The 144,179-nt window shown below is 43.2% G+C and overlaps 1 protein-coding gene and 1 non-coding gene across 3 annotated transcripts; one reads left to right on the forward strand and one right to left on the reverse strand.

The window, feature by feature from the left end:
• Positions 1-2,028: 2,028 nt before the first annotated feature.
• On the reverse strand, positions 2,029-112,373 carry LOC120913735 (phosphatidylinositol-binding clathrin assembly protein-like). Of its 2 annotated transcripts, none has more exons than XM_040323916.1 (21): positions 111,995-112,373; positions 81,464-81,606; positions 71,408-71,483; positions 71,171-71,273; positions 70,991-71,084; positions 68,769-68,880; positions 66,415-66,521; positions 65,829-65,870; positions 62,109-62,194; positions 59,699-59,822; positions 51,150-51,280; positions 48,289-48,392; positions 46,384-46,524; positions 42,412-42,519; positions 17,033-17,164; positions 16,629-16,656; positions 12,830-12,950; positions 9,197-9,220; positions 8,767-8,823; positions 5,565-5,672; positions 2,029-3,424 (listed from the first exon to the last, which is right to left on the reverse strand). In XM_040323916.1, exons 1-21 carry the CDS (start codon positions 112,122-112,124, stop codon positions 3,410-3,412), a joined length of 1,986 nt encoding a protein of 661 aa, XP_040179850.1. In that variant the 5' UTR covers positions 112,125-112,373; the 3' UTR covers positions 2,029-3,409. The 2 variants fall into 2 exon arrangements, with proteins under 2 accessions (XP_040179850.1, XP_040179851.1); XM_040323917.1 differs by having other exon boundaries at positions 17,033-17,149; positions 111,995-112,372.
• On the forward strand, positions 97,002-97,073 carry TRNAG-UCC. The gene has a single exon. It is a non-coding gene; the product is annotated as a tRNA-Gly (tRNA).
• Positions 112,374-144,179: the final 31,806 nt, after the last annotated feature.

Below are 144,179 nucleotides of genomic sequence, written 5' to 3' on the forward strand. Positions count from 1 at the left end.
CTGTTTCTCCTCAGTAAGCCTGCCCCCATCATCCGAGCCATTCTGGCTGGGGGTTAGTCAGCGTGCTCACCCCCTCCCTTGGGACTACATCCCTGCGGGGAGACGCTGTGAACACTGAAAAAGTCCCTGACTTTTTGCAAGTGTAAAAGTGTGCAAGTGTAAAAATTGATACTCGTTTGAAGCCAAAGGATGGTCACACCAGATATAGATTTGATTTTGATTTTTCTTCTTTTCAGTCACTGTGTATTTTGTAAATGAACAATTAAAATATATATTTTTGAAAGCATTCTTACTTTACAGCATTTCTTCACGCCTGCCTAAAAAACTTTTGCACAGTATTGTATATATGTACTCAGATGGGAGTAGTGATATCTCGGTCACTAACCCAGATAGAAAGCAATTGTACTGCAAGTTTGAAAATGACTTGCTAAGTTATTGCTAGACTTGCCAAGTTTCACAAATGTGTTACACAATTGCAGCAAGTCTGCATTGCATGACTCCAGATAAACTTTCTGTTCTGGTTGTGTTGTGCAATGGTCATTCCACCACAGGGGTCACTGTGGCTGGATTTTCATGCCGTAGACTTGCAGAACTCTTGCTATAGATTCACTAAAACTTTGCTCTTGCTAGAAACTTGCCATGCAAATTTGCTACAAATTGAAAAAGTGTCAACTAGAACTTCAGCAAGTTAACAGACTTGCAATCCAACACTGCCACACATTTGTGGCAAGTTATCCTTGCTATCTGGGAATGTAGCTGCTAAAATGATTAAGGTACCATTTTTTTTCATCCGGCAATTCTGCACAATGTAAAAGTGATCCAACAAGCTATAAAGCCACGCAATCACTTTTAGGCTGGGTTCACATATGTGCAGCAATCCGTTATCCAAAAGGGTCCTGTGCATCTATGGGTCTAGTTCAGGTGTGAATTCAGGCAAAAAAATAAATCGGAACCAATGAACAGGGATGCACTAAACCCCATGCTGGGGACGGCAGCCGCACATATGTAAACCCGGCGTTATAGACAGCAGAAGTGGGTCAGGTGACAATTTCAAAAACTTCTATTGATCGCAGATTACAGGTTCGGTTTGTTTACAAGCTTGTAAAGCATCTGATCAAACCAATCTCGGTTTGATCCGATGCTTTGGAGGCCAGAGGTAAAAGTATGGGGTCTAATAGACCCCAGATCTCTCCATAAAGAGGATCTGTCACAGCCAGTGTTCAATCAAGGAAAAATTTAATTAAAAAAAGGTAGGGTATTTAAATTTGATATAAAATAAAAAATAGGATTTCTGCATCACCGTAAAATCAGACTTCCAAATAGATACTGTGGCCGAGGAAAAAAACCCATCATAGCTGCTCTTGGAGGAGGACACAAGGAAAGCAAGACCATGTCCCAAATAAGTTGAAAGGCCGACACCACCTTGGATAGGAAGAGAGCTTGGGATGAAGAACCACTCTGTCCTTATGCAACACCAAAAAGGGCTGCTTACAGGAAAGCCTTGCGCTCAGACACTTGACGGCCACCAAGGCTACCTTTTGCAACATAGTCGAGAGAGGAATTTCCCAGATATTATCAATGGGTGCTTCTATAACGCCAACAAAACAAAATTTAAGGCAGTAGAGGAGGCCTAGAAGGCAGAGCCAATCCAGGTGAGCCCCTGGATAAAAGTGTGAACAACAGAGTTAGAGACGCTATAAAAAACAAAACCTGAATCCTGGGTTGCAGATGGGGGGTTTGGCCACCATCAGCGGGCCACCCCCTAGGCATGCTTTAGTTTAAGGTGTGTGTGTGTGTGTGTGTGTGTGTGTGTGTGTGTGTGTGTGTGTGTGTGTGTCAAAAATGCCACAAACAGCAAAGACATTTTTAATGTTAAAAATTATAAAGTACACAGGATTTATTCATTCACGCAAAAAAACAAAACAAAACAAAAAAAAAACAAAAAAACTTGTTTTAGAATGCCATGTTTGTTTTCTGTAGCCAACCCTTACACGATGGGGAGGTCCCCCCAAGAACAGATGCAAATGCTAAAAGTTCACATATCATTTTTATTGTAACATACTGTAAATTTCATTCTTTGAGCACTGGAATTGAAAAGGAGATAAACTTGTTTTTTTCATCACAAAAGGTATATCCAGTTTTTGTTTGGCGACCAGTGGCATGATTCACCTTTGCTTTGATGTCCTCTTTACCCACTGCCACATGGCTATAATAATAAAGAAGTCAAGTGGCATTCTGGGCCTAGTCTGATGCTTCATTGTGATTAAATAAATAGATACATTTAATCTACGTAATTAATTTGGCATTAACTAATTTTTTCAAAGACAATTAGCACATTTTCAAAATCCTTTTTGAAAGGACTTTTTTTTTTCAAGAAAAAGAGCTAAAGATAAGGATGCATCAGTATTGAAGAAATTATTTCAGGTATATATAATATATATTTACACAATAAAAAAATTTACTTACTGTATTTTAAGTAAAGTGGCACAAATAGTAAGAGCTATAGGGCTCTTAATGAATGCTTACAAAGTACAAACTTTTTTTTAAGTGGTGGCAGAAAAAAAAAAAGAAAACGTCCTATTTTATGCAATGCCTCCAACACAGTGAACTCATGGGTGGATTTAAAGGGGAGAAAACACAGAAAAGGAAAGCAAAGTGTTATTAGAGCCAGGTTGCACAACAGAAACAGATAGCTTGAAAGTAACAGAAGAATTTTTTTTTGAAGTGATCATGGACTGGAAAAAAATACAAACTTCTGAAGCGATGAGACATCTTATTGCATTGTCTTCTCTACTGGTTTTGTGTATTTCCAAAGTTCATTTTCATGTTATCGCCACAGTATAAAATTGTAAGCTTTCCTGTCGTTGACTTCATGAAGGTCATATTCTGTTTTCTAGTTACACAATATGGATTGTGTGGGAATATTCCAGCGCACATAAAACCTGACAATCTTATTGTTCAGTTAACTGAGCAGACTAGCAGAATAGCCAAACAGTTATATGATCAGAGAGGAAAACAGGAAGAGAAATTTAAAAATAGAGAACAGGAAAAAAAAAAATCCAATTAATTTACAAAACCCTTTCATGAGTGTTGTTGGACAAAGGCACCTCAATGTTCACATAAGGAAATGTTTTATATCCAATTTTTGCCTGTCACCAGTATAATAGAAGGAAAGTAGAATGTGGTCTTAGAGCAGCTTTGCACAGTCAAAGCAGGTCACATCAGATTCCATGACAGAGGGACAGTTATAATCAGCATCCTCTGAAGCACTGCAGTTCAAAGAATGGGTACTTTATATTACACCAGAAATACATTGGTGCCCTGGTAAAGACCATGTTGGTGAGAGACTGGCCATTCACTTGTAACCAGTTTTTGGTTGTCTACGCATCTCCTTGCTGCTTTGGTGGCTTTACATGAATTGCATCTGTTCACAAAAAATAAATAAAAAAAATATATATATATATATATTAGTGATCAAGAAAATCGAATTAAATATTACAATAAAATTTAACCCATTTATTACAAATGGACATTGTGAGAGACATACAGTATTTTAAAGGTTATACTGACACATGCAGGCTTTTTGAACCTGTTCCTGGAAGTTGGGCAGGTGGGGCTTTAAAGCAGTATTAAACCCAAAGCAAACATTTACTATATTACATCTTACCAATTCCTAGATGTGAGGGCTATATTAGTTTACTTTTTTTAGGCCCCTTTCACATGGCCGTCATCTGTTCAGTCACGTCTTTTCAAAGAAAAAAAAAAACGGATTCAGTTTACGTGCATCACCCCTCCCTCCTAAACCATACAAGGCCACATGCCCTCAACATAACTTTGTCAGGTTATGTTAGGGTCCTCATGTTATGACGACAATGAAGACAAGGGCCTTTTCCCCACAACCCTGGCCCAGTGGCTGTGGGGTGACTTATTGGAATCTGGAAGCCCTCTTTAAACAAGGGTGCCTCCAGATCCTGCCCCTCTATTCATTCACAGTAAAAATGACTAGTGTAAATAAAAACACACCAAAGTTTTTGACAAGTATTTTAATAATAATTAAAAAAAATTCAGCCCTGGTGCTGAACAAAGGGGCGGGGTCACCCAGTGATGTCACCAGAAGGCCTCATGGTTACTTTAGCTGCGCGGAGAACCGACAATGCCATTCGGCTCTGGCAAGCAATGGGAGAGGTCAGATTTAGCAGGCTTCTTTTTCGTGCAGGTCATCATGATCGACGTTGACCTACATCGCTGGACGATGTGATTAATGATGGATCTACATAGGGGGGACTATATGAAGGTGCCCCTGTGAAAGGGTCCTTTTGCTTTCTTTCTTCTGTCTTCATGTGGTAATCCAACCAGCAAGTTCTCTAGCAGAATGTATCAGTTTACATGGATAAGAAACCCCACAAACCCCCAAAAAAAAGGATCCTACTCCTTTTAAGCATTTTATACAGCACAGTGCTTGTGCTGTGTCATTTGGCCCCCTGTAACACCTAAAAAAAAAACTACTATCCCCTCTGTATACTGACCATGATATATCAGCATAGGTGCCTCCATCTGCAGCTATCTGAAGCTCTCCTTTGTCTCCCTCTGTCCTCTCCTTCCTCCCTGCCTGCCAGCTCTTTTTTTTTAAAGCACAGGCACTAGGATACAGGTTTTTATCTAACAGAGGGGATGATCTAAAAATGACATAGTGGCCTAAGGTGGTTTTAAACTCAACCACACAACTTGCACACACAGGTAAGCCTAGATTAAGGCTTACCTGTAGGTGCAAGAAATATCTCCTAAACCTGCACAGTTTAGGAGATATTTACAATAATGACAGGCGTCTATGTGTACTGCACATGCATGCCGTAGACAATGGCGCAGGCGTACTGAGCGTGCCGTTTTTGTGAATGGCATAATTGGGGTTAATGCCTTATTCCCGCCCGCATGTGTGGGGATCTGCCAGTCCCGCCCGCATGCACGGGAGTGACGTCATCACTGCTCCGGCCAATCACAGCACCGGAGTGGCGATAACAGGAAGAAGCTGCAAGGGGACATGGCGGCGAACGAGGAGGACTTCGGGAGCTTCGATTTCAGGTAAGTGCCACATAATGAGCTAGTATGCTCATTATGTGGCACTTAAAGATCTTAAAGTTGCGGCAGTAAGAGGCTATTAAGCCAGTGTAAAAAACAAGGAAAAGGCAGAAGCTCATGGTAACTAGTGGATTAGGATTACTGTGCGGTCATTGTAGCATGAATTGTGATTGGCTAATGTGCAATAAACACCCATAAAAAGATACAGATAAAAGTAACCCTGGGTTACAACAATTCTGAACCATTATATGTGTGCATTTTTTTCAATTCTAAATAAACCTTTGTTTAAAAATACACACCCGCTACTATTGCTGAACTACTTCTGAAAAAGCTTGTTGGCTAGCCATATCTGGATTTAATATTTCTAAGTCACTGACTGGGGAGCAAATATGCTGTAAGTGAACTCCTGATCTGGAGTTCACCAGTAGAACAGCACGATTGCCAAGCAACTAGTATTTGTAATTGGCATTTCAAAATAGTACACCTACCTGAGCTCCAGTTACAGGTGCAAACGGATTTGTTGGTCTGATTCCAGGCTGTGTATAAAGAATTGGTTGAGGGACCATGAGAGGATTTGCCCCGATCTGTGTAGGAACCTGAAAAAGATAGGGAGATACAAAATCATAAGAATCTTAGGATTTTGTACTAATATGTAAAATCCTTTTCTTACAGCCCCATAGTTTTGGGTTAAGCAATATTTGGTTATACTGCAGCCTACAGGAGGAATGGACACTAGGCATATAAAACTCAAGACCTGCCTCTCTTTAGGGCTGCATCTCCTCCCCACCTCGCCTGTTGTAGCAAGTAGTCCAAAGACAGAAGATAACGAAATAGGTGACAGAGCTTTGTTCCTTCACAGACTACCAGAAAAAGATTACAACTTTAATTTTCTCCATCATCCATGCAGTGACACAGCTTTATTGTTATTAAACAATGTAAGACGTCCCAAAGAAATCCAAGAAAGAAAAGGAGGGGGCACACCTAAAAAACACAGATGAACCAGGCCAGCAACAAATAAAAAACAATGAAGCAGGGCATTAAAGAGCCGATAGGAGAACTTTGTGTCCGAGATTAACATATGCAGCAGCAGATGACTTTGACGTTGACTTTGTAAAACGTGGAAAAAGTGTGATGATGAAAAAGCCCAAGAGGTAATTCAATGCTATAGCAACTCTTAGGCCTCATCAATAATATGTTGAATCCACTTAGAGGTTTTCTTGCTCTCAGATCCAGAATTTCTTTTAGAATAATTCCAATAACTTGGAGACCCGTTTAACCAAAGTAATGCCCACCAGAAAGGCTAGCTTATGGGATATTAACTTCAAGGAAATGTTCAGAAAAGAATGGAGCTTGTGTAATGACAATTTGCATTTTGCGCTGATACACCAATACATCAGCGTACATTAAAGTTAACGTGTAAACAACCATCCATTTTTATGGCCCGATGTATGCTCCATCTGCGGCCCCTAGGCACAGAAAACTGCTGGGATTTTACTGTACACAGATTTTTAGTCTTTTATCCATCTCTGGGCGAGAGGAATAAAACCCATGAAACTTTGAAGATAAAAGGAACAATAACACTCAGGTTTACCAATCCCTGAATGGCAGAAGTGGAGAATGAGGCCAAAACTATTTTCTAACCTTCGAATACTACTTCACACACCGAAGTGTCAGCTATGCGTACTTGCCAGATCTCCACAAAGGCCATCAGATGTCTCTCCATACGAGATGAAGTTGGTGGGATGGCCCTACACATGCTGAAGTGAATTTATTTGCAGGTTTTGCTCTCCAGGATTGCTTTGGGCATCTTGAAGCCCCAGAACCCAAGGAGGTGGAAGAAGACTTGCGAGATTGGAAAAAGAGTACTTTAGAGAAATGAAAGGAACATTTTGATGGAAAATAGAAAGGCGTAGACCTGCGCCTTTTTTTGTGCATCTGGGGTAAGGCAAGTAACTCTTCCCCCCATTGCCTTTTTAATGATTTCATTCAGTGAAGAGCCAAAGAGTCAGTCTCCCATGAAGTTTTGCTTAAACAAGCCCCCCTTAAACTTTGACTACTTCAACCAGCACTTAAGCCAGATTGCTCTGCCCATCTGAACAGAAGAAATGGATATCCCAGACAAAAAAGGGCAAGCATCAAGTACCGTGTTGCACATAAAATGTGATGTCAAAGTTATCTGGTCAACACAAAGAAAAAAGGGAGGATCAACACAAGCACCTGCCTGATCTCCACTTAGCGATTTAGACCAAGACTGGGTAATAAAAACAGTGGCTAGTAAATATTAAAAGGATGATCCCACCAAGCAGTAGATGGATTGAGAATGTGCTTCCAATGTCTTGTCAGTAGTGTCCATAAATGACAGCACCTTCGATAGGGATGGAGAGAGCCTTGTTTAAGTTGAGACTTTAATGAGGATAAACACCGGGAGGAGTACACTATTTTTTGACAAAGTCTTCTGGTAAAAGCGTCTGGAACTATTTAGGGCCAGTTCACACCAGACGCAGTTCTGTGCACATTTTTCTGTAATAAAAATGCGTGCACAGTGTTTTCCACGTATTCCAATGGCTCTAGTTCACACCATGCAGTCAGTTTCCGGTGTAGGAACTGACCAGAACTGACTGTATTGGTGCAGAAAAACGTAAATGCACGGAACTGCATCTGGTGTGAACTGGCCCTAAGGGGCAAGGGATTGGGGAATGAAGAGTGGAAAACCTTTGCAGCACATTCAGATGTATGATAATCCAGGCTAGATACCATAGCAGGTCAGGCAATGATGGAATCCTCAAAATTTAAAGTGGAAAACACCGCTTTAAAAGAAAACAAAAAAAAGTGCCTTCTGATGCTGTGACACAAACAGTGACTGAAAGACAGCTGGTGGTCCAGTGGCACATCTAGCGCCGAAAAATGGTTTTTACCGCATACACACACACACACACACACACACACACACACACACACACACACACACTGCAATGAATTGTGATTGTGGCCAAACTGCAATAACAGTGGGAGGAGCTTAAAGGGGCATAGGTAAATAAATCCTGAGCCTACTCCCCCTATAGTCAGCACACATATGCAACAGACACCTACATACCTCAGCAAAGTGATTTTAATGAAATTACACAGGTTCATACATATTCTTTTCTACACTATTGTAGTTAGATGTACAAAATGTAAAACACAATGAGGAGAATTGATAAAAAAAAAAAAAAAAAAAATGGAGCAGCTGCATATGGCAACCAATCGGCTTTAACTTATTAAGTTTAAAAAAAATGATAGCTAGCAGTTGATTGGTTGCCATGCTCAGCCGCCTCAGGAAGGCGACGGGGGTAAACCACTTCAGGTAACACAGAAGATTGACATTCCTAGAAGTGTTTATCTTTCAGCAGATTTCAGCAAAGAATTTCTCTTAAATGGTGTGCCGTTTGTCAGCACAGATTGGTGCTAAAGGCAACTTTTCACCATCTTGTTTTGCAGCTATTCTTTTTTGCCTGAACGGACAGGGTTGACTTAAACAAAACTGGCTTACCCAGCATATAGTTTAGTTTAAAATCAGTGGAAAAAAATGTAAAGTTGAAACTATTTACAACAGTATAACCTTAAAGTTAAAACTCAGTAGCTCACTTCTGTAAAAAAAAAAAAAAGAAGAACTGTGAATAGAACAAAAAGAAAAGCGGCCAATTTTCATACCATTCCATACACAGGCACTTGTGGTGTTGGTACTGGATAGGTCATTGGTGGAGGTGCCTTGACACATAAAAAATAAATAAAAGAAAAAAAAAACACATTAATGCCACTTTGTGACCATTTACAGAAATGTAGTGACAAATAACATAAAACAGAAACAACTTAAAAACATCCAAATCCAAGTTCACCTTTAGACCACTTTCACACTGGGGCGGTTTGCAGGCGCTAAAAATAGCACCTGCAAACTGACCTGAAACATATTTGCTTTTTAAAAAAAAAATGGGGAGCGAGAGATAGAGAGAATGAGAATATGAATACAAAACAAAAAAACACAATTTTAAACTGCAGCAGAAAGAATAAAAGGCAAATGTTAAATATTACATAGTGGAGAAAACTAACAATATCACAGGATGAGCAAAAAAAAAAAACTTACATATCCAGGATAGTGGACTCCATTCTGTGATGACATAATTAAAAGAAAAAACAAACACAAAGTCACCACACACTAAAATGAATTTATATATACATAAAAAAAATAAAGAAACGTTGTCCATATCAAAATACTGAAAACTTGGAGAAAGTTTTCGAAGTAACAAGGATCACTTAAAGCTACCCTTGTCAGGACAAGAGCAACATTAAGGCCTCGTGCCCACGGACGTTTTAAAAAACAGGCTGTAAAGCTAGTACAGACGCCAGGAAAAAAGCATTGTCAAAAACGCGGGTTTTTTTTTGCGTTTTGCATTGAATTCAATGCACATTAGGCTGTGTTAGCGGTGTTTCTGTTTCTATTCAAAATCAATGGTTCCCTATGGGAGCCCATTGATTTGAATAGAAGTCGCACCAGAAGTCAGATCAAGATGATCCGACTTGCGGTGCGACTTGTGTGCTGAGAATCTTGAAGGGGGAACCCCCGAGAAAATGTAAAAAAAAATTTTGTGTGAGGTTTCCCCTCAAAGACTATACCAGACCCTTCGGTCTGGTATGGATCTTAAGGGGAACCCCCACACCCAAAAAAAAAAAAGAAGATCCATACCAGACCCTTATCCGAGCATGAACCACGGCAGGTCAGGCAGCTGCTGGACCATACCAAGCCACATGCCCTCAACATGGGGGGGTTGGTGCTTTGAGGCAGGGGGAGCCCTGCACCCCCACCCCAAAGCACCTTGTCCCCATGTTGATGCGGACAAGGGCCTCTTCCCAACAACCGTTGCCCGGTGGTTGTTGGGGTCTTCGGGCGGGGGGCGTATCGGAACCTGGGAGCCCCATTTAACAAGGGGACTCACCAGATGCCGGCATCCCATTCACCTGGGGGAAAGTGTAAAAAAAAAAAAAACTACAAAAAGGTTTTTAAAGTAATTTATTAGGCAGCTCCGAGGGTCTATTCTGACTTCTCTGCTCTCCGACCTCTTCTCCCACTCTTCTGCTGGGTTCCTCTGCCATCTTCTGTTCTTTTGCTAGCGGTTGGCCGCCTTCTTCCGATGTTGACTCGACGCTCTCTCCCGCTGTAACGACTTGCCCAGGACTGTGTCATCATAAGGGGCGGGGTCAACGGATGACATCACCTGGTGACCCCCGCCCCATGCCTATATAAGTCGTTGCGCACACGGCATTACAGCGGGAGAGAGCATTGAGTCAACATCGGAAGAAGACAAGAGGGAAGAAGACGGAGAAGACGGGCAACTGCTAGCAATAGAACGGGCAAAAGAGCAGAAGATAGCAGCGGAGTCCGGCAGAAGACAGCGGGAGAAGAGGCCGGAGAGTGTGGAGAAATCGGAAGAGACCCCCAGAGCTGCCTAATAAATTACTTTAAAAACCTTTGTAGTGTGTGTTTTTTTACACTTTTTCCCCAGGTGAATGGATAGAGGAGTACGTCATACCCTATACCCACATAGGTGGGGTGCCGGCATTTGGGGCGCCCAGATTCCAATAAACCCCCGCCCACCACCGGGCAAGGGCTGTCGGGAAAAGGCCCTTGTCCTCATCAACATGGGGACAAGGTGCTTTGGGGTGGGGGGCGCAGGGCTCCCCCTGCCTCAAAGCACCAACCACCCCTATGCTGAGGGCATCTGGCTTGGTATAGTCCAGAAGGGGGGCGCTCACTCGTCCCCCCCTTTCCTGACCTGCCGGGCTGCATGCTCAAATAAGGGTCGGTTATGGATCTTGGGGGGACCCCACACCATTTTTTCTTTTGAGTGTGGGGGTCCACCTTAAGATTCATACCAGACTGAAGGGACTGGTATCGTCTTTGAGGGGGAACCTCACGCAAAAAAAAAAATTAAAAATTCTTCATTTCTGCGGGGTTCCCCCTTCAAGATTCTCAGCACATAAGTCGCACCGTAAGTCGGATCATCTTGATCCGACTGCTGGTGTTACTTCTATTCAAAAATGGAGAGAAAAACAACCGGACAAGGCTTAACACATCGTTAAGCTTTGTTAAATCGCGTTTAAACACCTTTTGCCGGCGTCTGAAGTTTTTACAGCTCGGGTACAGGTCCTGTTTTTTTTTTTTTACAGCTTAAAAAATGGCTATGACAGTTACAGCTCAAAAACACCATGGTGGGCATGAGGCCATAGGCTAACATGGAGAGGCATTTTTAAGCTGCACAAAACGCTCATAAAAGCGGCTGTAAAAACGTCTGAGCATGAGGCCTAGAAATGCAAGTTTTAGTTCTGAACAGATAAGTGATAATTTGAATTTAGGTTTGCTAAAATCCTTGTAATGTATACAACACACCTGGATAGAAGCAATTTGATTTTAACAAATCTTGAGTTTCACTTTCATTTTAGTTAAAATGTATGCAATCGTGATGAGAAACACCCACTTTTCCCTTGCGGTTTCAAGCCCACTTGAGAGCAGTCAAGGTTCTAAGAGCTACTTTACTTTTTTTCCAATGCAATGCTGTCCAGTATCAAAACCAACTAGAAATTGAATACATGAAAGGGAAAACAATGCTAATAATTTAAGTCTTCAAGCAGCCTACAGCAGTGGATGAGGAGAATCTATCCATTATTATTATTATATATGTGCTTCAACTTTGTAGGCTCTCAATTTATAACTTAGGACTGCAGTGCACTAGGGTGCATTTAAGTGGCCCGATTGCTTGTTACAGAGTGGGGACCGGGAGCTGTGTGTGTCAACACACAGCTCCCGGTCCTGTCAGGGGAGAAATGTATGAACAGTGATCAGTCATTTCCCCTAGTGAGGCCACCCCCCCTACAGTTAGAACACACCCAGGGAACATACTTAACCCCTTCCTCGCCCCCATACTTAACCCCTTCACTGCCATTTTTATAGTAATCAATGCATTTTTAAAGCACTGATCGCTATAAAAATGCCAATGGTCCCAAAAATGTGTCAAAAGTGTCTGCCATAATGTCGCAGTACCGAAAAAAATAAATAAAAAAATGATCGCCGCCATTACTAGTAAAAAAATAAAAATAAAAAATGCCATAAAAACGACCCCCTATTTTATAAAACGCTATAACTTTTGCGCAAACCAATCAAACGCTCATTGCGATTTTTTTACGAAAAATATGTAGAAGAATACGTATCGGTCTAAACTGAGGAAAAAAAATATTTTTTTATATATTTTTGGGGGATATTATAGCAAAAAGTAAAAAATATTCATTTTTTTCAAAATTGTCGCTGTATTTTTGTTTATAGTGCAAAAACTAAAAACCGCAGAGGTGATCAAATACCACCAAAAGAAAGCTCTATTTGTGGGTAAAAAAAGGACGCCAATTTTGTTTGGGAGCCACGTCGCATGGCCGCGCAATTGTCAGTTAAGGCGACGCAGTGCCGAATCGCAAAAAGTGCTGTAGTCTTTGACCAGCAATATGGTCCGGGGGTTAAGTGGTTAAAGACATTAGTGCTCCATAAATTTCAACTCTAGCCATATCTAAAAAAAAAAAAAAACTTGTCCAACCCGGAGTAAAAAATAAAGATACAAATTAGAATTAACAAATTAAACCCTTTACAAATGGCACATAAGCCCACAAAAACAGTCCACACTTCTGAAATGGCTATGTGAAACCTTCTTTGCAATGACCAAAATGTATAACTTACCACTTGTGACACAGGAGCTACAGGGGTGGTGTTCCATGTTGTGGAAGTGCTTGTTCTGGCTTGCCAGTTTGTCCCACCAGTAAGTTTCTTCTCAGTAGGCTGATTCCACTGCATATCAGATCTAAAAGACCAGTAACAAATGCTTCAAATCTCTTCTTTATTATTCAGGGTGAAAATATCAAAACATCACATAGTCCAGCCAAAATTTCCACTCGCCTGCTCGCATTTGGAGAGTGAAAATATGTGGAGTGCGAGTATGGACAGGGATCCACCTTCACCTTCCTCCTGCTGCATATCCAAGGAATGGGGGCGGTGCATGTCTCAAGGCAGTCCTAAGTGGGCGGGCTCAAACCCTCTCTGTCCGCCCAGGGGCCCGAGCGCGATTCACAAAGAGCGAAGATCTTCCGTTGTGACACAGCTTGGATTTGAATTGCCTGGCAGCCGCAGTCAAAGTCCCACCTCATATGACAGACAGCACACTAGCCCAATGCTGGGAAATTTAAGTAGTGTGAAGTCCATCATAGGAGGCGGGACTTTGACTGCCAGGCAATTCAAATCAAATCTGTGTCACAGGGGGAGATCCCCGCTCTGTGTGATCTAGTGACGCTCCTCTCTCTAAATCGCCATTCACTGGTGAGGCTGCATTAATGGGGCAGCACTAATGGGCACTGATAAAGTTGTTAATTATTTTTGTAACTTAATTCTGCATAAAACATTTAACATTGTCATTTCGGTAAATAAACCGACTGTTTGTAAGCAGTATGCACAATGCTAAACATTAGGCCTCATGCCCATGGACGTTTTTACAGCCACTTTTCTGAGCGTTTTTTTGCAGCTTAAAAACGGCTCTCCATGTTAGCCTATGGCCTCATACCCACCATTACGTTTTTGAGCTTTAAATGGCTGAGCCGTTTTTTAGCTGCAAAAAAAAAAAAACAGGACCAGTGCGTTCTGAAGCTCTAGCGTTAGAGCTGTAAAGATGTCAGACGCCGGAAAACGTGATTTAACGAGGCTTAACGCTGTGTTAAGCCTCGTCTGGCGTTTCTTTTGCTTTTCAAAATCAATGGTTCCCTATGGAAGCTCATTGATTTGAATAGAGGTCGCACCAGAAGTCGGATCAAGATGATCCGACTTGCGGGGTGACTCGTGTGTGGAGAATCTTGAAGGGTTACCCAGCGAAAATTAAAAAAAAAAAAAAAAAAATTGCGCGAGTTTGCCCCCCAGGATGATACGGATCTTAAGGGGAATACCCCACACCGAAAAAAAAAACGGCGTGGGGGTTCCCCCAGGATCCATATCAGACACTTATCCGAGCACGCAGAATGGCAGGTCTACACCGTACCAGGTCACATGCCCTCAACATGAGGGGGGGGGGGTTGGTGCTTTGGGGCAGGGGGGAACTGCGTAACCCCACCCCAAAGCACCTTGCCTCCATGTTGATGGGGACAAGGGCCTCTTCCAGACAACCCTGGCCGTTGGTTGTCGGGGTCTGTGGGCGGGGGGCTTATCGGAATCTGGAAGCCCCCTTCAATAAGGGGGCCCCCAGATCCCGGCCCCCCACCCTATGTGAATGAGTATGGGGGGTACATCGTACCCCTACCCATTCACCTGGTGGAATAAAAATGTCAATAAAAAAAACACTGCACAGGTTTATTAGGCAGCTCCGGGGGTCTTCTTCTGACTTCGGGGGTCTTCCGACTTCTCCCTTCTGTCGGGCACCACCGCTGTCTTCTTTCAGCTCTTTTACCAGCGGGGGGCCCGGTCAACTCCCGACTTCGGGGGTCTTCTTCCGACTTCTCCGCTCTCTTCTCCCGCTCTCCGGTTCTTTTTCCCTTCTGCCGGGCACCACCGCTGTCTTCTTTCAGCTCTTTCACCAGCGGGGGCCCGGTCTTCTGCGTCGCCTTCTTCTCCTCTATGTTGACTCGACGCTCCCTCCTGCTGTAATGCCAGGTGTGCGGTGCGCTGCGATTTATATAGGCCTCTTATGACGTCACAGTCCCAGCATTCTCCGGGTGGTGACGGCATAAGGGGGCGGGGTTATGTCGTCACCACCTGGAGCATGCTGGGACTGTGACGTCATAAGAGGCCTATATAAATCATTGCGCACCACACACCCGGCATTACAGCGTGAGGGAGCGTCGCGGCAACATCGGAAGATGGAAGAAGGCAGAAGGCGACGCAGAATACCGGGCTGGCCACTGCTAGTAAAACAGCTGCAAGAAAATAGCGGCGGCCAGCCCCGAAGAAGGCACCAGAGAGCGGGACAAGAACCGGGGAGTGCGGAGAGCAGAAGGAGAGCGGAGAAGACTCCTGAAGTCAGACGAAGACCCCCGGAGAGCGGAGAAGTCGGAAGAAGACCCCTGGAGCTGCCTAATAAACTACTTTAAAAACCTGTGTAGTGTTTTTTTTATTGACATTTTTATTCCACCAGGTGAATGGGTAGGGGTACGATGTACCCCATACTCATTCACATAGGGTGGGGGGCCGGGATCTGGGGGCCCCCTTATTAAAGGGGGCTCCCAGATTCCGATAAGCCCCCCGCCTGCAGACCCCGACAACCAACGGCCAGGGTTGTCGGGAAGAGGCCCTTGTCCCCATCAACATGGGGGCAAGGTGCTTTGGGATGGGGGGCGCAGTGCAAAGCACCAACCCCCCCCCCCATGTTGAGGGCATGTGGCCTGGTACAGTTTAGGAGGGGGGCGCTCACTCGCCCCCCTTCCTGACCTGCCGGGCTGCGTGCTCGGATAAGGGTCTGGTATGGATCCTGGGGGAACCCCCACGCCGTTTTTTTTTCGGTGTGGGGGATTCCCCTTAAGATCCATACCAGACCGAAGGGCTTGGAATCATCCTGGGGGGAACCTCACGCAAATTTTTTTTTTTTAATTTTCGCGGGGGTTCCCCTTCAAGATTCTCCGCACACGAGTCGCCCCGCAAGTCGGATCATCTTGATCAGACTTCTGGTGCGACCTCTATTCAAATCAATGGGCTCCCATAGGGAACCATTGATTTTGAAAAGAGAAAGAAAAACGGGGCTGAAAACTAGCGTGGCAAAACGTGCATTGAATTCAATGCAAAACGCAGGAAAAATTGCGTTAAAAACGCCGCTTTTTTTCCTGGCGTCTGTACTAGCTTTACAGCCCGTTATTTAAAACGCCAGTGGGCATGAGGCCTCAAAGTGGTTGTAAACCATGTCTGACATGTTTTACCTACAGGTAAGGCTAGATTAAGGCTTACCTGTAGGTGTTTGCAATATCTCCTAAACCTACACGATTTTGTTTTTAAAATAGTATCGCTTAGGCCGATACACAGGTCGAATTTCGAATGAATTTTCTTTCGAAAATCTTATCTAAGAATTTTCATTCGAATTTCACACCATTAGTGGGCTGCAGCAACAACATTTTCGTGCGGCCATAGAATTTGAGTAATCGGACATGTTGAAAATACAAATGATTTTCTAATCAATGATGGGAGAATCGTGCGAGAAATGCAAAATCGAAAAAGAAATGCGCATGTGCAAGAAAAGAAGAATTTCCAGCCACAAATATTTTTTTTAGCAGATGAAATTGAAGGCTTGGTTGGTCGAATTTCAAAATCAATGGTCGCACCATCGGATCACAAATTCACAAAATTTCTGTTTTCAAAAGAAAATTCTTTTGAAATTCGACCTGTGTATGGCCAGCCTTAGTCAAGACAAAAATTTCAAAGATTTAAATCTTGACACAGTGAACTGCAAAGTGCCCAGATGCACTAAATCAGGTGTTACACTATAAATGCAAGGCACAGAAAAACATATGCTCACCTTTTTGGTGTTCCGCCAAAACCGAGATCTACAAAACATAATTGCAATTACTTCATATATTGCTCTACAATACAATGACAATAAAAATGAACCATGACACCAATCCATCATGAATTAATCCACTAAATATGTAAAATGTAATTTCTCTGCCTGCTTTCTCATTCAATACAGTCAAATAACCTGCCCCAAAAGTATTGGGGAAAATGTGCAGATAATGGGCTATTGAAGTCAGTTATACAAATAAAATATATATACACACACATAAAACCTGGCCCGTTAGTGGGCCCTGAGGACAGGGTTGATTACCACTGCTGTATCTGATCAAACTGGATCAAATTCAAAATAGATCTACCAAAACACATACATTTAAATGGATATTTTAAATAAAGAACACAACCACTTACTTCCCACTAGGTTAGCAAGTGAGGAATCAAGATCGCTGGCCAACAACATTCCACCATGCTGGCCTGCAGATACAGAGTTTTGGCTTTGTAGAGAAACAGTTGGCTGCAATACATCATCTGTAAAATAGGTAGCTGGGAAAAAAAAAATATCATGTCAAAAGTGTTTTTTATATACAAAAGCAGTACATTTTTTCAGACTCATTTAAAAAGGGACCATATCCACCCATGAAATGAACTTCTTGCCGACACGGTGCCTTGGGAGGCAGCTTAGACATACTCAGATGGCCCTGTGCACTAAAGCAGATGCCCAGAAGTACATCTGTAAAGGTGTTCATTTATTCATTTAAGTCATGTATTCACATTAGCTGTAGTTCACACACATTCAATTTCTCAGTCGAACAGTTTCAAATGCCAATAAACATGAACGTCTTTAGCTACTCAAATTATCTATTTGTTTGTAACATGCATTTGCTCATATCAAACAATGTCAGATTGATAACTCTGAATAGGAAATTTACAGTACTGTGTAAAATTGTTCAATTATCTAAAAATGGAAAAATGTGCAAAATTACAATATTCAATACTGAAAAAAGGGATTCCTTGGTGAAAAAATTATTTATAAATAGACCTTTTAGACACTTAAAAGTCCATTTCAACTTTTACAGACCCCCACTATATATGATGTGTTTCCATTAACAGATCATACTTACAAATTCGTTTGGTTGACCAATAAAATCCTTTCTTGGAGTATATCAAAGGACACAGGGCATCTTCCTATCCATTACAATAAAGTTATGCTGGCACCTTCAGGTGACTGGACACTGGAAAAAAAAAAAATAATACAGGCAATCCCGTCTCAGGGATAAACCCTCCCGGGTAGACACAGCTTCAGTTTTTGAGTAAGCCATGAATAACAGTGGATAAAGGGTGTGATTATTGTGTCCTATGATGTACTCCAACAACAGGATTTTACAGGTAAACAAAAAATCCAATTTTCTTTATCATACATCCCAGGACATAGGGTATCTTCATATCCATTACAATAGAAATGTCCCAAAGCACGCACTGGGGGGGGACATGCAAAAGGCAAACAGAACCCAAAACAACGAAACCAGAACAGGTTACAACCTCACGCAGCAGCCTGCAAGACTCACCAACCGGAGGTCACGTCTCTACAGGCTCAAACATCCACTTGGTAAAACTTCATAAAAAAGTATGAACTGAGGACTAGGTAGCGGCCTCACAAACTTGAGCTGTCAAAGCTTGAAGTCTAATAGCTCAGGAAGCACCAACACTCCTGGTAGAATAAGCCATCATTGAGCATGGTAGAACTTTGCCCTTTAGACTATAGGCTTGAGAAATGGTACATTTGGAAGCTGTGTGACCGTTCTTTGAGCCTACAGGAAGTACAAAGAGGGAATCAGACCGACAAATTGCAGCAGCCGGCATCAGGTAATTCTTGATTGCACAAACCACAATCAAGGTATAAAAAGAGTCCTGTCCCCCGGTATCTGAGGCTTGGGACAGAGAGGGTAACACAATGTCCTGGTAAAAATGGAACGAAGAGACAACTTTATGTAAAAAGTATAGCTGGGGCCAAAAACAGCTTTTATTCTATACGTCCCTGCTATAACTGCCCTTGCTGCACCACCCAAAACAGTAAGGCAAGACAAATTGCCCTCCATTTAACCACTGCAATACCGGACACTCTTACCCCTTCCTGCCCAGGCCAATATTTACCTTTCAGCGCCGTCGCACTTTGAATGACAATTGCGCGGTCATGCAACACTGTACCCAAACTAAATTTTTATCCTTTTGTTCACACAACTAGAGCATTCTTGTGGCGGTATTTAAATCACATGTAGGTAAAACCTTGTGAGCTGCCAAACCACTCCCCTAAAAAATAAAATGAAATGAAATCTAAAAAATAAAAATACTACGAAAAACTGCCAGCACCTCCCAAACATGTGACAATACAAATCGATAGAACAATAAATCAGTTTTAAAAAGTTATTACACGACTGCAAGCTTCTATTGTTTTCCACATGCATTGTATATGAGGAGACTGCTGATAGCCAGGAGGAAAAAGCGGTGTTTGATCTGCACTTTGGGATCTGGAGGAAGGAGTGATCCCCGTATCTGCATTTTAAGCCATAGTTACTTACTACAAGAAAAAGGGAACACAGGAAGATCTTGTCCAGCTGATAATTATATTTTATCACAGGCTTTTACATAAAGCCCTCGTCCAAGGAAGAATCCTACGATAATCGGATTGCTAGTACAGAGCTTTCGAGAGCCGATCACAATTCATCCGATATTATTTGATCGGACAAGCACGAAAATTACAATACAAATACATTACAACACATGACATCACTCTCGATTTTTTTTTCTGGCGTACACGATTTTTTGTGACTTTAGTAACCTATTCAATTCAATTTCTATCTGCGACTATTAAGCAAAAAAAAGTCGGACGATCTGTCGTCCGATTTTCCGATCAATTGTACGGGCCATTAAGGTGAGGGTACATTTTTTACCAATAAGGATTTTTGTGCATACTGTCACTAGTGCAGTACAGTGTTATCATAACTGGTGTGGCAGTAATCAGGGACACCGACTGGTGACATTAAACAAAAAACAAACAAAAAAACAACATTGTACTACTCATCATTAAATGAAATCCAGTAAGTTTGTTTTGTTGCGATTGGCCACAGCTAATCACATGGTACAGATAGATTGTGATTGGCCCCGTCTGTACCATGTGATCACTGCGACCAATCACAGCTAGCAACACAATTTTACAAAATGGATGACATAAAAAAAGAAGACATCCATTGTATACATATGTCATGTGATCTGCTGCGATTGGTCACAGCAGTCACACACTCCCAGCTGCAGGGCGCTACACTGATCAGTCCTTGGCTGGTGACAGATCTTCACAGCCAATGACAGAACGTGCCATGCACAAGGCAGAATCCAGAAGGACGTTATATGGTGTCCACCTGGATGGACAAAAGTACTGCCCGGGTGTCATTTTACTATATGCCGGGTGGGAACTGGTTAAGAATGTTGATGGCCAACGACCTCTCCTGTGGTGACAAAAGACCCCAGGACTGGGACAGTGTCTACCTAAGCCCAACAGGTTGGTGTTCATTGTCAAGACCCTCCAGGACAGAGGGAGGAATGGTTTTACACTCCAGCATTGACAAAGAGATCCATCAATTCAGAGACTGTTTCAATCTGGGGTGCAACTGCATTGAGAAATCCAAACGCACCATTTTAAAAATACATTCATCAGAGGGCCTGAAATGAAACTGGGCAAAAAGAACTGCCTCAAAAAAGGAGGCTACCATCTTTCCCAAGTCCCTCAGGCAAAGTCGAATCAAAGGGATTTGTCAGTGTTTGATGCAACTCTGAGTTCTCAGTGCCAGTGGTGTATTTAGGTTTTGTGCTGCCCTAGGCCTGACTAAACTCATGCAACCCCCAATTTAAATATGACCCACCCCTTCCTGTTTAAGGCCTGCTCTGAAATTTTCCAATGGGGACACTAGTTCTGAGGGCCTTGGGGGGGGGGGGGTGTTTTCCTTAATCTGCAGAGATTTTCTCACTTCCTGTTTGGCTATGGGGAAAGAAATGAAGGGAAATGAACGGATGACAAAAAAATAAAAAAGTCTGTGCCATCCCCATCATACCGTCAGCAGTGCGGCCACTTGATGGGGGCGCCAGACCAATTTGTCTTGCGTTCCAGTCCACCTCATAAGACTGCCGATACACTAAAAGTGTAACGCAAGCAGACAGGGACTCTTTTCATGCTGCCCTAGGCCAGGGCCTTGTTGGCCTAGGCCAAGAAACAGTGTTTCTCAGAGCAAAAAACAATGGTCTGGTGGGAGGGGGGATCAATCCTGAATATCCAGCATTAAACCCAACTAAGGCAGACTTCTGAAAATTCAGAACCCATCAAAATCTCTCCAGAGTTTGCACCATTTGAGTCACATACTCCAGAAGCCAAAACAAGTTGTTCAGGTAACCTATGACAGGAATACCCAGAGTCTGTAGGAGCCCCAAGACCAGGGCTAGCACCTTGGTGAATATTCTGGGAGCGGTGCAGTGGATAGGCCAAATGGCAGGGCCACACATTTAAAGTGATGGTCTTCCCACTGCAAACTGCAGGAACTGTTGAGGTGGGAATAATGAGATGTCCAGATAAGAATTCTTGATATCCACATATGTCAGAAAATGTCCCTGCTGGATGGAAGCAACTACACCATTTCCATCCAGAACTTCTGCACTTTGAGAAACTTGTTGAGCCTCCTGAGATTCAGGACGAGATGTACATTTCGCTTTATTTTCAGAACCGAGAAGAGGTTTGAGGAGAAACTGTGCACCCTTTCGCTCGCCAGTACCAAAACGATCAATTCCTGAGACAACAGGTGATCAAGTGCCTGAAAAAAGATGGACCTATTTGTGGATTCAAAGAAACATTTGAATGCATAAATTGTGGAGGAGGAAGGCACTGAGATTTCAGCTTGTGACCTTCAGCCACTATATTGCAGATACACTTGTCCGCAATATCGCTCTGCCAAACGTCCACAAAAGCCTGCAACCCTCCCCTCATCTTACCCGAATGAGGGGGGCACCCCTTCACTGTCACCCCTTCACTTGTCTCTTGGCTTTAGAGGGCTTTGGAGACCATATCCTCTGAATGAACTGGGCTTGGGGTCCTAGGCTTGCGATTGGCAAAAAGAATGCTTTTATATATTAAAAAAAAAAAAAAGGCATGGGTTTTTAGACTTTAAGCAGCAACAGGCTAGTCGCACAGTTACCTTTTGATGTAATCCTACAGAGCAGGATGGAACAAGCGTTGCCCTTCAAAGGGTAAGAAATCAACCTATTTCTTACACAGTAACTCGGCTCAACCATAAAATCCTGCCCATGGCCATAGACAGGATGCTCAGCTGAGAGAGCTGTTGCATGGAGTCAATTAAGGCATCCACGAGAAACTAAGGGCATGAGGAAAATCCTCTAGGTAACTAACCGACCCAAAAACTGACCAGCTCAAACCTTGAGGCTTTGACTCACACCAACAGCTGTAGTTGCAGGTGGTAAGGCTTCTTCTACGAAAGAAAAAAGGTGTCAAATACATTGGCCTCAAGACATTTGTCTGAAGCATCCTTAAATACCAGGACCTCATCCACAGGGACCACAAGGGTCTTATTGAAATGGGAAACGATTGGATACGCCATTTCTTACACTTTTTATCATGTATTGTTGAGCAAAGCATTTTAGCAGGAACAAAACACTTCTTCAGGTGAAAAAGAGGATATACATAGAAAGATTGGGGATGCTGCCACAATCGAAAACCTTTGATATAGAGAATGGTAATTTTAAGTTGGTCCAGATGTCTTCTGTAAGGGAACCCACAAAGGCGTTTTGGGTTTGAGATATAATCTGGTTCTGGGATTCCTCTGAAGAGGAATTTTCTGCATCTGCCACTTCCAGCAGTTTCTCACCTCCCATCTCTTCCTCAGTAGGCTCCTATTCCGATTAAAAGGAGGGAGGAGGGGAATGAAAACATTTCCATTTGCAACAAAGATGATCCAATCCAAAAAGGCTTCCAGAAAGCTGGCGTGGTAACCCAGTAAAAACAGATAAGAATTTCTCCCTTAAGACAAAGTAACTGGAGGAAGGTGCCTCGAAGGTAATGGAATGACCATACAGGTCATTGGAAACAAGGATTTAAGGAATTAACATATAGTGCAAGGGAAGTTGTGCTCAGGTTTCTCTCTACCTAATAAAGGGAATCTGGGAACTGTCTCCCTCCTGATTCTCCCCCCCCCCCACTTAACCACTTGCTTACTGGGCAAATATACCCCCCCCCTTCCTGCCCAAGCGAAATTTCAGCTTTCGGCACTGCTACGCCTTGAATGAAAATTGCGACATTGCTCCCAAACAAAATTGACGTCCTATTTTTTCCCACAAATAGAGCTTTCTTTTGGATGTATTTGATCACCTCTGCAGTTTTAATTTTTTGCGCTATAAAACAAAAAAAAGCGACACTTTTGGAAAAAAAAAATATTAACTTTTAGCTATAATAAATATCCCAATTTTTATTTTTAACTTTTTTTTTCAGTTTAGGCCGATACATATTCTTGTTAAAAATAAATAAAAATAAAACAAAAATAAAAATCGCAATAAGTGTATAGTGATTGGTTTGCGCAAAAGTTATAGCGCCTACAAAATAGCGGATAGAATTATGACTTTTATTATTATTTTTTTACTAGTAATGGCCAGGAATGAGATATTATGGCGGACACATCGGACACTTTTGACACATTTTTGGGACCATTGTCATTTATACAGAGAACAGTGCTATAAAACTGCACCGATTACTGTATAAATGTGACTGGCAGGGAAGGGGTTAACACTAGGAGGCGAAGAAGGGGTTAAATGTGTTCCCTAGGAGTGATTCTTACGGTGGGGGGAGGGGACTGACTGGGGGAGGTGACCAATCTGAGTCCCTATATACAAGGGACACACCATCGGTCTCCTCTCCGACAGTTTACACACACAGATCCACGTCCTTGGCTGTGTAATGGGCGATCGCGGGTACCTGGCGGACATCGCGGCCGCCAGGCACGCGCATCGGCATCTCAGTGACGTGGCGGGCAAGCGCTTGCGCGCCCCCCAGGGGCCGGAAGACCCGAGGCCGTCAATAGATGGCCTCCCGGACCGAAAGAGCTAACCTTGTGGCCGTCATTTTACAATGGCCCGGGCTCCAAGAAGTTAATGCTACTTTTCAGCAATCCCAGTCAACTGAGAGGAGTGGGTGCGGTTATTAAACACCTGTGTTGGTACCCCAGCAACAATATATGTGAAAATTCAGCGCAGGTCTATAGATATAATAAATAATGACGTGATGTCAAAATCTATTAGTGTATAGCTGCTGCAGCAAAAAATGTTAGATGAACAAATGATACAAATTAAAAAGAATGATTGCTGCGCTGCTAATATGGTAGACGTGTGTACATCATTACTGACATGATATAGTGAACAATAATACACATCACAAGAAAAGTGCTTATGTGCTAATAAATACAAAAGTGAAATAGTGCACAGAAAAATATAAAGTCCATATAGCTATGGTTTGCTAGATGTTGATTAAACGTGACAAATCTTCATATAAGCACCGAGTTGTGTTCAAAAGAAAATCCACACTTAGTGAAAAGCAGCTGATTGAAGCACCTCCACCTTAGGTAAAATTTCCTGCTTACCGAACACCAATTAATAAATCGCATGTAGTACTGATAGGTAACCTCCGTTCCCCAGCTAGGTTCTTCCACACCAGATGAAAACAATTGGTAGTCCTTAGCCAGAACGCACTCATGCGTTACACCCAGAGGTAAAAAACAAGAAGGGCAAACATAGAGTAGTACTGCTAACACAGCGATTTATTGAAAAAATAAAATTTATGCACTCACATATCCAAAATGGTAAGTTGGCGTGTGTTTAAAATGTAAAGCCGGCCGGCTTGTATAATCCGCTCGTTCCTTCCGGATAGTCGCGGGCAAACAATGATGACGTCAGCACGCCGTTCCTCCCTACGCCGTTTCGTCAGTAAAATGACATCTTCCAGGGGCACGAGCGGCGTGCTGACTCGCCACTATTTATGTGCATTCAATGTCAATCGGACCGCCCAGACTTGACTTCCGGGGATCGTGGACACAAATCCGCCATTTTTGATAAGGGATCCTATACCTAACAGTATATATCCCAACTACAATTGGGTGATGATGCTGGCAATAATTCCCAAAGTTGAATTAGATCAAACTATGTGGCAGCTAATCACTTATGGCTAAAATATACAAAGAAGTAAAATGTCTTACGGTCATTCACATTAATCAGATTAATCAGACATAAATTATGTGCCGCAGACATTTCAACATTAAAAAATACCTAAATTAAAGGCATAACTTAATATGAGGGCACATTCAACTTGAACTGGATACAGGTGCACGCACTTATTAAGGTGCAGATCCCATATCTATTGTTGGTTGACAGTGTGACATCATGAATATAAAATATAAAATCAAATCATGAATCGAATCATGACTATCTATATATAAAATAAAAGTCGAATCTAAGGAGGACCCATATTCATGAATCCACCTATGGTCCGATTATATACCCTTCAAAATTGTCCGATCATATATGGCAGGAAAACGATCGGAACTATGAAGGAAATTTTCCAAAATTTTAAAAGATTATTAAAAAATTCGCAAATTAGCAATATATCAAAATAGAGCCATACTGGCACACATATGGTGTACTGCTAGGAACAGAAAAATGGTAAATTAGAAAAAGAAAAAAAGGTAAAAAGAAAATACTACAAAAGGAGATGTATCCATAGGGAAGTCCTGATACCCCGGATGTCAAGTCAGGTTCACAGCATATATTTCAAAGGATGATATTATGCATTCCTATTCCGAAATGGCCTAACTATTGTCAATAAAAGCGTTGACATCAACGTCTATATTTAATCCATATGGGGTATATGTGCGGACACGGTGTATCCAGGCCATTTCTAGCCTAGAAAGTTCTCTTACTAGAGAACCACCTCTCCAATGGGCATCATATTTATCTATGCCCAGGAATAACGTTCCCTCAGGATTCCTATTGTGACACAAATCGTAATGATGCGATACTGAGTGATTTGGGAACCCTGATCGTATATTGGTTACATGTTCTCCCAATCTAACCTGCATGGACCTCTTGGTTCGGCCTATATACTGCAGCCCACAAGGGCACTGCAGCAAATAGACCACACCCGTTGAGCTGCAGGTGATGAATGGTTCGATGGTGTGCTCTCTCAACGTGCTAGTTGACACAAACTTCAGAGTTTTTTTAGATGCAACTTTATTTAATGTGCAGATTTGACATCTGCGACATTGATGGTATCCCGAGATACCCCTCTGAAAAAAAGAGACTTTTTTCGTGGGTGGATCAACAACATTAGGTGATATTTTGTCTCTTAGTGAGGGGACACCTCTGAATACAATCTGGGGGTTAGCAGGGAGAAAAGTGCTAATTAACCTATCACTACCCAGCAAATGCCAATGCTTTTTAATAATCTTCTTGATAAGGTAATGCTGGGTAGAATAGCTGGTAACAAATGGTATAATGGGGCCCTCCCTGCGTGACCTAATAGAGGAATCTAAAAGTTTAGAGCGGTCAATATCAGCAACCTCTTTCCTTACAGTATCTAAGTCACTAGGTTCATAACCCTTCTCAACTAGTCTAATTTTAAGGACTTCAGATTGAGTTTGGTAATCTTCAAGAGACGTGCAGTTCCTCCTCATTCTGATGAATTGGCTCTTGGGTACAGAATTGAGCCAGTTTTTATGGTGGCAACTCCCCACCGGAATGAAGGAATTCCTGTCAGTCTTCTTGAAGTATGTTTTTGTTTGAAAACTACCTTCCTTCTTATTGATGGTAAGGTCAAGAAAGTTAATTGTTTCTTTATCCATCTCATGAACGAGATGGATCCCCCTATTGTTGTTATTTAGGGAACCTATAAAGTCCTCAAGTTGGGGCCCAGTGCCATTCCATAGGAGGAGGATGTCGTCGATATACCTCGCCCACAACAAAATGTGTGGGTTCCGGTCCTTATAGACGACATCCTCCTCCCATTTAGCCATGAATAAGTTGGCAAGACTCGGCGCATATTTTGCGCCCATGGCGACACCTCTAATTTGCTGGTAGTAATTTTGATTGAACCAGAAATAATTGTGTCCGGCAGCGTATTCCAAAAGTTCAATCAAATAATCTCTCTGTACTTGAGGTACATCAGAGAGAGCATCCAGATAGTATTTGACAGCTGATATACCCAACTTATGTGGAATAATGGTATATAATGAACTTACATCAGCCGTCACCAGCCAGGTATCATCACTAGGCTGAATCTGAGACAGCATATTGATAACCTGCTTGGTGTCTTTCAAATATGATGGCATCTGTTGGACCAAGGGTTGTAGGAAATGGTCAATATACTTGCCCACCCTGGACGTAACCGAGTCTATGCCACTGACTATCGGGCGTCCAGGGGGGCAAGTAAGACTTTTATGGATCTTTGGCAAACAGTAGAGAATTGGGGTTCTAGGTGCCCTAGGAATAAGAAATTCCCGTTCTTTCTCATTTAGTATACCTAGATCAAAGCCCTTCTTAATTAACACCTCCAATTCATTTTGGTATAGATTCACTGGGTTACCCCTAAGGAGTGAATAGGTATTTCGGTCATCAACCAATTTCATGGTGCCTTCGATATAGTTCGAACGGTCCATGACAACAATACCTCCTCCCTTGTCCGCTGGGCGGATGACCAATTGGCTATTATTACATAGGGAGTCAAGACCCTTAATTAATTGTTGGTCCATTTTATGATTGGTTACCTTGATGGTTTCCAAATCCCTGAGTACCACATCCCTAAAGACCCTGAGGGATGGTGCCAGCGTCCTTCTTTTTCTAATTTACCATTTTTCTGTTCCTAGCAGTACACCATATGTGTGCCAGTATGGCTCTATTTTGATATATTGCTAATTTGCGAATTTTTTAATAATCTTTTAAAATTTTGGAAAATTTCCTTCATAGTTCCGATCGTTTTCCTGCCATATATGATCGGACAATTTTGAAGGGTATATAATCGGACCATAGGTGGATTCATGAATATGGGTCCTCCTTAGATTCGACTTTTATTTTATATATAGATAGTCATGAATCGAATCATGATTTGATTTTATATTTTATATTCATGATGTCACACTGTCAACCAACAATAGATATGGGATCTGCACCTTAATAAGTGCGTGCACCTGTATCCAGTTCAAGTTGAATGTGCCCTCATATTAAGTTATGCCTTTAATTTAGGTATTTTTTAATGTTGAAATGTCTGCGGCACATAATTTATGTCTGATTAATCTGATTAATGTGAATGACCGTAAGACATTTTACTTCTTTGTATATTTTAGCCATAAGTGATTAGCTGCCACATAGTTTGATCTAATTCAACTTTGGGAATTATTGCCAGCATCATCACCCAATTGTAGTTGGGATATATACTGTTAGGTATAGGATCCCTTATCAAAAATGGCGGATTTGTGTCCACGATCCCCGGAAGTCAAGTCTGGGCGGTCCGATTGACATTGAATGCACATAAATAGTGGCGAGTCAGCACGCCGCTCGTGCCCCTGGAAGATGTCATTTTACTGACGAAACGGCGTAGGGAGGAACGGCGTGCTGACGTCATCATTGTTTGCCCGCGACTATCCGGAAGGAACGAGCGGATTATACAAGCCGGCCGGCTTTACATTTTAAACACACGCCAACTTACCATTTTGGATATGTGAGTGCATAAATTTTATTTTTTCAATAAATCGCTGTGTTAGCAGTACTACTCTATGTTTGCCCTTCTTGTTTTTTACCTCTGGGTGTAACGCATGAGTGCGTTCTGGCTAAGGACTACCAATTGTTTTCATCTGGTGTGGAAGAACCTAGCTGGGGAACGGAGGTTACCTATCAGTACTACATGCGATTTATTAATTGGTGTTCGGTAAGCAGGAAATTTTACCTAAGGTGGAGGTGCTTCAATCAGCTGCTTTTCACTAAGTGTGGATTTTCTTTTGAACACAACTCGGTGCTTATATGAAGATTTGTCACGTTTAATCAACATCTAGCAAACCATAGCTATATGGACTTTATATTTTTCTGTGCACTATTTCACTTTTGTATTTATTAGCACATAAGCACTTTTCTTGTGATGTGTATTATTGTTCACTATATCATGTCAGTAATGATGTACACACGTCTACCATATTAGCAGCGCAGCAATCATTCTTTTTAATTTGTATCATTTGTTCATCTAACATTTTTTGCTGCAGCAGCTATACACTAATAGATTTTGACATCACGTCATTATTTATTATATCTATAGACCTGCGCTGAATTTTCACATATATTGCACATTATTTAGATACCACTTACAGCAGCGGTCTTACACTACTTAAGGTAGAGTTTATATATTATATATAATTAATAGTTTGGAATTATATTTGCATATTTTTTTCTTTACATAGATTTTGATTATTAGGGTTGGCACTCATTTTTATCACATTTAACTATGGATGTTTTTGAATACCGAGCTGCCAAAAGAGTTAATACTGATGGAGTATTCCAGATGTATCAAGAAGGAGATTTGAGTGGTCTGTTTGTCAGACTGAAAAATCTGACCATTGCTGAGATACATACCCAATGGGATGTAGCCTTCTTGGAAACTTATATCAAGTTAAGCATGGTCCCAAGAAGCCTGAGATGGCAGGTGAGCCCCCAAAAGGGTGACCTAGACCTCCAGGAATGGTTCAGATATTTTAATGAAGCAGGGGTAAATTTCTTGGAATTTTTGGTTACGAGAAAAAACACCAAGCTTACTAAATTAGATAATGAAATTAAAACGTTAAAGGAGACTATGTTATCTCATAAGGAGAGCGAGGAATATAAGGATAGATCCTCTAACCTTTTAAAAATTTTAGATAGAGAAGAAAAGGAACAGAAAATAAAGAAAAAGAAAAAGTATAATAGAGACTTCAGTGACTACCAATCGAGTCTAGTTTTTGAATGGCAGAAGAAACTGGCTGCTGAGGAACAATCTGAATCAAACTCCCGAATGGAAGCTATTATGCAGGGTGAGGAGACCCCAATCACAAGGGTCACTCTCCCACAAACCCCGAGGGTTAATAAAGATCTAGGCAAGACTCCTAAAAAGAAAAAGATTGCCAAAAAGGTAAATAAGACTCCATATACACTTCCAAATAAAACAACTGGTACTTTTCCCAATAATTACCATCAAGAACACAACTCGGGTTGGGTCAAACCATCTCATGGTAAATATGTGGGTAACACAGAACGCAATGGAAGTACTTATTACCAGGGCCAACATCACCATTATAGTGACTCCCCAAGGAGAGAAAGAAGCAATGCAAGAAATGGTGCTGAAGGCCATTATTATGGCCCCAATCAGGGACCTACAAGTCATCATGGTATTCGTCACCATACAGGTAGAGGTGGAGACGACTATGATGATGACAGTGACACAGATGTGAGAAACCAATTTTATCCATTAAGAGATAGAGATGGACCACGCAATACCAGCCAATTAGACTATGAAAGGGCTAACCAGATTCAGGAACTATATAGGCTAGGCCCCTCAAGAGATTTCCCTTTAGACCAACTAGGCACTCGTACCAACGATCAATGGGGTTTTCCCAGGGTCAATCACGGTGTGAAAAGACCAGTAGAAAACAAAGAGGGTGCAGAGGGGGGAGGCGAACAAGACCCAAAGAAACAAAGGATGTAGGGGATTTGGGCATTTATAATTTGAGTTCCCACACTTTGACACAACCGGAACTGTCATTGTTGGATAGAGGACTCAAATTTGCCCCCCCCAAAAAAATGAATAAATTTTCCACGTATATGGACGTTCATCGTTATATACGGAAAATTAACATCAAGCGATATTTCGCTGGCCTCCCTAATCAAGATAGAATTATAACTCAACATTCCTCTATCCATTCAGGGTTGGCTAACGCATCCACATGGAACCCTCCAGGGACGCTGGCACCATCCCTCAGGGTCTTTAGGGATGTGGTACTCAGGGATTTGGAAACCATCAAGGTAACCAATCATAAAATGGACCAACAATTAATTAAGGGTCTTGACTCCCTATGTAATAATAGCCAATTGGTCATCCGCCCAGCGGACAAGGGAGGAGGTATTGTTGTCATGGACCGTTCGAACTATATCGAAGGCACCATGAAATTGGTTGATGACCGAAATACCTATTCACTCCTTAGGGGTAACCCAGTGAATCTATACCAAAATGAATTGGAGGTGTTAATTAAGAAGGGCTTTGATCTAGGTATACTAAATGAGAAAGAACGGGAATTTCTTATTCCTAGGGCACCTAGAACCCCAATTCTCTACTGTTTGCCAAAGATCCATAAAAGTCTTACTTGCCCCCCTGGACGCCCGATAGTCAGTGGCATAGACTCGGTTACGTCCAGGGTGGGCAAGTATATTGACCATTTCCTACAACCCTTGGTCCAACAGATGCCATCATATTTGAAAGACACCAAGCAGGTTATCAATATGCTGTCTCAGATTCAGCCTAGTGATGATACCTGGCTGGTGACGGCTGATGTAAGTTCATTATATACCATTATTCCACATAAGTTGGGTATATCAGCTGTCAAATACTATCTGGATGCTCTCTCTGATGTACCTCAAGTACAGAGAGATTATTTGATTGAACTTTTGGAATACGCTGCCGGACACAATTATTTCTGGTTCAATCAAAATTACTACCAGCAAATTAGAGGTGTCGCCATGGGCGCAAAATATGCGCCGAGTCTTGCCAACTTATTCATGGCTAAATGGGAGGAGGATGTCGTCTATAAGGACCGGAACCCACACATTTTGTTGTGGGCGAGGTATATCGACGACATCCTCCTCCTATGGAATGGCACTGGGCCCCAACTTGAGGACTTTATAGGTTCCCTAAATAACAACAATAGGGGGATCCATCTCGTTCATGAGATGGATAAAGAAACAATTAACTTTCTTGACCTTACCATCAATAAGAAGGAAGGTAGTTTTCAAACAAAAACATACTTCAAGAAGACTGACAGGAATTCCTTCATTCCGGTGGGGAGTTGCCACCATAAAAACTGGCTCAATTCTGTACCCAAGAGCCAATTCATCAGAATGAGGAGGAACTGCACGTCTCTTGAAGATTACCAAACTCAATCTGAAGTCCTTAAAATTAGACTAGTTGAGAAGGGTTATGAACCTAGTGACTTAGATACTGTAAGGAAAGAGGTTGCTGATATTGACCGCTCTAAACTTTTAGATTCCTCTATTAGGTCACGCAGGGAGGGCCCCATTATACCATTTGTTACCAGCTATTCTACCCAGCATTACCTTATCAAGAAGATTATTAAAAAGCATTGGCATTTGCTGGGTAGTGATAGGTTAATTAGCACTTTTCTCCCTGCTAACCCCCAGATTGTATTCAGAGGTGTCCCCTCACTAAGAGACAAAATATCACCTAATGCTGTTGATCCACCCACGAAAAAAGTCTCTTTTTTTCAGAGGGGTATCTCGGGATACCATCAATGTCGCAGATGTCAAATCTGCACATTAAATAAAGTTGCATCTAAAAAAACTCTGAAGTTTGTGTCAACTAGCACGTTGAGAGAGCACACCATCGAACCATTCATCACCTGCAGCTCAACGGGTGTGGTCTATTTGCTGCAGTGCCCTTGTGGGCTGCAGTATATAGGCCGAACCAAGAGGTCCATGCAGGTTAGATTGGGAGAACATGTAACCAATATACGATCAGGGTTCCCAAATCACTCAGTATCGCATCATTACGATTTGTGTCACAATAGGAATCCTGAGGGAACGTTATTCCTGGGCATAGATAAATATGATGCCCATTGGAGAGGTGGTTCTCTAGTAAGAGAACTTTCTAGGCTAGAAATGGCCTGGATACACCGTGTCCGCACATATACCCCATATGGATTAAATATAGACGTTGATGTCAACGCTTTTATTGACAATAGTTAGGCCATTTCGGAATAGGAATGCATAATATCATCCTTTGAAATATATGCTGTGAACCTGACTTGACATCCGGGGTATCAGGACTTCCCTATGGATACATCTCCTTTTGTAGTATTTTCTTTTTACCTTTTTTTCTTTTTCTAATTTACCATTTTTCTGTTCCTAGCAGTACACCATATGTGTGCCAGTATGGCTCTATTTTGATATATTGCTAATTTGCGAATTTTTTAATAATCTTTTAAAATTTTGGAAAATTTCCTTCATAGTTCCGATCGTTTTCCTGCCATATATGATCGGACAATTTTGAAGGGTATATAATCGGACCATAGGTGGATTCATGAATATGGGTCCTCCTTAGATTCGACTTTTATTTTATATATAGATAGTCATGATTCGATTCATGATTTGATTTTATATTTTATATTCATGATGTCACACTGTCAACCAACAATAGATATGGGATCTGCACCTTAATAAGTGCGTGCACCTGTATCCAGTTCAAGTTGAATGTGCCCTCATATTAAGTTATGCCTTTAATTTAGGTATTTTTTAATGTTGAAATGTCTGCGGCACATAATTTATGTCTGATTAATCTGATTAATGTGAATGACCGTAAGACATTTTACTTCTTTGTATATTTTAGCCATAAGTGATTAGCTGCCACATAGTTTGATCTAATTCAACTTTGGGAATTATTGCCAGCATCATCACCCAATTGTAGTTGGGATATATACTGTTAGGTATAGGATCCCTTATCAAAAATGGCGGATTTGTGTCCACGATCCCCGGAAGTCAAGTCTGGGCGGTCCGATTGACATTGAATGCACATAAATAGTGGCGAGTCAGCACGCCGCTCGTGCCCCTGGAAGATGTCATTTTACTGACGAAACGGCGTAGGGAGGAACGGCGTGCTGACGTCATCATTGTTTGCCCGCGACTATCCGGAAGGAACGAGCGGATTATACAAGCCGGCCGGCTTTACATTTTAAACACACGCCAACTTACCATTTTGGATATGTGAGTGCATAAATTTTATTTTTTCAATAAATCGCTGTGTTAGCAGTACTACTCTATGTTTGCCCTTCTTGTTTTTTACCTCTGGGTGTAACGCATGAGTGCGTTCTGGCTAAGGACTACCAATTGTTTTCATCTGGTGTGGAAGAACCTAGCTGGGGAACGGAGGTTACCTATCAGTACTACATGCGATTTATTAATTGGTGTTCGGTAAGCAGGAAATTTTACCTAAGGTGGAGGTGCTTCAATCAGCTGCTTTTCACTAAGTGTGGATTTTCTTTTGAACACAACTCGGTGCTTATATGAAGATTTGTCACGTTTAATCAACATCTAGCAAACCATAGCTATATGGACTTTATATTTTTCTGTGCACTATTTCACTTTTGTATTTATTAGCACATAAGCACTTTTCTTGTGATGTGTATTATTGTTCACTATATCATGTCAGTAATGATGTACACACGTCTACCATATTAGCAGCGCAGCAATCACCCCAGCAACAAGGTAGAGGTTATGTTTTATCTTTTTCTGCCAGTGGTCCACTCTGTGAACATGTAACAAATATAATGCGTTCTCAATTGAGCTACAAAAGTGTAAATAAAATGAAATTTCTGATAACTCACCAATGGCAAAAACACCAAGTTCAGCACGAGAAAAGCATGCAGCAAAAGAGAACAGAAGACATTTTATTAGGTTAAGCATGCATAGGCAAACATAATTGTATGTATGTTATTGGTAACCTTTCCTAACTCAAAACAAATGTTGTATACCAGTGGTCTCAAAACTGCGGCCCTTTATTTGCCTTTATGTGGCCCTTGAGGCACTATTCTTCCCACTTAGGCCTCATGTACACTGCTGCTGATAAACGCACGTTTAGGAGCAGTTGGGAGTTTTTTCAACTGCCCCTGAACTCTCCTCTATGTTATCTCATCTGTCCATGTACACCGGGCTGTTTACCGTAGTTTCTAGGCAGTTGAGTTCAAAATGGGTTCAAAAGCTGCGTTTACAGGCATTTCAAATAGGTAAACGCAGTAACTCGCGTTTAGCCGCGTTTTGTTTACAGACATTTTTTTTGGCCTTATATATATATATATATATATATATATATATATGCAAACACGGAAAAACGCGGCTTGTAAACCCGGCAAAACTGAGGTTTTAAATGTCGGTGACTATACGTCAAGATGAGTCGTTCAGGAGAGGTTGCATAAAAAAAGTCCCGTGTACATGAAGCCTTATACAAGACACTATTTCTTCCACTAAAACCAACGATGAGGCATCATTCCTTCCTACGACACCAACAACGGGGCACCATTCCTCCCACTAATACAAACTATGAAGCACTATTCCTCCCACCAATATCAATAAGGCACCATTCCTCCCACCACAGAAACCAACGATGCGGCACTGTTTCTTACACTGACACCAACAATAGGGCACTATTTCTTCCACTGACAATAATGGGGCACTAGTCCTCTCATTGATACCAACGACGGGGCACTGTTCCTCACATTGACACCAACAATGGGGCACTATTCATCCCATTGACACAAACAATGGGGCACTATTCTTCCCACCAAGTCTAATGATTCACTATTCCTCCTACTCACCACAGACACTATGCAATTGTTTTAATCCCAATGACCACCAAGCCTGAGGGATTGTTTACTGACACTGGGGCATTTTGTACTCTAACTAGCCAATGTCTGGTCCCCTTAAAGTCTGAGGGACAATAAACTGGCCTGGTCCTTTTGTTTTTTTAGAAAGTTGGAAGATCCCTGTTATATACTGTAGCTACTAAACCAGAAAAGGTAAAAAAAGTAAAGTTAGATTTACAGGTAACTTGTTTTCCATGAGTCTTTCAGGACAGCACCTTGAGAGTGTGGCTCCACCCACTTGACAGGAAACACACCTCCACCAAACTTATTAAAAGGGAGGCTCCTTCCACTTAGTAGTAGTAGAGAAATCTCTGGCTCAAGCTGGAACACATAATCAGGAGTATGGTTAGTCACAGCATAATATTCAAAACAATAAGGGCGGGTTGCTGCTGTCCTGAAAGACTCATGGAAAACAAGTTACCGGTAAGTCTAACTTGACTTTTCCCTTAGCGTCTTTCAGGACAGCACCTTGAGAGGATAACAGAGACTTACCCACGTAGGGAGGGACCACAGCCTGCAAGACCTTTCTGCCAAAAGCCTGATCGCTTACAGACTGGACAGAAGATCCAGTCTGTAATGACGGACGAACGCAAGGCAACTTGACCACGTAGCCGCCTTGCAGATCTGATCTGGGGTGGCACCAGCTATTTCTGCCCATGTACTGGCCTAAGCTTTAGTAGAGTGTGTTCTAATTCCCAATGGGGGAGATAGCCCTGCTTGGGAGTAGGCTTCCAGAATAGGGTTTTTTAGCCATCTAGCTATTGACTCCTTTTAGATGCTTTGTGGCCCTTCTTTTTTCCTGAAAAAAGTATGAACAAGGAGTCTGAAGACCGAAAATCCTTGGTCACTTCAAGGTAATGTAGAAAGGTTCCTCTCACATCCAACATGTGGAATTGGCGTTCCTTCTCCCCTGACGGGTTAGAGCAGAAGGTCGGTATGACAATTTCCTGCGACCAGTTGAGGGCCGACGCCACTCTCGGTAGAAAGGCTGGATCAGTCTTTAGTACAACCCTGTCCGCATAGACGGATAGAAAGGGTTTCTTTATTGACAGGGCGTGCAGCACACCAATTTTTCTGGCTGTCGCAATTGCCACTAGGAACACCGTTTTGAGAGTAAGGTACTTCAGAGAAATGTCTTGTAGCGGTTCAAAGGGTTCCCTAGATAGTGTCTGAAGAACCACTGACAAATCCCAACTGGGGAAGTGTCTCACGGGAGCTGGTCTGGATCTAGAAAGCGCCTTGAAAAATCTCCCAATGCGGCTATCTGCACTTTAAGTGTACTGACAGACATGCCTTTTTCTGCTCCATTCTGAAGAAATTCCAGAATTGACACTAGATTTTTCACCACTCTATTAGATGAGTGACACCAGGAGTTGTAGACCTTCCAGTATTTAGCATAGATCTTCCTGGTAACCACCTTTCTACTGGAAAGCAAGGTAGTCACAAGTGGTCAAAACAGACCTTTTCGTCTCAATAACTGCCTCTCAGATACCACGCCGTGAGGCTTAGACAGGCCACCTCCGGATGGTATATCAGACCAAGGCGGCCTGACTGCAATTAGAAGAATGGTGGTAAACCAAGCCCTTTTTGGCCAGAATGGAGTAATTAGAATTACTTCCACCTTCTCCTTCTGAATCTTCCTTAGTACCAATGGAATTAGTTGAAACGGAGGGAAGGCGTAAGCCAGCAGGAAGTTCCAAGGCTGTATTAAAAGCATCTGTTCCCTGTTCCTCTGTTTCTGTGAATGGAGAAAAAGACCGGAAGTTGGGTATTTTCTTCTGACGCAAATAGGTCTATTTGTAGTTGGCCCCAGGCTCGGATGATCAATGTGAAGACTTCCGGATTCAGGAAAGGCCGAAGGGGAGGGCTTTGAATTGGTGGTGCACGACCTCTTTTCCTATGTTTACCGCCAATCTTCGAAATTTTGGGGATTAAAGGGCTATGGGCATATGCAGATAGGCATCTCGCAGGTCGATTGATGCCAAATCTTGTCAAAAGATTTTTGACCGTGAAGATCGAGTCCATACAGAATTATTTGTATAGGACTGATCTGTTCAGCGGCTTCAGGTTGAGAATAAGTCTGAAACTTCCGGACGGCTTTTTTATTATGAATACGTGGGAATAAAACCCCTGATAAAGCTCCCCCTGTGGTACTTGAGTTACAACCCTCTGGTTCATCAGATCCTTCAATAGGCTCTTCATTGCTAGGGACTTGACTATATCTCTTGGTAGATTTCGCAACAGGTACCTCTCTGGGGGAGGGTCGGAGAACTCTATTCTGTAACCTTGGGACAGCAGAGAGAGAATATACTGATTTTCTGTTATGCTTCCCCAGAAAGGGAGAAAACGTAGAAGTCTTCGCCCCCACCTGCAACCGGTTTTTATTGCGTTTTGCTGGTTACCGCAGGAGGATGGAAAAGGACATTTGCCCTTTCCCTTCTGCCCTGACCAACCTTTCTTCCCCTCTTGAGGCTTGTTTTGTTCTTGAAAACCTTTTGCCTGTCTGCTTTTTCTTCTTGACAGGAAAAGATTTCTTCTTGTCTGCAGTTCTGTCGATCACTGCATCTAAATCGGGGCCAAACAATAAATCCCCTTGGAAGGGTACTCCACACAGCTTGTTTTTAGATGCTGTGTCCCCCGGCCAGGTTTTTAACCACAGCGCCCTCCTAACTGAATTAGTAAGGGCCGCGGATCTTGCCTTCATTCTGATAGGCTACAGCTGCTGACAGGGTTGAAAAGTAGTCTAGGATTTCTTGCTTTGGAGAATCAGCTATTATATGATCCTTAAGCTGATTCAACCAATACTCCATATTTCTGGAGACACAAGTAGTCGCCATTGCTGGCTTAAGGTTGCCTATGATGGATTGCCAAGCCCTCTTTAATTGCTGATCCATCCTCTTATCCATGGGGTCTTTCAGAATCCCCATGACCTCAAATGCTAGATCTGAAGATCTTGAGACTTGAGAAAAGGCTGCATCGAGTTTTGGAACTTTATTCCAGGGAGCTGCTGGGTCTTCGTCAAAAGGAAACCTTTTCTTGTGTGCCTTAGCAAAGAAAGGTTTCTTTTCAGGATCAGTCCATTCTTTCTCGATCGCTTCAGAAATTACTGTATGGACTGGAAAGGTACGTATCTTGGGCTCACCGAGTCCTGCATACATCCGGTCGTGTAAAGATAATTTTTTACGTTCCTCCTCTAATCATAAAGTTGCATGAATAGCTTTTAGGAGGCCATCAACTTGTTCCAAAGACAATTTATATTTTGAAGACATATTCTCCAGCTCATCCTCCTCCTCATCTGATTCTTGAGAATGTGAGGGGGAAGGACCTTCCTGGTTCAGAGGACTCTCTTCTGCCTCCACTACCGGGACCAACAGTGAGTCTTGTGAGGATTGTGAGGTAGAGGTCTGTCTATCGGATGGTTTCGTGAGTGAAGACTTAAAAGGCTGAATAGGAGCATCCAATTCTTTAACAGATGCGATTATGTCGCTGAAAGCGGCAGATGCTTCCTCCTTCACTAATGAGTCAATACATGTCTGACATAATGCTTTTTTCAAGCCTTCAGGTAGTTTAGACTTACATGAAGGACATTTCTTTTTATTCCCAGGATCAGAGCTCTTGGCCTGCCATGATAAGGGAAAAGAAAAAAAAGGAAAAAAAGACAAACCATCCTTTTGAGTCAGCCTGAAAACCAATCAAGATGCTCACCACAGGTGCACAGTGAGAGATCCACCACACACACGCACACACACACGCCCAAACAGGCCCCCGCCACGAGGAGGGAAAAAATACTCACACCCCCCCTGAGGGAGAAGAGAGACAAAAAGAGACCCCATAGTAAATGAGGGTAGAACCTCAGTCTACCCCTTACCTGGGCCTTGCTGGTGCCAGTGCCTGTTCCACTCGCTGCGGATCCTGCGTCCATGTTGAGGCAGCAGCGTGATGCTGGTGGCAAAACCGCCGGTTCCAGACTCCACAAGCGCCACTGCACCGGACCAGAACCGCCTAACAAGGCACCAGACCTGTTCCTCCCTCCCTCCTCAGCGAATCCTGGCGGAAATGACGTCCATGCCATGCGCCCGCTCGTAGGATGCCGCCCCCTTCCGGTTACCTCACTTCCGGGGGAAGCAGCCTGACTGACCTTCCCAAGATGGCGGCAGCGTTCGGCTGCCGGACCGGAAAAAAAGATATCCGCGCCGTCTACCTTGCCGAGGAGCAGTGTCCCGGAGCAGTCCCTGGCTCCACTGAGCACCGATAAGGGAGAAGGAGCCCATGCACAAGGCACTCTCTATCCAGTGAATGGGAGGAACAGACTCTCTGGGATAAGAAAAACCTGTAGAGTAGGGATATTTGACCTCTCAGGTAGTACCTAGAGAGCTCCTAACCCCCACATGTGTTCCCACCGGAGGAAACAAAGACTGATAAGTGGAAGGAGCCTCCTTTTTAAGAAGTTTGGTGGAGGTGTGTTTCCTGTCAAGTGGGTGGAGCCACGCTCTCAAGGTGCTGTCCTGAAAGACAATAAGGGAAACATTTTTTTATTTTTTTTATTATACATCAGCATTAATATAAAATATCAGCAAATAAAATGGGGATTGGCATGCATTTTCTATATACTGCAATTCAATTTAGGGTTCAATTTAACAAAGGAAGACCAGACAAAAATGAGTGCCTCTTAACAGAACCGTTTTGTGTGAGAGACTACGAATGCCAACATCTCCTTCTGAAAATGCAAGTTGCTTGGTTGTCTGACTCTTTCAGCTTGAATACTGTGTCAATGACCTTGTACAAAGTATTCAGATAAGAAATTGTGACTATTCTCTTATCTTCTCTACTTTGATTCTGGTCAATGACCTAGGGAAGATTTACTAAAACTGGTGCACCTAAAATCTGGTGCAGTTGTGCACAGTAATCAATCAGCTTCCAGGTTTTATTGTCAAAGCCTAAAATGAACAAGCTAGAAGCTGGTTGGTTACTATGCACAGCTAGCTGCACCAGATTCTGTGTGAAGCAGTTTTAGTAAACCTCCCCCAGTGGGTCTACATAACGAGGCAGGAAGCACCTTCACAAAAAGGGGTCACCATTTAGAGACCCCCTTCGCTCACTGTATAATGACAAGTTTGACAAATAATAATAAAAATGCAGCGCAAATAAAGTCCTTGAGTGAAGAATCAAGAATTAAGATGACACCCAGTGAAATAGCAAAAATCTTCGGCAAATGTGATGATATCCTCCACCAGTATAAGAAGTGCCTCCTTACCAGATGAGATGGACCATATGTTTTCACAAGTGGTCAAAGACAGCTTGTTCTCACCATAAGGGAGATGGTTCAGTGGAGTCCAATCCAGCAGTGAAAAGTAGGTCCAATGCGGAATAAAAAAAAAAAAAAAACACGTTCTAAGTGTAGACTGTATTTATTCCAGGGAAAGGTAAAAAAAACAGCGCTTCACCATACTACAGTGAATCTGGTATGTCTGCAGACAATCTGCCAGAAAACAACTGGCCAGTAGGCTATTGGCAATATAAAATAAAAACTCTGAGCAACAGCAGAAAGGACGCGGGTGACGTCACAGGAAAAGCTCCTCCCCTGTATGCACGTTACATCCGGATTGGACTTCGTCAGCGGTGGGTCCTACCGCTGACGAAGTCCAATCTGGACGTAACGTGCTTATGGGGGAGGAGCTTTTCCCGTGACGTCACCCGCGTCCTTTCTGCTGCTGCTCGTGGCTATTGCTCCGAGTTTTTATTTTATATTGCCAATCGCCTACTGGTCAGTTGTTTTCTGGCAGATTGTCTGCAGACATACCAGATTGACTGTAGTATGGTGAAGCGTTGTTTTTTACCTTTCCCTGGAATAAATACAGTCTACACTTAGAACGTGTTTCTTATTTTTTTATTCCGCATTGGACCTACTATTCACTGCTGCATTGGACTCCACTGCACCATCTCCCTTATGGTGAGAACAAGCTGTCTTTGACCACTTGTGAAAACATATGGTCCATCTCATCTGGTAAGGAGGCACTTCTTATACTGGTGGAGGATATCATCACATTTGCCGAAGATTTTTGCTATTTCACTGGGTGTCATCTTAATTCTTCAGTCAAGGACTTTATTTGCGCTGCACTTTTATTATTATTTGTCATTTATATTTTTTGAGTTGTTTTGCGATTGCCTTTGTTGGTGTTCAGCTTGCAATCAATTTAGTTTTCTTTGTAACATTTGTGCGCGGATTGCTGTTTTTTCTAATAATGACAAGTTTACCTTAACCAATTTTGCTCCCACACCTGTATAACCCTATAAGCCAGAGCAATTTTTACATTTCTGCTATGGACCTGTTTTGAAAAACAGCTTTGTGATTACTTAGGACAACAAAGTAATTAAAATAAATAAAATTATATATAAAATATATATAATTATATATTTGTTAAAACGTTGCACGACCGCGCATTTGCCAAAGTGACGCAGTGCCATATTGCAAAAAATGGCCTTATCAGGAAGGGGGCAAATTATTCCGAGGCTGAAGAGATAACAACGAACGGTGCATAATTTTAGCACCAAAAATAAATTCAAACTAGGTAAGAACACACACACATCAACGAATATGTCAAAATAATCATGCATGAAGTCTGTTATGGTCTTCAGAATAAAACATAACATAATATAACGTATGTATATAAACATATGAAAGATTAACTGCCTGCACTGCAATTAGCACCAAAGACACAACCGAGTCAATTTACAAAGCTTTAATACGGGTTATGTTCGGTTATGAGAATTACAACTCTCATTGGCTTGCAATCCTGAAAATAGATAAAACAGTCACTATGGCAACTAATGTTCATTATAGTTTATCAACAGACCACATGTTCTGTATTCTAATGTGGGTGAGGTAGATTCAGATGTCTGGCATGTGAGCCAGATAAGACAAGCCACAGCAGAACCTGGCATATTATTGCCCCACTAAACAGAGGGATGAAATGATCAAATAGTCATATTGTCTACTTTAAATATACATTATTGCATAGTGGACTGGAAATCACATACCTGTTGTGTCTCTATTTTCCTGGGCAGTAGATTTTGCTCCAAACACTGCATCAAAATCCACGTTCATAGCAGTAGATGTGTTTTGTATGCCAGAATGCAATGGGAAACCTAAATTTAAATAACACATAATACAAGTTAATTTGTGACAAAACACAAAATTCCAAAAATTTTCTATCGGAAAAATATTGCATCTTTTAAAAAGGAACCTTGCTTTTAAAATGTATTACAACCATTAACAAAAACAGCAGTAATGGCTGGCTTTAAACCACATAGTGCTCAAAGAGAAAACAAAAAACAAACAAAACAAAAAGCAAAAATTTTAATAAATTGATCTTACATACCGATTTGCGATTTACAGGTAACTAAATTGCACAAAGATGTCACCACAAATTATTATCTATAGTATGCCCTATATTAAACTGAAATCAATTTTACAAGTTACCGACGTGAAGACAAAAGTGTTGAAATACATTCATGAATGTTGTGTAAAGTGCACGCAAGTTCTAAATGTAGATTGCAAATGTAATGCATTAATTTATCGCAAAAATCCTGAATTCACAGTGCCCTTTCTAAACGTCCCTATACACATGAAACCTGCAATTAAAAAAAAAAAATAATAATAATTAAGTTGCTATTTTGTTAAGAACTATTGCTCTTGCTCTAATGATCACAGTGATACTGTTTACATATGTGGCCATGCCTTGCATATGCGTTCGCTGCGGTGCGTGAGTTCGAAGGAACTGTGCTCTTTAAATTATTTTTTTCCTTATTTTACTTTATATTTTTACACTGTCCCTTTAAAACAAAAAACTGTCCCTTTAAATATATACAGTACAGACTAAAAGTTTGGACACACCTTCTCATTCAAAGAGTTTTCTTTATTTTCATGACTATGAAAATTGTAGATTCACACTAAAGGCATCAAAACTATGAATTAACACATGTGGAATTATACATAACAAAAAAGTGTGAAACAACTGAAAATATATTTCATATTCTAGGTTCTTCAAAGTAGCCACCTTTTGCAGCAGACACATCTCTAGAACTGTTAAGAGGAGACTGTGTGAATCAGACCTTCATGGTAGAATATCTGCTAGGAAACCACTGCTAAAGAAAGGCAACAAGCAGAAGAGACTTGTTTGGGCTAAAGAACACAAGGAATGGACATTAGACCAGTGGAAATCTGTGCTTTGGTCTGAGTCCAAACTTGAGATCTTTGGTTCCAACCCCCGTGTCTTTGTGCGACACAGAAAAGGTGAACGGATGGACTCTACATGCCAGGTTCCAACCGTGAAGCATGGAGGAGGAGGTGTGATGGTGTGGGGGTGCTTTGCTGGTGACACTGTTGGGGGTTTATTCAAAATTGAAGGCATACTGAACCAGCATGGCTACCACAGCATCTTGCAGCGGCATGCTATTCCATCCGTTTAGTTGGACCATCATTTATTTTTCAACAGGACAATGACCCCAAACACACCTCCAGGCTGTGTAAGGGCTATTTGACCAAGAAGGAGAGTGATGGGGTGCTGCGCCAGGTGACTACCTCTTGAAGCTCATCAAGAGAATGCCAAGAGTGTACAAAGCAGTAATCAAAGCAAAAGGTGGCTACTTTGAAGAACCTAGAATATGAAATATATTTTCAGTTGTTTCACACTTTTTTGTTATGTATAATTTCCACATGTGTTAATTCATAGTTTTGATGCCTTTAGTGTGAATTTACAATTTTCATAGTCATGAAAATAAAGAAAACTCTTTGAATGAGAAGGTGTGTCCAAACTTTTGGTCTGTACCATTATAATATATATATATATATATATTGGCCCAGATTCAGGTAGAACCGCGCAATATTTGCGTGGGCAAAGGGCAACGATTTTTGCTCTGCGCCCACGCAAATATTTCGATTTGCCCGCGATTCACGGAGCAGTAGCTCCGTAAATTGCGCGGGCGCTATGCTAATTTGCCCTGCGTAAGGGCGCCTAATGTAAATGATCCCGCCGGGGGCGGGAATCATTTAAATTAGGCGCGCCGAGCGAACAGCACATGCTCCGTCGGGAAACTTTCCCGACGTACATTGCGGCAAATGACGTCGCAAGGACGTCATTTGCTTCTAAGTGAACGTGAATGGCGTCCAGCGCCATTCACGAATCACTTACGTAAACGACGTGAAATTCAAATTTCACGAGCGGGAAGGGTGGCTATACTTTAGCATTGGCTGCGCCTACTATGAGTAGGAGCAGCCTTACGCTAAAGTCGCCGTACGGAAACTCCGTACCTTGCGTGCGCAGGGCCCGTGCAACTTTTGTGAATCGGTGGTAGTATGCAATTTGCATACTATACGCCGATCACAATGGCCGCGCCCCCTAGCGGCCAACGCAAGAATGCAGCCTGAGATATGAAGGCATAAGGAGGCTTATGTCCGTCATATCCTAGGCTGCAGTCCGCATAGCGATGTTCCTGAATCAGGGGCATTCGCTACGCGGGAGCTAGCTTCTTGAATCTGGGCCAATCACTTTTATTCCTATTACTAGGAATGTAAACATCCTCTGTAATAGAAAAAAAAGCAGATCAGGGCCTCTTTAACCACTTAACACCTGGACCAAAATGCAGGTAAAAGGACCTGGCCAGTTTTTGCGATTCGGCACTGCGTCGATTTAACTGACAATTGCGGGGTCGTGCTTTGTTTTCCAAACAAAATTGGCGTCCTTTTTTCCCCACAAATAGAGCTTTCTTTTGGTGGTATTTGATCACCTCTGCGGTTTTTATTTTTTGCGCTATAAACAAAAATAGAGCGACAATTTCCAAAAAAATGCAATATTTTTTCACTTTTTGCTATAATAAATATCCCCCAAAAATATATAAAAAAAAAAAAAAAAAAAAAATTTTCCTCAGTTTAGGCCGATACGTATTCTACTTATTTTTGGTAAAAAAAAAAAAAAAATATCGCAATAAGCGTTTATCGATTGGTTTGCGCAAAATTTATAGTGTTTACAAAATAGGGGATGTTTTATTGCATTTTTATTAATAATTTTTTTTTTTACTACTAATGGCGGCGATCAGCGATTTTTTCCGTGACCGCGACATTATGGCGGACACATCGGACAATTTTGACACATTTTTGGGACAATTGTCATTTTCACAGCAAAACATGCTATACAAATGCATTGTTTACTGTGAAAATTGCAGTTTGGGAGTTAACCACTAGGGGGCGCTGAAGGGGTTTAGTGCGACCTCATATGTGATTTTAACTGTGGGGGGGGGCGGGGCTGGACGTGTGACGTCATTGGACAATGACCGCTATACAGTGAAGAATGGGGAAGCTGTGTTTACACACATCGCTCCTCGTTCTTCAGCTCCGGGGACCAATCGCGGGACTCCAGTGGCGATCGTGTCACGAAGCTTTGGACAGGGCGCGCGCCCGCGACTGGGCACTTAAAGAGGACGTACATGTACGTGCTTGTGCCCAGCCGTGCCATTCTGCCAACGTATATGTGCAGGAGGCGGTCCTTAAGTGGTTAATGTGAGATCTGTGGTCAAAAAAACCTCAGATCCCACATTTACACTTAAAATGGACAGCAGAAGTGACATTTGATGTCGCTTCCAGTCCTCCGAGGGCATAGAGTCGAGTGGGGGCCCTCTTGTCCTCGACTTCCTGGCCATCCATCCCGGGGATTGGATCGTTTCCGCCGCTACTATGGCTCCAGTAAGCGGCGGACACTACTGGGAAGCAGAGGGAGGGAAGAGTGAGGAAGAATTTTATGTGAAAGCGGACCGCCCACCATTTAAAAAAGTACCAAGGTTAATGGCAGCTCTCTGCTGCCAAAACCCTGGTATTTAACGTCAAAGAAGCGACGTATCCACAGTGGGAGGATATTAAATGTTCATCTACAGGCTGCAGTTTTCTTACCTGTGTAATAAATAGGTATTTTCAATGCAACCTGCCATTTTAAATGTCTTCAATAAAATGTTATTTACCACTTATATGTCCCACTGATGGCTTAGAAGCAAACGTAGAAGTATTAAACTGAGGCGTTGACTTTACAACATCTTCAACTGGCTGCATGTCAAAGACGTCCAAGTGTGGAGGTGAATTAACACCATTGGATGAAAAGGGCCCTAAAAAAAAAAAAAAAAAAAAAAACATTTTAAAAATGTTACCTTACATGCAAAATAGTATAAAAAACGTAATCATTTTTATTACAGATATTTATACAAACCCGACAATTTGGGTGGCCCTTTACAGATAGATGGTACAGTCACATCAGTTCCTGTCTATAGGGAGCTTCCAATCTAAGGTCCTTAATTGACAAATATAAATACATGCACAAAGTTCTGAATTCCCATCAGCCCTGACTACTTAATTTCTGATGGTTTACAAAGAACAGACTGCTCCTCATCTCACCCCCTCCTTTCCCCTCCCTCCCTCATCTCCATAACCTCTCCTTGTGCACAGGAAGTTATTAAAGAAGAAGTAGGAATTTGTGAATGAGAGAACTACAAGGCCCTTCTTTCACAGCAGCAGATGGCTTGTTCTCAATGAACTGCAAGGTCACCTATGAGCACATTCGTAATTCATTCAGGAGTCTTGAAGCTTTCAAACTGACAGCCCATACTAAAAAGGTACGAGCTGTAGGGTCTGTCTACAGGAGACCAACATTACACCCCTGATCACTGTTCACAGGTGTAATACTTTGCAGGCTCCTGCGGTGAAAGAATAAATGCACATTTATGTTCTGCTTAAAAACATGTAATTATTTTATTCCAAAAGATCAAATTAGCCCTTGTCTCTCAAGATTTTGGACATGATCAACAGGTATTTTATGCACTTACTAAAACAGATATAACAAATAAATTTCAATTGTGTATTTACATACTGTAGTTACACAGTTCGGTTAAAAAAAACACAAGACCATCTAGTTCAAGTAATAGAAAAACATAACTTACATATTTGTACTCATACATAAATACATTAATATATTGCTTATTCCCAGAACTACACAAACTTTACTCCAATGAGGAAACTATGACAATTTGTGGGTTCAGTGTTATTTTAAGTTTTACAAATTGATGCTTTTAATTTTTTCCAACTAAAGAATCTTTCTCTTAAAAAAAACAAAACAAAAAAAAAAACCACACATTTAATACAGGGTGCATTCATGACCAGAATATCAAAACCATTATACATTTTTTTAAAGAAAGAGAACACCAAAAGCCATGTCCTCTGACTAGCTCTGTGGAGGACCCAAATGAGAACAGTGGTAGTGAAGTTCTGAGGATACACCAGTGATGGTGAACCTTGGCAACCCCAGATGTTTTGGAACTACATTTCCCATGATGCTCAATTACACTGCAGAGTGCATGCCCCCTTTTTCAAAGGGTGCCCCTGTTAAATGGAGGACAACTGCACTGGAGCCTCTGTGCTCTTGGGTAATCTGACTGAACCAAACCAAATTTTTTTTATCCAGAACATCTTAACTTTTGTTTGGACTACAACAGATAGGGGGTGGGAGGGAGCACGAATCACTGCTCAGTCGCATTCCCCTATATGTGTAAAATTCAGGTTCAGCTGTTGAGATCTGTAAAAGGCTATTTTTTAGTACAAGAAAGGATAGCTGTGCATCAGGGTTGCCAACTGTCTGTAAATTCGCAGAAAGCTTGTGAAATCCATGAGTTTTATATTGGTCCATTAAAGACATGCAGATTATTTGTTCGCAATGGACATTTTACAGATATATGTAAAAATCATGGATTTTACAAACTGTCCGTGAATTTACTGACAGTTAGCACCCCTGCGTCTCTATAATCACGAAATCTTGTACATATAAATTTTGTAGGGATAGAACAATTGTATGGCTACTTTAGAGGAACGTATAACCTTACCTCCCCATGTGCTATTTACAGAAGTTGCAATGGCAGGTGTACTCTGTACAGTCGGCACGAATGCTGGTTGCAGGTCAAACAGATCACTGCTAAGGTTGGGCATGCTGAAAAGGACAAATTTAGAGTCAAATATGTTTTTATTGCTTTTCAACAAAATAAAATACAAATAACACTCAGATATCAATGACACAAGGTGATACACTAAAAGTCATGCAGTCCAAACACTGTAGGGAGCGTGTCCAATGTAAGTCAGAACAAGTCATCGCCTTTGCTAGGAAGACAGCGATGTGCTATACAAAAAGCAGTGTAGGTCCACAAAATCTATTAGCATGACGTCTGACTACTAGGTGTAAGAAAATAGACGTAGGGAGAAAGAGGGGAAAGAAGGCAGTAGGAGGAAGAAAAGTGAGAGGGGGAGAGGACAGAGATAAAGGTGGACCGAGCAGACCCCGACGCGTCAGACCTGCAAAAACGGATCCGGGGTGAACTTCAGAGTTGTGAAAAGGACAAATTTAGGTATTTGACTGCACAGCACTGAACACAAAATGTCATGTAACCGAATAATATTAATGTGAATAAAGAGAATATTCCCGCGCTACCTGGATAATAATAAATAATGGAACACTAGTTGCAGCAGACACCAGATTGATCAATCCGTACCAACAATAAATCTATATGAAAATCAATATGTGGTGTTGCGTTCTAGTGAATGATGGCTCATTACCATAACTAAAGTGCTAAATAAAAATGTACATCACATGTGCAAATTTCACTAAAAAAAAATGCATACTAAACCCTACATAATCGCATAGAATTCAACGTGCACAGAGAATTGAAAAAATTGAATAAAAAATAATAAGATCAAAGTGCTAATGCTGACACAGTATAGAACTAGAGTCCAACAGTGCACATATCCAGAAAAACTTGATAAAGTGCAATAAATAAAGTTCTGTGCTCTAAGTGACAATCTGTGCAGATACAGTCTTTCAGTGCAGAGGATGCCATTTGAAAAGGAGCCTCTGGATTGGATCAGTGGTGGATAAAAGGAGTAAAAAGCATCACATTTAAAGTGGGCACATGCATTTTATGACCTTTCATTAAATGAGAGTCATATATTCAAGGTGAGAGCACACCTGGTGTTGGTTATTCACTGAAGGGTGAAGAGTAGAGTGGATGCACTACAAGAATACGGATTCTGGTTTGTGTGCTTAATAGAAGACACTAAAAAAAGACTATTTAATATGGAAAGTATTTTGCTTGTTTATATTGTATACACATTCAATGTTTGAAAATTAACAGATGGGACAGAGCTAGACCTATTTGATCTATATTAAATATAGTGAAGAATCCTTCTCAGCCTGCCACTGTTTAACCTCCTGCCCTATGGTAGGTGTTGTAGGATATCGAAAGCATGGACAGTTAAAGGGGTTGTAAAGGTTCAGGGTTTAAGAAAAAAAAAAAAACGCTTGTCAACTGCACGCCGTCAAATGACGGCGGGCGGAAGACTCTACTGTTCTGACAGGACGTCATATGACGTCCTGTCATTGAAAGCCGCTAGGGGGCACGCGAGCGCCCGCCGGCGCGCGCACCTGTCACGTTACTGGGAACACAGTGCGCGTGCCCGGCGGCTGCGATGGCCGCCGGGCACCAGCGATTGCCCAGTAACTGAGCAGGGACGTGGAGCTCTGTGTGTAAACACGTCCTGTCAGGGAGAGAGGAGACCGATCTGTGTCCCTTGTACATAGGGACACAGATTGGTCACCCCCCCTACAGTTAGAACACTGACTAGGCTACATATTTAACAGCTTCCCCGCCCCCTAGTGGTTAACCCCTTCCCTGACAGTCACATTTATACAGTAATCAATGCATATTTATATCACTGTTCACTGTATAAATGTGAATGGTCCCAAAAATTTGTCCGATGTGTCCGCTATAATGTTGCAGTCCCAAAAAAAAAAAAAAAAAAAAAAAAAAAAAATCGCAGATCGCCGCCATTCCTAGTATAAAAAATAATAATAAAAAAATCATAATTATGTCCCCTATTTTGTAGGCAATATAACTTTTGCGCAAACCAGTCACTATACGGTTATTACGATTTATTTTTTTTACCAAAAATATGTAGAAGAATACGTATCTGCCTAAACGGAGATAACATTTTTTTTTTTTTTTAAATGAGATATTTATTATAGCAAAAAGTAAAAAATAGTGTTTTTTTTTTTTCAAAATTTACGCTCTTTTTTGTTATAGCCCAAAAAATAAAAACCACACAGGCGATCAAATACCACCAAAAGAAAGCTCTATTTGTGGGGGGGGGGGAAAGACGTAAATTTTGTTTGGGAGCCACGTCGCACGACCGCGCAATTGTCAGTTAAAGCGACGCAGTGCCGAAAGCTAAAATTTCATCTGGGCAGGAAGGGGGTGTATGTGCACAGTAGGCAAGTGGTTGAAGTGCAAAGTTATTAATTTTGTGCAAAACACTATGTACAGAATATTTACTTTGACTTGTTACTAACATAAAAAAATATCATGAAATTTTAGGTTAGCCATAGATCTTAGAAAGCAATTGGATGTTTAAGCCCAATCTTACTGGCAAAGGGGCTTTCTATAATCATATACACGCTTGTATCGCAACAGCATGCATTTATGGGCAAGCAGGAGAAAAATAAATAAATAAATAAATAAAAGGACGACTCCAGCACCAATTGTACTTAGGGAGAAACCAGAATTGGTTAAAAATAACCACCTATGCTGCTCTGGTTTTCTCCAGAATGCCAACAGCTAAAACATGTAGCTCAGCCTGATGAAGACAAAGCCACCAGATTGCGGTACAATGATAAAACCCATAGAAGGCAATAACTCACCTGTTTGTCGTCGGTGCAGGTGTTGAGAACAAATCAACAGCTGTGGTATTGACACTTTTCCCAGATAAAGTGCTAGGTGAGGCGGATGTAGAAGTAGAATTTGACACAGAAATTTCTCTCAGTCGTTGCTCCTAAAAGTAAGGAAATTCATATTAATGCACAAAGTGAGATAATGTCAAGTATTTTAGAGAAAGCTAGCATGACTTTCTCCAGGAACAGAATATGAAGAGCGTGCTAAAAAGGGTTTTATTGTGAGTTATGAATGTTGGCAGACCTGAACAACGTTATCAAAAAGGTTATCAAACATTTTTTCCTGCCTTTCTTGACAGAAGAAAACAAGTTCTTGTTGCGAATAATAGATTTGCAGGCATTATATAGGGCAGTGCTGTCCACATTCTTAGGCAATAAAGCCAGATTTGATTTCCTACACTAGGCAAACAGCCAGATAAACAAATGGCATATGTGTAAAAAAATCAACGAGACTATAGGTTTGTTTTAAAAGGACAAGGACAGTAATGAAAACATGTAAAATATCAATAAAATCACAATTTTATAAAAAAATATTATAGGTTTATTATGTGTCCCCACTCACACACCATAACCTAACCACAATGTAAAAGAAGATTTTTTACCTTTTTAGTAATTTCTTTTGAGCAGGTTTAAAAATAGGATTATATAGACAGACTAAGGGCCAGTATTTTTTAAAGTGCAATAAAATACAATGGACAGACAGTGTAAAAATCTGGTTTAAAACTGATAATTAGATCTGCCAGCACTGTACAGACATGATTAAATGTGGTAAACTCTCCAGCCCCCTTCATAGCATTATACAGTTAGATCCATATATATTTTGACACAGGCACAATTTTCTTACTTTTGGCGTTATATGCCACCAGAATATAATTAAAATTAAACCATCCAAATGAAGTGCAGACTTTCAGCTTTAATTTATGGGGTGGGGTTGAGTATAAATATCAAGTACATATTTAAGGAACCACAACTATTTTTATACACAGTCCCTCCATTTTCCAGGGCTCAAATGTAATTGGACAAATGAATATACCGTATTTATCGGCGTATAACACACTTTTCCCCCCTGAAAATAGCGGGACAATAATGTGTGCGTGTTATACGCTGATAGTGTACCTCAGACTCGGAGGGGGACGAGCGCCGCCGGAATTCACATAGCCGTCATCTCCTGTTTACTCGGCTCAACGTCACACACACAGTCCCGCCACCAGCATTAGACCAGTGTTCTATCAATCACAGAAGCTGGTCCAATGCCGATGGAGGAGGCGGGACTGTGTATGTGACTGCTGACGCGACTGAGAGCCGAGTGACAGGAGATGACGGCTCGATGATTCCCTCACTGCACGAGAGATGGTGAGACTGCAAATTGGCACATAGGCTGCAAATGGGCTGGAGATGGGCACATAGGCTGCAGATGTACACGGACCATAAAATAAAAAAGTTTTTTTTTTCCTGAAACTTCCCTCTTAAATTGGGGTGCGTGTTATACCCTGGTAAATACAGTAACCATAAATAAAATGTTAATTTTTTATATTTTGTTAAGAATCCTTTACTAGCAATGCCTGCCTGAGGTCATGGACATTACCAAAGACTGGGTTTCTTCATTTCTGATGCTTTGCCAGGCTCTAACTGCAGCTGTCATCAGTTCTTTGTGGGTCTTTCTGCCTTTAGTTTTGCCTTCAGCAAGTGAAATTCATGCTCAATTGGGCTGAGATCAGTTGATTGACTCGGCCATTGCAGAATATTCCGCTTCTTTTCCTGCAAAAAGCTCCTGGGTTGCTTTTGTAGTGCGTTTTGGATTATTGTCTATTTGTACTGTGCAGCGCCATCCAATCAACTTTGCTGCATTTGGCTGAATCTGGGCTGACAGCATATCTAAACACTGCAGAATTCATCCGGCTGCTTCGGTTTCATCATCAATAAAACACAAATGACCCAGTGCCACTGGAAGCAATGCATACCCATGCCATCACACTGCCTCCACCATGTTTCATAGATAAGCTGTGTGCTTTGGACCATGAGCTGTCCAACCCTTCTCCACACCTTTTTCTTCCTGTCATTCTGGTACAGATTTATCTTAAGCTGGATACACACTATAAAACTTTTGCTGTCAGATTTCCTGTAGTGCAAGGGCCTGTCTGATTGCATACAAGTTAAAACTCTTAGGCCTTGTACACACGACCGGATCTGTCCGCTGAAACTGGTCCGCGGACCAGTGTCAGCGGACAGATCCGATCGTGTGTACAGGCTAGCGGACAGATATCTGGCAGACAAAAGTTTCTTAGCATGCTAAGAAACTTGTCCGCTGGAGAGCTGTCCGTCGTACATGTCCGCTGGTTAGTACGTCTAACCAGCGGACAGAAATCCCGCGCATGCGTCGAATTGATTTGACGCATGCGTCGAATTGATTTGACGCATGCGTCGAATTGATTTGACGCATGCGTCGAATTGATTTGACGCATGCGTCGAATTGATTTGACGCATGCGTCGAATTGATTTGACGCATGCGTCGAATTGATTTGACGCATGCGTCGAATTGATTTGACGCATGCGTCGAATTGATTTGACGCATGCGTCGAAGCATTGAACTCGCGCGATAGAGAACGTCGGTGTCGTCTACGTCACCGCGTTCTCGGCGGACCATTTTCATCGGACTGTCCGCTCGTCTGTACGGGGCCTTAAGGTATTATATGGTTTTGATAAATTTAAAGAAAATAAATAATTTGTATAGTGTGAATGGCCCCTTTCATCTGTCCAAAGAATGCTTTTTCAGAACTGGTCTGGCTTTTTTAGATCATTTTTGGCAAAGTAATCTGGCTTTTCTATTCTTCAGGCTTATGAATGGTTTGCACCTTGTGGTGAGCCCTCTGTATTTGCTCTTGTGAAGTCTTCTCTTAAATGTAGACTTTGATAATGATACGCCCACCTCCTGGGGAGTGTCCTTCACTTGTCTGAATGTTGTGAATGGGTTTTTCTTTACCATAGAGAAGATCCTGCGATCATCCACCACTGTTGTCTTCTGTGGACATCCAAGGCCTTTTTATGTTGCTGAATTCAACAGTGCGTTCTTTCCTCAGAATGTACCAAACTGTTGATTTGGCCACTCCTAATGTTGCTACTATATCTCTGATGGATTTGTTTTGCTTTTGAAGCCTTACAATGGCCTATTTCATTTGCATGGACAGCTCCCTTTGAACGCATGATGTAGGTTCACAGCAATAGAATACCACACTTAGAATCAATCCCATACATTTTACCTGCTTAATTGAAGAAGAAATTACGAAGGTGTAGCCCACACTTGGCCATGAAACCGCTTTCGATTCAATTGTCCAATTACTTTTGGTCTCTTGAAAAAAAAGGGGGAGGGGTGTTGGCTATTGTTAGGAGCTGTAATTCCTAAACCCTTCCTCCGATTTGGATGTACATACCCTCAAATTAAACCCGAGAGTGTTCACTTTCAGCCCATATTCATTATATAACCATAGCTTAATTATGTTTTGGTAAATATAAAAAAAAAAGAAAATTGTGCCCAAATATATATGGACCCAACTGTATAGAAGGGGAAAACTAGGCAGGATTTTATGCAAGCTAAAAAAGGGTAAGCAGCAATTTAAAATTGTGTTTTAAGCTATGCGAATGAGAACATGTGAAAATTAAGAAAATACATTTCTCTTCCGTTCACGGACACAGCAGCCTTTGACCTTAGGGTTATGCACCTTCCTTCCAGGAGAGTTAGGCAGAAAAACATCACTTTAAGTGTTAACAACACTTTCCTCATTACAGCTCCTCCCAGGGGGCGTGGTCCCCCGGGTATAACCCACACTCTGCCTCAGCAGCTCCAGTTTTTTTTCTGCCTAATGTCAGGAGAGGACATGGCCTTCTGGAGTCCCTGTACTCTGGATTTTTTTTGCGATTTTTTCGCTTTTGTTTCTGCATTTTTTTGAATCCTGAGATTCTTCTATGAACTGCCGACTGGGTGACAGGCTGGGTCTTGACTCTTGTAGTCCCCCCATGTTCGGCCATCGAGCGTGTGCCGGCCCTCAGCTCAGCTCTGGGTCGTCCACGACAGGTCCCATTGCTCCAGGGGCGGCCAGGGAACTACATGTTCCAGGGCACACATATGACCGGTCTCTATGGCCTTGTCACAGTGTGTCTGGCCGACAGCCATGCCGTTTAGCAGATGTTGGTTCTGTCCGGAATGCCTCCAGCCGGTGGTCGCAGGACGGGTAAGTAGGCCCCTTGCCCTGGCAAGGTGGTATGGCTGGTGCTTCCCTGAGGGTCCGCCCTGCTTTCCTCTCTCCCTTTCCTCTCCCTCCTTCCCCATACTGGGTGGCGGCTGTGAGGGGGGGCCTCCTGGGGTTTTATCACCACCAGGGACCGTGTGTTGCGGGGTGCTGTGAATTTTTTACGTTTGGGGGTGCTGCTCTGTGTGCTGGCCGTGTGTGGTGTTGTTTCACTGGGTTTTTAAACTGCGTTTGGCCGCGAACGCGGTTTACATGGTCGGTGACCATTTTTTTGTAGCCCGCATGGTACTTTTTTCCTCAGAGGGCAGCCATCTTGGAAAAGTATCCGCATGAAGGTCTGCCCCCCGCCCGTGTCTCGGGTGGGGGGCCGGCTTCGCGAATTCGCGGCTCTGTGGAGGTCTCTTCTTTCCGACCGTTGGGTTTGCGAAGTAGTTTCCTCGGGGTACAAGATAGAGTTTCTCCTGAGAGCGTCCTCTGGCGCAGAATTAGAAGCATGTGCAGGGCAACAGGGGTTTTGGCAATATCTCTTTTAAATATATTTTATCATTCTTTTAACTTTATTTTTACATAATTCCTATCACAAAGGGTCAATAAACCCCTATGTGATAGCATTGGGCAGGTGATGGGTACTCTTGTTGGACACATAAGGGGGTTTAATAGACCCCAATGTCTCCCCTGCCCATCACACCATCCAACCAAGCACAGATCGGCTTGGTTAGATGCGTCTCCTGGCTCTACTGGCCAGGAAAGGGTGCATATGAAACAGGAAATGACATCACTTCCGGTTTCACTGTTTGCATGCAAGATTGAGGCATGGATTTGACATGGTCTCACTGCAGTCTCTCTCCCCCACCAGCAGATATGTTCCCAGGCATTGTCCGCATCACTTTCACTTCGAAGCCAGTCGCTGGCTCTACAAAACCCACACAGGCTAATGGCTGCTACTGACTCCCTCAGCTTGTGATCAAAACGTTCATTATTTGGACGTACATAGTACACCCAAAGAGCTGAACTGGTTAAGGTCCTCCTTCCCCACCTGCAAAATGCTGACAAGATGGCTCCGATCCCTGCGTGCATGCTGCCCTGTGCCATGGTGTAATGCGGTAGTGGGATCAGTACCTACTGAGTGGTTACCAATCACGGTGATGGTACACAAACCTCCTCTACTGCATGTCACATCATATCTCTTCTCATTCACAGCATTGAGGTGAAGAGATGTAACAGGCAGTCACAGAAAAAAAGATAAAAATTGATAAAGTTAACAAAAATATGTCAGTTAAACAGGTTAGCTGGTTAGTCAGTTAATAAATAGGTTCGTGTTTGAAGCAGAATAACCAAGTTAGATCAACTTTTTCTAGGATTTTAAGCATCTGTGAATTACGGCCAGTCCAATACTAGAAATGCCTAATATCTAGAAATCTAAAATGCGCGCACACACACACACACTTGCTTATCAACCACACAGCACAAATTTTGTATCAAAACCTAACCATATTCGTGGTCCCTGCATTTAGGATAAATAGGGGAAATTGTTTACTAAAATATTTGTAATGTTACAAAATACACAAACAAATTAGAACTGCATTTTTGTGCTTTGTCCAGTTCTCTGCTTATATATCAAAACGTTTTAAAACAACTGGTATGTTGGATAGGTATGGTATGCTGGCATTTTAAAATATTGTGGCTTAACCACTTGACCCCCAGGCCAATTCTCACATGTCTCAAAATCAGCAGGGGGAAAAAAAAAAAAAAAACGCCATTTGTTTTGCAGCTAGAAAATTACTTACAGCCCCCCAAACAAATATATATTTCTAACTAAAAACCCCAGAGAATAAAATGGTGATTGTTGCAGTTTTTTTTATGCTGCATGATATTTGTTACGCGTTTTATCAAGCAAATCAAGGAAAAAAAAAAAACATTTAAAAAGGATAACCTTTTAAAAAAATAAATAAAAATAGAATAAAAAGGAAGGAAGGAGAATGAGAAATGCACATCTTTTTGCAGGAAAAAAAAATTTTGCATTTATTTTTACGCCTGTTTTTGGCGCCTGTAAAGCATCGCTCCTATTAACAGCAGATCGCAGGTTCCATACAGGACTCCTGCAGACTTGTCAGTGTATCTGTCTGCTCATACCCAGTGTTGCTCATCTTCCTTCAAAAAAGTAATTGGTTACAGTTACAAATGACTTGTCCAAAAAAGTAATTGAGTTAGTGACTCAGTTACTACATTGGCAAAGTAATTAGTTACTCAGCAAAGTAACAGACTTTTTATTTGCCGGCGTATGACGACCCCCTAATTTTCCAGCTAAAATTTTGGTTTTGGGATATACTCACTGTATTAGACGACCCCTCACTGTGCCACCTGTAACATGCCTCACTGTGCCTGTAACATGCCTCACTGACACTTTGTGAATCCGGGCCTTAACCTTCCCAGGACTTTCTATCCTCTTTGGCCGAGACAGCCGCGTTGCACCATTGGCTCCCACTGCTGTCATTCAAAGTCAGTGAGCCAATGAGGAAATAGAGGGGGCGGGCCGAACCCTGGCTCTGTGTCTTAATAGACACACCAAGTGGCAGCTCGGCTCGGGTGACCCCATATCAAGCTGCTTGCTGTGGGGGCACTAGGCAGGATGGAAAGGCCAGGAAGGCAGACGGGGGACCTGAGAAGAGAAGGATCCGGGCTGCTTTGTGCAAAACTATTGCACAGAGCAGGTAAGTATGATATGTTTGTTATGTTTAAATGAGAAAAACACTGAGACTTAATTATCACTTTAAGGTAAAAAAACATTTAGAACCACTTTAAGTGCACACGACACAGGCACACATTTGTTTACAATACACAATGACCTAGCAAACTACTGTCATTCATTTAGGGTTTACATCTATTTTATCATAGGAATTTATGAGTAGCTGATTTCAGTGGTTTAATGCACTCATCTAATCGTTGTAAATATGAAACAAAATGACAGCTAACTTTAGTATATTCTTGTTACCTAATAAAGCAAACATGGGGGCTGGCACATTTTAAATGTTATAGTGGGTGGGAACAATGGAAATCCCCCTAGCAAACCGCTCAGATCATAGATAAAGTAATGTTCCCAACAATATACAAAGTTTAGAAACTGCATTGTTGTATTTTCTTCCTCTGACAAATTTGGGGGGCGTAATTCTGCCTTCGTAAAGAAATGATGTCTACAGCATTCACAGAGATAAGATGAGATAACACTACCATGTTACATTTCCTTCCAGCCTGGTTATGTGAACTTCAAGATAAAAGAGCTGCATAAACCTTTTTGGTTTCCCTTGACCTTTTCCTAGTAATGTTCTGAGCCTTGCGAGTGTACCGAATGCAGAAGAAGCAAATCTGTAAGGCACAAACTTCCCCAAATGAAATGCAAACATGTTGACCTGTATAGAGCTTTTTATCCTATCCGGAGTCCGGACCGGTGGTGGTGGAGCAGAGCCACCGCGGGGGAGGTGTCGTCGGCTGAGGTGAGGAGGTGAGCCAGACTCACTCCCTCGTCCCTGCTGTGCTGTCCGTCCGTGACTCGGAGTCGGCGGGCGGGCGGCTCCGGACTGTGAGGGAGGGAGGAGGAGGCGAGAGGGAGCCGGCGGCCATCTATTATTCAAAAGCCGCGCCTCCTTCTCAGGCTGTTCCGTGATAGGCGGAACAGTCATTTTCCCAGCAGAGCCTCTGTTTACTGTTCAGCCTATCACGGATGTCCTCTCGTCCGAGGATGAGAAGGCTTCCGTGATAGGCTGAACAGTAAATAGAGGCTCTGCTGGGAAAATGACTGTTCCGCCTATCACGGAACAGCCCAAGTAAGGAGGCGCGGCTTTTGACCGACACACACACACACACGTACTACATGTAATTGCGGTAACGCCGCCCAAGTAATGGGCCCGGCGTTACCGCGAGGGGAAGAGTAATCAGGTAGATTACTCGTTACCCTCAAAAGGGGCATCGTTAGGTCACGGCGTTTATTTAAACGCCGTTACTTACAACACTGCTCGTACCTTATACGGGCAGGCAGATACACACTTACAGAAAGAGACAATGAACTACAAGCCGACAGCCACAAAGGCTGTCGGGACTTGTAGATTCCCATTTATATAACTCTGTGAATGAATGATGCAGCCGGGCAAGCAGATTTTTTAAATAGTACCTTTTGAGTGAAGGGAGAAGATCCCCCGCTTGCTGTTACTAGAGACAGCAGAGTGGGCACATGTTACACCCTGTAGCTAAGGTCGTATTAAATTGCTTTCTTTGTATTACCTTAAGTGCTTGTAATCTTGCCTGCTCCTCTTCCAGAGCCAGTTGCTTTTCTTTTTCATCCATTCTAGAAAATGATAAACCAGTGGAAGCTAGAGAAGATACTGCACTGGATAATGTGCTGGCTCTAACAAGATAAAAAAAAAAAATAAAGTTAAATAAAAAGAGAATAGTTTACATATTGTTGCATAATATTTATTCCTCATTAGGTTAAATGTAAATTTGAAAGTAAAGAAAAAAGTAATCTTGAACCGAACACATTTACCAATTTTTCATTAAAGCAAAACTCCAATTTTGAAAAATAAAAAGACAGAACTGTACTAAACAAGTAATTTTAACTGCCTGTTAATAAACATAACATTGCCATTTGAATCAGCACTGATTTTGTAGAGTTGGGAAAAAATGCAATATGGCTACCTGGACATTTCTGTAATCTGCATGTTTTTTTTTTTTATTATCAACATTTTTATTAGTTTTTCAACATTTCCATTTAACAATATATTACATTATATCACACCCTTATACAATAAACATCCTTATCTGTATCCCATACCACCCCCCCCCCCCAGGGGAAAAAAAAAAAGGGAGAAATAAATAAATAAATAAAATAAAAAGGGGAGACAAATTATCCCCCCCCCCCCACCCTCACTTACTCCCTGCGGCTCTCTCCCCCCCCTCCAAACACCAAATAAAATAAATAAATAAATAGAAATAAAATTAAAAAAAAAGTGATCCCTTAGATATGAGGCTTCTAAAAAGCCATTCTATAGCTTATCGCTCATTATTCCTTGTTACCCCCTCCCCTAAAAACACTTTTACCAAGTGTTTGAAATCTGAGGCCTCTATCAGGCCATAAAGCCACTATATATATATATATATATATATATATATATATATATATATATATATATATATATATATATATATATATATATATATATATATATATATATATATATCACAAGGTATTTGTGCAGCGGTGTTTTAAACGCAACTTTTTTGGAAAAACTAACGTTCATGAATTTTAAAACAATGTAAAAGTAAAGTAAGCCCAATTTTTTTTAATATAAATGTGAATGATGATATTACGCCGAGTAAACAGATGCCAAAACATGTCACACTTTATAATTGCACCCACTCGTGGAATGGCGACAAACTACGGTACCTAAAAATCTCCATAGGCACCACTTTAATTATTTTTTACGGTTACCAGGTTATAGTGACAGAGGAGGTCTATGTCTAGAATTATTGCTCTCGCTCTGACGATCGCGGCAATAACTCACATGTGTAATTTGAACACGGTTTCAATATGCGGGCGTGACTGCCGTATGCGTTTTCTTTGCTGCACGAGCTCGTGGGGATAGGGGCACTTACATTTTTTTCCCCTTATTTATTTTTATAATATAAAATTGTGTTTAAAAAAATATATATATTTTTGATCACTTTTATTGCTGTCACAAGGAATGTAAACATCCCTTGTGACAGTAATAGGTGGTGACAGGTACTCTTTATGGAGGGATCGGAGGTCTAAAAGACAGAACATGTAAGTATACAGTGAGACCTGTGTAAGTTCACCTTATATATTTTTTTGTAAAAGGTGAACCTACACTTTAAAAAGTTTGTTAAAAACAAAACAAAAAAAAACACACTGTATACTTGCCTGTTCTGTGTAACGATTTTATACAAAGCAGCCCTAAAGCTCATTTTCTGGGGTCCCACACCTGCTATGGGGGTATTTGAATGGGCTCAATTCCAAGCCAGTCTGTGTGTGTCCATTTTGATGCACAGCTCGGGCCTGCCCCCTGTGCAGACGTTTTGACTGACAGCAGCAGGAGTCGATTGCTCCCTTAAAGTTCAGCCAAGCCTATGAGAGAGGGCAGAAGAGCTGTTGCAGACAGAACAGCACTGGATCAAGAGCTGGCTCTGATATGTAAGGGGGTCTTGCACTACCACTGAAAGTTTTTTTTTTTACCTTAAAATTTATCTAATCAATATATGCAGCACTTTACATATACGAGGTAACAAGCCTTTTCCCTTTACAAGCACTGGTTTACATTATCTGCATCCACCGCGGATCGCTCTTTAGAGAGCATTTGACATGGCCTGGTTTGTCACCTCCTCACAGCATGCATTTCATGCAGTTGTGGGTCTTTGAAGTGTGACCTGCAATGGGGGAGAATATTTGGAAAGCACTGCGGCATGTTTATGCCCCCACCTGCTGCCTTTGCAGCTTAAGGGGAGCGGATGGGGGCAGTAAAAACTTGGCTCAACTGCATGCATTTACCACCCCAAACAAGTGTAAATGAGGCCTAAGACAGTTGAATAACCATCTCCTAGAAGAGATTTTATTGTATTCAGCTGAACTCTACATACATTTTAATGACCAACCAAACTTTGTTATAGTGCAACTCACCTGCTAGCAGCTGACAGTTCCTTTGTCTTTTTACCTTCAAGGGATGCTAAGTGCTGTTCAAGTGCCTCCAGCAAACTGCTGGGTGCCTGCAGAAGAAGAGTTGTCAGTTAGTGATAACCAAACACTGGAAATAAAAGTGCAGTCTCAAACAAAAAGTCAACATGTTTTTTTACATGAATTCCATCTAGATAGCTGTTCTTACAAGCAATATATACATTTTATATACAGCTGAATAACTTACTACATAAAGCAGAACAAGTTCTCTGAGATTACTTAAATCAGACACGTAGCAATACCCTCTTGGTACATAATTGGCTAAAATCAATGAGCCTCGACCATATCCCAATTACGAAGGTCAGTTACAGCCACCATCATTGTTCGGAACACATTTTTTAAACTTTTTTTATAGCTTATAAACTCACAAAATCTTTGGTTTACCAGACAATCATGACATGCAATATAGGACTATGGCTTGGCTAAAGAGACAGTACAGCACAAGTCTGATTACAAGCCCCTCTTGTCTGTATAGGCCTCCTAATGAGGTGTATGATAAAACATTAAACCTTTTTCCGTGTTTTTTTTTTTAAGGTATTGTTTAATGATTTTGTGCATATTTATTTTCTTCAGTATGGTTAGGTGTAAAAAAACAAAAATCGTATACACTTATTTTAGGGATGTATATATTCCAATAGCCAGCTATATAATGTATCTATTTACACCTGGTAACCTTTTCTATCATTGCCAATAGGTAGCATACGATCTTGCTAAAACAAGCCCCATTACTACCGACTGATTCATGGAACATACACTAGTCTGTCCATCCAGTGCATATTTCTGACAAATGTGGACTGCATAAAATCGCTCCTTTAAAAGCGGTATTAATCTCAAAATTAAAAAAAAAACGCTTACAGGCAGGGTCCTAATGATAACTTGTTATGCTTCCACCTTACTCAGCCGCAGCTTAGAGTACATGAACGGCACCAGATCTGTGCGGCTGCCGTGTGCTTGCATGGGAGTGATGTCATCATGGGCTGGCCATTAAAGTGTCTGAAAGACCAAACCCAGAAGGAAAACCGGGAGAAGATGGAACTACCCGAGGATGGACAGTGCAGCACTGGAGGGCATCTTTTGAGAGGTAAGTCCATCATAATGTGCTAGGATGCAGTGCACTCTAGCACAGTATGGCATAAACTCTATTTCACAGAGTTTAAATGAGAAATTTACCATAAAATAATAAATGGACTTTTTTTTTGCAGGTAAAAAATGTGCATTTTTTTTCTAAGCAGCCTGCAGAGCATTGCACCAACAATCAGCAGATTGTGGGTACAATTTCAGGCTCCTGCAGACTCAGTTAGCTTGCTTGGGGCCTCTGGTGCAGATTTATATTTGCAGTTGGCTTTGGTGGCCTCTACTTGACCAGATTTGTTTGGGCTGTGACTGCTGGTGCGATTCCCTGTCAGCATCATGGATGTTAACCTTTAGTTTTTAGTGCTTGATGGCTGTTTATAAGTTGTGGTTGTGATCCACCACACCAGTGATAATATTCTGCATATTTTGCACCCCTGAAAGAAAAATAATTTCTGAAACGTGTCGGTTAATTCCTGTTTGATTGGTCCACGACTGACTATTGTAATAACAGGCCCTGTGGAAAACCAATCCTTTATTATTCTTGTTATTCCGGTGTGAAACTGTTAAATAGTCATTTTTTACTGTTGGTAAAAATGCAGTTTGTACAAATTCTTTTATATTCAACTTTTCCACACATTTGCTTTTGTTATTTATGGCCGATAACGTCATATGGGGGTTTAGATTAGATTTATACATTGTATTTGGAATGATGGTCTAACAGGTTTCTGACTATACCTCCATTATGCTAAAAAAAAAAAAAATCAGTGGAACCTTCTTTTTATTCTACCGTTCATGTGCTTTCAAGTAAATGTATGGCTTAGGAGAGTCTTTTACAAACTCTGAAAGCTGTATATTAAAACCTTCATGTTTTTAGAGCAATTTGGTAGTTTACATTTTTGCATATGTTCAATTGCAACCATTTTGAAAAAAGGCCCAATTTAAAATTTACAAAAATATTTGTTATTTATTAAGGCAATACAGATTACACATTTATATTTAGTATGAATATAACCGTACTTTTGTAAGATTTGCTGTGTTTCTATCTAATGATGATTTTAGTGTATTTTTAGCAAAAATATTGTTTTGATAAATATTTGTGCAAGTATCGCGGGGCCTTAAAAATCAGTAGGACCTTCTTTTTATTCTATTGGTCATTTGCTTTCAGACGATGTATGGTTTGGGGTGGGGGGTCGTGTGTTTTACAAACTCTAAAAAGCTCCAAGGGAAAAATAGCAAAAATGGTCTGGCCACTGAGTTTAAGGCTGCATTCACATCTAGGCGGACAAAATCGCGGCGCTTTGTCCCGCGAATTGCGGCGACAAATAGCGGCGTTTTGTACCGCGATTTGCGGCGACAAAACGCTGCGATTGTCCGCCTAGATGTGCCCCTAGATTGTCCCCCTATGGAGATGGTTCCCATCTCCTATCCCGAACGCCGAAAGCCACCTGAAAAAATGGTCCGGGACTTTTTTGCAGGCGGCAGGCGTTCGGTGTGGAGATGTGAACCATCTCCATAGAGGGCAATGTTAAATCATCCCTCTGGCGTGTCGGGGCGGCAGCGGCGTCACACTACAGGCGACAAAACGCCTATGTGTGAATGGGCTCTAAAAGTGGAGCACAGGATCTGGCAGCGAGAGGGTTAATTCCTCTTTGGATTATAAAACATTTTAGTTTTCATGAATATGATCACTGTTCACTCACACAGCCAGTCATTTTGATACAACACACTGATCAGTGTATTGCAATTTAGTTTCAGCCTGCACAAATCAATGACAGGTTCAGAGGCCCCGTAGTTGTGCACATGTAATTGCCTTCAGTTAGGGACAAATAGGAGTCCTTGGACACAGTCTACATCGAGAGATGCTCATCTGTCCCTAGCCGGATTGATCAAATACATCATTTGTGAATGATGTCATCCTGTTATTGATTTTCACAGGCTTCCTGTTAACAGCAGAACGTAAACACCTGGTCACACCCATCGCAGAAATACACTGTTCTGGACACTGTATTCACACAGCTGTATCGTGGGATCAAGAAACTACACAAGAATGGACTAGCTGAAAAAAAATACACTCTTATGTTCTGTCCCAACAATGAGGGAAACAAACACATGTACATCAATAGTTTCCTGTAGATCTCCAGTACAGAGTTATAGTTCTCATGTATCAGTTTTCAGATCACAAAAAAACACACACACCTTGTAGCTTTACCTAGAATACACTTATTAGTCAAACAAATCATGAATCTGCATCTCAGAGAGGCATAGTAGCTTTTAGCATTAGGCTCACTGCTATAAACTTTTACAAAATACATCTCAATCCTCCGCTACCTGTTGACAATTCATTTTGACCAGGCCCAGTCGTTTGCATTCTTATCAGAATAATGTGACACTGTTAGAATGAGAAATCATGGAACAGTTACGACCCAAACCCCCCCAGTTGATGACATATGAGTTCACCAGTTCACATGAACAGTTTCCATATATAAAAATATATGGAAGAGAAAGCTTCTCAGGAGAATGGTTTATGGCTAAAACAACAGAGGAAGGAATTGGAAATGATACTATATAGATGAATGTGAAATGCACACTGACCTGAGTAAGATCTGGAATATCACCCTGATCAATTCCAACTTGCTGAGTTCACAATAAAGGGGGAAAAGAAAAGTGTACATTATTTCATGCAGTGGCAATGGAGAGTGCTGTGGGTTCTGAATGTTTACACACACATATTATGATGGAAAAAAGGGACTTTACTAAGGTAATGGACTGGTACAGTGGCACTTGCTAACCACAAATATCACAAGCGTTACAAAAGTAATCAGGCAATTTAAAACTTGCACGCATATGCCAATCTTTGAACTGTAAATATCATGCAACTGCTGCTAATGCAATTCAATACAAGTACGAAATAGAGTAATCAAACATTTTGGCAAGAAATGTTATATAAAAATAACAAAAAGGTTGCTGTTGGCCACAAGACAAACCTAAAGGAGAATGACAATGGTATCAAGCAGGATAAGCATTACTTAGGTGGTAGTAGCTTTGTGTTGAATGACAGTTTGCAAACCAAGATTCTTTTTGCAGCATTCAAAGTTGTATCGTCATGCACAATACATGCTACTGTACCAGTGCCAAGAGCTAAATAAGGCCCCTTTGGTGCATGACTGACTGGACTTACCTCTGCCACTTTAAGGAATTCTGACAGTTTGGTCATACGGGCTAGAAATTTCTTATAGATATCTAATGCTTCTTTACACTGGTTCTTCTTCATGTCGAAGTACTTTTCTACAGGAAGTAAAAATGGCACACACATATATTGGATTAAAACGTCAATCCCGAATCTATTGAAAATATTTAAACAGTTTGTGGATATCTCAAATTTTAAAATTAATGTTATCAAGACCGAGATCCTAAATGTAAATATCAGTAAGTCAGAAGAACGGGCGTTAAGGGTGGAGTCCCCTGGCAGAAGGAACTTAAATATTTAGGAATTAAACTTGCTATCTCAATCAAGAAAGTATATGAAATAAATTATATCTCCTTACTGGACAAAATTAAAATAGAAATAAAAAGGGTAACAAACAGACCAATTTCCTAGATAGGTCGTATTAATATCCTGAAAATGGTCCTTCTTCCAAAAATCCTTTATAAATTCCAGATGATACCAATCGCATTGCCGCAACCTTATCTTAGAGTATTTAAAACTCTGTTAATGAATTACATATGGAAGAATAAAAAAAACACAGAATCTCCTTCCTGGTTTTAAAACAGGAAAAAAAAAAACATGGTGGACTTGCGGTTCCGGACATTAGAAAATATTATAATGCAGCGGTACTGTCTAGGGTCGTGGAGTGGGCCAGAGACAATCAACAATCAGGAAAACTGTGTTTCAATCGAAGTAAAAACTGACATGTAAAAAAAGGCAAGTACACTCATAAGCCTGGGTTAAAATCAACATACAAAAGACACCAACAAAACTCTGCCTCCATCTGCATCACCAACCTCATCTCAAAATGTCACTTAAACCATCCTCTCTGCTCCTCCCAAGACCTCCAGCTCTCTAGCTCCCTTGTCACCTCCTTCCATGCTCGCAACTTCGCAACTACAGAAACTACCTTCCTCTCACTGACAAGAGTGACTGCAATGTGACTCCTGTCAGCAGGGCCCCACCCCCAGAGTGCAGCGATACTCAGTACCCCCATCATGTGCTAACAACTGCCACATGTCCTAAAAACAGAAGCTCATCTCCTGTAGTTCTTTGCATCAGCATTTACTGCGCATACGTTTTTCTCCCAAATGCGCATGCACAGGTAACGCTGATGCAAAGAAGCAGGTGTTTTTACACGAGTACAGCCATGATGTACAGTTTCATCCAAATTTACAGGCTATAAGCAGCATGTGCAGCTCTGTGGTATGGAACATCACTGGGAGATCTATATTGGGAATAAAAATAAATTGCCATTTTAGTCCGTATGCATAAACCCTTTAAGCTGTATGCAGAGATAAGACTGTAGCTATGGAGTGAACCATATTAAATAAATAAAAAACGCATCCCATGATGTGCAGACTCTAACCTGACAATCTTCTGCAAAGAGTAGCAAGCACAAGAACACCTACAAGGATGCTCTTTACACTGCTGAAAGTTTTCTACCATTCCTGCAATTTTATTTTCATTTATGGTTTTGCTTCCAGCCATTGCTCTTTCCAGAAAGTTTTAAAGTGAATGTTCTACATGCAGTTGAGCTTGTGTCGAAGAATAATTTTACACACTTCCACCAACTGCTCAAAATGGAAGCAACCCTTAGGCTGGCTATGCATTATACAAATTTTCTTATTCAATTTCTTTTAGATTTACCTTCAAGCATATTGTGCAAGGGCCTACCTGATTGCATAGAAATTGAAAGTGTTTAAAGAGGGGGTTTACCCTATAATTATTTTTTTTTTTTTCTAGCATTAAATTAAGCATAGTAGCGCGAGCTACAGTATGCCTTTATTTATTTTTTTTGCCCCGTACTCACTGTTTAATCCTATAGTGAACATTCCGACTCCCCGCGGGGAATGGGCGTTCCTATCCAGAGGAAAGATGATTGACGGCCGGCTCTGGCGCGTCACGCTTCTCCGGAAATAAACGAAATAGGACTTGGCTCTTCACGGCGCCTGCGCATAGTCTGTGCGCAGGCGCCGTATAGCGCCGTGAAGAGCCGAGACCTACTCCGGCTATCTTCGGGGAGCGTGACGTGCCATAGCCGGCCGTCAATCATCTTCCCTCTGTATAGGAACGCCCATTCCCCGCGGGGAGTCGGAATCTTCACTATAGGATTAAACAGTGAGTACGGGGCTAAAAAAATAAATAAAGGCATACTGTAGCTCGCGCTACTATGCTGAATTTAATGCTAGAATGTTGGTAATGAGGGTGAACCACCGCTTTAAGTTTGACCTCATATTATATGAATTTAGTAAATCTAAAAGGAAAACTGTACAAAAATAAATTTATTATAAAACATGGCAATAAAACTTGAGCCAAAAACATACCTAGCAAATTAATAACACCTTCATTGTAGGCAGCAAACAACCTTATAGAATCCTTGAACAGAAGCATGAAGCCCGTATTTATGACACCATTCGTTAATTCATTTGGATTTGCCTTTAAAGAAAAAACAAAGAAAAAAATTCAGAAGACATAAAAGTAAAATGGTAAAAAAAAAAAAAAAAGCCTCATTAGTAAAAGTATCTAAAATGTAAAAGTAAGCAACTATCAGCCACAAGGAAGGCTGTGGTTGCAGTAGGTTACAGACTTATAAATGAACTACCAAGACTATATAATGATATATAAATAACATAATACTATGGCCGGCCATAGATGGAGCAATTGCAGGAAAGAAATTCGCTTAAGCCACGCCCCCCCTCCCCATATTAACAGACAGTGTTCACAGGGGAATCCCTCCTGCTGAGTCATTGCACACACACACACACACACACACACACACACACACACACACAAATATAGTATACATACACTACAGTGCAAGTGTGAAACAATGCTGTAAATCAGGGGTCTCCAAACTTTCTAAGCAAAAAGGGACAGATTACTGTCCTTCAGAGTTTACGAGAGCTGGACAGTGGGAGTCGAAAAGGTCCTGACATCAGTGAGAAAAAATTAACGCCCCATTGTTTGTTTCAGTGGGAGTAATTGTGCCCCGTCATTGGGTCCCATTGTTGGTGTCATTGTGAGCAATTGTCCCCCATCATTGGTGTCATTGTAAGGAATTGTGCCCCATCCTTGGTGTTACTGAGGAATTGTGTCCCATCGTTGGTTTCATTGGGAAGAATTGTGACCCATCGTTGATGTCATTGAGCCCCTTTGTTGGTGTCAGTAGTAGAAACCATGCCCCATTGTTGGCATCAGTGCACCAATGGCCAAATAAAGGCAAGCAAAGGGTAACATTTTGGAGACCACTGCTGTAAAATAAAAATGAGAACTTGGCAGGTAGGTTGCTCCAAATATCTTGGAGAACTAATCAGACAGATCTTCTGTGGATGTAGGCTGCATTAAATCATTTTGTCCCTTCATCCAATCCCAGACCGACTTTGGATGTTGAGATCAACACTCTGTGGAGGCCAAACCATCACTCCCAGGACTCCCTGTTCTTTACACTGAAGATAATTCCTAATAACATTGGCTGTATGTTTGGGGTCGATGTCCTGCTGAGGAATAAATTGGGGGTCTTTACGATGGTATGGCATGATGGATAAGTATCTGCATGTATTTCTCAGCATTGAGGTCACTATTGATCCTATTAAAATCAAACCTCTGATTCCATTTTCAGAAATGCAGCTCCAAATTTGCAAGGAACCTCCACCATGCTTCACTGTTGCCTGCAGAGATTCATTATTGTACCGCTCTCCAGGGATGAAACTGCCTCCCGCTACAGCCAAATATTTCAAATTCAGTCAAGAGCACCCGCTGTCACTTGTCTGCATCCTAGTGCCTATGTGTGCGTTGAGTCACTTAGCCTTGAAAACAGTATATGGGTGTACCTGGGTCCCATCGGTTTCTGACAGTTTTGAGCTGATGGAACTGCTGGACATCTTCAGATGTCAAAGTGAAGTAAGCATGAGGTGTCTCATCTGCTGCATTAAATTTCCATGGCTGACAACTGCATGTACAGTCCTCAACGTTGCCCGTGTCTTTGTGCTTCTTCAAAAGAGCTCGAACAGCATGTCTTGAAACCCCAGTCTGCTTTGAAATCGTTGCCTGGGAGAGACCTTGCTGATGCAGTATAACTACCTTGTGTCTTGCTGCTGTGCTCAGGTCTTGCCATGGTGTACGACCTGTGACATGAAACGGTCTTCCATAACCTCATCTTAGTGGCAAAGTTTGGCTGTTCCTCGCCCAGTTATAAGCCTCCTACATAGTGGTTTGTTTGTGAATGACTGTTTCAACCTATATATGAACGATGATCATTAGCACACCTACTTGGTATCGTTGGTTAATCATTGACCCGATTAATCCTACAAAATCCCGACTTTGTGCAAGTGTACAAAGTGTGCAAGTTGATGTTGGTTTGAAGCCAATGGGTAGTCACACCAAATTTTCATTGGATTAAGATTTTTCTTCTGTTTGCTCACTTTCCATTTTGTAAATTGATAAAAATAAGCAATTAAAACATATATTTTGAAAGCATTTTTACTTTACAGCACATGTTTACACCTGCTTAAAACTTTTGCACAGTACTGCACACACACACACTTACATCAAAATCTAGTAATGCATCCAGTTGGTTTTGAATGATTGGAAGAGTTTTCAACAGTTTTTCTGTGGCCATAGTTCTCATCACCCCATCTATCCTAAAACACAGAGAAAATCAGTTAGTTAATGAAACCAGCAATAACTATGCAGACTGTAGCCAAGAATGAATGCTTTGGTGACCTACCCTCTTTTCATTTTGGTAAAGTCGACAGCTACAAGTCTGTAAGAAAGTGCTTTTTCATTTAAATATCTGCTGTAACGCCTTATGAAAGTTGACATGTCATAACCTAGGGAAAAAACAAAACAAAAAATGTAAAACATTATTACAGAAGAAATTATAATTTTCATCAAAGACTGTACACATAACTTACACACAAAGGAAATAAAATTAAACCAAAAGAAACAAAAATGATCTGCTTACCCTGCATAGCACCTTTATCAAGGAAATTGTTGAGGTTAAACAATGTGTTTCTGGATGCAAGATACTGAATAAATCGCTGAAAAGAGTACAAACTGCAATAAATATACTGTGTACTATTAAAAAAAAAAGTGCTAAACATGCAACATTATAAGCTACATGCAGAGTGACATATCTAGAAGCAATTTCTCTTTCTATATAAAGTCTAATGCCGCGTATACACAATCATTTTCCGGGTTGTAAAAAAACAATGTTTTTTAAAAATGTCATTTAAAACGATTGTGTGTGGGCTTCAGAGCATTTTTCGGGTTCTAAAAAAAGGCCCAATTTTTTTTCAAACATGCTCTATTTTTTCATTTTTTTAAACATTGTCGTTTTTCGGGTTGCAAAAAATGGTTGTGTGTGGGCTTTAACAACGTGAAAAACCCGCGAATGCTCAGAAGTTATGAGACGGGAGCGCTCGTTCTGATAAAACTACCGTTCGAAATGGAGTAAGCACATTCATCACGCTATAACAGACAGAAAAGCGCAAATCGTCTTTTACGAACACAAAATCAGCTAAAGCAGCCCAAAGGGTGGCGCCATCCTCATGGAACTTCCCCTTTATAGTGCCGTCGTACGTGTTGTACGTCACCGCGCTTTGCTAAAGCATTTTTTTTTTTTTCACGATCGTGTGTAGGCAAGGCCGTTTTAATGATGAAGTTGAAAAAAACGTTTTCTCTAGAGCCTGAAAAACTTTTTTACAACCTGAAAAATGATCGTATGTACGCGGCATAAGATCCATTCATTCTGTTACACAAATTGTTCACCTAAAAAAAAAATATCATACATGGACCATCAATAAAGATTTATTGGCATCGTTTACAGCAACACCATGTAAAAAGTTATTGTTTCTAATCACTTAGGCCACCACATGCACCTTAGACAGCAGGACAGTCCAATGAACCATGAAAATGTGATGGGCTTCTCAGTAGGGGAATGAGCAACATTAGCAACATACACTGATCCCTGCTGAGCAGGCGGATGGCAGGTCCATGTCTGTTCCACTTATGCAGAGCAGACACCGACACAACCCCCTGTCCTCTATGGGCAGGCAAATGTAAATAAACTTCCTGTCCATTAACATTCGACTGCCATCCAATGTGATGGATGAATTAGCGGATGGGATTGGATGTCAGTGGGTGTCCATTTATATCCACCGCTCCATGGAGGGCAATGGATGGTCTGATCAGGTCCACCTAAAAAAAAAAAAAACAGGCGAACCCAATCAATTAGTCTGTCAGTGTGAAAGGGGCCTAACTGAAATTTGGCCAGTTCAGCGGGGCCTGCTTAACAAAAGTAGACCATTTGATACATTTCTGTCAAAGGGATCTGTTGGAAAACTTTCTTAATCAGTGGCTGCAGCCGCTAATCAGTGTATTCCGACAGTGGCAGGTCCTGCTGTTAGAATACAATGTCCTGACAGGTGGGATTCCTCCATTCATCTCATTTGTGTTGATAAAAGGAACCTGTAAGTTTTTTTGGTTCAGCCTGCTGATGGAATGAAAAACATAAATAAAAATACATAAAAAAAAAAAAAAAAAAAATGCACCCCCCAGAATTTTTTTATGATTATTATACAGGATTTATATAGCGTCAACAGTTTGCACAGTGCTTTACAACATGAGGGCAGACAGTACAGTTACAATACCATTCAATACAAGAGGAATCTGAGGGCCCTGCTCGTTGGAGCTTACAATCTAGAAGGGAGGGTCAGGTGAAACAAAAAAAGGTAATAACTAACTGTTGGGGATGAACTGATGGAGAAAATGAAAATGCAGTTGTTGGGTGTGGGTAGGATAGGCTTCTCAGAAGAGGCGGGTTTTCAGGGATTGCCTTAAAGCCAAATGAGCAAGGTCAGACAGGTTGGGGGTAAGGTGGTACCATAGGATCGGAGAGGCTCTGGAAAAGTCCTGAAGCGAAAAAAGGAGGTGGCGACGAAGGAAGAACGATTAGGTTGGCATTTTGAGACAAAGGTTAGTGATGTAACCTAGTTGTGGATGGCTTTGAAAGGTTAGTATTTTTAATTTAATTTGTTGGGTGAGCGGGAGCCAGTGGAGGGAATGACAGAGGAGTAGCAGACACAGAGCGAATGGTAAGGTGGATGAGTCTGGCAGCAGCATTCATGATGGATTGAAGGGGGGGGGGGGTAGACTATGTCAGGGATATGCAATTAGTGGACCTCCATCTGTTGCAGAACTACAAGTCCCATGAGGCATAGCGAGACTGACAGCCGCAAGCATGACACCCATAGGCAGAGGCATGATGGGACTTGTAGTTTTGCAACAGCTGGAGGTCCACTAATTGCATATTTCTGGACTATGTAGAGGTAAGAAATGGAAAAAGAAAATATGGACAGCCGCACTCCAAAAAACCTTGGTTGTCTTTATTTAAAAAAGGAACAATGCACTACAAGTCACAGCACACAACACAGGAGTAAAACAGCTGACGGGTTTCGCACTATAAATTAGTGCTTAATCATAGCTTATGATGAGGTAAGCCAATGAGTAGGGAGTTGCAGTAATAAAGGCGAGAGATAACCAGAGAGGGAATTAAGAGCTGCGTTGCGCCATTGGTTAGAAAGGGATGCATTTTGGAGATGAAAAGGTTAATAAAGCAGGTGAAACATTAGGAAAGGGGCTGTCTGGTCTTTTAGGAGCTCCTGTCCTTTAATGTGCTTCAAATTGCTACATAGGATTGGTCACTCTGCATGTCCAAGATGGCAGAGTGACCAGACATCTTTCCCACAACTCTGCTTGAGTGACCTCCTGCAATTATCCTTACCTGGGGTCCCGTGTTTCCTGCGTTGCTGTAACAACTGCGGGTGCCTTCTAGATCCTCCGGCCGTGGGAAAGGGGGTAAGATGGGGTTCGCTGCACTCTGCAGTTGAGGACGTTGGAATATAGAGCCGAAAATGCTGAAAACAGATCCCGGCGAAATCATTCACATCATTGGCCTGGCGGAGGGGTCTGAGGGTAGAAATCCTACCACCTTTGTCAAGGAACTCCTGCGTTCCCCTCTTGCCTGTGGCCCAGTTGTCACCCTATTTTAGTGTGGCGAGAGCCCATTGGGTACCGCCGCAGCCGGGGCCACAGTGAGCCCCGCTACACAATTTTTATTTTCCGGCTTCTTAATTTCAGAGATCGAGATGAAGTTCCACGGGCCACGAGACTGGCGGGTGAGCAGACATACAAGAACAACCGGCTGCTGTGCTGATGTTCCCCCGACTACTCCGTGGGGACGCACAGAAGCTATGCCTGTCATTCGCACCAAGGGTATCAAATACAGTGTCCTGTTCCCAGCCAAGCTGAGGGTCATCGACGGAGAATCTGTCCGTTTTTTTTTTTACCTCACCGGAAGGCGTGGATGATTGGTTACAATCCCTGCCTCCGTATGGGTTGAAGATTTCCAGCTCAGTGCAAGAATGGTTGCTGCTTTCAAGGTTACTCCCACCGTCGTTGGACATGGGCATGGGGCTCTGTTTTCATGGAACCTTTATACTTCTGCAAATGCCGTTCTATTGGTTTGTCCCCAGTTTGTTTACTCTGCTGACCTATGAAGGGCACTACCCAATTATAACTATACAGGTTTTCTAAGTTTTGTGCCCCTGGCTTAGTCCAGGTGATCGCCCAGATTCATGTAATATTTTTCTGATCCAGCATCTCCTGATGGGAACTCTATGCACTTGCTACTTTTGTCAATAGGAAAGCAAGACTGAGGACTGTCATGGGGTGATTGCTCCTCAGCATTCTATTGCACGTCTCCCGAGTTATTGTTGCCTTCATGCTGGTTATAGGGGATCCAAGCGGCCTCACACTATGTGGGACTTGAGGGGTGGAAGGAATGGGGCCAAGCAAGGTTGGACAAATGGGTTTTTATCCCCATCTTTTTTTTTGAGTTCTTGTTTTTTATTTCTATATTAATGTCCCTTTGAAGCTTCGAATGTGTGTTCTCCACGATGTACAATATATTATGCTGCAGACTTGGGTTGTTGCTGGGCGTGGGGTGGTCCTACACGGGCAGATCTGGGAGTATGGTGCCCCTTGGGGGGCTGGAGCATATGTTCCCTCGTTCACCTTGTACTTCATTTATATGACACTGGTACAATGTCAAAGATATTGGTATTTTCTTAACTCGCCTATTAAGCGATCTCTAGAGTTTAACAATCTTAAAAAAATACAACCCTCAGGATTTGTATTCTGCAGAATGCGCATCTTGTAGTATTCCGCATACTAGGCCTTAAGTGGGCATGGGTTGGTTTGCATTACCATGCAAACGTACTCTAGCTACTCCGGGGGGGGTTAGTGTCTTTGTGCACAGATCGCTTCCTTTTCAGCTTCTGGATGTCAGGACAGACCCAGCGTGTCGCTATATTGTGATGCATATCTTAATTGCAGATTCTCCCTCGATTTTGGTGGGCCTTTACTTGCCTCCTTCAGCTGAAGTCTCTACTTGCTGCCATTATGCAAATAGTGCTCGACTATGATGTACTCTTAGTGGGGGATTTTAATACGAATCCTCTGGATCTTGACAGGCTCTCCCCCGCTTCCCGGAGATCCCCCAGCTTGGCCCAGTGGGTGAACACGTGTGCTCTTCTGGATGTCTGGCAACACTTTCACTCTACCCTTCGAGAGTTTTCGTGTCACTCTGCATCCTTCTGTACGTTCTCACGCATTGACCTAGTTTTGCTACCCAGACCTTGCTGCGTAGAGTATCGGAGCCACTATCCTCCCTAGGTGAATTTCTATTTATGCAGCGGTGAGCCCACCTGGGGAGTGGTTGTGGAGACTGTCTAGATACTGGATAGAGGACCCCGCTGTTCAAGGGCAAGCAGGAGGGAATTTGCCAGTATTGGTTGTGTAATGTGAAGTCTACTACCCTGTGATAACATGGCATGCCTTTAAGGCTTGGACTCAGGGAGTGTACATTTCCCCATTGCAGCTGCTCATAAGGCATCTGCGAAATCCCTGGACGAGTTGGAGAAGGAGGGTAGTCCAAAGGAGGGAGCTCATGTAGACAACCATAATACTTATGGAGTTTGCTCTTAAAACAGGTGTCCTTGCTTTGAGTGGACATGATGTAGAAGTCTTGGATCAATACTGCGCAGATAATTTTTGAACATGGCAATAAGAATGGTAGGTTGTTGGTGTGGTTAGTCAAGCGTCAGTTTGCTGCAACGTATAATAGTGGTATTATTGCCCTAGGGGGTGGACTACTGCGGTCACCCGCTGACAAATAACCGTTTTCTTCGCTACTACCGACACCTGTACTCCTCTCGTGTTGTGATTCGGTAACTAGTTCCGACCTAGATTTGGATATCACCCTGGAAGAAGTTCAGCTAGCTATAACTCAACTTAAGCCTGGTAAGACCCTGGAGGTGGATGGTCTTCCCACTGAGTTTTATTCCCAACAGCTAGATCTACTTGCTCCTTTGTTTGCACAGTTCTATACTTTGGGAGCCTTGCCTGATTCCATGTCCATAGGTTGGCTAGGTCAACCCCAACTTCCGGTGTGGTGGGTTGGCACTACCGTATATCAGGGTCCATTTTTCGGCGACTGTCTTGGTTACTGTTAGGTGGTATACACTCTGTTGGGCTAATGCAATGGCGTGCCTTGAGGATGCCATTTTGAGATCTCTTCACGAGCTGGGGGATTTAGTTTACTGGGGGCCTCGGCATATCCCAATTTGCCATGTCCCACTAAGACCACTCTTAGGGTCTGGGCGGTAGCTAAGAGCAGACTTCGCAAACCCGATAGATGGTCCCCCTTTAACCCATTGTGGGGAAGATCAAACTTTCTGCATCTCCTTTCCATCCCTGATCCTCAGCTTTGGGCTAGACATGGGGTCAGGACTCTGCATGACATTTTCAGGGCAGGCACACTTTCTTTTGCAAAACTCAGGATGGAGCGTATGTGGGACCAGTGAAGGGCTGACATACCTGATCTGGACAGAGAGGACAGCATTAAATTACGGATCTCATCTTGGGACAAGTTAACCACTTGAGACCCGGACCATTATGCAGGTTAAAAGGACCTTGTCCCTTTTTGCAATTCCACACTGCATCGCTTTAACTGACAATTGCGCTGTCGTACGACGTGGCTCCTAAACAAAATTGGCGTCCTTTTTTTCCTCACAAATAGAGCTTTCTTTTGGTGGTATTTGACCATCTCTGCAGTTTTTATTTTTTGCGCTATAAACAAAAATAGAGCGACAATTTTGAAAACAATTCAATATTTTTTTCTTTTTGCTATAATAAATGGCCCCAAAAATATATATAAAAAAATATTTTTTCCTCAGTTTAGGCCGATACGTATTATTCTATTTATTTTTGGTAAAAAAAAAAAAAACGCAATAAGCGTTTATTGATTGGTTTGTGCAAAAGTTATAGCGTTTACAAAATAGGGGATAGTTTTATGGCATTATTAATCTTTTTTTTTTTTTTTACTAGCAATGGCGGCGATCATCGATTTTTTTTCGTGACATCGACATTATGGCAGACACATCGGACACTTGACACATTTTTGGGACCATTGTCATTTTCACAGCGAAAAGTGCTATAAAAATGCACCGATTACTGTGAAAATGACAATGGCAGTGAAAGGGTTAACCACTAGGTGGCGCTAAGGGGTTAAGTGTGCCCTAAGGGAGCGATTCTTACTGTAGGGGGGCGTGGCTGTAGGCGTGACGTCACTGATCGTCGGTCCCTATATCAGGGAACAGACGATCAGTGTCACTGCCACAGAGAAGAACAGGGAAGTTGTGTTTACCCACAGCTCTTGTGACCCGATCGGGACACCGGCGGCGATCGGGTCCGCGGTCACGGAACTTTGAACCGGGTCGCGCAACCCACGGCTCTTAAAGGCGACATATAGGTGCGTGCCTGTGCCCAGTTGTGCCATTCTGCCGACGTAAATCGGCGTTAGGCGGTCCTTAAGTGGTTAATACAAATAAATTCTTGCATAGGGTGTACTACACACTTCAGAGACTACACAGGATATAGCCCCAGAATGTACCCGCTGTGGGGGAGATGTAGGTACCCATCTTCATATGTTCTGTAGCTTTCCAAGGTTGGCTCGCTTCTGGGGAGAGGTGGTAGAGCTCATGAAGATCCATCTCCAGCTGACCCTTCCGAATACCCACGAGTTGCTCCTACTAGGTATCCACAATGATGTCCAAAGGACTAGCCATACTAAGTAGAGGTCGACCGATATGGGTTTTTCTCTGGCCGATGCCGATATTTGGAAATCGGGGCGGCCGATGGCCGATATGTGTTGCCGATTTTTGCGGCCGATATTTTAGGCCAATTTTTTTTTCCCCTCATCTCAAAAAACCTAGGGTGGAGAGGTGGGGAGGAGAGAATTGTTTAGGGTGGAAAGGTGGGGTGCAGCCTGTCAGTGCCCCACCAGTGCAGCCCATCAGTGCCACCTCATTAGTGCCAACCAGTGCAGCCTATCAGTGTCCAGTGCCACCTCATTGGTGTCTCAGTGCCACCTCATCAGTGCCCACCAATGCACCAGTGCATCCCATTATTGCCCACCAGTGCATCACCTCATCAGTGCCAACCAGTGCATCACCTCATCAGTGCCAACCAGTGCATCACCACATCAGTGCCAACCAGTGCATCACCACATCAGTGCCCACCAGTACAGCCCAATGTCCTTCACTGCCACCTCATCAATGCCCACCAGCGGAGCGCTCCAGGCTCCGTTCCATCTCCTAGCCTAGCACAAGAAAGCTCCATTTGTCCCTGACGTCTTGCCCCGCCTCTGTTTACAATCCCCAGAATGCAGAGCGGGCCTTGTAACAGCCAATCGGCGGCCGCTGCCAACATCCTCCACTGGTCAGAAACGATTGGTTATACATGACATGTGGATTGTTTTACATTGAAGTGAGTCCAATATTTTTTATTAATAAATTCTTTATGGAAAACACGACACCGTTACGCATCGTTCGCTTTTCCCTGTAACGTTCGAGAGATTCTAGATGAGACTATCGGCAGATTGGGAGCGTTTAAACAAATGTGGTGAAACATTTATATTGCTTGGCTGACCTTCCTTGTGTGGGGGTCCATGGTGCCATCTTTCCATTGAAGCATTCTGTTTAGTGCCTTTGCTGACCACATTTCTTGAGCACTTTAGAACTACTGTATATTGAAAGGACTTGATAGTCTTTCCTTAGTGGGGAATTGGATGTCACAATCTGATTATTGCTTTAGCGCTGCAGTTTTATTACATTTTGTATATCTATACCTCTGCCTACAAGCCCCAGAATGCAGCGCGGGCCGGTAACTGCCTAACCTTGAGTGCGAAACGCGTCGGCTGTCCTGTTTTTGTGATTGCTGTGATATTGCATGTTCAGTGGAAAATAAAGACAACTTTATTTTAAGTTATTTTGGAGTGCGGCTGTCCATATCCTTCTCTTCAGTCTACTATAGCATCAGGAAAGGCAGCGGCTTCGGCCTAGCTCCGGAGCCGTGGCACCGCTAGCGACCATGGTAAATATCGGCCTAATTTGGATGAAAATGGGCCGATGCCGATATCTCCAAAACGGACAAATATCGGCCTGCCGATATATCGGTCGGCCTCTAGTACTAAGTTTGTTAATCTCATACTTGTTTTACCATGCTAAAAAAATTAATTACCCCACCCCCGTAGCTTCCTGTAAAAAGTCTATAGGAATTGCCCTAAGAAATTTGACAGGGTGTGGCAGCCATGGATCGCATGGGCGGCCGTTTACCTAATGCAGTGGCTGCTATGCCCTCTCACTCAACTTTTAATGTTTTTTGGCACACAGGCAATGTTGTAGCAGGACTTTCATATTTTATTGTGCTTTTGTATATGCTCTGTTATGATAACTATGCTCTGCATTTGTTGTTCATGTATACCATATTTTTGTTTATTGAAACAAAGGCATAATACAAGAATTCCAAAATGGAAATAAGGAATTTTTTTATTTTTTTTTGTAACAAAAACAGAAACACCTCACCTAAACAGTTTTTTCACACCAAATCCAGCCACATCTACCAGTGTTTGGGCTTTTATTTCTTTGACCAAAATGTTAATTTATTCTGGCCATTGAAATAAAAAATTAAAGTGGAGTTCCGTGCCCCCCCCCCCCCTCAGCAAAAAAAAATAAAAGTCAGCAGCTACACATACTGTAGCTGCTGACTTTTAATATTAGGACACTTACCCGTCCTGGAATCCAGCGATGTCTGCAACCCATCCAGTGTCACTGACTGCATCTAAAATTATGCAGCTCCTAAACTCCCCTAAAAGGTCTGTGTGTGCATGGACATATAGGCTTTTATTGAGGTGTGTTCAGGGGCTTTGGCGGAAAAAGCCAAAACCCCCAAAATCTTAGTTTGGAAGAAGCAGATTATAGGAGGAGGTCTTAGGATGTAGATATACTGTTCAATTATCGGTTTACATGTACTTTGGCTTACAACCTACAAATCTGTATAACAGGCTGTAAAATTAAACAATAGTAACTCAAATTGTGGTTACAAACAACTAAAACTACACTATAGTTTTCATACAGCACATCTATCAGACTATACTGCATTTGTCAAACCTGATTCACTGCCTTCAAATATGAAGCAATCGGTCTTGAATATGGAGATGTGTACTTTAGTATACTGACAAAAAACTGCCAAGAATTACTTCCACATCACAGGGTGGTTTACTTTCCAAAATGCCTCTTCCATATACACTGTTTAGGCAAGGTTATAGCTCAGACGAGAGAGAGATAGATAGAGAGACAGTTGACCAGTTGGTAGGTGTTGTAAAAGATAGGGACCGGAAAATGGAAAAATCAGGAAAAAAACTGATATGGCAACGACATGAATGCTGCATGAACACATGGGTGACTTGTGGAAATTTTTTTTTTTTTTTTATCTAGAATAATCTGGGAGATAAAAGCCAATATATGTTTGTCCGATTCTTTTGTTCTAGCTAAAATGAATAAGACCCACTTTAGTGAGTTGTACAAAATGGTAGATAATATGACTTGGTCTTACCTACCTCATTACCATACATCATAAGGTGATGCGTTGTGATAAGGGCTTTGAATACTACAACCCAGCTACCATTGGCAGTCCGTTCAAAGAGTGTATCAGCAAGCTGTGGTATATTAACGTTCATTTCATTTGTGCACTGGATAAGATCTGTAAAAAAAAAAAAAAAAAGTAAATTAAATACACTGCAAAAAGTAAATAGCTATGGTGACCTCTTTAGCACTAAAACCAATCAAGGAAAATAAAAAAAAGGGAGTATCAAAATATTAACACAGACTCGTTTTAATTTAGTATAATTCCCTAATATACGTCCCCCACAAAAACAAACACGGTTTAAAGATATTGATTCCATACTCCTTTACATTCCTTTGGTACACGAAAACAAAAATAAATAAAATAAAAACTTTCCCTAACGATATTACAACTGGGCTCCAGGGGGTGGGCCAGAGTCCAGCATTCGTGTCAATGGATGCAAATGCTGGACTGCAAGGTAACCCCCCAGGGGAGTGCTTCTCCTAGGGGGGGGGGGGTTAGCTGAAGCGGGGGAGGAGCCGCAGAGTGATCCCAGAAGTCGAGAATCTGGGCCACTCTGTGCAAAATGAGCTGCACGCTGGAGGCAAGTATGACATGCTTTTTTTTTTTAATAACAAACACACAAGACTTTACAAATCACTTTAACATTCTAATTCTTCAGAAGTCTTATTATGCCTCCCAATTGGTTTACATTCCTTGGTGGCACTTCCCACAACTAAAGAACACATCCACTGCTACAGAAGCTGTCGTATCCTCAACTGGCGAATCTCACACAGATGTGCACAACCACTGGAATTGAGATTTTAAATGTATCCCCAATAAACCAAAAATTCACCAATGTATCCCTTCCAAGCCACCCATTTCATTCAATCTTTGCTTTCACATTTTTCTTACTCATTAGCCGACGGTCTACAAAAGACACAGAAGGGTCTGAAAAGATGTTTATCAATTATACAGGTGCATCTCAAAGAATGTATATCATTTTTTTATATATTTCAGTAATTCAATTCAAAAAGCGAAACTCATATTATATAGATTCATTACACACAGAGTGGTACATTTCAAGCATTCCTTTCTTTTAATTGTGATCATGACTTGCAGCTAGGGAAAACCACAAATTTCAGTATCTCGGAAAATTTGATTATTACACAAGACCCCAAAAAAAGGGAGGATTTTTAATACAGAAATGTGGGATTACTGAAAAGTATGTCCATGTACAGTATAGTACGCACTCAATACTTGGTCTGGGCTCCTTTTGCATTAATTACTCCATCAATGCGGTATGCCGTGGAGGCAATCAGCCTGAGGCACTGATGAGGTGTTATGGAAGTCCAGGTTGCTTGGATCGCGGCCTTCAGCTCATTTGCATTCTTAGGTCTGGTGTCTCATCTTCCTCTTGACGATACACCACAAATTCTCTATGGGGTTTAGGTCAGACAAGTTTGCTGGCCAGTCAAGCCCAGTGACACCATGATCATTAAACCATGTATTGGTACTTTTGGTAGTGTGGGCAGGTGCAAATTCATGCTGGAAATTAGGGGTGTAACGGATCAAAAAACTCACGGATCGGATCGATCCTCGGATTAGGAGTCACGGATCGGATCATTTTCGGATCAGCGCAAAAAAAAAAAAAAATGTGTGTGTGTTATATATATATATATTATATATATATATATATATATATATATATATACACACATACACACACACACATACATTTCACGGGTGGATTAAAGAGGAAGCAGGTGAGGCTGTTTGGGACTTGTTAAAAGTACAATCTTGATGTTTTTACAATATATATATATATATATATATATATATATATATATATATATACACATATACACATATATATATATATATACACACATATATATATAATTATATATAGCTGTAAAAACATCAAGATTGTACTTTTAACAAGTCCCAAACAGCCTCACCTGCTTCCTCTTTAATCCACCCGTGAAATGTGCTCTCCCCCCCCCCTCCTCCTCTCACACTAGTGCTTCTCTGCTACTATTCCCTCTCCATGTCGGCTTGCCAGAGCCCAGTGCACAGCGTGACACGCCTCCCCGGGGAGGCGTGTCACGCTGGGCTCTGGCAAGCAGACTGGGTGGAGCAAGATCGCTCCGGAGCTAGGCCGAAGCCGGGGACTTTCCTAGGCCTAGGCTCCGGAGCGCTCCGCGGATCGCGGGGTGTGCCGATCCGAACGGGGTGGCCCGTTCGGATCACGGATCGGTGACGATCCGTTACACCCCTACTGGAAATTGAACTCAACATCTCCATAAAGCTGGTCAGCAGAGGAAAGCATGAAGTGCTCTAGAATTTCCTGATGGAGGGCTGCACTGACTTTGGACCTGATAAAACACAGTGGACCAACACCAGCAGAGGACATGGCTCCCCAAATCATCACTGACTGTGGAAGCTTCACACCGGACCTCATGTGACTTGGATTCTGTGGCTCTCCACTCTTCCTCCAGACTCTGGGACCTTGATTTCCAAATGAAATGCAAAATTTACTTTCATTTTAAAAGAGGACTTTGGACCACTGAGCAACAGTCCAGACCTTTTTCTCCTTAGCCCAGGTAAGACGCTTCTGACGTTGTCTCTGGTTCAGGAGGGGCTCGACACAAGAAATGTGACAGTTGTAGCCCATGTCCTAGATACATCTGTGTGTGGTAGCTCTTGAAGCACTGACACCAGTCGTAGTCCACTACTTGTGAATCTCCCCCAAATTGTTGATAGGCCTTTGCGTCACAATAATCTCAAGGCTGCGGTTATCCCTGTTGCTTGTGCACCTTTTTCTACCACACTTTTTTCTTCCACTCAACTTTCCATTAATATGCTTTTACCTTTTAAAACATACCCTCCTTGAGGAGGGCGTCAATGACTGTCTTCTGAATAAAATGAAATCCCCATGATTGTGTAAACCTACTGAACCAGACTGAAAGACCATTAAAAAAAAAAATATTGCAGGAAACATTTATGCCTCGTAGACACGATCAAGATTCGCAGAAAAAAAAAAAAATGTGATGCAAGCTTTTTGTTGTGAATTCTGACCATGTGTATGGTGGTGGGCATCCCTGGTGGTCCAGTGTGGGTATCCTTGGGGGGGCTGCACTGATAATCGATCAGCACAAACCCCCCCTGTCAGAGGAGCAGCCGATCGGCTCTCCTCTACTCGCGTCTGACAGACGCGAGTGAGGAAAAGCCGATCACTGCCTCGAATTGTTTACATTGTGATCAATGTCTCCGCCAGAGACTCTTTACCTAGATCGGTGTTGTGGGGTGTCAGACTGACACCCCACAACAACGATCGCCACGATGCGTGCCCCCGGGGGCGCGCAGTGGCTCAATATCCTGAAGACATCGGGTCAGGATATAGAAACCACTTTGCCGCCATCTTTTTGCAATAGGGCGGGCGGCAAGTGGTTAAATACTAACACAAGCTCCATAGGTCTAAAAAAATAATACAAATTTAATATGGGTACAGTGTTGCATGACCGCTCAATTGTCATTCAAAGTGCGATAGCACTGCAAGCTGAAAACTGGCCTGGGCAGGAAGGGGGTGAGAGTGCCGGTAGGCAAGTGATTAACATGTGAAAAAAAACACTTTAGCTCTACTGCTGGTAAGCAGCAGAGCTAAAGGTTTTTTTTTTTTTTTTTTTCTCCATGTGTCATGCATCTGTAAAGATACACATCGGGGCGACATAAGAGAAGGGGCTTGGTCGTTGAAAATAAAGCTTTGTTAGTTTAAACTACCTAGTAAAGATGTCTATACTTACCTATGCTGATGGTGTTTCGGACCAGTCACCAGATCTCTCCAGCAGCTGGCTTCAGGGAAGAGGAGGGACAGCTTTAAACCCAAAATGTAATATACTGCAGCTTACCAGTCATTAGATGTGATGGCTGCATGTTTAATTTTTTTCCCCCCCCTTTTTCTGTTTTCACCAGGTTACCTGGCCAGTAACACACCTGCATTAAAGTGTGCCTACTCTGGATGAATTAGCAGAGGGGACACCTCTGAACAGCAGCAAATTTAAAATTAATGTTTGCTTTTGAATTTAATACAGCTTTTACGAATAAAACCTTCCAGTGTGTTCTCTCCCTTTCCCTTATACTTGCCCGACTCCAGCGTAGGTCAAGCACTGTGCCTGTCTGATGGTCTCTCCTCTCCCTCACACGCTTGGCCCAGAGCAGCGGGAACCTTTGGCTCCTGTTGCTGTCAGCCAAATCCTACGCTGTGCGTTTATAGACAAACACAGTCCAGCTCAAGAAAATAGCGGCTTGCGATGAGGGCAAACACAGGACAGGAAAAGCCACGATCTCTAGTGGGCGGCCCCAGAAGAGGAAGCATGGGGCGGCTCGGTGCAATGTGCAGGTTAAAGCGGGGGTTCACCCTGTTAAAAAAAAAAAGTTTTTTTTTATTAGACCATTAAATTCGGCATCGTAGCGCGAGCTACGGTATGCCGGTCTTACATTTTTTATGCCCGTACTCACTGTGCTATCGATGATTGAAGAATCCGGGGAATGGGCGTTCCTATGGTGAGAGAAGGTGATTGACGGCCGGCCCTGGCACGTCACGCTTCTCCGGAAATAGCCGAAATAGGCTTGGCTATTCACGGCGCCTGCGCATAGCCTGTGCGCAGGCGTCGTGAATAGCCGAGACCTACTCCGGCTGTCTTCGGGGAGCGTGACGTGCCAGAGCCGGCCGTCAATCATCCTCCCTCTCCATAGGCACGCCCATTCCCCGCGGGAGTCGGATTCTTCAATCATCGATACCACAGTGAGTACGGGGATTAAAAATTTAAGACCGGCATACCGTAGCTCGCGCTACGATGCCGAATTTAATGGTCTAATGATGGAAAGGAGGGTGAACTACCGCTTTAATAAAAAAAAGGAGGGATTAAAAAAAAAAAAAAAAAAAAAAAAAAAAAGCACTGACTGCATTAAAAACGTACCGAAAATGCACTGGAACGCGTCAAAAACGTGCATGCAAAAAAAGCACCTGGAACGCATCCGGATTGCGTTTATGGTGTGAACTGGCCCTTAAAATGTTTATTTAACCACTTCCATACAGGGCAGTTATACACACATCCATACCGGGCCTATTCAGGAACTTCTCTTCAACATGTACAAATCATATTTTTTTTGCTAGAAAATTGCACAGAACCCCCAAACATTATATATGTTTTTTTAGCAGACACCCTAGGGAATAAAATGACGGTCATTGAAACGTTTTATCTTGCACGCCATTTGCGCAATAATTTTTCAAACGCCTTTTTTTTGGAAAAAAATTGTTTCATGAATTAAAAAAATAACAAAACAGTAAAGTTAGCCCAATTTTTTTGTAAAATATGAAAGATGATGTTACACCGAGTAAATAGATACCTAACATGTCACGCTTTAAAATTGCGCACACTCATGGAATGGCGCCAAACTTCGGTACTTAAAAATCTCCATAGGCAACGCTTTGAAATTTTTTACAGGTTACCAGTTTAGATTTACAGAGGAGATCTAGTGCTAGAATTGTTGCTGGCGCTCTAACGCACGCGGCGATACCTCACATATGTGGTTTTAACGGCGTTTACATATGTCGGCGGGACTTGCGTGTGCGTTCGCTTCTGCGCGCGAGCTACTGGGGACAGGGGCGTTAAAAAATATATTTTTTATTTCTTTTTTTTTTTTTTTACATATTTATTAATTTTTTTACACTTTTTTTTATTTTTTTATTATCACTTTTATTCCTATTACAAGGAATGTAAACATCCCTTGTAATAGGAATGTGTGTGACAGGTCCTCTTTATGGAGAGATGCGAGGTCAATAAGACCCCACATCTCTCCTCCAGGCTGGAAAGCATGAAATCGGTGAAAAAAAATTCACCGATCTCATGCTTACGGTTGCTTAGCAGCCGCAATTGCGGCTTTGTTTACTTACGGGGACCCGGGCGTGACGTCATCACATCGCGCCCGGGTCCTCCGACGGTCATAGAGATGACTGGTGACCATCTGGTCACCAGTCATCTCTATGCTTCCTGCCAGCGCCGGACGATTCGTTCTCTGGGCCCCCGATGGCATGGGAGAGCCCGGAGAAGCACCGGATGGCGGCGGGAGGGGGGGGGGGGTGTCCCCTCCCGCCGCCTGTAAGAACGATCTAGCGGCGGAATCGCCGCTATGATCGTTCTTACGTTGTGCAGAATCGCCGGCAGGAGAGAAGGATATCTGAATGATGCCTCTAGCTGCAGGCATCATTCAGATATCCACCCGGAAAGCCCAGGACGTCATATGACGTCCTCCTGGATCGAGGAGGGGTTCCTGCCGCCGTCATTTCACAATGACGCGGTAAGGAAGTGGTTAAACAGAGGGAAGGAATAAAAAACCCAAAACAATGCTAAAAAAAAAAAAAAATCAAAATACACACTTTAAAATAAATTACTGTTCAAGAATAATTTTCCTAAAGAAAGAAATGACAAGCCAATAATACAAGCAGAAAATACTTCTATCTGACCACAGGTAGTTTCCAAATAATTTACCTGTTTCAAATGGAAACAGATTTCTAAAATGTGCCCATACTTGGAAAGAGATTTTCATCATATGCTAAATGTTTCGCAATAACTAATGACAATGCTGCGAACAGCTGCAACAGATAGCAAGAAGACACCAAAGACATTACTGTATAATGGTAGTTAGAAGCTGCTGTTGTCACAGTGTATGGGGTGAATGAAAGATGTACAGTAAAAGCTGCATACAGGATGAAATAGGCACCCAACAAAAAGGCCTCATGCACGCCGGGCATCTGACAAAGCCCATGACAGAACTCCTGGTAGGAAAATGCTGCTTAAAAAAATGCATTCTACTGGTCAGAATATTGACATACACTATCTGACAAAAGTAAGTACACCCCTCACATGTTGGAAAGATATAATAAAATATTCACAATGTGACAACACTGAAGAAATGACACTTTACTACAAAGTAGTGAGTGTACAGATTGTATAACAGTGAAAATGTGCAGTTCCCTCAAAATAACTCAGTACAGTCATTAATGTCTAAACCGCTGGCAACAAGAGTGAGTACACCCCTAAGTGAAAATGTGACACTCCTTAATTAAAAAAAAAAAATAGATCAAGATTTGATCTAGGTAAGTGCCAGGGTTAGTGTTTGGGTCAAGTAAAGGTCAAAGATAAAAAATCAGGGTCAGTACATTTTGGGCAAGATTTTTTTTTTTTTTTACAAAAAATTGTATCACCATCATTTATGTGATGAAAAAAAAAAAGACATTTTGTGAAGTAAAAAAACAACGTTTTTGAAACTTCAATTTTCAAAAACGACGTTGCCTACACACCATCATTTTTTCACAATGCTCTAGCAAAGCGCGGTTACGTTCAGCACTTTTTTCCATTGAAGCTCGCTTCATAACTTGCTTCTGAACATGCGCGGGTTTAAAAATGTCGTTTTAAACATTGTTTTTGCTACATACAGTGATTTTTTCTGAAACAAAAAACGACGTTTTGAAAAACGACCCAAAAAATTGAAGCATGCTTCAATTTTTTTTGTCGTTTTTCACAAGACATAAAACAACGTTTTCCCCCACACACGGTCATTTAAAAAAAATTTTCATCACAAAAAGTGATGGTGTGTACGGGGCATTAGTGTTTTATGTAGGACACAATAAAAAAGGAGGAAAATGTGCACGAATGTTTCTAGGCTGTACTATGGGTACAAACCTACACATATGTGGCATCACTTCAATTGTCAGGAGCAGGATAATTTATTCTGGGTTGTTCTTTGGTGGTAGGTTTTGGTAGCAATAAGAAATAAAAGAGCTAAATCTAAAAAAAAAAAATCAAGGGGGATCCATTACCATTTACCACCAACTGAAAGCCCAAGTTGTCCTGAAAATAATAAAATATACTTCACCTCGATGCCCAAAAGTAGTTTTAATGATATGTACAGTTTTACTAACACATCGTTGCAAAATTGTGCTTAGGCATATTTGTTTTGCCCTTAGGGGTGAAGGGTTTAAGCTCCATGTGTATGAGGTCATAAAGTGGTACATATTCTTTTTAGAGGAAATTTTTCTCAGGGGTCTCCAGCCTCAAGTACTTTAATTTGACTTTTCTAATGTACCCCAACTTAAAGTATTGACTGCAGTGTGCAAGTATAGCAGCCAGAAATCTAGCATTTTCTGTGCAAAGTCAGCAACAGCAGTCTAGAGATTTCCTCTATAGTAAACCTTCCCCATTTGGAAACCGTATAAAGTGCATAGATAAATATGTTCTTCAATCTATTTCTGACACTCAGGGAAGCCATAAATACCCTATAGAGCAAAAAACAAAAACAAAAAAAACACACTATAAATAGACCCTGTTACCGTGTTCATTACCAGCAAAGTGACAGTGTCTGTGTAAAGCCCACCCCCAACCACCTTATACTTACCGCCCAAGTGGTCCCATGCCACACCTTCTTACATGGCTGCCACTGATAAATACTCAGTGTCTAGCATTAGATGAAGCATGTGACCACCTTCCACGATGCAGTACTTGGGACTATAGGCCAATCACCAAGCCTGAGTGCCGTCACATGCCAAAGCTGTCACCGCTCCCTCAAAGCATTGATAACTAGTATTTAGATGACGTCTGCAATGAAGAAAGGAGCAAGGGCAGCACTGAAGTGGCAAGTAAAAAGTAGATGAGGGGTGGGCTTTACAAAAAGACTCTGTCTTCGACAGCTTTGGGACAAGGAAAGACGGCTTTTCAGGGCATTTCCAACATCATACTTGGTAGAATTAGGTTTCAGTCAAGAGTTATTTGTTTATACATATGTGCAACCACCTGGACATAGTGAATGGAAGCAATCTTATCACTTGAAATGAAGCCTGACATGAAAGAAAAAAAGAAAAAAAAAAAAATTGAAATTGTTCACCAAGGCTCAGGATCACAATAATTGACAACAAAATACATTAACAATAAAATTGTGTATGTATTTGAGTACAGTAAATATAAGTAAAAATATAGATAATTTTTAAAAGCCAAATTGTATAAGTGGCGATCTTTCTACTAATAATGAAAACTGAAATGGAGATCATGGTCCACATGTGCAAGCCCAGTGGAGTCTGTTTTGGGAACAAGCTGTGAACACCAAAGGTGTATACACAACAAAGAGGTAAATAGAAGACTTGCAGGTGAGGGCTGGAGGTGATCAAACAGAACCAATAATCGCAACTGCACTGAAATTGCAAATACATTTAAAAGCGGAGGTCCGCCAAATTATTATTTTCTCCCTGGTGTGGAGAAAGCCTCTTGAGGGAAGAGGGGGCGAGCAGGAGAGTCAGGACACCCACTAACACACAGCTCCTTTCTCTATCTGCAAAGTAGAGAGTGTCCCGACACTCCTGCTCGCCCCCTCCCCCTTCAAGAGGCTTTCTCCACACCAGGGAGAAAGCCTTGCATTACGGTGTGTAGTTACAGACAGAAGAACAAGAAGTGAGGATTTCTCAGAAGAAATAAGGACATTTAAAACCAAAAATCGAAGGATGAGGCAAGTGAAGGAGGACTGCACTAAGGTAAAGGAAGCTATTTAGGGAAAACATTTTTTACCTTTACAAACCCTTTAATCCACATCGCTGATGTGCGGTCACGTGACCACTAGGCTGACGTCAGAGGAGATCTCAGCCCATCCAACTGTAGTCCTTAGGTCGGAGAAGGAGAGCGGCGGGCTGTCATGTGACCGCACATCGGCAACATGTATTAAAGCGGGGGTTCACCCTATAAACCCCAAAAAAAAATTTTTTTTTCTTCTACCATAAAATCAGGCATTGTAGCGCAAGCTACAGTATGCCTGTCCCGATTTTTTTATCCCCGTACTCACCGTGTACTCGTACATCGAAGATACCGACTCCCCTCGGGAAATGGGCGTGCCTATGGAGACGGAGGATGATTGACGGCCGGCTCTGGCGCGTCACGCTTCTCCGGAAATAGCCGAAATAGGCTTGGCTCTTCACGGCGCCTGCGCATAGCCTGTGCGCAGGCGCCGTGAAGAGCCGAGACCTACTCCGGCTGTCTTCGGGGAGAGTGACGTGCCAGGGCCGGCCGTCAATCATCCTCCCTCTCCATAGGCACGCCCATTCCCCGTGGGAGCCGAAATCTATAATGTACGAGTACACAGTGAGTACGGGGGTAAAAAAAAATAATCGGGACAGGCATACTTTAGCTCGCGCTACAATGCCTGTCTCGATGGTATAATCGTGTCACTGAGGGTGATCCACCGCTTTAAGGCATTTAAGATAAAAAATAAAAAAAACACAACACGTACACCAAATTGTATAGCTTGTTATAACAGAGGCTGCCAGTAATTGGCAACACTGACTTAACCACTTTAAAACCCAGGCCTGAGAAAAAACTCCCCACCCCTAATTCCCCCTATACCACCGGCCCACACATATTTACAAATGTATTTTCTAAGGCCCCTTTCACACGGACGGACAGAATGGTGCTTTTAGCTGCGGATTTTACCGCAGCTAGAAGCACACAATGCTTTCCTATGACATCATTCACACACACACACACACACACACACACACACTACGGTTACCTGTGGTTTTGTTTCCGCACAAAATTGTGGGTAGAAAAAAAAAAAAATAGAACTGAAAGCGTCCAGCTGCGAAATCCCGCAGCAATCGGCACATAACCGCAGTGTCAGCTGCGTTTGGTATGAATCTTGAGGGAGAACTCCTCGCCAAATTTCAAATAAAAAACGGGCATGGGTTCCCCCTATGGAGGAATACCAGGCCCTTGGGTCTGCTAAGGATTTTAAGGGGAACCCCCGTATGCCGAAAAAATGGCGTGGGGTTCCCCCCAAAATTCATACCAGACCGTATCCGAGCAGTAGCCCGGCCGGTCAGAAAAGGGGGTGGGGAAGAGCGAGCGCCCCCCCCTCCTTAACCGTGCCAGACCGCATGCCCTCAACATGGGGGGGGTAGGTGCTTTGGGGCAAGGGGGAGCCCTGTGGTCCCCCACCCCAAAGCACCTGTCCCCATGTTGATGAGTACAGGACCTCTTCCCCAACAACCCTGGCCGTTGGTTGTGGGGGTCTGCGGGAGGGGAGCTTATCGGAATCCGGGAGCTTCCTTTAATAAGGGGGACCCGATGCCGACCCCCCACCCTAGGTGAATGAGTATGGGGTACATTCACCTGGCAAAAAAAAATAAAAAATATGTAAAAACACACTACACAGGGTTTTAAAGTGATTTATTAGTCAGCTCCGGTTGCACCGGAGCATGATGGGACTGTGACGTCATAAGAGGCCTATATAAAAATCGGTGCGAGCCGCGCACACGGCATTACAGCGGGAGGAAGCAACGTGTCAACATTGAAGAAGAGAAGAAGGCAGAGGGCGACAGAAACCCGGGCACCCCCCCTCGTAGAAGAGCTAAAGAGAGCGGGGCCCCCGGTGGAAGAGAACAGGCGGTGGTGAAAACCGGTACCCCCCCCTCCGCAGAAGACATCGAAGAAGCCTGGGAGGGGGCAGCTGTAAAAGAGCTAAAGAAGAAAGTGCCCCCCCCGGCAGAAGAGAACCATACGGCGGTGAAGACCAGGACCCGCGGCAGAAGACATCGAAGAAGTAGGCCCCCCCCTCGCAAAAGAGCTAAAGAAGAGAGGGGGGCCCCGTAGCTGACTAATAAATTACTTTAAAAACCCTGTGTAGTGTGTTTTTTTACATTTTTTTTCCGCCAGGTGAATGGGTAGGGATACGATGTACCCCATACTCATTCACCTAGGGTGAGGGGCCAGCATCAGGGGGCACCCTTATTAAAGGAGGCTCCCGGATTCCGATAAGCTCCCCTCCCACAGACCCCGACAACCAATGGCCAGGGTTGTCGGGAAGAGGCCCTGTCCTCATCAACATGGGGACAGGTGCTTTGGGGTGGGGGGCCACAGGGCGTCCCCCTGCCCCAAACCCCCTTTCCTGACCGGCCGGGCTGCTGCTCGGATACTGGTCTGGTGTGGATTTTGGGGGGCCCCGTACGCCGTTTTTTTCGGCGTACGGGGCTTCCCCTTAAAATCCATAGCAGACCCAAGGGTCTGGTATGCTCTTGGAGGTGGAACCCATGTCGGATTTTTATTTTAAATTTGGCGTGGAGTTCCCCCTCAAGATTCATACCAAACCCAGTGCTTGGTATTGGCAGGGATCCAAGTCGGATCCCCATTCAATACCGTGCTGTGGCTAAACGCAACCGCAACTAAAAGCGCTGTACAAATGCAGCTGATCGCTGTGCCTGGAGTCTTGAATTCCAGCAAAACATAAACATGCTTTTAGCTGCAGCAAAACAGCCGTCCGTGTGAAAAGGGCCTTAATGTAAACCCTTTAGTTACTTACCAGACTTAGTCTTCACATGATTCTCTGCAGCACCTCTTCCATGTATGGAGACCAGTGATCTGCTGCTGCAGTCCCGGTCCTGTTGCCGCCCCCTTTTGTGATGTCATCATGCCACCGCAGAAAATCTTTGAGACTCTGTAAGGACCTTGACATTGGCATCTTTATCAGCCAGTAATGCAAGTAAAGTTGGGGACCACTATATCGGACGCATACAAAACATACATTGCTGACATACTGTACCAAATAGTACATGATGTGTATCATACTATGACCCTATTGCGAGAGGCTCTTGTAACTGTATTGCACACATGGCATCCTCCGATCACCTCTTCTGAAAATGCTAATCCCCTAGCTGCCACAATGGTTCAAATAGCTTAAACTGTTTTTATGCCACAGGCTTGTAAGAACTATGCAGATGAACTGTTCTGACCTTCCTGATCTGCAAATTTGTCTCAGATCAGTGACTAAGAAAGCATTAAAGCTAAAAACAGACATACAATTAGCATTTCTAAAAGGTCAGCAATACCAGCACATTTCTCTTAGTACAGGATTCCTTAACTTCACCTGCTAAAATGCTTTCAGCCCTGCTTGCATCCAGCTCCTACTACACCTGTGCACTGCTTGTTTCCATAATTCCTACAGCTGGAGTATGAACCATTCAATAGCAATGAATGTGCTGAGTTAAACGGTCCTTTAGCCCAGGTTCACACTGGGCTGCGGGTGTGAAGCTGTGCGAGTTCAGCTGAATTTCACTCCCGCTTGTCAGTCCCGGTTTTGGCCACGATTAGAGAGACATCTGTGCAGATTTCTGCACAGATGTCAATGTAAATCGCTGCTGAACTTGGGACTGACAAGCGGGAGTGAAATCGTGCGAGTTCTGCTGAACTTGCACGGCTTCACACCCGCAGCCCAGAAAGTAATACAGAAACGACTTTTTGAAATTGGTGCAGCGCCGCACCGCTTAGGACAGTGCCATTGCCGGCAAATGCCGCAGATTTGACATGTCAAAACGCAGCAAGTGTGCATCAAATTGTACATCCACTGGCTTAAAACTGGCTTTATGCATGTAGAATTTCTTTTGAAAGATTTTGTTTTCAAAACGTTCATTCATCAAGAGGTTTAAAGGGGAAGATTCAACAATCGGATTCAACCAGACCAACTGAAAAAAAAAAAATCTAACAACAAAAAGTAATCGTTTCATTTGCTCCTGGCCAAAAAAATAATAACTACTCACAAGTCATAAGTGCATGCACTTGTCAAAAGTTATCTGGAAGTAGAATGTTCATTTTAGGGAAATTGAGACACGGACATGGTACTCAAGCAAAACATTGTTCTAAATGAGTGGAGTCCAAGGAACCTCTGAATGGTCAGATGAGCAATTGTCATACTTTTTTACTTGAACGTTCAAACAAAACGGGTTTTAACTTTTTAAATTTTGATTAGAGCAAGGGAGGGTTATAACCCCGTCAGATTTTTTTTATTGCCATCTGTGTCCCATTGTGGAGATTTACCTTCACTTCCTGTCTCATAGCCAAACACTAAATGAGAGGAAATACATGCAAATTAAGGGAATTCCTTGGGGACCTCCAGGTCACTGGAACTAGTGTCCCCCATTGGAAAATTTCCCCTCCATTACTTTTCTGGGGGCAACCCAAAATTTGAGGGTTTTTTTAACTTTCATTTTCAATAATAATGGTAAACAGGACAAATAGAGAGGGTAAATCTCCTTAACGTGGGGCACAGACAGCAATAAAAAAACTGAAACATGTTCCAATCCCTCTCCACTCCAAAAAAAGTTTTGCCTTTAACCACTTAATACCCGCACGCCGTCATATGACGTCCAAAACAGGGAACTTTTATCCCGGGTGGACGACGTCCTGGGCTTTTCGGGGGGATATCTCAATGATGCCTGCACCCAGAGGCATCATTGAGATATAATTTTTTAGCGGCGGCGATCCTGCGCACCGTAAGAACGATCATAGCGGCGGTTCCGCCGCTAGATCGTACTTACAGGCGGCGGGAGGGGACATTCCCCCCTCCCGTCGCGATCCGGTGCTTCTCCGGGCTCTCCCGTGCCCCATCGGGGGCCCAGAGAGATGATCGCCGTCCGCCGGATGTTTACCATAGAGATGACTGGTGACCAGATGGTCACCAGTCATCTCTATAACCGTCGGAGGCCCGGGCGCGATGTGATGACGTCACGCCCAGGTCCCCGTAAGTAAACAAACCGCAATTGCGGCTAGTTTGAATGAGATCTGTGAATTTTTTTTCACGATGTCATTCTTTCCAGCCTGGAGGAGAGATGTGGGGTCTTATTGACCCCACATCTCTCCTTAAAAAGAGGACCTGTCACACACATTTATAGAACTAATCACTGTATAAATGTGAATGGTCTAAAAAACGTGTCAAAAGTGTCTGATGTGTTCACCGCAATGTCACCCCCCCCCCCCCCCCCAAAGGCTGTGTGCTTAATAAGAAAACAGAAGCACTGCAGATTACTCCCCGCACATGAAAATTAAGAATCAGTTCCCTTTCTGACATTCATTTTAGTGGGTCGGGCTAAATTGCCAGGCAACCAGAATTTTAAAAAGGAAGGCCACCACCAGTGATCCCTGTCATGTTGGGTTTATTTATGGTCCCTGGCACTGGAATTTTGAACTTTTCTCTGTATAATTTAAAGTTGTATATAAAAAAATATAAATAAAATATATTATATATATATTTATTAATTTGGTGAAAGTGCTAAACCAGTGCTAAACCAGATTCTTCTTTTTTTTATTGCAGATGTATGCAGTATTTACTGCAGAGACATCTCACAAGGCAGGACTGCCCTAGTGAGCGAGACAGAATATGAATGCTACATTGAGACTTCGCCGGCCAACGTGACGTTCACACGGAGGAGACTTCGCCGCCAACGTGACGTTCACACGGAGGAGACTTCGCCGCCAACGTGGTCACTTTAAGTGAACATAAGTGATTTACCCCGGGGGTGGGCCTTAGAGCCTTGCAGCACTGGGGTTCTTGTTTCAGATTCTGACCAGGACACTATCTGCATGGAGTTTGCATGTTCTCCCTGTGCTTGCGGGGGTTTCCTCCGGGTACTCCGGTTTCCTCCCACACTACATGCTACTTTTGCGTTGGTGGTGCAGTGGTAAGCATAGCTGCCTTCCAAGCAGCTGACCCGGGTTTGATTCCCGGCCAACGCCATCTCCAATACTTGGAGTCCTCAGAGAGAAAAGCGCTATACAAGGTCAATGTGGAGTATATATTAGCGGTGGAATAAAGAATGAAGAGAACGTGTGAAATGTTTGAGGAAAAAAACGTTCCCCCAGAATCTATAGAAGGAGAACCCAGCAACTGATAGAAGACGCTTAGCTTTGGCTGCGATCACACCTAGGCGTGCCGGATCGCGGGAGGAATTACTGCAATTTCCCGAATTGCCGCAAAACGTGCGACATGCTTGTGATCCCATTACTTTCAATGGCACCCCAATCATGGGACAATATTGTCACCTGACAAATCACAAACAAAATGACGGGACGCCCATTTCCCAAAAGCAGTCCTGCGATTTGTCAGGTGACAATCGTGGCAAAATCACGCCTCGATTGGGGCGACATTGAAAGTAAAGGGAATCGCATACTCCACCCAGCAGGAATATTATACCCCCTCAACTGTCTAGATTTACATTAAAGTTTCAAATACATAAATCCTTCATTGCTGCAGACCTCAGCACACGCCATGTGTGATGTAACCACTTAAAGACCACAATCAATATATACAGCATCTCACAAAAGTAAGTACACCCCTATGTGTGCGGGAGATCACATACAGTATGTCACAAAAGTAAGTATAACCCTCGCATTTGTGTAAATCTTTTTATGTGACAACACTGAAGAAATTACACTTTGCTACAATGTAAAGTAGTGAGTGTACAGCTTGTATAAGGCTGCTTTCACATTGCAGCGTGGAGCCGCGGTGACGGTATAGCCGCGCTATTTGTAGCGCGGCTATACCGTCGTGTTTACCGCAATATTCAGGCGCTAGCGGTGAGGTTTTAACCCCCGCTAGCGGCCGAAAAAGGGTTAATACCGCGCTTTCCCATTGATTTCAATGGGAAGGCGCGGTGAACACACCGCTCCTATACCGCGGTAAAGATGCGGCTAGCAGGACTTTTGGAGCGCTCCTGCTAGCGCACCGCTTCAGTGTGAAAGCCTTCGGGCTTTCACATTGAACACTACAGGGCATGATTTTTCATGCGGTATAGCAGCGCTATTTTTAGCGCTGTACCGCATGAAAAACGCCCCAATGTGAAAGGGGCCTTACAGTGTAAATTTGCCGTCCCTTTAAAATAACTCAACACTCAAGAATTTTATACAGGACATTCAATGGAAGAAAGTGTAGAACTCTTGTCATTTGGCAGCTCAACCAGCCAAAAGTAAAAGGTGTATCACAAAACTGAGCACATTGCCAGGAACTAAACAAAAATACCTACGTTTTGACGTATAAATTGTGTATGACAAGTAGATCTTGTGGGCGTGAGAGCAATTTATAGAGAAGGAACAAAGATAATTTTTTAAAGCTCTGCTCTAGCTATGACATCTTCCACTCTAACCAGCCCCATAGACACTGTTTAAAGGGGTTGTAAAGACAAAAATATTTTCCTCTTAAATTAAAGTCTGACAGTAGCTGATAAAGTAAAAAGTAATGTTTTGCATTATAACTAGTTTGATACCTGTTGAAATCGAGCTGTTTTATTCACCTCCGTCACTCCTGAATCATTATTCTCACTGACTTCCTGGTTTGCGGTGCGCATTCATTCTTGCTACATCACGGCCTAATGGGAACTACAGTTCCCATTAGGCTTAGCCTCCATGCCTGTGAGGGATAAGAGAGCATCTTCACCCAGGGCTGTAGTCATAGGGAGGGGGTGAGCACATTCTGCTTTCAACCATGCAAAACAGCTCAGATGCTGGTGGAAAGCAAGAAGAGGAGTGACAGGAAATGGCATTTTCAAACCTGGATTACTGTATTTTGGAGGCCAAAAGGAAAAACAAGGTAAGTGATATTTAAATGCTCTAGCTTACAGCAATCAATTGATCTAATAAAAAACGAACCTTTAGTGTTCCTTTAAAATCGCTAAAATTTCCTGAAATGATCACTAAACTTAAACAGCTTTTTCACAAAAACGGTAAAAGATATCAAACTGAAGATATAGCCGGATAGCTGAATATGTTGTGAACATTAAAGTTTGTTTGGCGTCTGTAGATGTAAGTATGAAGAATCTGAAACTTTTGATAGCGGAGAAGATTTTAAGGATTTGAAGCATGCTCTCATTGACTGAAGCATGCTCTAAAAGCTTAATATTATATTTTAAAAAGTATAAATAGTAGAAAAAAGTTGAAGAAGTCCCATCATTAGCTAAACATTTTAAAAGTTGAATGGTCTTAATAGCTGAAAGTATGCAGAAGTTACGCAGAGAATAATTAAGAATAATACAAAAAAAAAAATGAATAACAATACTGGGAATGCTATTGAGTATTCCCACTAATTAATAAAAAGAGATATATATATATATATATATATATATATATATATATATATATATATATATATATATATATATATATATATATATATATATATATATATATATATATATATATATATATATCAGAGCGCAGCGCGGGGGAACACAGGAGAACAGTTTTCATTTTACTTGCCGTGTTCCCGTCGCTCACCGTCATATTCAGCCCTGCCCCTTGGCCGGGGAACTTTGATTGACAGATCATCTGTCTATCAAAGTTTCGGGACCAGGAGGCGGGGCTGGATCTGATAGTGAGCAGCGGGGAACACGGCAATTAAAATGAAAACTGTTATCCTGTGTTCCCCGCGCTGCGCTCTAAACATCCAGGCGGCTCTCTCTTCCCCCTCCACGGTCACTGGGAGAAGAACCCCCATTACACACAGGCTGCTGGTGCTCACCCCCCCCCCCCCAGGCAGCCCTTCCTCGATAGACCTCAAAATCCACTCGCAAAATGCAAGCAGATTTTTTGAGGTGTGTGTGTGTGTGTGTGTGTGTGTGTGTGTGTGTGTGTGTGTGTGTGTGTGTGTGTGTATATATATATATATATATATATATATATATATATATATATACACATATACAGTGATGAAAATAAGTATTTGAACACCCTGCTATTTTGCAAGTTCTCCCACTTGGAAATCATGGAGGGGTCTGAAATTGTTATCGTAGGTGCATGTCCACTGTGAGAGACATAATTCAAAAAAAAAAATCCAGAAATCACAATGTATGATTTTTTTAACTATTTATTTGTATGATACAGCTGCAAATAAGTATTTGAACACCTGAGAAAATCAATGTTAATATTTGGTACAGTAGCCTTTGTTTGCAATTACAGAGGTCAAACGTTTCTTGTAGTTTTTCACCATGTTTGCACACACTGGAGGAGGTATTTTGGCCCACTCCTCCACACAGATCTTCTCTACATCAGTCAGGTTTCTGGGCTGTCGCTGAGAAACACGGAGTTTGAGCTCCCTCCAAAGATTCTCTATTGGGTTTAGGTCTGGAGACTGGCTAGGCCACGCCAGAACCTTGATATGCTTCTTACAGAGTCACTCCTTGGTTATCCTGGCTGTGTGCTTCGGGTATTGTCATGTTGGAAGACCCAGCCTCGACCCATCTTCAAAGCTCTAACTGAGGGAAGGAGGTTGTTGCCCAAAATCTCGCAATACATGGCCCCGGTCATCCTCTCCTTAATACAGTGCAGTCGCCCTGTCCCATGTGCAGAAAAACACCCCCAAAGCATGATGCTACCACCCCCATGCTTCACAGTAGGGATGGTGTTCTTGGGATGGTACTCATCATTCTTCTTCCTCCAAACACGGTTAGTGGAATTATGACCAAAAAGTTCTATTTTGGTCTCATCTGACCACATGACTTTCTCCCATGACTCCTCTGGATCATCCAAATGGTCATTGGCAAACTTAAGACAGGCCTTGACATGTGCTGGTTTAAGCAGGGGAACCTTCCGTGCCATGCATGATTTCAAACCATGACGTCTTAGTGTATTACCAACAGTAACCTTGGAAACGGTGGTCCCAGCTCTTTTCAGGTCATTGACCAGCTCCTCCCGTGTAGTCCTGGGCTGATTTCTCACCTTTCTTGAGATCATTTAGGCCCCACGAGGTGAGATTTTGCATGGAGCCCCAGTCCGAGGGAGATTGACAGTCATGTTTAGCTTCTTCCATTTTCTAATGATTGCTCCAACAGTGGACCCTTTTTCACCAAGCTGCTTGGCAATTTCCCCGTAGCCCTTTCCAGCCTTGTGGAGGTGTACAATTTTGTCTCTAGTGTCTTTGGACAGCTCTTTGGTCTTGGCCATGTTAGTAGTTGGATTCTTACTGATTGTATGGGGTGGACAGGTGTTTTTATGCAGCTAATGACCTCAAACAGGTGCATCTAATTTAGGATAATAAATGGAGTGGAGGTGGACATTTTAAAGGCAGACTAACAGGTCTTTGAGGGTCAGAATTCTAGCTGATAGACAGGTGTTCAAATACTTATTTGCAGCTGTATCATACAAATAAATAGTTAAAAAATCATAAATTGTGATTTCTGGAATTTATTTTTTTGATTATGTCTCTCACAGTGGACATGCACCTACGATGACAATTTCAGACCCCTCCATGATTTCCAAGTGGGAGAACTTGCAAAATAGCAGGGTGTTCAAATACTTATTTTCCTCACTATATATATATATATATATATATATATATATATATATATATATATATATATATATATATATATATATATATATATATATATATATATATATATATATATATATATATATATATATATATATATATACACACACATACACACACACACACAGTCATTTTTCGGTCAAATGCATCCTAAATTTTCAGTACCAAAATTTTAATTTCGGTGCACCACTACAGAAGACTTATTCTTTCCCATATATGAAATGTCCGATTTATGAACAGTCTGGGAAGAATTAGCTAAAACTGAGGCAGACAGAAGGTGGAGCAGCTGCGCACAGTATCCAATTAGCTTCTTGCTTCTGGAAGCTGATTGGTTACTTTCCACAGCTGCTCCAGTCTTAGCAAATCCCCCTCAACCCGTCCTTTCCATGCTCTGACTGGCTATAGCAACAGAAGAGAAACTGGATGCGTCATAAGACACTGTGCAGTCGGGTACCTCCAACCTGGATCTGCTATTGCCAATAAAGGCTGGGTTTCTCTGCATCCAATTTGCATGGCACGAGAATGTGACCCGGCTCTCTATGGAGCCGGTTCACATATCTCCAGGGCTGCTGCAGAGTGTCTGTGCATCTTTGACTATGTTTCAGGACCGAATTCAGACAACGATTCGGCCCCCGATTCGTCCCTGAACCGCAGAATGGGGATGCACAGTGTTCCTGTGCGATCCGCAGCTGGCCCAAGTGTGAACTGAGCCTAAAGATGATGCACAAGTACAAACCGCACGCGTGTTTGATAAATGCACTAAGTAATTTCAAAACTATCCGTGGTTCTGCAATTAAAGTTTTGCTCTAAAGAGGTAGTAAAGTCTTGTTCTTAAAAAATGGTCCACTGTGCAGACTTGGGTCATAATGTACTAGTATGCACTGTATACTAGAACATTATGACAGACTTACCTGCAGAGGGAGCCCTCTAGACATGGATCTCCCTGGTCTCCGGCGGCTTACATCTTCTTCCAGTCTTCCTTCCGGGTTCCCGATCTTCAGCCGTGTCACAGATGAAGTCACTCCCATGCAGGGGAGTCACATCGCCACAGAACAGACCGTAAATGTGATCTGAACTGCGCATGTGTGGCTGATCACATTACTCGTTGAAAGGTAGAGGGGGACATTTATGACAGAAGAGACCACTAGAGTTTACAACCTGTCTGTCTTTAGGGCTGCACAAAATAATTAGGTTTTAAGCTTTAAAAATAACTTTTCTCATAAAATGTTGACGCTATTACATGCTGAGTGCAGCATAATGGAAAACAGTGTTAGAAAATGCTATATGCATCATAAAAGACTTTGTAGCAAAAAACAGCTCTAAAAAGTAACAGAAAAAGTATGCTAGGTAGAAAAAAATAAAGTGCCTTTTTTTTTTTTTTTTTTTTTTTTTTAGGAACTTTAGGAATATACTGTACTTTCCTAGTGGACGGTGCAAGAGCAGCTCAAAATACATCCCGACTAGAGAAGTACAGACTAGTTCATTGCTGTGTAAATAAGCGCAGACAGAACATTTTAGTTCAGGTGGAAGCACTGATAACAGCAAATTCATGGTAACATAGCATGCACATAACTCAGATAGGCGTGTTCCGAAAAATGTTAATGGAAATAAAAACACCCAGATGAAGTGCCAAATAGAAGGCACCATAAAGGCACAGGGACAGAGAATGGGTGTGCCAACATGCCACAAAAACCATAAGTTGGGGTATTTCAGGAACACAAGCTATAAAATGCTTTGTCCGATTAATTTTAAAGGAGAACTTCACCCAAAAGAAAAAACATTCCCATTTAAGTCCTCTAACCCCCCCCCCCCCCCCACCCACAGTCTCCTGGGACATGTCAAGGGATCATTCACAAAGTGCAGTGTGGTTCACACACATGCAGTGAAGCCAAAAGTCACACAGCCGGCTGCCCACGGTAAGGGTGCCAGCGTCAAAAAACCAAAGGCTAGTGAAGAACTAACCTGGGTGATGACGGAGCTGGATCCCTGGACAGGCAAGTGTCCTTTTATTAAAAGACAGCAGGATTTGTAGCTGGTGGATTTTTTTTTCAGCAGCTACAAGAACACCTTTTTCAATACCGGTCACTACTACTCCCTACCTGCCCAGGCCAATTTTCAGCTTTCAGGGATGTCGCACTTTGAATAACAATTACTCTCCCAGTCATGCAACACAAATAGAGCTTTTTTTCAGTGGCATTTAATCACCACTGGCTGAAATGAAAAAAGACTGACATTTTGGGGAAAACAAAGCATTATTCTTTCGTATCTTCAAATTTTGAAAATAATCTTTCTTCATTAATTTGGGCCAAAATGTATTCTGCTACAATTCTTTGGTGAAAATAACCCAAATCAGTGTATGGAATTTTGTCTGTAGAAAAGTTAGAGTGTCCACAGTCTATGGTATATATCCTAAAACATATCAATCCTGATGTACCGACACCCCATCTCCTCATTTCTTGAGGCACGAAAACATCAGGACAGTACAAATACCCCCAAATGACCCCTTTTTAGAAAGTATACAGTCCACGTTATTAACCACTTCAGCCCTGGAAGATTTTGCTGCTCAATGACCAGGCCATTTTTTGCGATACAGCACTGCGCCGATTTAACCGACAATTGCGTGGTCGTGCAAAGTTGTACCCAAACAAAATTGAGGCCCTTTTTTCCCCACAAATAGAGATTTCTTTTGGTGGTATTTGATCATGTCTGCGGTTTTTATTTTTTGCACTATAAACAAAAAAAAAAACAATTTTGAAAAAAATATATATATTTTGTACTTTTTGAAAAAATAAATATCGAATTTCTTTGAGGAAAAATTTTCCTTCTTTTTTTTTTTAAGCTTAGGCCGATACGTTTTCTTATACATAGATTTTTGGAAATAAATCGCAATAAGCGTATATCGATTGGTTTGCGCAAAAGTTATAGCGCCTACAAAATAGGGATAGGTTTTAAAGCATTTTTATTATTCGTTTTTTTCTTTACTAGCAATGGTGGTGATCTTTGATTTTTAATCGGGACTGGCGACATTATGGTGGACACATCAAACACTTTTGACACATTTTTGGGACCATTGTCATTTATACAGCGATTAGTGCTATACAAATGCACCGATTACTGTGTAAATGTCACTGACAGGGAAGGGGTTAACACTAGGGGCGATCAAGGGATTTTTTTTTTTTTTTTTTTAAATACAGTGATCAGAGCAATACAGTGTTACCATAGTACCACTGTACTGGGGAGGTGATCAGTATTTTTCACACACTATGGTTGCCTATAAAACTTTGCATTTTACAGTGATAAGCAACAATTTTTACTGAATGAAAATCAATCATTTAGTGTTTTCTATTGTGATATTGTGATTAGCCGATTATTGGCCACAGTAATCACATGACACAGACGAGCTGTGATTGGCCTTGTCTATACCAAGTGATGACTGACCAATCACAGAGCTCATCACAATAGTACACAACAGCATGCAACAATGCCTTTTATTGTGTACAATTGTCATGCGACCTGCTGAGATTGGCCACAGCGGTCACATGGTACCGGCAGCAGGGCCTGAAGGGCGTAATCCTGGAAGGACATCATATAACGTCCTCCCGCCGGGCCTATTATACATATGATGTCCTCCCAGGATTGTGCCCTACGGGCCCCACTGCCTGCACCATGTGACCGCTGCAAAGGTGTTAAAGTGATATTTAGAAATAAAAAAAGCCTGCATCCGCATCTACTCATGTCCCTCGCCAGCACTTAGCCCCTCCCTCCTGCCCCCAGTGCAAGCCGCTTGCTGGGGGCACCCAACCATGGCTCATTCCCGAGCTGCAGCTCTACATGTTCATTCACTCACAGCCATGACTCAGCCCAGCCCCCACTCTCTCTCTCTCTCTCTCTCTCTCTCTCTCTCTCTCTCTCTCCTCACTCACTCCTGCTGATCTCTCAGCCAATAAGGAGTAAGTGTCCCTGGAGAGCTGAGGCTCTTGTGCATATCGCTGGATCGAGAGGGAGCTCAGGTGAGTATTAGGGGGGGGGGGGGCTGCTGCACAGAGAATGCATGAAAAGTTAAAAAAAACTTCAACCTTTGCAACCACTTTAAGTACTGGAGTACTTTAAAACAGATATTTTAAAGATACAAGTAATACCAGTATAGCTTTCTTTAACAGATATATAGTTGCCAATAGGTCTAGGTAATTTTCCAGAGACATGATGTTCCTGAATCTATTTTCTTTTTCTTTTAACAAAGACAGAAGAAAACCCAACAGCCAGAATGTTAGTTGAAAGGTAATGATCACACCACAAGCAGCCGAGGTGCACATTCCAGTGGTGCGTCAGAAACCTCTTTATAAAGCTACAACTATCTTCCCAGGAAAATCACAAAGTCTGGCTTTGGGATCATCATCTACACAGCCTTTCATAAACAAAGGTGTGTGCGGCCAGCAGCACCTACATTGACAAAGTATGTAAACCCAACATTTCATCTTCCTGATATGTGTCTGCTGTACCATTTACTTGTATGAAAACATATCCCCTTCTCTGTGTATTGCTTCCTTTGTGTGTAATCCATGGTGATCCTGCCAGTCCCCCTCCTTTCCTATCAAAAACTGACCACACTAAGCAGGAGAGCACACTGTGATCAGTTATTTAGCTGTACTGGGAACTCCTCCAATAATCAGACACAAAGAACTGAGAACAGAGGGAATGTGATCACTTATGAAAAAGGTATTTTTAATGTTTTTTACAGTGCCTTGAAAAAGTATTCACACCCCTTGAAATTTTCCACATTTTGTCATGTCAAAAACGTAAATGTATTTTATTGGGATTTGATGTGATAGACCAACACAAAGTGGCACATAATTGTGAAATGGAATGAAATGATAAATGGCTTTCAACATTTGTTACAAATAAATATCTGAAAGGTGTGGCGTGCATTTGTATTCAGCCACCTTTACTCTGATACCCCTAACTAAATTCTAGTGGAAGTGGAACCAATTGCCTTCAGAAGTCACCTAATTAGTAAATTGAGAGGGAGAGAGAGAGAGAGAGAGAGGGAAAGAGGGAGATCATCTGGAATATGCAGTTCAGTTTTGGACTTAAGTTCTCAAAAAGGATATCAGGGAACTGGAGAAAGTGCAGAGAAGGGCAACCAAACTGATAAGAGGAATGGAGGAGCTCAGCTATGAGGAAAGATTAGAGGAACTGAATTTATTCTTTCCTGAGAAGGAGATTAAAAGGGGAATATGATCAACATGTACAAATACATTAGGGGTCCATATTGTGAACTTGGTGTTGAGTTTTTCACTTTACGGTCAACACAAAAGACAAGGGGGCACTCTTTACATCTAGAGAAAAAAAAAAAGAGATTTCATCTCCAAATACGGAAAGGTTTCTTCACAGTAAGAGCTGTGAAAATGTGGAACAGACTCCCTGCAGAGGTGGTTCTGGCCAGCTCAGTAGATTGCTTTAAGAAAGGCCTGGATATGTTCCTAAATGTACATAATATAACTGAGTACCAACATTTATAGGTAAAGTTGATCCGGGGAAAATCCAAATTGCCACTCGGGATCAGGAAGGAATTTTTTCCCTTGCTGTAGCAAATTGGATCATGCTCTGCTGAGGTTTTTATTTTTGCCTTCCTCTGCATCAACTGTGGGTATAGAATTGGGTATATGGGATTCTACGATATTTTATTTATTTTTATGGTTAAACTAGATGGACTTGTGTCTTTTTTCAACCTGGCTAACTATGTAACATATGGAGGACACAGGAAACATGTGGAAGAAGGTGTTCTGGTCAGATGACACCCAAAAATTTAACTTTTTGTCTTAAAAGCAAAACGCTATGTGTGGTGGAAAGCGAACACTGCACATCTCTCTGAACACACCATCTGTGAAACATGGTGGTGGCAGTATCATGCTGTGGGGATCCTTTTTCTTCAGCAGGGACAGGGAAGATAACTTTTGCGCAAACCAGTCACTTATTTTGCGATTTTTTTTTCTTTTTTTACCAAAAATATGTAGAAGAATACGTATCGGCCTAAACTGAGAAACAAAAATGTTTTTTTTTTTTTTTTTTAAAAATTGGGATTTTTATTATAACAACAAGTAAAAAATATTGATTTATTTTTTTTCAAAATTGTCGCTCTTGTTTTGTTTATAGCGCAATAAATAAAAACCGCAGAGGTGATCAAATACCACCAAAAGAAAGCTCTATTTGTGGGGAAAAAAGGACGTCAATTTTGTTTGGAGCCACGTCACACGACTGCGCAATTGTCAGTTAAAGCAACGCAGCGTCGGAAGCTGAAATTTCGCCTGGGCAGGAGGGGGGTATATGTGCCCAGTAAGCAAATGGTTAAAGGAAAATATACTGCACACGTCAAGTATTTGCTCTAGATCTGAGGGGAACCTTTACTGATTTCTATCATCCAATCATGTACAAGCAAAAATTCTGAATATTTTCCTTGCACGTTATTGGGTATTCTTTGCAAAGTGAAGCTTTACCTCATTTACTAAGCTCGGGAGCAACTGCATTTGCATTGCACGGTATATTTGCCTTTAGTAAATCAACCCTTAAAGGGGTTGTAAAGGAAAAAAAATAAATAATCACCTTAATGCAATCTACGCATGAAGGTGAAAAAACATCTGATGAGGCCCCGTTTTACTTACCTGACCCCTTGAAAGTCCCGCGTTCGGTCCCAAGATCCTCTTCGCCGCTCAGCCTGACCGCTGATTGGCTAGAGCGGATGGATTAAGAGCAGCGCAGCCATTGGCTGGCACTGCTGTCAATCACATCCAGTGACGCGGCGCGCCAAGGCCGAGTGATACAGTGAGCGGCTATGGCCGCTCACTGTATCACAGGAGCGCGCCCGCAAGGACTCATCGCCATGCGCACTCTCTCGCATGAACGTGATGAGTTCTTGCGGGGAGGACCAGAGACAGCCGAGAGGGACCCCAGAAGACGTGGATCGGGGCCACTCTGTGCAAAGCGAACTGCACAGTGGAGGCAAGTATAACATGTATGTTATTTTAAAGAACATTTTTTTTTTCCCCTTTAGTGACACTTTAAACCCTTTGTACACACGATAGGATTTCCATCAGACAAATCCATGGAATTTTGTGCGAAGGGCGTTGGCCGTGAACTTGTTCTGCATACAGACGGCAGAACTTTTTCTGCCAACATACACAAAACTACATGGTTTTTCTGCTCTTTAGCACCACCCTTTGGGCAACTTCTGCTAATGTTGTCTTATGGTTAGCATTGGTTCGGAGCATACATGGTTTTACTTTGGATTTTATTCCGACGGACTTGCTATCCCACATTTGTTGTCGGAAATTCCGACAACAATTGTCTGATGGAGCGTACAAACGATCGGATTATCCGACAAAAACCCTCCCATCACACAATTGTCAGAAAATCCAATCGTGTGTACGGGCGTTTAGCGTGACCAGGGACAACCAGACTAAGTGTGAATGGGACATACAAGGGAGAGCAGCCGGACTGAACTCCTAAAAGCTGGGCTCTGGTACACTTGCTAATATATGGCAGCAGTATGGTCAGACAGCGGAGTGCATGTTGTACGGCAGCAGTATGGTCAGACAGCGGAGTGCATGTTGTACGGCAGCAGTATGGTCAGACAGCGGAGTGCGTGTTGTACGGCAGCAGTATGGTCAGACAGCGGAGTGCGTGTTGTACGGCAGCAGTATGGTCAGACAGCGGAGTGCATGTTGTACGGCAGCAGTATGGTCAGACAGCGGAGTGCGTGTTGTACGGCAGCAGTATGGTCAGACAGCGGAGTGCGTGTTGTACGGCAGCAGTATGGTCAGACAGCGGAGTGCGTGTTGTACGGCAGCAGTATGGTCAGAGAGCGGAGTGCATGTTGTACGGCAGCAGTATGATCGGACAGCGGAGTGCATGTTGTACGGCAGCAGTATGATCGGACAGCGGAGTGCATGTTGTACGGCAGCAGTATGATCAGACAGCGGAGTGCATGTTGTACGGCAGCAGTATGATCGGACAGCGGAGTGCATGTTGTACGGCAGCAGTATGATCGGACAGCGGAGTGCATGTTGTACGGCAGCAGTATGATCGGACAGCGGAGTGCATGTTGTACGGCAGCAGTATGATCAGACAGCGGAGTGCATGTTGTATGACAGCGGAGTGCATGTTGTACGGCAGCAGTATGATCGGACAGCGGAGTGCATGTTGTACGGCAGCAGTATGATCGGACAGCGGAGTGCATGTTGTATGACAGCGGAGTGCATGTTGTACGGCAGCAGTATGATCGGACAGCGGAGTGCATGTTGTACGGCAGCAGTATGATCGGACAGCGGAGTGCATGTTGTATGGCAGCAGTATGATCACACGGGGGGGGGGGGGGGTATGTCCCCATAGAGCACAATATACAAAAAGTATTGGGGGGGGAGGGGTACATGTCCCCTGTCAGTCCCTATAGAGCACACTATACAGGAGGTACATCTCCCCAGTCAGTCCCTATAGAGCATTCTATATAGAGGTATTGGGGGACGAGAGGTACATGTCCCCTGTCAGTCCCCATAGAACACACTATATAGGAGGTATTGGGGGGGGGGGGGGGCCTGTCCCCTGTCAGTCCCAATAGAGCACATGACATAGAAGTATTTGGGGGGGTACATGTCCCCTGTTAGTCCCTATAGAGCACACTATATAGAAGTATTGGGGGGTACGTGTCCCCTGTCAGTCCCTATAGAGCACACACTATATAGAAGTATTGGAGGGGGGGGGGGCTGTCTGTCCCCTGTCAGTCCCTACAGAACATACACTATATAGAAGTATTGGAGGGGGGGGTCTGTCTGTCCCCTGTCAGTCCCTACAGAACACACACTGTATAGAAGTATTGGAGGGGGGGGGGTGTCTGTCCCTACAGAACACACACTTTATAGAAGTATTGGAGGGGGGGGGGGGTCTGTCCCCTGTCAGTCCATACAGAACGCACACTATATAGAAGTATTGGAGGGGGGGGGGTCTGTCCCCTGTCAGTCCCTACAGAACACACACTATATAGGAGTATTGGAGGGGGGGGGTCTGTCTGTCCCCTGTCAGTCCCTACAGAACACACACTATATAGAAGTATTGGAGGGGGGGTCTGTCCCCTGTCAGTCCCTACAGAACACACACTATATAGAAGTATTGGAGGGGGGGTCTGTCTGTCCCCTGTCAGTCCCTACAGAACACACACTATATAGAAGTATTGGAGGGGGGGGGGTGTCTGTCCCCTGTCAGTCCCTACAGAACACACACTATATAGAAGTATTGGAGGGGGGGGGGGGTCTGTCCCCTGTCAGTCCCTACAGAACACACACTATATAGGAGTATTGGAGGGGGGGGGTCTGTCTGTCCCCTGTCAGTCCCTACAGAACACACACTATATAGAAGTATTGGAGGGGGGGGGGGGGGGTCTGTCTGTCCCCTGTCAGTCCCTACAGAACACACACTATATAGAAGTATTGGAGGGGGGGGGGGGTCTGTCTGTCCCCTGTCAGTCCCTACAGAACACACACTATATAGAAGTATTGGAGGGGGGGTCTGTCTGTCCCCTGTCAGTCCCTACAGAACACACACTATATAGAAGTATTGGAGGGGGGGGGGGGATGTCTGTCCCCTGTCAGTCCCTACAGAACACACACTATATAGAAGTATTGGAAGGGGGGGGTCTGTTTGACCCCTGTCAGTCCCTACAGAACACACACTATATATTAGTAGTGGAGGGGGGGGGGGGTCTGTCCCCTGTCAGTCCCCATAGAGCACACACACACTATATAGAAGTATTGGAGGGGGGGGTCTGTCCCCTGTCAGTCCCTACAGAACACACACTATATAGAAGTATTGGAGGGGGGGGGGGTCTGTCCCCTGTCAGTCCCCATAGTGCACACACACACTATATATTAGTATTGGAGGGGGGGGGGTCTGTCTGTCCCCTGTCAGTCCCCATAGAGCACACACACACACTATATATTAGTATTGGAGGGGGGGGTCTGTCTGTCCCCTGTCAGTCCCCATAGAGCACACACACTATATAGAAGTATTGGAGGGGGGGGGGTCTGTCCCCTGTCAGTCCCCATAGTGCACACACACACTATATAGAAGTATTGGAGGGGGGGGTCTGTCTGTCCCCTGTCAGTCCCTACAGAACACACACTATATAGAAGTATTGGAGGGGGGGGGTCTGTCCCCTGTCAGTCCCCATAGTGCACACACACTATATATTAGTATTGGAGGGGGGGGGGTCTGTCTGTCCCCTGTCAGTCCCCATAGAGCACACACACTATATATTAGTATGGGGGGGAGGGGGGGTGGTGACACTCACAGTCCAGGTGCTTCTTCTTGGGTCCCATCAGCTCATGGGTGGTCGCCTTACACACAGCCTTGGCCAGGGCCGATCCGGTGACACTGTGCTGGGCCGCCGTGATCCGGTCTGTGATGGACTGTCCGGACATCTTCCCCCGCCGGGCCTACACTCTCTCGGCTGTCACTGTATACCGGCTTCCTTCCCTCACTCTGTGCCGGGTCTCCGTATTCCCTGGAGGAGCTGTGCCTTGTGATATGACCCGGCTAGGGAGAAGAGTCACCTCGTCCTATCTTCGGCTACTCTCCTCTCTCTTCCTCCCCTTCTTCCTCCTTTCCGGCTCCTCTCCCCTCTTCTCCCTTTACCTCACACTTCACTTCGAAGACAAAATGGCGGCGCCGTGTCATGTGACCGCTGTCCGCACAGCGCCGGCTGTTGTTAAGGTGACAGTGCCGCTCGGTGCCAGGACCGGGATGGGGAGAGGAGAGGAGCTGGATGCCGGGGGAGGGTGACGTCTGCCGTATCACACAACACTCATTAATGGAAGTGTCCGGGAATGTGGAGAACGTTTCTAGGTCTGTGCTGTGGGGAGAATTTCTAATCTCCTATCAGCTCCCTCATTGACCTTCATCTGGAACCAAGTCTTCTGACCCTTTCTTATACTTCATTCAAAGGGACAGTCCCTCTGGTAGAACCCTCTACCTCAGTCCCTGGTAAATCCCAGCTGTCCCGAGCTCCCTGTCCCTGTGTCTAGCTGGTAATTGTATGTCTCCACCCCCGAGGAGCTGCAGGGTTCACCTGATGGGTCACTTTTTCTCCCACTGATCCCAAGGATGGTATACTATTCCTCCCACGGATACCAATGATGGGATACTATTCCTCCCACTGATACCGATGATGGGGTACTATTCCTCCCACTGATACCGATGATGGTATACTATTCCTCCCACTGATACCGACGATGGGATACTATTCCTCCCACGGATACCAATGATGGGATACTATTCCTCCCACGGATACCAATGATGGGATACTATTCCTCCCACTGATACCGATGATGGGGTACTATTCCTCCCACTGATACCGATGATGGGGTACTATTCCTCCCACTGATACCGAAGATGGGATACTATTCCTCTCACTGATACCGAGGATGGGATACTATTCCTCCCACTGATACTGAGGATGGGATACTATTCCTCCCACTGATACCGAGGATGGGATACTATTCCTCCCACTGATACTGAGGATGGGATACTATTCCTCCCACTGATGCCGATGATGGGATACTATTCCTCCTACTGATGCCGATGATGGGATACTATTCCTCCTACTGATACCGAGGATGGGATACTATTCCTCCCACTGATGCCAAAGATGTGATACTATTCCTCCCACTGATACCGAGGATGGGATACTATTCCTCCCACTGATACCGAGGATGGGATACTATTTCTCCCACTGATACCGAGGATGGGATACTATTCCTCCCACTGATACCGAGGATGGGATTCTATTCCTCCCACTGATACCGATGATGGGATACTATTCCTCCCACTGATACCAAAGATGGGATACTATTCCTCTCACTGATACCGAGGATGGGATACTATTCCTCCCACTGATACCCGATGATGGGATACTATTCCTCCCACTGATGCCGAGGATGGGATACTATTCCTCCCACTGATACCGAGGATGGGATACTATTCCTCCCACTGATACCGAGGATGGGATACTATTCCTCCCACTGATGCCGATGATGGGATACTATTCCTCCCACGGATACCAATGATGGGATACTATTCCTCCCACTGATACCGATGATGGGGTACTATTCCTCCCACTGATACCGATGATGGGGTACTATTCCTCCCACTGATACCGAAGATGGGATACTATTCCTCTCACTGATACCGAGGATGGGATACTATTCCTCCCACTGATACCCGAGGATGGGATACTATTCCTCCCACTGATGCCGATGATGGGATACTATTCCTCCTACTGATACCGATGATGGGATACTATTCCTCCCACTGATGCCGAAGATGGGATACTATTCCTCCCACTGATGCCGAGGATGGGATACTATTCCTCCCACTGATACCGAGGATGGGATACTATTCCTCCCACTGATACCGATGATGGGATACTATTCTGCCCACTGATACTGAGGATGGGATACTATTCCTCCCACTGATACTGAGGATGGGATACTATTCCTCCCACTGATACCGAGGATGGGATACTATTCCTCCCACTGATACCGAGGATGGGATACTATTCCTCCCACTGATGCCGATGATGGGATACTATTCCTCCTACTGATGCCGATGATGGGATACTATTCCTCCTACTGATACCGAGGATGGGATACTATTCCTCCCACTGATGCCAAAGATGTGATACTATTCCTCCCACTGATACCGAGGATGGGATACTATTCCTCCCACTGATACCGAGGATGGGATACTATTTCTCCCACTGATACCGAGGATGGGATACTATTCCTCCCACTGATACCGAGGATGGGATTCTATTCCTCCCACTGATACCGATGATGGGATACTATTCCTCCCACTGATGCCGAGGATGGGATACTATTCCTCCCACTGATACCGATGATGGGATACTATTCCTCCCACTGATACCGAAGATGGGATACTATTCCTCCCACTAATGCCGATGATGGGATACTATTCCTCCCACTGATACCGATGATGGGATACTATTCCTCCCACTGATACCGAAGATGGGATACTATTCCTCCCACTGATACCGAAGATGGGATACTATTCCTCCCACTGATACCGAGGACGGGGTACTATTCCTCCCACTGATGCCAACAACGGGACACTATTCTGCCCACTGATACTGACAATGCGGTACTATTCTGCCCACCGATACTGACAATGGCCAGGCCACTATTCCTCATACTGATGCCGACAATGGGCTACAATTTCTCTCACTGATACCGATGATGGGATACTATTCCTCCCACTGATACTGATGATGGGATACTATTCCTCCCACTGATACCGATGATGGGATATATTCCTCCCACTGATGCCGAGGATGGGGTACTATTCCTCTCACTGATGCCGACGATGGGTCACTATTCCTCTTACTGATACCGATGATGGGATACTATTCCTCCCACTGATACCGATGATGGGGTACTATTCCTCCCACTGATACCGATGATGGGATACTATTTCTCCCACTGATACCGAGGATGGGATACTATTCCTCCCACTGATACCGATGATGGGGTACTATTCCTCCCACTGATACCGATGATGGGATACTATTCCTCCCACTGATACCGAGGATGGGATACTATTCCTCCCACTGATGCCGATGATGGGATACTATTCCTCCCACTGATACCGAGGATGGGATACTATTCCTCCCACTGATACCGATGATGGGGTACTATTCCTCCCACTGATACTGATGATGGGATACTATTCCTCCCACTGATACCGAGGATGGGATACTATTCCTCCCGCAGATACCGATGATGGGATACTATTCCTCCTGCTGATACCGAAGATGGGATACTATTCCTCCCACTGATGCCGATGATGGGATACTATTCCTCCCACTGATACCGAGGATGGGGTACTATTCCTCCCGCTGATGCCGAGAATGGGATATTATTCCATCCACTGATGCCGATGATGGGATACTATTCCTCCCACTGATACCGATGATGGGATACTATTCCTCCCACTGATACCGATGATGGGATACTATTCCTCCCACTGATACTGACAATGGGGTGCTATTCTGCCCACTGATACTGACAATTGCCAGGCCACTATTCCTCATACTGATACCGATGATGGGATATTATTCCTCCCACTAATACCGATGATGGGATACTATTCCATCCACTGATGCCGATGATGGGATATATTCCTCCCACTGATACCGATGATGGGATATTATTCCTCCCACTGATGCCGATGATGGGTTACTATTCCTCCCACTGATGCCAAGGATGGGATACTATTCCCCCCCACTGATACCGACGAAAGGGGCACTATTCCTCCCACCAATTCCAATGATGGGTCACTATTCCTCCCAATGATGGGATACTATTCCTCCCACTGATACCAGCGATGGGGCACTATTCCTATTACTATTCACTAATACCCATTATGGGTCACAATTCCTCCTACTGACCACAGGCGTTATGTAATTTTTTTACTCCCACTACAGTCTTGCCCCCTAAAGCCTGCAGGGCAGTAAACTGGCCCTTTCTTTAAAAAGTTTGGAGACCCCTGCCTAGGTGATCTCACCAGAAGTGGGAGCATGGGCCTGACAATACTAGGTACTCACTTCCCCAAAATGTTCCAAAAGTGTGGCTTAAAGCAGACCCTCCCTTTTTAGGTAAAGTTCCACTTTAAAGCGGATGTCCACCCTAAAAAAAAAATAGCCAAAACGGCTCAGAAAAAATAGAAAAAAAAATATATATATATTTTTTAGACTTACCAGAAATGGCTGTTGCTAGGCAGATCGCCCTAATCTGCCATCTTCTCTCTTCTCCCCCTGGCATTGCCTCCTGGGAAATGGGGTGTGCTGTCTTCTGGGACCTGTATGTGTCGCAGAAGGCAGCCGCCCATTCACAAAGCGCCGCGGGACTCGGGCATGCGCAATAGGAAACGGGCAGTGAAGCCACAAGGCTTCACTGCCTGTTGGCCTTAATGAGGATGGCGGGACTGGCACAGTGTTCGTAGCTGCTGACTTTTAAAAAAAAATTTACGCAGCTGGACCTCCGCTTTAAAGTTATTGTAAAGTCTTGTTTTTTTGTTTGTTTTTTTTTATTTAAAAAAAACAAACATGTTATACTTACCTGCTCTGTGTAATGGTTTTGCACAGAGCAGCCTGAATCCCCCCTCTTCTCATTGGCTCACTGACTTTGATTGACAGCATCAGGAGCCAATAGCGCTCCACTGCTGTCTTAGCCAACAAGGGGGAAAGTCCCGGGCAGCCGAGTGTCTCCTGCAACATCCCTGGATAGAGATGGGCTCAGGTAAGTATAAATTTATCATCAAGAATCGTTATTGAGAATTTTCTCTCTGCTCTCAGCCATTAAAAGTCAAAGTCTGGGCAATCTGCCAAGTCCGGGCAGTCTGCCAATTTTTAAAACATTCTATCAGTGGAATGTTAAGTCTAAACATTGTATCAATTTGACTTTTACATCAAAGGAATACACTTCATATACTCTATATATATATATATATATATATGTATATATATTTTTAGTAGAGACCCTAGAGAATAAAATGGTGGTTGTTGCAATATTTTATGTATTTGCGCAGCGGTCTTTCAAATGCAATTTTTTTGGAAAAAAATGACTTTAATAAATAAAAAAAATAACCAGTAAAGTTAGCCCAAATTTTTTTTGTATAATGTGAAAAATTTTACGCCGCGAGAATCGTGATCTTTATTCTAAGCAAAAAAATCGTAAATCTCATTTTGGTCAGAATCGTGCAGCTCTAGTAAGCATTAGGGGCAGATAAACATGTAACAAGGGTGCTCCAAAATTTCAGGACCTAGCACATAATGTCTGCATTGGATAAGGGTATTCAGAGGATGTGATCTTCAAACACTTCAGGCCGCACTTAAAGGGTCACTAAAGGAATTTTTTATTTTTTTAAATAACAAACATGTGATACTTACCTCCACTGTGCAGTTCGTTTTGCACAGAGTGCCCCCGATCCATGTCTTCTGAGGTCCCTCGGCGGCTGTCTCTGGTCCTCTCCGCAATTTGTAACCACAGTCATGCGAGAGCTCGCATGGTGGTCACTAATTGTGGGCGTGCTCCCGTGATACATCGAGCGGCCATAGCCACTCACTGTATCACTCGGCCCCGCCCCTCGGCGCGCCGCGTCACCGGATGCTCTCAATCCATCCGGTCTAGCCAATCAGCGGCCAGGCTGAGCGACGAAGAGGATATCGGGACCGCGAGGGACTTTCGAGGGGTCAGGTAAGTATAACGGGGGCTCGGGGGGGGGGGGGTGTTTTTTCACCTTAATGCTTAGATTGCATTAAGGTGAAAAAACATTTTCCTTAACAACACCTTTAAAGAGGAAAGCAATCTCTAATAGAAAACAGATAAAAGAAAAAGGGCCCTCGCAGAATTAAAAACTTTTAATATCCCCAAAAAGGATTAAAAACACTTACAGGATCGAAGATAAGGAAGGGCATATCATCCGTGTATACAATGGGTACACAATTTTTTCAAAATTGTCGCTCTATTTTTGTTTATAGCGCAAAAAATAAAAACCGCAGAGGTGATCAACTACCACCAAAAGAATGCTCTATTTGTGGGAAAAAAAGGACGCCAATTTTGTTTATGAACCACGTCGCATGACTGCGCAATTGTCAGTTAAAACGATGCAGTGCCGAATCGCAAAAACTGTCCGGGTCCTTTAGCTGCCTAAAGGTCCGGGTCTTAAGTGGTTAAGTCAAATTTCATTAATGGAGGTTTGCAGCCACTTTAAGCTAAATAATGCTGAGGGTTTAATACTACTTTATGTTGGCCACATGCTGATTGATTTTCAGCCAGCTCCTGATGAACCAGACAACATTTACTGTATATAATGGCTTGCTCTGTTGGCACCCTCCAGCCCAGCATTCTTAAACTGAAAAATTGATGTTCGGGTATTTTGACAGCTGCGGAAAACAATAGCCACAATAGGAGATTCATCCATGTGCGCTGTAGATGGACGCAGGCTAAACAAAAAAAATCTAATAGTGTATGGCCAACTTTAGTGTACAGCTGTACATAAGCTTATCTATGATTGTTATTGTTCTAACAATGTGCTTGGGACGGAGGGGGCAGCCTTATTTGCTCACTACATACGTATGCTGGTTATGTTTCCTGTTTAGTACCATGGCATGTTTGGGCTTTCCAAATGTATCAGTCTGACTTGGCTTTCTTATGTCAGCAGTTCTTCAGCGCGAATGCTGACTGTGTTCCCTGATAGTCACCAGAGATAAAGCTTTATACATCAAATACAATAATTAATGAACAGAAAACTAGTATAATCTGAAAATCATAAAAAAATACACTCTGGCCCGGATTCAAGAAGCAATTGCGCCTGTGTAACCATAGTTACACAGCGCAATTGCTTACTTGCCCCGGCGTAACGAATGCTCCTGATTCAGGAACCTCGTTACGCCGACTGCAGCCTAAGATATGCGCGGTATAAGGCTCTTATGCCCGCATATCTTAGGCTGCATTCTTGCGATGGCCGCTAGGTGGCGTTCCCGTTGTGCTCAGCGTATAGTATGCAAATTGCATACTAACGCCGATTCACAACGTTACGCGAGCCCTGCGTACGCAGTTTACGTCGTTTCCGTATGGCGGTTTTCGCGTAAAGGCTGCCCCTGCTATTAGCAGGGGCAGCCAATGTTACGTATACCTGTTGTTCCCGCGTAGCGAAATTTCAAATTTACGTAGTTTGCGTAAGTGATTCGTGAATGGCGCTGGACGCCATCCACGTTCACTTTTGACTTCCTTGCGGCGTCATTTGCCGCAATGCACGTCGGGAAAGTTTCCAGACGGAGCATGCGCTCTACGATCGTCGCGGGAACGCGCCTAATTTAAATGATTCCCGCCCCCTACGGGATCATTTAAATTGCGCGCGCTTACGCCGGGCATTTTGCCGGCGCGCCCACGCAATTTACGGAGATACTGCTCCGTGAATCAAGGGCAGCACAGTAAATTTGCGGGGGCGCAGGGCAAAAACGTTGCCCTGCGCCTCCGTAAAAAATGCGCAAATCTACCTGAATCCGGGCCTCTGTATGTATGTTTCCAACGACCTGAGAATGTTTACTGACTGAGAACACACTATACACTGTATTTCTGCTATGCAGACTGACGCTCTCCACATAAGTGATATGAGAAATGTAATTGAAGCATGTCTTTTAGAAGCAATGACAATAAAGTTCAGAGGTTACATTACTTCCTTGTTCATTAACTTGGTAGGATTGTACCCGCTGCACCTATATTATCAGCTGTTGAGATATGTTCATATGGCAACTGCAGCCTGTCAATATATTTTGGATGGTGTGTTTTTGTGACGCAAGTAGTGCACAGAGCAGAAAATGAGGGCGTAGATTTCCTTTTGTGATTTCATAGATACTACATGATAGCAATGGACCATAGTTTTTACTTCAGTATTAACCACTTCAGTACCAGGCACTTATACACCTTCCTGCCCAAGCCAATTTTCAGCTTTCAGCGCTGTCACAATTTGAATGACAGCTGCGCGGTCATGCTACACTGTACCCAAACAAACTTTTTATCAATTTGTTCCCACAAATTGAGCTTTCTTGTGTTGGTATTTGATCACCCCTGCAATTTTTTTATTTTTTTTTGCAACAAAAAAAAAAGGACCGATTTTTTTTTCTTTGTTTCCATAATTTTTTTTGTAAATAAGTACATTTTCTTCTTCAATGACGGGCACGGATATGGCAGCACTGATATGGCTGTACTGATGGGCACTGATAAGGCGGCATTGATGGGCACCGATAAGGTGGCACTGATGGGCACTGGTAGGCGGGACTGATGGGCACTTATGGGTGGCACTGATGGGTACTTATGGGTGGCACTGATAGGTGGTACAGCTGGGCACTGATGGTCGCTGATAGGTGGGCACTGAGGGAAACTGATGAGTGGCACTGATTACACTGGTGGGTGGCATTGCTGGGCATCACTGCCTTTATTAGATCTATAATGGTGCCAGTCAGTGCCCATTTGTTTGGCACTGATTGGCATATGTTGGCACATGTGGACGGCCATGGGGATGTACCTGGCCATCCACATGTTTGGGGCTTCCCTGGTGGTCCTGGCGGCTTCCCTGGTGGTCCAGTGTGGGCATTCGAGGGGGGGCTGCGCTGATCGGCTCTCCTCTACTCAGGTCTGTTAGACGCGAGTGAGGAAAAGCCGATCAACGGTTCTTCCTGTTTACATCGTGATCAGCCATGACTGGACACGGCTGATCACATGGTAAAGAGTGGCTCTTTACAGAGATCGGTGAAGCAGTGTGTCAGACTGACACACCGCACCACCGATCGCCGCAAAGCGCGCCCCCACAGGCGAGCAGGGGCTGTTATCCTGCTGGACGTCATATGACGTCCAGTCAAGATAACTGAACCACCGCCCGGCCGCCATTTTGCTATAGGCCGGGCGGTACGTGGTTAATAAACCAGAAAATATACTGTAGTCTGAAAACTGTGTGCTGGGCACCCAACAAATTGCTTAGTACTGAGCCAATCACTATAATTTTTTATATTATTATTATACAGGTTTTATATACATTATGAGCTATTTACAGAAAACTGCAAAATACAAAAAGGGAACAAAAGATCAGAGTTTCACTTCACTTCACATTTACATTTTTGTCTTATTTTCCCAGATAATAAAATGTGAAAACTGTCTGGTCACCGTCAACAGCTCTTTTTTTGTTTGCAATCTGTTTTTGTTTTTGTTATCAATAGTCTTCTATTTGTGTGTCAGCACTTATTATATTTGTGAATCAGTGGATCATTGCTAAAGGGCAATGAGGAGGTAGGTGTATGCTTTTAAAACAAAACATAAATATTATAAAAGGAAAAACTTATAAAATAGTACAAAGCATGGCCTCTGTGAACAGAGGGGATCCCCTTTCTGGGAAATTAATCAATATTTGAAACAAAGTAATTCGGATTCAAAAGAAATACTGCAACCAGCTTATAACATTGACAACGAATCCACGAGCATATGGATGCACAGCAGTATGGAAATAATATAAGCTTTATATAAGAATATATTAATAATAGTACGTACATCCAAAGCATTAACAGGTATTATCAGCAAAAGGGACTGATAGGAGTCCTGGTGGATTTATGCACATGGAGATATACATTAGTTATTAATATAGCTACTTCCAGGTGAATGTTGCAGAAAAGTTCAATTGCAGGGGCCGCTGAGGATAATGTGGTGTCTGTCTTTGGGTCAGAGACCTGAAGACAGGATCAGCAGTCACAGGGGATCCTCCAACTGTTGTCCAACCAGCCTGGAATGCAGCTTTTCCCTGGCACTGTGGTGTGGCAGTAGAACTCAAAGTCAGCCTATATACTTTGTGCTTTAGTCTCTCCGTAATAGATTGCAATCTGACATGCAACTGGACCTTTAAGCCTATGATACCGATGTGGCCAACAGAGGCCTAGCCTGGCTCTAGCCTATGCTGGCTATTGAGCCCTGAGCCTAAACTAGCTATAGAATCCTAGACCTGAATGGACAGAGTTAAAAAAAACAGGAGCTTCATATACCTAAAATAACAGGAGTTCCAAATAAATAATTTTGCAATAAAAGGTGACCCCTACACATACGTTAGCACAGAATAACAAGGACAGGGAAGAAAATAGATACTGGGGGAGACTTACTAAAGCTTGTGCACACAGAATCTGGTGCATTTGTGCATAGTATTCAGCTTCTAACTTCAGTTTGGTCAATTAGGCTTTGACAATAAAACTGAAAGCTGATTGGTTACTATGCACAGCTGCACCAGATTCTGTGTGCACCAGCTTTAATAAATCACCCCAATATGTCTGTAACGGAATGACCCATGACACCCAGAGACTTTTGAAGGATGAGGGGTACTCCTGTGCCAGCGTCACTAATGACTCTTGGGTCTAGGGTCATCCTGTGCCCCCTTTGGGCATAGGGTGACTGGGAAATATTAATTATAAATTACATGAGATGGGACATTACTGATAATTCATGTTTTGCAGGATATCTTGGAATATTACAGTTTGGTTCATGCTGACCCACACCAGGTCAATAGACTCTTGAAAGACACTCCATTGTCCATTGTGTGATGCTGTGATGCTAATACTGTGTTGTGTCTCTTGTACTGATTAAGTCTGGAAGGTCAGATGTCTCCTTTCAGGGGTAGGGAATTAGCATGTCAATTATGTTTAGTAAAGGAATGTGTTTGTGTGAAAAGTCGATTGATGATACTATGTGATAGGAATAGCAGGTGAGAGTCATAATGTCTGACTTCTCAGCTGTAGTAATTAGGTCATGTTAAATTGGTGCCAAAACGTCTGACATAGAAATGTGTATTATGCAGGTGAATCACTTAGTATCGGAGTCCGGACGTCTGGGGAATAATTAACTTCTCTGAATGTCATTATCTAAAAGAATGTGATTTAAGCCCCCCATTGTGTGATGTGTGGGTGGAGAGTTCCTTTGTTCCTTTGATTACTGTAACATGCCTGTACTGCATAAAAAGCTGAGAGCTAACCATTAAAGTTCATACATTTTGACTCAGAACACAGAGCTCTGTCTCGTCTCTCTGAGGGAATTCTTATGGATCGTGTCTGTTGGATTGTGGAGTGTCAGATAAGCTGTCGTGGGTTGATGGAATGGGAATATCGTAAACGGTGGTGACCGTTACAATGTCTGTCACAATAATTTAGATATGCCCTCAGGAGCTGCAGGTAAACCAGATCATATGAATACTTGCATAACAGATCCTTCTGGCTTAAAGCGGAGTTCCACCCTAAAAATGAACTTTTTATGAACAGCTTGCCTTTAATGTAAAAAAAAAAAAAAAAATCGTAATTTTTTTTTTTACTAACTTCTATCTGGCTGTTACTCGGCAGATTTTGTAATCTGCCTAGTTCCTAGTCCGCGGTGGTAGAACTTCCTGTCCTAAGACCCCATTGCCTCCTGGGAAATGATGACACTCATTTCCCAGGAGTCTCTGGGCATTACTGTGCCTAAAAATCCCAGCATGCACCTCTCTTGGAAAATCCAGGAAGAAACATGAACTGGGCTTCATAATGCCCACAGCTATGATGGAAACGGCCACAAGATCCCTGAGATGATATCAGCAGGGCCGTCTTACTGAGCGGGCACCCCTGGGCACAGCCTGGGGGCCCCACGTTCACCTGGGGCCCCATCAGAGATGGAAAAATAGCACTAGTCGGGGGGAAGTGTCAGTTAATGCGCTCGAGGTGCGCTGAATGAGTAGTCGGCCGCTCTATAGGAGGATTCCTGGCCATTCCCGGGTGTGCTGTGGATGTTCCCGCGAGGGGGAAAAAGAGAGCATGTTCTCTATTTCCTTGACGGGAATGGAGAAAATTGGCTTGTCGAGTTCCTCGACAGCCTAACAAGGAACTCGACAAGGAAAACGATGTGTTTCGCCCGTCGAGTTTCTCGGTCGTGTGTACGAGGCTTTAGACTCTCCACAGCACCAGAAAGTTCAGAAACACCTTCCGTCGCTCGCGGAACATCCGCAGCACACCCGGGAATGGCCAGGAAATCCGTAGCTTCTCCTCACCCTCCTTTCATGTCTGCTGAGCCACTACATCCTCACTGCTCAATGTGCAGTGACAAGCGGCTCGGGAGGTGTGGCTGTCCTGGAAGGGATCCCCACGCTGCTCCGCCCTGTACCCTCCAGCATGACACACATCCCTTCTCCCGCCCCCCTCTCCCTGCATGTGTGCCGCTACGTCTGTGAAGGTGACGGGAAGATTAAGGAGCCAAAGACCACAAGAATGAGAGAAGTCACTGACTGAGAGCCCCCAGGGACCATTCAAGTAAGTGAGCACTGTGACCAGACCCCCTTCTCCCCTCTTCCTTCTCCCCCTTCCTTCTCCCCCCTCTTCCTTCTCCCTCGCCTTCCTTCTCCCCCCCCCCTTTTCTTCCCCTTCCTTCTCCCCCCTCCCCTTCCTTCTCTCCCCTCTTGCTTCTCCCTCCTCCTTCTCCCCCCTTCTCTCCCCTCTTCCTTCTCCCTTGCCATCCCTCTCTCCCCCACCTCCCTCCCTTTTCTCCCCCTCCTTCTTCCCCCTTCCTTCTCCCTCGCCTTCCTTCTCTCCCCCACCCCCCCTTTCTTCTCCCCCCTTCCCTCTGCCCCCTTCACTCTCTCCCCCTTCCTTCTCCCCTCCCTTTCTTTTCCCCCTTCCTTCTCCCCCCTTCCTTCTCCCTTGCCTTCCTTCTCTCCCCCACCTCCACCCCTTCTCTCCCCCTTTTCCCCCCTTCCTTCTCCCCCTCTTCCTTCTCTCTCGTTTTCCTTCTCCCCCCTCCTGCTCCCCCTTCCTTCTCTCCCCTCTTCCTTCTCCCCCCTTCTCTCCCCTCTTCCTTCTCCCTCGCCTTCCTTCTCTCCCCCCTCCCCTCTCCCCCTTCCTTCTCCCCCTCCCTTTCTTCTCCCCCCCTTCCTTCTCCCCCCTTCCTTCTCCCCCCTTCCTTCTCTCCCCTCTTCCTTCTCCCTCGCCTTCCTTCTCTCCCCCACCTCCACCCCTTCTCTCCCCCACACCCTCCCTTCCTTCTCACCCTCCCTTCCTTCTCTCCCCTCTTCCTTCTTTCCCCCACCTCCCCCTTCTCTCCCCCCCTTCCTTCTCCCCCTTCCTACTCTCTAGCCCTTGCTTCTCCCCCCTTCCTCCCCCCTTCCTTCTCCCCCTCCTCCTCTCTCCTCCCTCCTCCTCTTCTCTCTCCTCTTTTTTTCCCCGCTTTCCTTCTCTCCCCCCTTCCTCCCCCTTTCTTCTTCCTCCCCCATCCTTCTCCCTCCCCACATCCTTCTCCCCTCCCCTTCTCCCCTTTTCTTCTCTCCCCCTCCTCCCCCCGCCTTCTCTCCCTCCTTCCTTCTCCCCCCCTTCCAGACACGCTGAATCTGGTGGCTGGTGATAGTGGCAAGTGACACGCTGAATTTGTTGACAGGGGAGAGGTGGCAAATGACACACTGTAAAGTAGAAATATTGTACTTCCATTCTTGAGAGTAGGTGCGTAGATTGGGGCAACCTTGTAGGGGCCCCATAGCATTACTTTGCCCAGGGGCCCATGATGCTATTAAGATGGCTATGAATATCAGGTAAGTTTTTGAAACTGTTTATATACCGATCGTGCTTTAGTAATATGTTCTTAATGAATATTCATGTAATTGAGATTGCAAAAAAAAAAAAAAAAATGTTATGCCCGCAACCCCGCTTTAAAGGGGTTGTAAAGGTAAATGTTTTTTCACCTTAATGCAACCTATGCATTAAGGTGAAAAAACATCCGACGGTACCGCCCCGAACCCCCGTTTTACTTACCTGACCCTTCAAAAGTCCAGCGTGCGTCCACGTGATCCTCTTCGGTTCCCAGCCTGGCCGTTGATTGGCTAGGCTGGACGGATTAATATAAATAAAGTGGAAAAAGGAGACATGAGGCTATTGGTATGTAGTATGTGTATCAGGTCAGTAATTCAGTCCTTTGCTGCATATATATAAAGATATTCCAGTCATAAGAGACCGAAAAACAAGAAGGACTATTATGAATACTCTGACTATATAGATTATTTCAAAAAGGTATAAAGTTTATTAAATTATACATGATATGAAGAGAGGTCTAAGTAAGGGATACAATCAATTACAGTGAGATCTGACCCAGTAAGGATATTTAATCAGATTAACACTGTGACATACACGATTAAGACAATAGACATGACATAAAACATAAAGGAGGACCATCCAAACGTCAGATAGCAGAGGGAGGGTGTCTATCTCAGAAGGGGAATTCCCTAGTGTTATGAGGTTATTAAATAAGATAAATAAATAAATGAGATAGACTATCCTCCCTGGCCCTCTGGAGCTCGAGCGTTTACCCCGAAAAAAAATTCTGCCTTTAGCGTTCCTTTAAGGTTTAGCAGCAAGGGCTGGGCATGTGGCTGAGACCTTTTCTCTTTCACTTCCTCCATTTGGGGTTTCAAAGCCAACAACCCAAGGACAGGAAATTATACATAATACATTTACAGGCATGCAGGGCCCCTTAGACAGTTTTAGGCCTGCCCCCCCTCTCTGGACCTGACCATCAACATTCCTCAGGGCCTGCCCACTGGCAGTCCCGCCGAGTCCCATCCCATGTCCTCCTCTTTCAGTCCCAACTCCTCCATCCCACATCTTCCTCCGCCAGTCCCATCTCCTTCATCCCATATCCTCCTCCAGTCCATCTCCTCCATCCCACATCCTCCACCTCCATCCCACATCCTTACACAGTTTTAGGCCTGGCCCCCCCTCTCCGGACCTAACCATCAACATTCCCCAGGGCCCGCCCACTTGCAGTCCCACGAGTCCCATCCCATGTCCTCCTCTTTCAGTCTCATCTCCCTGATCCCATGTCCTTCTCCTCCTCCTTCACCTCTCATCCTCCTCCTCCTCCAGTCCCATCTTCTCCATCCCTCATCCTTCTCCTCTTCCAGTCCCATCTCCTCTATCCCACATCCTCCTCCTCCTCCAGTCCCATCTCCTCTATACCACATCCTCCTCCTTTTCCAGTCCCATCTCCTCCATCCCACATCCTCCTTCTCCAGTCCCATCTCCTCCATCCCACATCTTCCTCCACCAGTCCCATCTCCTTCATCCCATATCCTCCTCCTCCTCCAGTCCATCTCCTCCATCCCACATCTTCCTCCTCCTCTATCCCACATCCTCCTCCTCCTCCTGTCCCATCTTCTTCTCCTCCAGTCCCATGTCCTTATCTTCTGCCAGTCCCTACTTCTCCATCCCATGTCTTTATTCTTTTCCAGTCTCATCTCCTCCTCCTTCAGTCCCATCTCCTCCACCCTACATCCTCCTCCTCCTCTAGACACATCTCCTCCATCTCATCGCCTTCTCCTTCTCCAGTCCCATGTCCTTATCCTCCTCAAGTCCCATCTACTCCATCCCATGTCCTCTATCCCATGTCCTCTTCCTCCAGTCCCTTCTCTGGTTCTGGTGGCAACTGTCTCCAAGGGCATTGCTCTCTCACTGCCTGTTGTGTCTAGGGGACCTCACAATGAGACACAGACGGTAAAAAAAAGAATGTGGGTTTTAACTCTTCCATACTTTAGCCAAAATGGAAAAAAGGTGCTTGCTTATTATAAACTTATTATACATAACTAGAACATCTAATAGGGTTATATCATTGCATGAGATTTCCCCTCACTTCCTGTCTTAGTGTCACCAGAACAGGAAGTGGGGGAATCTCACTATGGGGAAATAGCTTGCAATTGTTGCCTTATAATGTCCAAATGATATATATCTCTATATCTATCTATCTATCTATCTATCTATCTATCTATCTATCTATCTATCTATCTATACGTATATATATATATAGATATATTGATAGATAGAAACAATGTCTGGCTATATCCCCACAGGGAGATTCCCTCACTTTCTGTTCTGGTGACATCAAGACAAAAAGTGAGGGTAAATCTCTTGCATGACCCTGTTATATGTTCTGGTTATGTATCATAACCTCCCTCATAACATCTCCCGAGTCCCAGCCTTGCCAGCTTACTATGCTTAGCCTACAGCCGCGTCTCTTCTGCAGACCTGCACTATTTCTCCTCTAGCTCCTCGCTCCTGCAAACTTCCTGGTTGCCGCCAGGCCCCGGGCACCTTCAGACGCTCAGGTCCGGTACATGTGTATGGGCTGTACCCCCCTGATGGCGGCCCTGCAGGCATGTACAAATTCAGACAGTAGAATGCAACAGATGCCTACAAGTACTATCGCTTCCTGCAATTAAAATTGCTGATGAATGGAGGATGGAGAGACAAATGAACGGTCGACCTCCCCCATTCATTGCACACTTGATTTTCATTGCAGGAAGCAATAGGACAACTTCTATAAAGGGAGGAGGGGGGCAGAAAGGGCGGCCATAGTGATCACTTCTGACGAGTGCCTGTGATAGGTCCAGTTGCTCATAGTAACCCCTGCAGCAGCAGATAATCCCAGCTGCTGGGGTATCCAGGAGCAAAGGAATGACTAGCAGTACCCAGCCCATTACACTTTCCATTCACTGTAAGTACCGTCCCTGGTGCTGACTTAACCACTTCAGCCCCAGAAGGTTTTTCCCCCTTAATGAGAAGGCCATTTTTAGCGATACGGCACTGCGTTATTTGACTTGATTGTTGTACCCAAATAAAATTGATGTCCTTTTTTCCCCACAAATAAAGCTTTCTTTTGGTGGTATTTAATTACCTCTGCGTTTTTTATTTTTGTGCTTTAAACAAAAAAAGTGTAAATTTTGAGTAAAAAAATATATTTTTTACGTTCTGCTATAAAACATCCAATAATAAAAAAAAAAAAATGTCTTCATCAGTTTAGGCCAGTATGTATTCAGGTACATATTTCTGGTAAAAATCCCAATAAGTGTATATTGATTGGTTTGCGCAAAAGTTATCGCATCTACAAACTATGGGGTTATTTTTTTTTCTACTAGTAATGGTGGCGATCAGCGATTTTTAGAGGGACTGCGACATTGCAGGAGTCAGACTCCTAACTGACACTTTTGACACTTTTTTGGGAACCAGTGACATTATTGCAGTGATCAGTGCTAAAAATATGCACTGTTACTGTAATCACACTGGCAAGGAAGGGGTTAACATCAGGGGCAATCAAAGGGTTAAGTGTGCTCCTAGCTGGTGCTTGCTAACTGTGTGGGGATGATCTGACTGTATGAAGACAGAGATCTGTGTTCCTGCTCAGCAGCAATACAAGATCTCCATCTTCTTCCCTCTCACAATGGCGATCTGCCTTGTTTACGTTGGCTGATCGCCGTTCTGCCTTTCTGGGGAACAATTGCGGGTGGCTGGCGGACATCGAGTCTTCCGGACCCACTGATTGGCATCCCCTATGTTCAATCAGCACGATCGTGGCTCCGGCAGCACGCGTGCGCCACCCAGTGGCTATTGCAGGGAATTACATACAGGTACATGATTTCACACAATAGAATCGACCTGCTGCCGTAAGTATGCGGTAGGCAGTCGGCAAGTGGTTAAAGAAAAATATTTTACTAAACTTAATTCTGAACTAAAGCCCTCCATTAGAAAACTGCAGGCGGCAGGCTCTTTATTACAGAAGAGACATACAATGTCCCTTCATTAATAAAAATGCTCACAATCTGCTTTAGAATGTACATTGAGCTGCATATGTGCAGCCCAGTTTATTTGACAGCACAGATCCTGTGTGCTGGGGTGACTGAATTCCTAAGAATTAAAGGAGTGTCGTCAATCTACGTAGGCCAATCAGTGGCACCGCAGCCTGGCACGCGGCAGAAACCAGGACATTGGACAGTTGAAGCAGAGGTAAGTGTTGCACACTCTAGGTCTGTTTTAAGCTTTAAGACCAGAATGCTCCTATGTCTTAACTTTAGCAGGAAATTTCGACCCATCTGTGGCTGAAAGGGATTCCCGCATTAACACTGTTTGTGTTGCTAGAGGAATCAAGCAAATTTCTTTCCTGCAACCTGCTCTGTGTATGGGCCATACTATGGGTCTAGTCTTCTCTACAGAATGATGAAGTATTGGCCCTACTTACTGGGTGATTTTTGCTAAGAGTTTGTACAATTTTCTGAGGCACTGGCGATTGTCCACTATCACAGCAGAAACAGCTTTAACTTTAAAAGTCAGCTGCTACAAAAACTGTAGTTGCTGATTTTTAAAAACACACACACTTACCTGTCCCAGGATCCAGTGATGTCTTCACCTGACCCAGCTCTTTGCTGGTCTTCGGGTCCCTGGTGCCAGCATCTTATCTGTGGGCAGCCAGCTGTGACCCCATACAGCAGGAGTGTCAAACTCAATTTCATCATGGGCCGCATTGGGCATTATGGTTGTCCTCAAAGGGCCAGTTGAGAACCACCTTACGCCAGATGTTAAGAGCCCCCCCCCCCACCATCAGAAGTCAAGAGTCCCCCACTCTCTCTTACATCACAGTTCACCCCCCTTACCTTGTGCTGCTGGAGGGTGGAGGTGGAAAGCAAAAAGTGCAGGGTCTGGAGGAGGACCAGAGTGGGGTTGATGCCAGCTGAACGACGAGACCAGGAGAGGGCGGAGACCAGGGGGTGTTGCGGCTGGATCTGTAGGAGGCACAGGATCAGTAGAAGGAGTTCTGGCCTCCTTTCTGCTGCCAACTGCTGAGGTGGGGAGGGGGGGCAGACATGAGCCTCTCTACAGCTGCACAGAGGAGGGCAGGATCTGGCAGAGGAGATCTGTCCTCCTCTATGCTGCCGACTGGTGAGACAAGGTGGGTGGCAGGAACAAGGAGGTTGTCACAGCTGCAAGGGAGGTGCGAGGGCCAAATGAAATGGTCTGGAGGGCCGGATTTGGCCCGTGGGCCTTGTGTTTGACACCTGTGCCATACAGCTTCACAGCTAGCTGCCTACTGTGCATGCACAAGCCACTCTGCACCCAGTGAATGGTTCTGCAGTCTACTGGGACCTGTGATGTATACCAAGAGGCTGTGGGAAGAGGTGGGGGCTCCGATAGCCTAGGCCAGGGGTGGGCAATTATTTTTACGATGGGGCCACATGAGAAACTAAAAATATTTTGGAGGGCCGGGCCAAAAGGCTAAACTCAATACTGCATAAAATCAATTGTATTTCTTTATAAAAAGCAGTAAATATCATTGTTGGACAACTGGTACGAGTACTTGTTATGCCGCGTACAGACGGTCATTTTATGCGATGTAAAAAAACGACGTTTTCTGTGAAGTAAAAAACAACGTTTTTGAAACTTCAATTTTCAAAAACGATGTTGCCTACACACCATCGTTTTTTCACAATGCTCTAGCAAAGCGAGGTTACGTTCACCACAGTTTTCCATTGAAGCTCGCTTCATAACTAGCTTCTGGGCATGCGCGGGTGTAAAAACGTCGTTTGAAACGTCGTTTTTTGCTACACACGGTCAATTTCTGTGAAGTAAAAAACGACGTTTTGAAAAACGACACATAAAATTGAAGCATGCTTCAATTTTTTTTGGTCGTTTTTCAGAAGACATAAAACGACGTTTTCTCCCACACACGGTCAATTAAATTGACGTTTTTAAAAACGTTGTTTTTTAACATCGCATAAAACGACCATCTGTACACGGCATTATAGTTAAACAATGAAAAAGTGAGGTTGCCTTACAAGAACATTTTTTTAATTTATTAAACAAAATTTCCCAAAACAATGAACATTTTTCACTATTTGTGACTCATATTAGTGAAAATTTCCAGAGAGGATCAGAGACTGCGGACATGATACCAGAGAGGATCAGAGACTGCGCACATGATACCAGAGAGGATCAGAGACTGCAGACATGATACTAGAGAGGATCAGAGACTGCAGACATTGTCCCCATAAAGTCCTGCCAAACGACAATGTATGCCGTGTCATAAATTATGGTTTATGTATGTCTTATTGTCTTAGTGATTGATTCACATCACAACTTCATTGATAGCTTTTTTTTTGTATGATTTTTAGTTTTGCTCATTACTGCCACACACGTGCAATGCATGGCTGCATGTGTGTGGCAGTGATGAGCAAAAGCAAAAATCATACAAAAAATAAGGGTATCAATTTCAAATCAATGAAGTTGTGATGTTAATCAATCACTAAAGGCTCATACACACGGTAGGACATCCAACAAAATTTCCCTTGGATTTTTGTCTTAATTGATTTGTCCGATCACACCCATAGCATACACACGCTCGGACTTTTCTGCAAACTTTTCTAACACTTTCCCAACATCACGTGGTTTTACTTGCTCTTTACCGCCACCCTTTGGTTAACTTCTGCTATTGTTGGTTGAGTTTAACATTGGTTCTGAGCATGCGCATTTGTACTTTGTCCAAAAGTCCGATGGTTTGCTGTACACACGGTCGCACTTTGCACAATCGGACTTTTCGGAACAGAAAGTTGGTCCGTTCACAGACCCAACTTTTTGTCCGATTGAAGCCAAAAAAGTTGGTCCGATGGAACGTACACACGGTCGGACAAATACGAAAAGTGCCGGATTTTGAAGTTGGTTGGGCAAAAGTCCGACCGTGTGTACGGGGCTTAAGACATACATAAACCAGTGTGCCATCAATTGCTGCCAGTGTGCCATCAATTGCTGCCAGTGTGCCATCAATTGCTGCCAGTGTGCCATCAATTGCTGCCAGTGTGCCACCAGTGTGCCATCAATTGCTGCCAGTGTGCCATCAATTGCTGCCAGTGTGCCATCAATTGCTGCCAGTGTGCCACCAGTGTGCCATAAATTGCTGCCAGTGTGCCATCAATTGCTGCCATTGTGCCATCAATTGCTGCCAGTGTGCCATCAATTGCTGCCAGTGTGCCACCATTGTGCCATCAATTGCTGCCAGTGTGCCATCAATTGCTGCCAGTGTGCCATCAATTGCTGCCTGTTTCCTACCAGTGTGCCATCAATTGCTGCCAGTGTGCCATCAATTGCTGCCAGTGTGCCATCAATTGCTGCCAGTGTGCCATCAATTGCTGCCAGTGTGCCACAAATTGCTGCCAGTGTGCCATCAATTGCTGCCATTGTGCCATCAATTGCTGCCATTGTGCCATCAATTGCTGCCAGTGTGCCATCAATTGCTGCCAGTGTGCCACCAGTGTGCCATCAATTGCTGCCAGTGTGCCATCAATTGCTGCCAGTGTGCCATCAATTGCTGCCAGTGTGCCATCAATTGCTGCCAGTGTGCCACCAGTGTGCCATCAATTGCTGCCAGTGTGCCATCAATTGCTGCCAGTGTGCCACCAGTGTGCCATCAATTGCTGCCAGTGTGCCATCAATTGCTGCCAGTGTGCCATCAATTGCTGCCAGTGTGCCATCAATTGCTGCCAGTGTGCCATTAATTGCTGCCAGTGTGCCATCAATTGCTGTCAGTGTGCCACCAGTGTGCCATCAATTGCTGCCAGTGTGCCATCAATTGCTGCCAGCATCCCCACAAGCAAGTACCTGATGATGATGATGATGAAATCTCTGTACTGTCAGTGTTTTGCTGCCTGCAGTCCTCGGCCGTCTCGAGTCTCCTACAGCGGCCTGTGCAGTGTGCACAGTGTGAGGTGAGGAGTCGGGACCGGGTCATTACTTGGCGAGAATTGGGGGACTTCTTTGAATTCGGGGACACTCACTCCACGTGGTGACAGGCGGCTGGGAATGACGTCAGCGGGGGGCGGGAAAGGAAGCGTGGCCAGCTCCAATGGCTTCTTCGGCTGAATCAGCGGGGGGCAGGAAAGGAGGCGCGGCTAACACCCACGGGTTTCTTCGGCTGCACCAGCGGGGGGGCGGGAAAGAGGTGCGGCTAACACCCGCAATTCTTTCGGCTGCAAATTCAGACTTCAAATTCAGATTTCTAGCGATCCGCCCGGGGGCCGGATTAAAAGGTCCGCCGGGCCGTATACGGCCCGCGGGCCGTAGTTTGCCCACCTTTGGCCTAGGCGGTTGGAGCGGACGTAGGAGCAGGTATCTGTGAAGATCAGGTACCCATCCCCCCCAAAAAAGACATTTCAACTATGGGAGAGGGGTGGAGGAAAAGCGGAACTTCCTCTTTTGGGTGGCGTTCCATTTAAGGACCAAGTTGTATTTTTTGGGGTTGGTTTACTAAAGGCAAATAGGCTGATCATTTTGCTAGAGAGTTTTTCACAGTTTAGTGAATAAGGTGAATGAATCCCATCAAAAAAAACATGTGCGAATATACTTTTTTTTAATTTGTTGATTGGGTATTCTTTGCAAGGTGAGTTTTTACCACATGTGCAAATTTTTCTTGCAATCGTGAACAACCTACCTATCTGTAGTCAATCAACCTCTTATGCCGCGTACACACGACCGTTTTTAATGTCATGGAAAAAAACAACGTTTTTCTCGACGTGATTCTTGTCAAGCCTTCCTTGCATACACGATCGTGAAAAAAATGCTTGCGCAAAGTGCGGTGACGTACAACACGTACGACGGCACTATAAAGGGGAAGTTCCATTCCAATGGGCTGATTATGCAAACTTCCCTTCTCATAACTTGCTTCTGAGCATGTGCGTTTTTTTTCCCTGTCGTTAAAGCCTACACACGACCGTTTTTCATGATAAGAAAAACGACGACGTAAAAAACGATGAGAAAAAATAGAGCAGGTTCTAAATTTTTAATGGCCAGAAAAATGGTTGAGAAAAATGGTCTGGAACCTACACACGATCGTTTTTAATGACCAATTTAAAAAATTGATTTTTTCTCGTCATGAAAAAATCGTTGTGTGTACGCGCCATTAGTGTCAAAAGACAGCATGGCACAAAAAAGACCTGAATGTGTGTGTCCTGTGAGGATACAGCCATGGTGTCCAATTTATTCCCATGGTAAGCCTCTTGTTATGATATAAATGTGATTTCTCTTTCCAAAAGCAGGAAAAGGCTCTGCAGTTTTTTTGCCGATTTATGCAAAATGTGTCACAAACAATATACTAAAGGATATGAGTCAGATAAGCAGAGAGCTAAATTTAAGATGATGCCATGTTTTTACTGGGTCTGACAAGGTTTTGCTATTTTTATATGTAAAAGATAAAACAAAAAAGCATCCAATATTTTTTTTTTTTTATATTTAGGGGCCATTGACAACTGCGTTGGTCTCTGAACAGCAATCTTTTCAGAGAGAGGTGCAGCTGACAGGCATTCAGAATGTGATATTGCCTTTTTTCCATTTTGACAGCCGAATGCGGTTTTTGAATGGGAATACAGTCGCAACTGCAAACCTGGCGTTTGTCGCATCGCAAAGCATCATGGCTGCAGCATGTGTACAGTCCCGTCCAGCTGCCTTTGCAGCCTAAAGCGGAACTAAACCTGACATTTAAAAACAATAATGACCTGCTATGGAACTAAACACAAAATTACAAAGATTCAGAGCAGGCAGACATGCAGTGTCTCTTTTACAATAAAATAAATCTACCTGCCTGCTCGTAGTGTTATTAAAGCGGGGGTTCACCCTATTAATAAAAAAAAAAAAAAATTTTTTCCTCTAGCATAAAATGAGGCATAGTAGCGCGAGCTACAGTATGCCTGTCTTTATTTTTTTAGCCCCGTACTCACTGTGCAATCATAGAGACAAGATTCCGACTCCCCGCGGGGAATGGGCATTCCTATGGAGAGGGAAGGTGATTGACGGCCGGCTCTGGCACGTCACGCTTCTCCGGAAATAGCCGAAATAGGACTCGGCGCTTCACGGCGCCTGCACATAGTCTGTGCGCAGGCGCCGTATAGCGCCGTGAAGAGCCGAGACCTGTTCCGGCTGTCTTCGGGGAGCGTGACGTGCCAGAGCCGGCCGTCAATCACCTTCCCTCTCCATAGGAATGCCCATTCCCCGCGGGGAGTCGGAATCTTGTCTCTATGATTGCACAGTGAGTATGGGGCTAAAAAAATAAAGACAGGCATACTGTAGCTCGCGCTACTATGCCTCATTTTATGCTTAAATGTTGTTATGGAGGGTGAACCACCGCTTTAAGATCTACACTGAGCTGCCAGCCCGACCCCTGTGTGCCAGGATGACTTAATTTTGCACATGTGCAAGAGTGATGTCATCCTGTGCTGGCCAATCAAGATGGCTGAACACTGGGACCCATAAAAAGCTGGAGAACAGATGCTGGCGCCAGCTAGGGATCGCTCACGGATATGAGAGGAGGTAAGTTCTGTAACCTTAGTTCCACTTTAACAAAGACCAGATCACATTTTTATCAGGATCCCGTCTTGCATTTAGCTTCTCTTCCAGCTTGTACCCCATCATACACAAATCTGTACATTGAGGGAGGGTAACACCAGCTGATCTCCAGGGAAGACTCATCCTTAAAGCTAATGGCACAGGTTCATCAACAGCTTCCCCATGCCATGGACAGGATCATTGGAGTTTTTTTAACTTCAACCTACCTGCCTCTGCCTACTTTTGCTGCATCTTGATGCCCAGCTGTTAAGGTCCTTCTGGCTTGTGTCCTAACTATGATTTTTTTTTTGTCGATCAGGTGTCACTATGTTTTGGTTCCTGCTTACTGTCTAGTGATCCACGGTCATCAGTATCATGCATGCCCCTCTGTGTCCTTATACCTCCTGTCATCACTACCAGGGGTGTTGCACAAGAGGTGCAAGGGAAGAACCCTCTCCAGATTGATCTCCACCCGATATGTGACAAAAATATAAACAGCTTAGACACATTTTACAGAAACATTGGCACATTTTTAACCAGTATCAAACTTAAAATATCTTGTTACAAAATGTTCTGGTCCCTAGCCATTTCACTAGGGCCCGTAGATGAAACCCATGTTTGTTTCTACCATTGGGCCAGTAGTGTATTTAGATTTTGTGCTGCCCTAGGCCTGACTAAATTCGTGACCCCCTAATTTAAATTTGACCCACCCCTTCCTGTCAAGGCCACACCCCTTTCTGTTTAAGACCCGCTCTAACATTTTCAAGTTGGGACACTATAGCCGAGGGCCTGCGGGGGGGGCAATGGATTCCCTTAATTTGCATAGATTTCCTCTTACTTCCTGTTTGGTTATGGGGCAGGAAGTGAAGGGAAATCTCTGCAATGGGACGGGGATGGTAAAAAATAAACGGACAGGGGCTATAACCCTATCTTACTCTATCCAAAATGAGAGATAAAGGCAAACAGGTGGTAAGATCGGCTTGAGAGAAAAGTTTGGTGACTTCCTCTGTAGTAACAAGGTCAAAAGAGGAAAGTATAAAATGTGTTTTTTGTCAGATGTTAAGTGGGGCAGATATCTGCTCAACAGAGATTCCCCCACAAATTGCACCAATCTTATTATAGGCACTGATCACTGTATTTTGACAGTGCTGGGGCTCGCTCCCAGAATGCAATGTCCCGGCAGGGGTGTTCCTCCATCCACCTTGTTACTTATTACTACTTATCTTTGGCCAGCTTTACTGTACCTTTACAAATGTTAGGATTTGATACCTATATTACAGTACATGTGTATGCATACAGTACTGTATATTGACCTATTTCTGCTAAGCTCCAGTATTTTTTTTATACCCCATGTCACTTTCTTGGTGCTTTAAAGTATCTTCTCAAAAACCTCCATGGAAGTCTATGCCAACGCTCGCTAACACCTGAGGGGCTTTTATTCAGCTTAAGATTTTCTTTGTTTTAGAGGTATCAATGAGCCTTCCTTCCCACCTCCATCAATGAACCTTCCCTTCCAACCTCCATCAATGAGCCTTCCCTACCCACCTCCATCAATGAGCCTTCCCTACCCACCTCCATCAATGAGCCTTCCCTCCCCACATCCATCAATGGGCCTTTGCCCCCCCATGACCCTGTTACTGGGTCACTGTTTTTTCTTCTTGGACCAGCATTGGTCGTTCCTGACCACTGCAGACTGGGAACATCCAACAGGATCTGCAGTTTTGGAGTTGCTCTGACTCTATCATCTCGCCATTACAATTTGATCCTTGTCAAAGTCCCTCAAACCCTTACACTTGCCCATTTTTTCTGATTTCAACACATTAACTTCAGGGACAACATTTTCACTTGTTGCCTCCATTAACGAACCTTCCCTCCCTACCTCAATCAATGAACCTTCCCTTCCAACCTCCATCAATGAGCCTTCCCTGCCCACCTCCATCAATGAACAATCACTCCCTACCTCCATGAATGAGCCTTCACTCCCCACATCCATCAATGAACCTTCTCTTCCCATCTCCATCAATGAACCTTCCAACCCTACCTCCACCAATGAGCCTTCCCTCCCTACCTCCACCAATGAGCCTTCCCTCCCCACCTCCATCAATAAGCCTTCTTTCCCATCTCCATCAATGAACCTTCCCTTCCAACCTCCATCAATGAGCCTTCCCTACCCACCTCCATCAATGAGCCTTCCCTCCCCACATCCATTAATGAGCCTTTGCCCCCCATGACCCCGTTGCTGGTTCACTGTTTTTTCTCCCTTGGACCAGCATTGGTCGTTCCTGACCACTGCAGACCTGGAACATCCAACAGGAGCTGCAGTTTTGGAGTTGCTCTGACTCTGTCATCTTGCCACTACAATTTGGTCCTTTTCAAAGTTCCTCAAACCCTTACACTTGCCCATTTTTCTGATTTCAACACATCAACTTCAGGGACAACATTTTCACTTGCTGCCTCCATTAACAAACCTTCCCTCCCTACCTCAATCAATGAACCTTCCCTTCCAACCTCCATCAATGAGCCTTCCCTCCCCACCTCCATCAATGAGCCATCACTCCCTACCTCCATGAATGAGCCTTCACTCCCCACATCCATCAATGAACCTTTTCTTCCCATATCCATCAATGAACCGAACCTTTCAACCCTACCTCCATCAATGAGCCTTCCCTCCCTACCTCCACCAATGAGCCTTCCCTCCCCACCTCCATCAATAAGCCTTCCTTCCCCACCTCCATCAATGAGCCTTCCCTTCCCACCTCCATCAATGAACCTTCCCACCCTACCTCCATCAAAGAGCCTTCCCTCCCCACCTTCACTAATGAGCCTTCCCTCCCCACCTCCATCAAAGAGCCTTCCCTCCCTACCTCCATCAAAGAGCCTCCCCCCACCTCCATCAATGAGCCTTTACTCCCACCTCCATCAATGAGCCTTCCCCCACCTCCATTAAAGAGCCTTCCTTCCCACCTCCATCAATGAGCCTTCCCTCCCTACCTCCATCAAAGAGCCTTCTCTCCCCACCTATATCAATGAGCCCTCTATCCCCACCTATATCAATGAGCCTTCCCTCCCTACTTCCATCAAAGAGCCTCCCCCCACCTCCATCAATGAGTTCTCCCTTCCCACCTCAATCAATGAGCCCTCCTTCCCAACATCCATCAATGAGCCCTCTCTCCCAACATCCATCAATGAGCCTTGACCCCCCCATTACCCTGTTGCTGGTTCACCGCAGACCTGGAACATCCCACAAGAGCTGCAGTTTTGGAGTTGCTCTGACCCCGTTGTCTCGCCATTACAATTTGATCCTTGTCAAAGTCCCTTAAACCCTTACACTTGCCCATTTTTCTGCTTTCAACACATCAACTTCAGAAACATTTTCACTTTCTGCCTAGATTAATGAACCTTCCCCTCCAACCTCTGTCAATTAGCCTTCCCTTTCCACCTCCATCAATGAATCTTCCCACCCTACTTCTATCAATGAGCCTTCCCTCCCCACCTCCATCAATGAGCCTTCCCTCCCTACCTCCATCAAAGACCCCCCACCTCCATCAATGAGCCTCCCCTCCCACCTATATCAATGAGCCTTTGTTTCCCACCTCCATCAATGAGCCTTTGTTTCCCACCTCCATCAATGAGCCTTCCCTCCCCACCTCCATCAATGAGCCTTCCCTCCCTACCTCCATCAATGAGCCCTCCCTTCCATCAATGAGCCTTCCCTCCCCACATCCATCAAAGAGCCCCCCCCCCCCTCCTCCATTAATGAGCCTTCCCTCCCCACATCCATCAATGAACCTTGGCCCCCCATAACCCGGTTGCTGGTTCACCGGTTTTCCTTCCATGGACCACTTTTGGTCAGTCCTGACCACTGCAGACCTGGAACATCCCACAAGAGCTGCAGTTTTGGAGCTACTCTGACCCCATTGTCTCACCATTACAATGTAGTATTTACAGCTTCTTGTGCACTAATAGATAATTTTTGGAATACAAAAATGTATAATGTAGTACCAAGGGTAGCCACAGCACTCTTTGCTTGGAGTTAAGGCCCAGGTGCTCACCCACAAAGAAATACATATAAATCCAAAATTGGTTTAGAGGCACTCACAAGTCTTGCAGGGGAGGATCTGCAATACCCATGAGTGCCTTTAAACCAGTTTTAGATTCAAATGTATAATGTAATTAACCTACCAGCATTTCTTTGGAGTATGGGTATGGGTGGAAACTGGAGTAACCAGAGAAAACCCCCCCCCCCACACACAGGGAGAATATGCAAATACCAGGCAGGTGATGTCATGGTTAGCATTTGAACTGACAACCCTAGTGCTGCCAGGCTGAAGCAGTAACCACTTGGCTATTGTGGTGTCAGTCATTGGTGTTGCACACAAAGTCACACTTTTTGGGTAAGAATGTAAAAGTATAACTGTAGAAAAGACAAATCAGACAAATGTATTTGCAATGAAACAATTCCATCCATCTTTTATTAGAAAAGAAACTTACAATGTACATGCAAATATATACAAAGGTAACAATTTAAACAACAAGTTTCAAATATGCTCTTAAGTACAAATATTTTAGGGAGAGATGAAATTGAATGCTATTCCAGTGATTAAATAGATACAGCTATTTACAAAGTGTAATGCTTAAATTAGTATTTGGAATATATACTCGTATATTTGTAATCTGTACTAAAGAATTTACATACAACAGTTAATATAATGCCATAGCCTGCCTTTACAACAAAATTCTTTAACCTTCATGTTATAAATTACCCTGAGAACATCTGCAGAAATCTGACATCTGCAACAATACTTCATACTCAGTGGAGGCAATATTCAGAACATGATTGTGTGCATAGCAAGGGTCTTCATATCCCACTTTAAAGCAGTCAGAGGGGCATCCACATTCGTCTCCTGGAAAACTTACAAAGACATTTTACAAAATCCTGAGAATCTAAAACAACATATATTCGTATATTTTACTACTTGTTTAAAAACCTATACAGAGGGAATCTGGAGACTACCACTTCTCATGAGAATGCGAATGCTTGGCTCTCATGCTAATCTGCTGGCTAAAATACTTTCAGTGGCATAGAACTAGTATAATATGCGGATCAGTGTCTCAGAAAATACTGAAGGCAAAAAAACAGGCGACTAGCAATTTCTAGAAGACCATCAGTAAATGGCATCCCTCTATTTATCTCAGTACATGTTCCATTCATGGGACCAATAAACAATTGCTAATATGGCTATATACATAATCTTTGATAAATAGCCTAGCCCTAGGCTAGGTCTAAATGCTTTAGACCTGAAGACATTTGCAATAAAATTGTTAATCTAGTATGGTAGGATGGCTGTGAATTTTTTCTGCATACAACAGACTCCCATTTGTATAACCAAATTGTAGCATGCTGCAGCCAACTTCTCTTAGTAGGGAAACTCTTTACAAATAACACTATTTGAGTTATCCAAGGCTTAGGCGGCCATTTTTTTTAAATTCAGCCTACAGGCTGATTTCTCCATTCATGCTATACAGTGTGCAGATGGACAAATCTTTACACTGTGCCAATTGTATTCTGACAGCCGACCCTCCAGCTGTCAAAATACCCAAACAATCGCTGCACCTGAATAGATGCGGGAACTGCTCAAAAATCTTACGCAGCCAGCTTTATTGTACATTCCAGCTTTTATTTTAAGGTGACCCATAAAGTACTGACTAATATATTCTGATCTGCTTTTGTAACAGCTGGGATTTCTGCATCACTTAAAATATAACAAACTTAAAAATGTGATCACTGTGAATTTGGAGCAGTCCTCAATTCATAGCTTATAAACACTCATAGTGAAACAAGGCCTGTTGTAGGCGCTGATTCGTGTGTAGTAAGAATTTCTGAGCTTACACGTATACCTGACACTACCTATTGTGGAGTGCTACTGGGTACAGTATGTAAATGTGTGTTTAGTTTCCTAACAGCTGTCAATTACAGATGCTTTGCTTGGACACCTTGGATGCTGTGCTATCAGTTCTTGCTACCTACAGTGCTAAGCAATGTACTAATGAATGCTTCCACCACAGAAAAAAAAATACTTGAACAAAATACAAGTAGTACTACTAAATGTAGATGCACTTAGAAGTAATGAATGCAACTGGATTAATTTACTAAAGGAGTAAAGCATGTGCACTTTGCAAGGGAGTGTCCACTTAGCTTTGTAAATATAGTGAAAAATCGCTTTGCAAAGTATACCAAATCATGTGCAAGAAAAATGAATTAATTGCTTGCACATTATTGGATGACTGCATAGACACCCCACGTTCACTAAGATAAGTCAGAATTTCCTTGAAAAGTGAATATGCTCTACTCCTTTAGTAAACAATGAGATTCCGAATGTAATAACTAAATCCTTTATGGCCTTTATATTGCTGTAGTGTCAGAATTACATTTTTATTTGTTTACTAAGCACAGACACTTTTTTTTTTTTACTTTGGATTGTTGAACGACTATCAGAGCAATTTGGGTGTAGCCTTCATATGAAAATAATAAGCGCTGTGTCTAAAAATACATTTGCATTGTTATAAGTAAATGTTTTCATTCGAATGCTTTGCATTTTGCATTAGGCAACCTCAACGTCTTGCTTGCCTGGTGCGTAATTTGTACATGATGGCCAATACACAGACATCATCAAATTAAGTTGTTTTTGCTTTAGTGTACCATATGTACAATACTGAGTGATGAGTAGTAACTAGATTCCAGTAATAAAATAATGTAACTAAAAATGGTGAAAAATGCTAAACTTTTACCATAGAGCATGGTGTACACAAGCCCAATGAATAATGGTGGTATTACCCATAACAGCCTGTTAGAATCCTGCTGTCATTTTTCTAGTTTAAGTTTGAAAATGAAAGCTAGCACCTGATTTGTTGTGAGCATCCAAACTTCCTACTGTGGAGATGCCGACATGCACCAGTGATGGAACAAGGGTTTCAAAGGGCACAATAATGACCACTCATAGCCAAGAATTAGATTCCCTGCTTCCACACTTCCCTCTTTTAACAGGATCTTTAAAAAAATTGTAGGTGGTTATGTGCATATGAGGTCTGCAGAGCGGTGTATAACTAAGGCCTCGTACACACAACCATTTTCCTCGACAGAATCCATCAAGAAACTTGGTGGCAGAGCTTTTTTGCCGAGGAAAACGGTCGTGTGTATGTTTTTCGTCGAGAAAACTGTTGTGAAACTCGCCGAGAAAAAAAGAGAACAAGTTCTCTTTTTCCTCGTCGGGAGTTTAAATTTCCTCGTCGTGTTTCTCGTCGGGCTGGTTTACGACGAGAAACACGTTTGTGTGTATGCTTAAAAACCTGCGCATGCTCAGAATAAAGTATGAGATGGGAGCGTGCCTTCGGAAAAATTGGGTTTGTAATGAAGATAGCACATTCGACACGCTGTAACAGACTGAAAAGCGCGAATCGTCCCTCACCAAACTTTTACTTAACATGCAGTAACATGAGATTAGCAAAAGCAGCCCAAAGGGTGGCGGCAGTGGAATCAAACTTCCCCTTTATAGTGCCGTTGTACGTGTTGTACGTCACCGCGTTTGAGAACAACGAGATTTTGTCTTGACAGTGTGTACGCAAAGAAAGCTTGTCAAGTTTCTCGACAAGCCTAACAAGGAACTTGTCAAGGAAAATGATGTTTCATTTACGACGAGTTCCTCGGTCGTGTGTAAGAGGCCTTAGGGTATACACA

The sequence above is a fragment of the Rana temporaria genome, chromosome 9 (assembly GCF_905171775.1).
Source record: "Rana temporaria chromosome 9, aRanTem1.1, whole genome shotgun sequence".
Taxonomy (NCBI): Eukaryota; Metazoa; Chordata; class Amphibia; order Anura; family Ranidae; genus Rana; species Rana temporaria.

Coding starts and splice junctions, on each gene's coding strand:
- LOC120913735 (XM_040323916.1), bottom strand. CDS start 112,124: ATGTCCGGACAGTCCATCACAGACCGGATCACGGCGGCCCAGCACAGT. Junction 65,871..66,414: donor AATTCCTTAAAGTGGCAGAG/GTAAGTCCAGTC, acceptor TTGTGAACTCAG/CAAGTTGGAATTGATCAGGG. Junction 12,951..16,628: donor TTTGGCGGAACACCAAAAAG/GTGAGCATATGT, acceptor CTGGTCTTTTAG/ATCTGATATGCAGTGGAATC.